General features: G+C 34.2%; 1 protein-coding gene across 1 annotated transcript; it reads right to left on the bottom strand.

Moving 5' to 3' along the window:
- Positions 1-40540: 40540 nt before the first annotated feature.
- On the bottom strand, positions 40541-109274 carry WDR11 (WD repeat domain 11). The gene is made up of 29 exons (XM_003755316.4): positions 108942-109274; positions 107532-107643; positions 105642-105795; positions 104462-104635; positions 102544-102730; positions 99898-100063; positions 97740-97854; positions 96676-96871; positions 96249-96352; positions 91954-92130; positions 82699-82783; positions 77293-77399; positions 76063-76138; positions 75086-75194; positions 73884-74008; positions 70983-71130; positions 65059-65165; positions 64446-64560; positions 63838-64009; positions 58310-58418; positions 53033-53095; positions 52013-52078; positions 49059-49242; positions 48326-48421; positions 46850-47015; positions 46258-46355; positions 45779-45924; positions 44236-44315; positions 40541-42623 (listed from the first exon to the last, which is right to left on the bottom strand). Exons 1-29 carry the CDS (start codon positions 109025-109027, stop codon positions 42466-42468), a joined length of 3681 nt encoding a protein of 1226 aa, XP_003755364.3. The 5' UTR covers positions 109028-109274; the 3' UTR covers positions 40541-42465.
- Positions 109275-131452: the final 22178 nt, after the last annotated feature.

The raw sequence follows: 131452 nt of genomic DNA, 5'->3' as shown, positions 1-131452 counted from the left end.
ACCCCATCTGGGACTTTCTTGGCAAAAACTCCTAAGTGGTATTTACTATTTCCTTTTCAAGATCATTTTACACATAAGGAAACTGAGGGAAACTGGATTAAGTGACTTGTCCAGGGTCACAACACACCTGGTGTCTAAGGCTAAATTTAAACTCATGAAGATTAATCTTCTTGATTCCAAACCCAGTGTTCTATCTACTGAGCCATCTACGTGCTCTTAGAGACTTCTCTAATAAAATAAAGAGGTTAGACTAGATGAATCTCAAAGGCCAAAAACGGAAATTGCATTTCAGATTCCATGTATAACAAAGCATGTACAACTTCCTGAACAGTCCTCAATTGTGTCCAGATTACATGCTACAGTTCAGAAGGATTTTTTCAGTGACCTTTTTGACAAGACCCTATACATTTCCCTCAGCCTTACCCTTTTGTGAAAAATCCTCTCAGATCCCAGGGATAAAGGCAATCTATTCCTACTGCCCTGTAGATGAAATGCAAAAGCTAAGAGAGGAAACGGTATTTTTGTTTTGTTTTGTTTTTCTTTCCTTTAGTTTAACTTTTGACTGATTTAAAAATTTGTTGGAATTGTCCTGGAAACTCCCAAGTTTAATTTGGAAGATAGTCATGGATCAAAGACTTTGCTGAGTACATAATGGGAACCCGTGGTAGCTAATGAGTAGCTTTAATTTATCAGGAAATGTGGAAGCAAAATTCCAATTTGAGTGGAAATATATTTAATCTGTATTTGGAATTTGTTTTTTTTTTCTTTTGGTATATTCTTATATTCTAAGAACAATTTTTTGCTTTTTTCTGGAAGGAAGGGGTAAAAATGACAAACTGCCTAGAGCCTAAAGCATTTGTCTGCAAAGAGCCTCTTTTAGACCTGTCTATTTCTTATACTACTTCAGTTCTTGATGTGTTTGCAATTTCATCACAATGAAGTCCCTTATCACCACAGCTAATCACAAGTCTTTGACAATTTAGTACCATTAATGATGTTCAGGAGTGATTGTGGCTAAAAACCAGGTGATACCAGTTGCCAGAGCTTTTATTCCAGTGGGAAAGTCTTTTAGAATCCAAGGTCACTTCCACAACCACTGACGCTGAAGTAGCAGCTTAATCTTGGTTTCCAACAAAGTCTTTTGAGCTTTTTTCTTGCTGTTACTTAGGTGAACTCAAGTGGTGGAGAGAATACTGACCCAAGACTCTGTGCCTGCCTGAAGGGTGAAGTTGGGATGGGAGCCTTGGAGAAGAGACATGCTTCCTTAAAGAGGGCACTTGTGCTATATTTTCTGCAGATCAGTTCCTATCCCTGAAGCTCAGATGCAGACTTGCCTCAACCTTCTTTTCACCAATCCAGTCTCCCCCAAGCAGCAGCAAACAAAAGATCTTAGGAAACTTTGTTGGAAACTTGGGGTATGGCAGTAAAAGAAAATAATCAGAGCAATTTCATCCCCTTACTTTCTTTTCATTCCTAAAAAATCTCTACTGAAGCATATCACCATTGTTTCTCTAATTCCTAGTTTTAGAAAGTTGTTTAAGGAATGAAAAAGGAGACTCACCGAGTCACAGCTAGTAAGTGTCAGAAACAGGGAGAATTTAAACCAAGGTCAATTCTTTATCTACTATGCCAGATTACATCTCATTGTCCCACTTCCAATGCAGAAAACAATATAACAATACTGAATAAGATGCCATATTTCACCTTCCAATTTTTTTCCTTTATAATAATTTTTTGTTAGAAAGATAGAATGTTCTATATGACAAGTTACTTATAACTATGAGATTACAAGTCTAGTTTAATTTTGTTTCTATTTTTAGAATACTTCTTTAAGAACTGAAGAATAAATTCTCAGATGAGAATATATATCACATCCCTATAAAATTTCACAATGTATGACAGGAAAAGGTAATTTTAAATGTTGGAGAGGATGCGGGAAAATGGGATATTAACACATTGTTGGTGGAGTTAGTAACAGATCCAATCATTTTAAAGAGCAAATTGGAACTATACCCAAAGAGTTATCAAACTGTGTATACATTTGATCTAGCAATGTTTTCTACTGGGTCTGCATCCCAAAGACATCATAAAAAAGAGAAAAGGACCCATGTGTGCAAAAATATATGTAACATTCCTTTTTGTAGTGACAAAAAACTGGAAACCGAGTGGATGTCCATCAGATGGTGAATGGCTGAATAAGTTATGATATATGAATGTAATTTTCTTTTCTTTTTTTTTGCTTTCATATATATTATTTTATTTAAATTTACTTTCATATAGTACATTCCCATGAGCTTGTTTTGAGGATTTTTTTTCTGAGATGGACATTTATTCTAAAAATCTTCTTTTTCTATGATTCTCATTCTCTCTCTCTTTTTTTTTTTAATTTAATAGCCTTTTATTTAGAGGTTATATGTATGGGTAACTTTACAGCATTAACAATTGCCAAACCTCTTGTTCCAATTTTTCACCTCTTACCCTCCACCCCCTCCTCCAGATGGCAGGATGATCAGTAGATGTTAAATATATTAAAATATATAATTTTATTTTCTATAAAAAATGATCAGTAGGATGATTTCAGAAAGGTCTGGAGAGGTTTACATGAACTAATGCCATATTAAGTGAGAAGAACCAAGAGAACATTGTATAGAGCAACAAGAAGATTATGTGATGATTAACTGTGATGGACTTAGCTCTTTTTAACAATAGGTGATTCAAGCCAGTTCCAATAGACTTATTAAAGAAAGCCATCTGCATCCAGAGAGAGCGCTATGGGAACTGAATATGGATCACAACATAGTATTTTCACATTTTTGTTGTTTGCTTGCTTGTTTTTTCTTCCTCATTTTTCCCTTTTTGATCTGATTTTTTTATGCAGCATAATAAATGTGGAAATATGTTTAGAAGAGAATTGCACATGTTTAAGCTATGTTGGATCTATCTAAGGGAAGGGATGAAAGAAGGAAGGGAAAAAATTTTGGAACACAAGGTTTTGCAAGGGTGAATGTTGAAAACTATCTTTGCATATACTTTGAAAATAAAAGGCCATTATTTTTAAAAATACATCATGTATACTTTAATTGGCATGTTCACTGTAAAAAGCATGTGGTTTGATATCTACAAATAAAACTCAGATTGGAGTGGTATGTTTATACTGAAATGTGTTTGACACTTGGCAAGTAGTTCATTACATTGAGAATATATTAAAGAGTAAAACTTGTTTTTTGTTTTCAGTACTTCATCAGTCAGTAATTGTCCTGAGGCATCAAATGATCTCTTCCTAGCCATGTTAACCACAGGCATCTCTTTTTACTGGTGTGGTTCTTAATTATTGAACTTGACCTCCACTTGCCAGCAGAGAATGCAAGCACTCCCTCCCTGGCATAATGGGACCTGAGACAATGCATATGGGTGCTTGTTCAGAGAAGGAAAGGACCTTAAAAGGATAATAAGCAGAACAAACATTAAGGGGAAAACCATCCTTCAAGAATGTTAGCCTATTACCAAGACAAAAGCATGAGCAAAGCAGAGTTTCACTACATCCATCTTGCAAAATAGCTATGTTTAGCAATCAGCTGGCTATTCCCAGAAGCACACCTTTCTGTGAAGAGGGGCTGAATTTATGACAAGTAGTTTTGTGAGAGCAACTATTACAAGTTATAAAGGATTGGGCACGAGCAGTTACCACCTTTTCTTTAATACCTTCCCAAGCAATCTGTCCCCTGCCTGCCTGTTGAAGATCTTTCAGGAAAGTGAGCAAATGGATCAAATGTCCATTAAAAAAAAAGCCAATAAATAGTCTAAATCCTTTCTATTTCTCTGTCTCTGACCCTATGACCCTTTTTATTAGCAGGAACTTATAATGCAGTGGAATGAAAGTTGGATCCCAAATCAAGTGATTACAAACTCCCTATGATTTAGTACAAAGTCTTCGGAAACCAGAAGAGTTCAATGGATTCCTGATTCTGACATTTAGTAGTTGGATGAGCAGGGGCAACCTCCTTAACCTCTTGATGCCTCAATTGCCTCAACTGTGGTAGAGGGAATACCCTCTACCAAAGCAGGGTAGCCCATGGTCTTCTCTTAGGATTTATAAAGCTGTCTGGGGATCTGAGAGCTGGAGGGATATGCCCAGGGTCACACAGCCAATATGAGTTAGAGGAATGACTTGAACCCAAGAATTCCTAATGCCTAAGCCAGCTATTTTCCCACCCATGTCATGTTGGCTCCCCATATATAAAATGACAACAAAAATAATAACAAATACTTTAGTCCTTACCATCAGGAAAGCATTCTGTAAACTTTACAACATATGTAAATGAGAGGCAGCATGGACCATGGAAGAAGAGCTGATGTTGCAGGCATGGAGTCTCAGAGGTTATGTGACCTTGAATAAATCATTTAACTCTTCAAGAAATTAACTAGCCAACACTTCAAGAAGATTACTTTTGGAAAAGTTGATGACCTGCAATGGTAGATGGAATTTTTTCCACTTAAGAATTCCCCACATTATGTCTAATTCCTATTTCTGATTATTAGAATTTTGTTACATTTGATATTATTTCAAATAAGTGAGCAGAGGGTATGGAATGGTAGGAAGACTATAGGCCTGGGTGTCAAAAAAAGAATCTTTGATCCTTTTGTAAAAAGTGTGTAACACTTCACTTTACTTAGGAAGCATCACTTCTCAGAAGAAATTAATGGTAACTTATGGGCATATTACAATGAGTTTTTCTCAACAACCAGTCGATCATCACAATCCCTGGCATAGCACTAAGGGCACTCAATCAGTTTTGCTGACTATTTTCTTAGAAAGAGGGAAATTAAAGATTATACAGCAAGGGAAATTGAGCACTACAATGACAGGATCAATAAAATCCTTTAAATCATAATCTACTGGCTAATTCTATAATTTTCCCTTCATCCTTAGAAACGTTTTTCAAATTCTCTTTTGTCAATTGCTCCCTATAAGACATGGATGGAACTCATCTTTTAATATGTCTGCACATGCTTAAAGAGACAATTTTCTCCTAAAAGTGATCCAAAAAGGGGGAATATATAGAGTATTGGGTTCTATAAACCATCAACTTAATATTTCATGACAGTAGGCAGATAGGTATATAAAATAAACATTTACAGATAATATCATAATTTCACAACCCTCACATTTAGTTATGAGACCCCAAATAGGTTCTAACTCTCAGTTTAAGAAGCTGAGCAGTTGATTGTAGATTCATCACTGGCAGAGACACTTTTTTCTTTTTGCCTTTGTATTCCCACTCTCTAGCCCAATGTCTTAAAGAAACACAATAGGTACTGAATAAATGATGGTTGAGTGGGTGAGGACAAAAAATAAAATTTTGATCCTATTTCCCTTGAGGGTTGATTATATAGCTTAAATCTAATTTCACATTATTGTTCTCCATTTTCAACTAATTGCATTATATGAATTGTATTGCACCCCATTGTGTTATATTAGAAACAATATTCTTGTTTCTTTGATTAGACAAGGATTCAAAAGCTTTAAATTTCAAGTAGAAGCAAAATGATATGATGACTAAAGGATTCTAGTTGGGTGACCCCAAACAAGCCACTCAATCTCTCAGTGCCCCCAGGCAACAAAATTGCAGAGGAGTTCTAGATATCCATTTAGAGGAATCTTTAAATTTGGTATTTCCTTTTAACCATGAAATCTTAGCTGATCAAAATGAAAAAAAAAATTGGTTATGTTCAGACACATACTTTTTTTTGCAAATGTATTTCTTTACTATTTATACATATTCTATATGAACATGTAGATATACATTAAAGGAAGCTGAAAATACAGACCTGTCAGTTCTAAGAATTAACTCTATGGTTAGCTCCTGGATCTGATAGAATGTGGAGACTTTAGTCAATGTGTCTAGTGAATGCAACAAAGTTGGAAGTGGTGGTTACTTTATTGATTAGAATCCACATCTCTTCCAAGTAGGGAGTGGAGAGGGGAAATGATTTACATTCCAATATAAAGTGGATAACTGACCACCCTAGCTACTAATTAACTAGGAAGCAGCCAGAGAGAAGTCCTAAAGGGGTATATACTTGTTCACTGACCTCCTGTGGGTTCCCAGGGAGGAGGAATGTGGTTCAGTTATTCTGCCTCTTCCTGATTTGGGCTGCCTCCAGCTAGCCAGATACTAAATTGGGGAGCAGGGAGAAAAGAGGAATGAGAGAATGAGGTAAAGTCAGTTGTACCACAACTACTAGTAAAAGTAAACAAAGCTGCTCTCTCTCTGCCAAGGACTGAACAAGCCAGGGTAATCAATGCATTTCCCACAGCTGCTTGTCCTGGATAATCTTTACCAAGCCTGCACTGGGGAGGGGTTGGAGGTTAGCAAAGGGGAGAGTCAAGGGTGAAAATTGCAGCACAAACTTGTAACCATTCCCCTAATTATCCCAGAGCATCTCTGCTATGGCTAAAACTCATCAGGCATCAGAGCACAGTTTTACTTAAGCAACCAAGATTGTGTTACAAGGAGGGGAGGGGAGAAGGATGAGAACCAGCCCCTTTCCAATCTCTGGATTGAAGCCTAGTGACCTTTATTCCTTCAGAAATCCAACAATACCTTGAGAGCTGCCAATTAATTTGGCCAGCAGCAGGCAAAAGGTTCAGAAACATTGCCATCTTGTGGCTTCTGAGTAGAAGTATGGGGACCTCTCCTAATGAAGCTGGGATGGCTTTGGATAATTCTGGACATTCCTAAAAGAACAGAAGCTTCTTAAAGACTCACTCTAGTGAGGTGGGGATGAAGCCAGATGGGAAATAATCCTTTCATTCCCTGCTGGAATACATGCTTTCAAAAGGAGGAGCAAAATGATTACTGTGAATTAAAATTCTTTATTGGCCTCTTAGTTGGCACTGTGGTATTAGGGTTAAATCCTCTTGTTTTCTATCCTTTCTTCTGGTGTAAGTCAGTATCTCTTCTAAGGAAAATGAGAAGCTTAAAGTTATTTTCTTAGAAGCCTAAATCAAATATCTTGGAATTCCCTGGTTACCTTAGACAGACTGGGCATAGTCAGTTATATTGGATTAAAATGTGAAAAAAGCTTTAAAGGTCATTTCACTCAGACCTTTTTAGAGATAGAGAACTTGTTACCCAGAGGGATGAAGCAATGTGAGAAAGGTCACAATGGGGAAGGGAAAGCTTCTGACTCTAGGGAGTACAGAAGAAAGAATACTGCATTTGGAGTCAAAGTACCTCAGAATCCTGACTGTTGTTTATTATTACTCAAGTGACATGGCAAAGCAACTTGACCATTCTTAGTCTCAGTTTCCTAATCTATAAAATGGTCCTCCCATGTAAGCTAAATGATTATCTCTCTCTTGTAAAATTGAAGATGTTTTCTTGCCATTTGAAATCAGAAAACCTAAGGGCTTCACAGAATGTTTGGATTAAACAATCCTAGAATCTCAAGATTTGGAAAGGACATTAAAGATTATCTACTACAACTTCTTTATCTTACATAGAAGGAAACTAAAGCCAATTCCCAGATTCTTACCAATATTCTGGACTAGACCAGCTGATCCCATCACCTTGGGAAGTCAAGCACAGGTCTCTGAATTAAGATATACAGCAAGTTCCTATAATCCCCTCCCCATTTGCCCTCATAAAAATGCCGAGTCCTTTGTCATCCAATCTGGATCTCCCCCCCCCCACACCCTCAATCCAGCCATTGGTTAACAGTAGTCTAAGACTCAAAATCACAGGGAACATACAGGTCGTTTTGAGATGTGCTGGGTTGGGTCAACTTAATCCTTTACATGCTTAGAAGTAACCAAGCTAACATATTTGTGGGGTGATGTCACGGTTGGCACAGCTAAATAACCATTTTGTTGACAAGAAGATTAATTAGACAGATGTAGTGCCCATTAGTTATTGCTGCCTCTTCCTAGGGGGCCAGTTATATTCAATCTTTCCTCTGAAGACTTTTTTTCATCTTCTTTTTTTTAAAAGCTTAATCTCCTAACAAGCCATCCAAGTAACAATTCATTGCTTGCCAGCAGGACAAGTATATACAAGCATATTCTGAAGTAAGAAGTTCTGTAAACTGTCAAGCAGAAGTACTCTTTCCTGCTCCAACCTTCAATGCCTCCTTTCTTTTACCTGAGCAAACTAAGCTTCAGTGAATGTGTGAATAATGCATGTTCTGGCAACAAGTGGACTTTGTGCCACCTCTGTGAGCTTTGTTCAGTCTGTAGAGGATGAAAAGACTTGTCTCCTTGACTTGGATTCAGGGTAGAGCATGGTGCTGATTTGGTTGTGAGAATTTCAATACTTTGAAATTTCTTCAGAAATGTTTTTCCTTCATCCTTGTCTGAGTAAGTGGTAGCAATTCCCAGAGTTTTGTTTTTGAACTTGTGTAGTTTTGTATGCTTCTCTTGCTGAGTCCAGACTGAAGATTTAGATAGATCAATTGTGCTATCTTTCTCTTAGTTGCACAGCTTAAGTAGCTAATGACCTCTCATGGACTCTATAGGGCAGAAACCTTCAGCTGGAAGAGCCCATATTTTCAGAACAATTTTCTGAACCAATATTTTCTGCTTAATTATTCCTATAATGAGATAACAAAATAATAGCACATTTGTCCTAACTTTCATTCTTGAAGTAGAAATCTGCAGTACTTAGTCATGGAGTACATCCATAGCTATTTTGTACCAAGCAGTTTTTGATATAGACTTATGGTTAATACCACCCCATAGGAATGTTAAATGGAACCTCTCTCTGCTCCTTCCCTTTAGTGATCTTAAATTCAGTGGAAACTTAAAACACACTCAACTGCTGTTGTTTTGGGAGAGGAGAAGCAGTGCATGTATCAGATGACTTGGCCAACATTTGCTTCCTTATTGGAATCTCTCCACACGCCATATTGATTTCTGTAATAACCATGAATATATACCTATATATCTAGATGAGTGTATATTTAATATACTTTGCAATTATCTCTATTATCTCTACATATGAGAAAAAGTCTAACAGGAGATGGAGAGAGAGAGAGAGAGAGAGAGAGAGAGAGAGAGAGAGAGAGAGAGAGAGAGAGAGAGAGAAAGACAAGACAAAGGAGGGGGGAGGATGAAGACAAGGGAGTTAGATAAAGTGCAAAGAGGAAGAGGATGGACAAGGAACAGGGACAAGGATCAGGATGAGATTGAGATGGAGGAGGAAGAAGAGGAGGAAGAAAGTAAAGGGGGAAGGAAAAAATGAGACTGTCAGTCAGGAAAAGGACTCAAATGAAATCATGATTTCAGAGGATAAGTGACTTAGGGTAGAGATACCAATTAGTCCAGTTAGTTTTATGATGAGTGTCATTTTTTTAAAAAAAAAATGTATTTGGGAATTTTATGCATAATACTTGAGAATTTTATGCATATGCATAGGAAGAGTTTTTACAATGGAGGGAAAAATTGCAGATGAAGAGAACAGGCAATGTCTGAACTTTATTCTCATCTGAACTGGTCCATAGAGGGAAGATATGCATACAGTTTGGTATAGAAATTCATCTTACCTAACATAGAAGAAGGAAAGGAAAAGGATAAAATAAAGAAAAGAGGGTTTATAAGAGGGAGGATAGATTAATGGAGGCAGAGGTCAAAAGCAAGACAGACTTTTGAGGAGGCACAGGTAAAAAAAGAAAAGAATAAATAGAAGAGAACAGGATGAAGAAAAATGCAGTTAGCAATCATAACTAAATGTGAATGGGATGAACTCACCCCATTAAATAGAAGAGGATAAAAGGATGGATTGGAAAACAGAATGCAACAAAAATGTTGTTTACAAGAGACACATTTTAAATAGGACACACCTACAGAATCTGTTATGCTTCAACTAAGATGAAAATGGTAGGAGCAGAAATCATGATGTGAAACAAGTAAAAGCAAAATTAGAACTTATGAAAAGAAATAATTAGAGAAGCTACATTTCGCTAAAAGGCACCACAGACAACATCAGTACTGAATACATATACATCAAATAGCATGGCATCCAAAAATCTTAAATAAAATTTAAAGGAGTTAGAGGAGGAAATAGACAGTAAAGCTATTCTAATGGGGGACTTCAATTTACCCCTCTAAAACTTACATAAATTTAACCATAAAATAAACAAGAAAGAAACTAAGGAAATGAATAGAATTTTAGAAAAGTTAGATATGATAGACTTCTGGTGACTACTGAAAGAACAGAAATGAGCATACCTTTTTCTAAACTCTATAAGCTTATATATAAGCACCTTCACAAAAATTAATCACATGTTAATATATAAAATCTTTACAAATAAATGTAGAAAAGCATAAATATTAAATATATCCTTTTCAAACCAAAATGCATAAAATTACATTCAATAAAGGATCTTTGAAGTACAGATTAATTAAAAATTAATTGCTAACTGAATTATCTAATCTTTACAAATGAGTGAGTTAAAGAATGAATCATAGAAACAATCAATAGCTTTAATAATATTGACAATGAGACAATATGCCAAGATTTGTGGGGTGCATCTAATGCAGTAGTTGGGGAAAATTGTATTGCTCTAAATATTTACATCAATATAAGAAAGAAAACAAAACAGATCAAAGAATTAAGCATACAATTAAAAAGATTAGAAAAAAATAAATTAAAATTCCTCAATTAAACACCAAAATACAAGTCCTTAAATCAAAAGAGACATTAATAAATCTGAAGATAAAAAAGTAAACTAATAAAAGTAAAAGCTTATTTTAAAATAAAAAATAAACCATTGACTAATTTGACTTTAAAAAGGAAGACAACCAAATTACAAATATCAGAAATTAAAATGGTACATGTACCACTAATGAAAGCAAATAATAGAAGCTATGTTGCCCAAATTATATGCCAATAAAACTAAATGAAATTTAAAAATTTAATTTAAAAAAATATATATTCCTCAGATCAACAGAAAATAGAGTACTTAACCCTGTTTTAGAAAAATTAATTGAATAAGCAATCACTGATCTCCCTAAGGGAAAAACAAACAACAAACAATCAAGGACCAGATGACCAGATGAATTTACAAGCAAATTCTACCAAACATTTGAAAAACCATTAATTCAAATTACAAAAACTTTTTGAATAAAAGTACAGAAGGAATCCTACTAAATTCTTTCTTTGATGTAAATATGGTTTTGATATCTACATCTGGGAAAGAAAAAAAAAACAGAGAAAGAAAATTATAGACCAATTTCCCTAATGAATACTAATAAAAAAAGACTTAAAATATTAGCAAGAAAATTAGAGCAACAAATCATAAAGATAATACACTATGAATAATCTGGATTTATGTCAGGAATGTTGTTACTTCACTACTAGGAAAAATACAAACATAATTGATCATTTCAACATCAAAATCAACACAGAATCATATATCAATAGGTAGAAAAAGTTTTGGACAAAATACAACAATCATTCCTATTAAAAACCCTAATGCCTTATTGGTAGAGTTGTAAATTAATCTAACCATTACAGAGAATAATTTGAAACTATGCCTAAAAGGATATGAAACTGCAGTGAAATACCACTACCAGGCCTATACTCCAAGGGGAAAGGACCTATATGTACAAGAAATTTTGTAGTAACTCTTTGTGGTGGCAAAGAATTAGAAATAAAGGGATTTCCATCAATTGGAGAATGGCTGAATAAGGTATTATATATATATATATATATATATATATATATATATATATATATATATATGTATATAGGTCATATAAGTAAGTTGTTGTTTGCCCTTTGTTCTCAAAGAAGACCTTGACATCAGGAAGGGGATGCAATTCATGTAAGTGAATTGGATTTAAGTGAGAGACAGCTGTGCAAAGTCATCTGCCTCACTTTTCCCTCCAGAGACATCTGGGTCCAGTGGCCAGATATAAAGATAACTACAGATGGCACTGGATGTAATGGGAAAATCTGGCCATTTTAAGCTATAGACAAATAAGATTGTTGAGACGAATAATACATTTTATAGATTGAAAAAAATGTATAGATTGGATTTGGGCAGGAAAATGAAAGACGAAGCTCTCATTAGTGTCTAGTCAAGGTTAGGGGAGGGAATGATCATGATGACCTCCTTACTCCAATTGCCCAAATTATCTTTTACTTATTTTTGAAAATATATAGGGCGGCTAGGTGGCACACTAGATAGAACATCAGCCCTGAAGTCAGGAGGACCTGAGTTCAAATCTGATCTCAGACACTTAACACTTCCTAGCTGTGTGACCCCGGACAAGTCACTTACCCCCCAATTGCCTCAGGAAAAAAAAAATCTGGGCTTATTTCCCAAAGAGATATTAAAGAAGGGAAAGGGACCCACATGTGCCAAAATGTTTGTGGCAGCCCTTTTTGTAGTGGCTAGAAACTGGAAATTAGATGGATGCCCCTCAATTGGAGAATGTTTGGGCAAATTGTGGTGTATGAATGTTATGGAATATTATTGTTCTGTAAGAAATGAATAGCAGAATGAATACAGAAAGGCTTGGAGAGATTTACATGAACTGATGCTAAGTGAAATGAGCAGGACCAAGAGATCATTCTACACTTCAATAACAATACTGTATGAGGATGTATTCTGATGGAAGTAGATATCTTAGACAAAGAGAAGATCTAATTCAGTTCCAATTAATCAATGATGGACAGAATCAGCTTCACTCAGAGAAAGAACACTGGGAAATGAATGTAGACTACTTGTTTTTTTGTTTTTCTTCCCAGGTTATTTTTACCTTCTGAATTTGATTTTTCTTGTGCAACAAGAGAATTGTATGGATCTGCACACATATATTGTATCTAGGATATACCTTAACATATTTAATATGCATGAGACTGAATTGCCATCTAGGGGAGGGGGTGGAGGAAGGGAAGGGAAAAGTTGGAACAGAAGTAAGTGCAAGGGATAATGTTGAAAAATGACCCATGCATATGTTCTGTCAATAAAAAGGTATAATTAAAAAAACATAAAAGAAAATATATACATATTGCCATATCTAAAAGAGAATATCTTAAGGTTGCTTACTGTTTCATTTTCATCTTTGCATCCTCCTTTTGTAGTATGATACCTAACATTTGATGGATAGGAAGGTGAGGGAAAGGTCTAAGACTTATATTGAAAATGGAATGGAAAGGAACCAATAGGATATGGAAAATGAAAGAGAAGAAAAAGGTAACGTGAAATCTAAGGTTACAATGATGAGAACAGAATAACTTAAATCAAAAAAAGTAAAGATGGGTTTCTACTAGTAAAGCTCAGAGGCCCCTTCCAATTCTAAAGTATAATAATTCTAATCTTAGAAAATTCATGTTCCATAAAACCAATAGTCAGGTCCATGGACTGTACTTTAAAGATTATCTACAATAATTTTATTGGATGTTTAGATTTACAAAAAAGGAAAAAAGAATTTTTTATTTTGAAAGAAATTCAGGGGATGATGAAAGGAAAATTATCTAAAAATATGACAAAACCAAGATATATATGTACAGGGGATGATCTAAAGCTGTCCATTTATAACCAGTGCACAAAATCAGGGTATTTTATTCATTTTCATTAACTGAGGATTTAGCTTCTACAATGAAATGTGAGAATTTCCCATTATTGTTACTCTACTTTGAAAATGTATATGGGGATTAGAGCCATATGAGAACAACTGTCCGCAATCCTGAGATCAAAGGTTTTTAAAAGAAAAAAAGTGCTTTAAAATGGCACTCTAGGCAGTATATAGCACTTCAGTACATTGATAGTATGAAGGATCTATGACCTCATCAATCTGGGTATCCCTTCCAACCTGGCAGATCATAGCCCCTCCATGCCTGTCCATATCGTGAGGTACTTATTCAGCTAATTCCATAAATCTTCCACACAGACTCTACCCAGTATGCTGGGAGATGTTCTTTAGCCCTCTTAACATTTTATGGATATCACTGGAACATATAATCTACACATCAGTTAATCCTCATTCTCTCTTGGGGACCTGGTTATTTATTTCTCCGATGAAATCCTGTATTCTGTTTCTTCTCTCCAACTTTAATTGTAATCACCCAAAGAAATATGGTGAGGAGTATAACAGGTAGAAGCATAAAACAGAAAAAGAACAGAGGGTAAAGAAAAAGAAAAGGAGAAAAGGGAGGGAGAGAAGAGGAAGGAGGACAAAAAAAGAAGAAAGAGAAAGAAGGAAGGAGTAAGGGAGAAAAGAAAAGAAGGGGGAGGGAGTAAAGAAAAAAAAGAGGAGAGAAGAAAAGAGGGAAAAAGAAGGAAGGATAAAAGCAGAAAGAGACAGAGCCATTGATATTATTTATTATTAATATTATTATTAACTTTTTAACTTAGCGTGTATTTTCCCCTATGTAAATAAGTTTTACTAAAGGCTTCTACATTTATATCACAGTCTTTCCAGATGTTTTAACCAGCCCTCCCCCCCATACTAATTGGCCCTTCTCCCTTTTCATCATTTCTCAAGCAACACAGCTACATCTCCCGGATCTCTCCTGCCATCTGCTGTAGGAAAAGCTTGACTGCTCTCAAACTATTTGTTTAAAATCATAGAATCATTTATACTTCCTAACCTGTCACTTTCCCCATATCCTTCTAGGATGAAAAAGAATTTTTGCAGTGAAGAGTGTTTTTTTAAGGAACAAAAAACAAAAAAAACAAAAGAAAAACTGGAACTCCTGAGATTTTGAGCTAGAAATTTTGGGATAATTGATACAAAGTCCTGATATTACAAGTTAGGAAACAGAGGCATAAATCACTCTGCCTATGCTATAGCTAGTAAGTGGCAAAGCTAGGGTTTGAATTCAGGTCAGTGGACTCCAAATACAGCATCTTTGAGCTTTCTGACATATTATTTAGAAAGCCTTCCTCCATCACTGGAGCAGCCAAGGACATTAGCTTTGTCAGAGAAGTACAAGCTCTGACAAGTTTTCAAGCCCTAAAGCTTCCAGTGATTGGCTACACCTGTGTTTAAGGACCAGCCTATCTAGCTCATCAACAACAGGTGGGCCACCAGGTGATGAATACTTTATAGGCTCTGTCTGAGCTTTAAAAATATTTGTCCAATGATGAATGAATTGATATATTGTAGCCACAGTAGTGTAGACATTTTTGTTCTCACTGAAACTCGCAGACATAAAGAAGATGCAGCTAAACAGAACAACTTGAAAATTTTACCCCAAAAGACAAATAAAGGAGTTGCTTTCATTGTGTGCCCAAAGACAATAACAAACATCATTTCAGGGAATACTTAGATTTCTTTTCTTTAAGTAGTAATGATGAGCATAAGTGAAAAGACCACCCTGAATATAATTGCAGTCTATGTGCAAACATCCCAAATCTATCTTCAGACTTCATCATCTTAATCAGCTACTTACTTCCCAAAAGAAAACATCAATTGTACCCTTGTGGTTTTCAATTTCTTGACCAAAATTTTATAATTTTCAGCAATGATTCATAGTTTTCTTCTAGTAGTAATCTCTGCAGGCTTGAATCACCAAAAGTGGATCGTAATCATAAAGTCTAACAGACTTTAGTAGGTTCTCCTTAAGTGACCTAAAAAGAAAGAAAACCTCATTATTATTAAATGTCAAATCAACATATGGTTGTTAGCACTGCTAAGTAGGAGGTCATCAGTGACCACCAATCATCTCCTTTTTCTTTCCCTTACAAGACAGTCTCTCTTGTTCTACATCTTCATTTCTGGAAGAAAAACAGCTACTTCCTTATTAGAATATACTGCTCCTTCTAGACAAAAGTTTCTTAGCCATAAAATTATTTTTAATTATCACCGTCTGATTTGCATACCTATTTTATGTACCTATATATCAGAGACCCCTTAAAATTACTCAATCAAAAATGGGTGGTAGGTGGATAAGAAGCCTGCTTCAGACCAAGAGTTCTTAACTTATTCTGCATCATGGGCCCATTTAGCTGTCTGGTGAAGCCTATGGACCCCTTCTCAAAATAATGTTTTTAAATAAGAAAAAGCTAGTAAAAATAAAATTGTACATAACAGCAAGATTACATGATGATCAACTAAGATAGACTTAGCTCTTCTCAGCAATGTGGTGATTCAAGACAATTCCAATAGATTGGGATGGAATAATGCCATGCAGATCCAGAGGGAGAACTATGGAAACTGAATGCAGCTCACAGCATACTATTTTCTCCTTTTTTATTTGTTTGATTTTTCTTTCTCATGGTTTTTCCCCTTTTATTCTGATTTTTCTTTCACAACATGACAAACATGGAAATATATTTAAAATGATTGTTTATGTATAACTTATGTCAGAGTGCTTGCTGCCTTAGGGTGGGAAAAAGGAAAGAAAAGAGGGAGGAAAAATTTAGAATACAAAAATCTTATAGAAATGAAAGTTGAAAGCTATCTTTACATGTAATTTAAAAAATAAAATAATACTAATGGGGGAAATTTACTCTAGAGGAAGAACTTTATATTCGCAATTTAATTTCAAATTTAATTGGTATTGTTTCTCATTCTGCTCTATGTCACGTTCATCCACAGAAGTTATATGATGCTTCAATAATACAATGGATTTGTGATAATACCATAACTGTACAGACTACAAACTAACCATGTTCCCTCATTCTGTGTGACTCTTGTCCTTCTCCCATAAATATCTCAGAGGACAGTTCTCCCTCATGAACTTTAAGTCTTGAGGAGCCAATTGCCTGTTGTTCATTTCTACCTTGATGCCCTAAAGGTATCTTAAACTTAACATGGATAATTCTTTCTAAAACAGAATTATCTTTCCCCTCAGACATGCCCATTCTCCATATTTCATTCTTTTTGATTAAAGATGCTACCCCTCTTTCTAGTTACTCAGTACAAGTTTGCTAAATTCAGGGAATGTCTTTTTATTCCTGCCATCTAGCATACTTTATCTAATACAGTAGGTTCTTAATACATTTTTAATGAATCCAGCATCTATCCAACATGCTTGAGGCCTTCCTCAATAAATCAATAAATATGTGTCTCTACCTCCCTCCCATTTCCTCTTATTTTAATAGGAAGAGATGGAGGAGGAGGATAATCTAGGCAGAATGAAGGGCAAGAACATTAAAATGCACAAAAGAAGGAAAATAGTAACAGTAATCTACTTAGACAATAGTACAAAATTCATGAGAAGAATAGTTTGTTAAAGTTAGAAATGCTGATGGAGTAAGATTGTACCCTGCTAATTAATTAGTTGGCAATAAATTAGTTAGCAGCTATGATATAGCAGAAAGGACTGATTGATCCTGGAGTCATGAAGACTTGGTTCAAACCCTCACACTGATATTGACAATCTATACAACCATGAGTATATTGCTTAATCAGTCTGAGACTCTATTTCCTCATCTGTTAACTATTGATAATGGGAGTACCAACTTCCCACAGTTATTTGTGAAGTATTTCTGCCCCCTATTTATATATGTAGGGTATGTATGTGGTGGAGCCTCCTGAGTTTGCATTAGTCTTCTCAGCCACAGTCAGACACACTGTGTCTTGACCTCAACATAATGATAACATTTTGGTCCTCTTCAAGAACATAGGACAATAGTCAACCAATCAGCCATTGTGAGGCTTAAACTAGATAAAGTATGTGAAGTTTTATTACATAAATGCCTGTGATGGTGATAATGATGAAACTGACAACTTGCTACTCTTCTTGATCTGGTGAGTATTTGTAAGTTAGCTTATTCTTCTAGTTCCATAAAACGCAAAAATAAAGCTAATTCATCTCACCAAAGATGATTCTGGTACTGACACTTTTTTCCTCCTTATGAAAATTACAGGCCTTATGAAAAAAGAACATTCATGGCATAAACCAGAGCCTCATAGATATAAAAGATTTAGTTTATCTTTGGAAAAGGGCAGTAAATAATTTTGTACAAATCAAGTTCAAATCAGTTCAAGAAGTACTCCAAATCTTTTTTATTTCATGAAAGATAGCAGTCTTAATATTTGTCAGGGTCAAATAAAAATCAGTCTTCCGTTAGTCCTCTAATAAGAAGGACTCTTGAAACCAATAGCATTTGTCATGAATTTCACATCCTGTTTACACTTACCCCTTTGAACAGGCTCACGTTCAATGGGCTACTCTGTCTAATGCTAACATGCCCAACTCAAAATAACACACTTAGATGCAAACAGATACTTCAACCTCTTGGCAATAGTAAGGCTATCTCACCTCTTGGCATGTGAAACTGTCCTTGACCTCATTTGAGTTCTTTCTATAAAGATCCAAGATTAAAATGAAGTACAACTAACAAGGAATTTCATTATTTTTATGGGATGCTTTTCTAAGCATAGTAAAAGAATTTTGTGGAACCAATAGTTAGTACTAAAAACTTTATTTATGGGAGGTCAAAGCAGGTCATTTTAACAATAACTTCATATAAAGAACCCCCATCTTTCTCAGAAAACAATGTATAAAGATTTGATAATCAAAAGGAGAGCTATTTTAAAGTTAATATTCAGATTGAACTCCCAGGAGCCAAAATGACAGAGTAAGTAGTAAGGAAGCATAACCTCCAAACAACTATAAAATAACACCCTCCCCAAACAAATCCTGCAACAACAAAACTAGCAAAATACAGAACAAAACAATTTTTTAGCCCAAGAAACTTGGAAGATCAGCAAGAGACATCTGTCCCACTCAGGTAAATAGGGAACATAGTCTAGGGTAGGAAGTGTCCTGGAAAGCTAGCAGCAAGTCTCATCTCAAGCAAACCAATGGGAGAAATTGAACTGCAATGTGGGTGGAACAGCAAAGTCAACATACCAGACATGAGCATTAGGACCCCACCTTAGCAATCAATTAATAATCAAGTACTTTTAAAAAATAGAATTATCTAAATGAGAAAGGAAGTACAAAGGCTAACTGAGGAAAACAACTCCTTAAAAGTTAGAACTGGGCAAGTGGAAGTTAATGACTCTATGTGACTTCAAGAATCAATAAAACAATTTTTTTTTTAAAAAATGAAAAAATAGAAGAAAATGTAAAATATATCACTGGAAAAACAACTGACCTGGAAAAAAATAGATCCAGAAGTTGTTAGAATCCTTGGACTTCCTAAAAGCCACAATCAAAAGGAGGACCCAGACAGCCCCTTTCAAGAAATTATCAAGGAAAAGTGACAGATGACAAAATAGGTAGTGAAAGAATCCACTAATCATCTCAGCAAAAACATCCCAAAATAAAAACTCTAAGGAACATTATAGCCAACTTGTAGAACTGTCAGGTTATGGAAAAGTTCTGCAAGTGACCAGAAAGAAACAATTCAAATATCAGGGAGTCACAATCAGGATTTCACAGGAATTGACAGTTGCAATATTAAAGAATGGGAAGTCATGAAACATGATATTCTGAGAAGATAAAAGATCTAGGACTACAACCACCAATGAAATTAAGGACAACTTCAAGGGGAAATGATCTTTTAGTGAAATAAAAGGATTTCAAGCTTTAGTAAGGAAAAGATCAGAATTGTATAGCTTAAAAAGACTATACATAAAAAGAAGGTACAAATATAAGGTGAATTTGAGGAAATGACAAAAACAATAATTAAAAGATGAGAAAAAAAAAGAAAGAGATGGATGCATAAGGGAGAGGTTAATGAGGTAAATTATTTGACATGTAGGAAAGTGAGTGATTGATGGGTCACTCACTATTACTGTCATAAATATTGGCTCAAAGAGAGTATAGAAATCTATCTCACCCAAAAGAAAAGTAAGAATATAAGATGAAGAAAAGGTGGTTGAGGAGACAGAGAAGAACTGAAAGAAGAGGGCAGATCGAAGAGGCAAATGACAGAAACAAAATACTGAAGAGGGAAATAGTTAAAGGAGAAAGAGGACAAAAAAAGGAAAAAACAGGATGTAAGGAAATACACAGTAATCATAACTGTGAATGTAATGGGACAAATATTTCCCTAAAATGGAAGCAGATAGATCACAAGGCAGAATCCTACAATACATTGTAGAAACACACTTGAATCAGAGAGATGCATTCAAGAGTAAAGGTAAAGGGAGACCAGAATCCGTTATATTTCAGTTAAAGCAAAAAAAAAAAAAAGTTTCCCTTTGTCCAATACTAATTTTCAGAGTTATTTTCATCTTTGAAACATAGTATATCCTTTTCTGGTTAGTTAACTTTTTTTTCATGATCTTCTTATTCTTCTTGGATGGTTTTTATTTTTTATTTTTTTCCTTAAGTTTCTCATTTGATTAAATTCTTTTTTTGAGTTCTATATATTCTCTCTGGACAGGGAGCCAATAACATTTCATGTTACTCTTTGAGACAGAAACTTTTTTACTTCAGCGTCCTCCTCTGAAGGTGAATCCTGGTCTTCCCTATTCCCACAGCATGTTTCTATAGTGGGGTTCTTTCTTCTTTGCAGGTTCATTTTTTTTAAATAAAAGGTATCAGTGTAAGCATCTCCATTTTTGAGGTAGGAGAGATAGTGCCTCTGACTTCACCTCAGCTCTCTCCTCTGACTAGGAACCCCAAACCAAGAGTTCCATCCTCCAGCAAATGCCCATAGCCAGCAGTGTCCCTGTCCCACTCCTTCTGCATTCATGGGTGTGTTGATTCCCTCTCTCCCAGAACCTTTCTTTGTCACACAGTTCCCTCAGTCTTCCTGGGTTCAGACCCTACAAGACTCCAGAAGCTACCAAGGAGATGAAAGATTCTATGGTATATGCTGAGGCTCCAGCCACACTCAGCTAGCGCCAGGGCTCCTCACCTGGTGATTCTGAAGAGAAAGCCTGGAGATGTTTGCACTTTACACAGGTTAATCATTGGCCCTGGATCTATCTTCTGATCTTTTCAGGTCATATCAGGAAGACCTCTGTTTTGCCCCAAGTCTTCTTGATTTTTTACCAGTTTACGTTTGCCCTAAGGTACAAATATGTTCCATTGGGGGTAAAATTTGGAGAGCTTGAAATTTACCAAGCTTCTCCACCATCTTCCTAGTATTACAGAATATAAAATAGATAATTTTCATTATATTAAATTTAAAAACTTTTAAACAAACAAAATCAGTGCAACAAAGGTTAAAAGAAAAGCAAAAATAGAAACTGGAAACTGAATGGATGCCCATCAGTTGGAGAATGGCTGAATAAATTGTGGTATATGAATATTATTGTTCTGTAAGAAATGACCAACAGGATGATTTCAGAAAGGCCTGGAGAGACTTACACGAACTGATGCTGAGTGAAAGGAGCAGGACCAGGAGATCATTATATACTTCAACAACAATACTATATGATGACCAGTTCTGATGGACCTGGCCATCCTCAGCAAGGAGATCAACCAAATCATTTCCAATGGAGCAGTAATGAACTGAACCAGCTACGCCCAGAGAAAGAACTCTGGGTGATGACTAAAAACCATTACATTGAACTCCCAATTCCTATATTTATGTCCATCTGCATTTTTTATTTCCTTCACAAGCTAATTGTACAATATTTCAGAGTCTGATTCTTGTTGTACAGCAAAATAATGGTTTGGTCATGTATACTTATTGTGTATCTAATTTATATTTTAATATATTTAACATCTACTGGTCATCCTGCCATCTGGGGGAGGGGGTGGGGGGTAAGAGGTGAAAAATTGGAACAAGAGGTTTGGCAATTGTTAATGCTGTAAAGTTATCCATGCATATAACCTGTAAGTAAAAGGCTATTAAATAAATAAATTTTTAAAAAAAGAGAAAAGCAAAAAGATGGTAAAGAATTTTTAAAGTAAGTATCTGATAAAAGTCTCATTTGTCAAATATATAGAGAATTCAGTCAATTTATAATAGAAGCCATTACCCAATTGATAAATGGTCAAATGATATAAACAGGCAGTTTTCAGTTGAAGAAATCAAAGCAATCTATAGGCATATGAAGAAATGTTCTAAATCACTTTTGATTAGAGAAATACACATTTAAAAACTTTGAGGTACCACTTCCTGTCTATCAGATTGGCTAATATGACAAAAAAGAAAATCTGTAACTTTTGGAGAGGATGTGAGAAAATTATGGCACTAATGCACTCTTGCTGGAATTGTGAAATGATCTAACCATTCTAGAGAGCAATTTGGAACTATATCCAAAGGATAGCCTCTCTGTGGGCATACCCTTTGATCCAACAATACCACTAGTAGATCTATATCATGAAGAAATTTTTTAAAAAGAGAAAAGGACCTAGATGTGAAAAAATATTTATGGAAGCCTTTTTGGTGGTGGCAAAATATTGGAAGTCTGGGGGATGATTGGGGAATGGCTGGACAAGTCATGGCAAATGAATGTAATGGAATAAATACTACTGTACAGTAAGAAATGAATCTACAGACTTAAAAAAAAAAAAGCTTGGAAAGACATACAAATCCATGCAAAGTAAAATGAGCAAAAAAAGGACAATTATACACAGTATCAGCAACATTATGTAATGATCAACTATGAATGACTCAGTTCTTCTCAGTAATACAACAATCCAAGACAAGTATAAAGAACTCACAAAAGAAAATACTATATATAACTGTAGAGGACCAGAATTCTGGAGAAGTATACTTGAAACAAGATGTTAACTCACTGGAATTGATGAGATGATGGTTTTCTAGTTCACATATATACTTAGTACTTAGTATGGTGATGTAATGGTTCTCTAGTTCACACATATTCAGTGTGCTGTAATGATGTAATTGTACTAAGGTATACTAAGGGCTGAGAAGGACTGGAAATGATACATTCCATCTTGGACCAGCTTGTTGGTGCCTGTCCTGCCTCCTTCACTTCTCCAATAAGTCCAAGGACTCAGGCTGATCCCAAGGACCTCCAGAAAGCTAGACCAAACATTACACATAACCAGATAAAGAATTAATAGATTATAAAGATTGAAGCATTCTTTTTTTCACTTACTTTATTCTTTTTTGTTTTTTTTTCTTTTGAAATGTTTCTTCTTTCACAATTGTGACTAATATAGAAATATGTTTTACATTATAGCACATGTATAACCTAGATCAAATTGTCCACTATTTTAGGAAGAGGAGAGTGAAGGAGAAAGGAAAACATTGAATTTAAAATCTTGTAAAAATGAATGCAGAAAATTGTCTTAACATGTAATTGTGAAAAATAGAAATACTATATTTTTAAAAATGAAATTGATATCCATTACAGATGTTTCTGTTTACAGATGATGTTACTTCTGTATGAGATCCTCCACCAAATTCAGAAGAGTGACTAAATCTTATCTAATCAGCACAGGAAAAAAAAGAAAGAAAATAAAATGTGCATGAACAATGTCTTATCTAGACAATGTAGTTGATAGAGTTATACATATATCTTCAACAAAAACTGTAGGTAGACAATGATCTGGACCTAGAATTTAAATAGGAAAGGATAGGATGAATCATATTTGGAAAGTTGTACAGCTTTTTTAGTCACCTTGTGCTTCTCCTTGATATAAAATCCATCTTTCTAAAACCATGGCCAAATTAATACTGCCATTATTTTTGGAAAAGATGTGTCAGTTTATTTTCTTTTTGTTCTGTTTACATTCCCTTTCAATTTTCAAAGCAAAATATTCCTCTCTGACCAGTATTCCCCTATATGTCACCTTCTGAAAATATTTGAGTGTAAACTCTTTGATGGTAAGGACTGTTTCGGTTTTTGTTTTTTATACTCGGGTCTTACCACAGAATTCATAGCAATTATCTAATAACTATTTTTTCACTAATTCATGTTTTCATTCAGGTAAGACATTGAACATTACAACCTGTTTAGAATTAAAATGGTGGATGATTCAAATGGCAATTGGAGAGAAGTATGGTGGGCACAAGTCCATTGTGCATAATGAATTTTGCAAAAGGCATAAAATATATCAATAAAAAGATGTATGACCAGACACTGAGGCAAGCTTCCATATAGCAAGAATAAGGACAACTGCATGTACCTATGTTATATTAAAAAAATGAAGGAGAAGATCCTCTAGCAAAGCTTTCCTCTATCCTCCAGTGGAAGATTTCTAGAAAGAAATGAAGAAGAGAATATCTCTTTTATTTAGGAGGATGAGAAGGAATGGTTGAGTTGGGATCCACATCATTAGAGTATATGAGTATTGAAAAACAACAAGTGAATTTTCATTGAGAAGTTGTCTATTAGAAGTTGTCCATTTACCTATTTGTTTATAGAACCCTCTCTAAGGCCTTATTGGGTTCTAGGAGATTATATTCTGGATTCCATAAAAAAGCATGAAAGCTCTAACTGGTCCTATAAAGTTGTAAAGGCATCAGGTACAGGTTCAGGATTCTTTTCTTGAAAGGAAAACTGTCATATGATAACCAGTCTAAGTCTGGAGAAGTTCATCCCTCAGTTGACTAAGGGGTAAAAGATCTTTCTGCCATAACTTCACCAAGAACTCAAAGGACCATAATCAGCCTCAGTGAGGTATTGCCCACACTGAGAAAATCATGGATCTTTGAATATTCAAGTAAAAAGTCATTCACTGATTCATTTGACAATGTTGATAAAATTAAAGAAAAAAAACTGAATGTCTAATGTGTATAGGCTGTTAAGGTGAGGAAGTAAGGACAACATTGAGAAATATGACAGTATTCTTGCTATTAACAAAGGAATAGTCTAGTGGGAAGATAAGAAATACAAATGAAAACATGGATAATATCAATTCTAAATACCAACTGAGTAGTGCAGGGAGAGTGTTGTAAAAGTCTAGAGGAGGAAGACATCATCACAAGCTTCTTTTCTAAGGATGTAATGGAAGTGGTCAGTAGGGACAGAAGTCTTATCTAAACTTTGTATCTTTCCTGATTTAGCACATTGTCCTCTCTCTATATAGGCTCTTAATTAATATTTGCTGAATTGAAATACATCATGAGAGGAGATATAAGGTTCAAATATTTAGAAAGGAGAAGGAAAGTCTTTCCAAATGATTAAAAAGTATAAAGGAAGAAGATGCCTTTTCCCTTTAGCTGTAAGACTTAAAAAATGGAAGTGGGGTTAGATGAATTCATCTTTGCACCAAATCTTTTTTTTTTTTTATTTAATAGCCTTTTATTTACAGGATATATGCATGGGTAACTTTACAGCATTAACAATTGCCAAACCTCTTGTTCCAATTTTTCACCTCTTACCCCCCCCCCCCCTCCCCTAGATGGCAGGATCACCAGTAGATGTTAAATATATTAAAATATAAATTAGATACACAATAAGTATACATGACCAAAACATTATTTTGCTGTACAAAAAGAATCAGACTCTGAAATATTGTACAATTAGCTTGTGAAGGAGATCAAAAATGCAGGTTGCACCAAATCTTAATGCAGCAATCTTAGTACAGCAGGAGAAAAAAAAAGTTGAAATGATGCCTTTTTTCTTTCCTAAAAATATTTTTTCTGGATCTGCCAACCACAATACAGGATGTAATTATCCTAAGTAAACTCTCCTACTCTTGAATTTTCTGAGGATTCCATTCAAATAAAAAGCGTTATGCTTTTTGCCAAAGGAAGTTTTAAAAAGGAAATGGAAGGAGAGGGAAAGGGCCTAATCCTCTGATCTATCTACCCAATAAAAGGAAAAAACCTTTACGATGAGAGAGTTACACAACAGCTGACAATTAAGTTTCTAAAACAGTGCTCCTGTGTTTGACCAGCTTAGTTAATTTAACAAATATCGCCAAGTCAAAAGCCTTTCAAGGTCTTTTTGGGTAGTTTTCCCTTCCTCTCCACCTCCAACTCAGGTAGTGACATGTTTCTTAACCACAGTTCTACTGCTTAAATTCTTCAGCAGTTCCTGCCTTTGAGTGATGAATAATAGTAGGAAACAATGGAAGAAAATTGGGAAGACCAGAATTTTAGGACCAACTCTGCCAGTGAGTAGCAAGTCCCACAATCAGATTCAATAGTTGTAAGGGCCCTCAGAGGTCGTTCCTCTTTCATTCCTTGGGTCTGTTTCTTTCTCCAAAGTAAGAAAGGTAAATTAGGTGATTTCTAGACTCTGCTACCATTTCGTTCTATTCTCTAGTTTATGTTATGACATTCTTCACTTGGGGGCAGCTAAGTGGTTCAGTGGATAGAGCAACAAATCTAGCATCAGGAAGTCCCGACTTCAAATTTGGTCTCAGGCACTTACTAGTTGGGCGAGTCAATTAACCTATCTACTCTCGTTTCCTCATCTGTAAAATGAGCAGGAAATGGAAAACCAGTAAAGTAACTTTGCCAAGAAAATCCCATTGGGGTCACAAAGAATTGGATACATCTTAAATGACTCAAAAATGACAAATGTGTCACTTATCTTCTTAAAGATTCAAAGCTATGTCACTAACCAATATTTCTTTTCCCTGAATAATTTGCTCCTGTAGAAAAATAGTGAACAGGCTTCAGAAGAAATCTGGCCTGTGCATAACTGACTGACCCCAGAGGGAAAATCAGTCACTTAAGACTATATTTTGTACTAGAAAGCTTGATGATCTGCATTAGCTGAGTTTCCTAAATTTATCAAACCATAAGTCCTCTTCTCACCCCACAAAAAGACTGTGTAAAATGTTTTTAATCAATAAGAATAATCTTCTAGTGAATTACCTTCAAAAAGGGGCAATTAGAATGTTGGACTTTTTTTTCTTTCTCAACCCAGATTCCCCTTCAAGGACATTACTGTAACTTCAGTCCAAATAATTAAGTACAGAGGCACAGCTCGGGGGTTATGTTGGCCTTTATCAATATGCCACAGCTGAAAATTGGGGATGGTGAATTTCACACTGATTATAGGCTAATTCACCTGTGAACAGGGAAACGGAGAGAAGAAAGTTAGTTATGATAGTGAATATTTAAAAGGTCAGAGACCCCCAAGTGACACTTTTAACACAAAGATTCAGTTTCTCACAAAAGACCCAAGCCTAGAAATGCAATCTTCTCTGCCAATGTCTTAACTAATACAGAAAGCTTCGAGATTGCCCCAGCAAAGAGACCTGAAGGCCTTCCTTCAAATGGTGCTGTGCCAGTCTTCCCTAGGGCCCACTAGTTACAAATGCAGGCTTTAATTGCAAAGGGTTTCCTAAAGAGAAAAAGACATCCCACTATAACCTACAACCAGGAGAAACTCTCCCTGAAATTCTAAACCATTTAGGAGGCGGAAAGGTAGCAACTTGGAGGAAAAGTTATACTCCGTGACCTCAGAGCATCAATCAAATGGGCAAATATTTTGTAGTAGGGGTAATAATGCAGAACCCACTTTTAAGGATATCCTATATGCATTTCCCATCCCAGACAATATCTTGTTAAAAGTTTACCAGCATTTCACCACTTATGGCTCAGCATAGGGAATGAGGGGACACGATTTAATGAACACTGTGAATTCTCAGGTAAAGAAACACTCCCCCAGTCCTGCAGAATAGACTTGTTCTGCAATGTACCATCTTAGAGGATTGCCTAGGGACAAGGTTACAAAATCAGTGTGACAAAGGCAGGACATATACTCAGCTACCTCTCAAGAGTTCAACTTGGAAAACCTTTAAATCAGAGATGCTTTTACCTTAATATGCAACAAAGGATTTGGACTTTAACTGTATGGCTCCTTCTCCTGACAGATAATGACATATTTCCTCCATCAAGTGATGGGCAACACGTTTTTTGAACCTACCTTGGATAACCAACAGTCCACTGGCAGAGTTATAATAAAAATATCTTGGGTTTGGTGGGATCAGCCAGATTGTGAGTTTCATCAGCACAATCTTTGAAAGATTACCTCCTCCTCAAGCCACAGCATGTACTTCTTTATGACAAAGGGAAAACAGAAAGTGAATGATGATTCCAAGATGGGAATTGGAGTTCCTATTGGATAGCCTAAATCTTCTCTAAAAAGTAGAGGGAGAAGTCATTTTACATAGCATTTGAATTGTAATTTTTGAATATTGAACAACATCAACAACTATTTATTTAGCACCTATAGGGTACAAATTACTGGACTAGATGCTAAGAACATGCAAAGTTTACATGATACAACTCCTGCCTCAGTTTAGACAGGGAATAAGACACAAACCTAGATAATCATAATATAACTATAATAACCATAATAAACAAAGTAGATAATTAAGAAAGGTCAGTGCTAACTGAGGGGCCAATGAAGGGTTCGCTGGGAAGAAGACATTTCATTAAAAGATAATTAGGAATTTAATAGGTGAAGGAAAAGATAGGCATTTTGGACATGGGCAATCAAGAGAAAAGGCACAAAGGTTATAACCTTTGTATGTGGTATGTGGCAAATTTAAGGGAGGGAAAGCAATAGGGTCAAAAACATAAAAATAAATAAAGAGTAATAATATGAGATGGGGCTTATTTTGCTACTGAAAGGGAAGAAAGAAAGGGGGAATATTCATTTTCTAGACAATCAAATGAAGTTTGATGGGTAACCCAATAAACAAATCTACTGGTACATGTGTTCTGGACCATCACTATGTACGGACAAAGACACAAGTCCAGAATTGAATAGGTTTTGTAATTTACTTTTAATGACTTCAAACATCTCCCTAAAACAAAAACTCATCTAATAATACTCTTCCACTGATGCTGGAAAATGAAAATTATGTACAGACTCTGAAAAACTAAAGTTGAAAATCACTCCAAGGGCAAGGAGAACATGTAGAGTTATTCAACCCAAGCAACAAAGAATTACACAAAGAATATGGAAGGAACATCATCAAAGGAATGAAGGCCTAGAAAAAAAGTGGATTTGATAGGCTCATAGGTTACCTATGAGAGACCAGTGGGGAAGGAAGTCATTTTGAAGAAACAATAAGTAGTGACAATGTAGAGGCTTCAGATATTGAAAATTTTTTTATATACCATCCAAAATGAAAAGAGAGATGGATAGAACTTTATAAGTCCAAGAGAGGTTTCATTAGCATATTGGCAAGCAGATGGCAAGAAGCCAATGGAGAAGGAAAGTTTGGAAATCAATGAGGTACAGAGATGAATAATTAGAACAAAATCCTATACAAGGCATGAGAGGATGGTAAAGGGCATAGGTGATAGAGGTATAAACAACTCACTTTCTTCAGAATCATCTGAAATGATTCAAACCTGTCTATACTGGCTCTAAGTGTGGTGCTTTACTCCCATTGCATCTTTCATGTGATAGCAAAATATGTACATTTTTCAAAGATTCGTGATCTGGTACAGTGGAAATGGCACTAATTCTAGAATTAGAAGACACGAGTTCAAAAGCCCTTATGATGCTTTCTATTGTTATACCTTGGCCAACCTCCCCAGGTTTCAGCTTCCTTATCTATAAAATAGAAGAGTTGAACTAGATGGTCTCTTAAGTATCTTCCAGTTCTAGATATATGATGTTGAGATAGCTAAGAAATATATTATGTCTGCTACTAATTCAGATTGTAACACCCTAAACCATAATATATAGTTTTATAAGTTGTTGGGGCTGAAAATTTTTATCACATGGGTGTCTAACCTTCTAGTGGTGAAGATTAGGTAGAATGGATCTGTATTTAATTAGTCTGAGGAGTTGAAATATCTCTTCTTTTATTATCAGGGAGAAGAAAGCGAGTATATAATGAATGATACTGGGAAGATTTGAGAAAGGAAAAAAGGTCTTAGAGAACTCATACCAGATGGACATAATCATAGTAAAGTCTGTGCTAGTTAGCATAAGGCTCAGAATAAGGTTGGGAAGGAGATGTAAGAAAAGATTTAGAACAGATGTTGGAAATGAGATAGGGTGTCAATAAGGGCAGCATAGGAAAATTATCAAACAGTCATGAACAGCTAACTGAGATTGTACACCACCAATTTGTAGCAGGTAAAGTCTATCCTACCTAGTTTTTTTGTAATGTTCTCCACCAATTCCTAGTTGTACTAGAAAAAGGGGCCAGAGATATCAGATGGTGAATATTGTCAAGGAATGAAGACTCTATTGAAAATGATAGAAGTTTGAGGAAAATTGGATGGATTGTAATATAGTAGCTAGTAAGACATCAAAATGGAAGACTATGTGATAAAGGAAAGATATTAACTCAAGTAAAGCAAAACTAAGTGAAATGGTCTAGATTAGTATGTGGTAAAGAGACTAGAGATTTCAGTACGAGTGAACAGTTTTTTATGATTTGATTAAGATCATGGAACATGTGGAAAAATAGAAGGCTGTAATTAATTAGAGTTAACTTTCAAAGTTCCAGCTTTTAAAATAATGATGTATAAGAAAGAGCTACACTTATTTGTGTGTGAAGTTGGGTGGAAAATGAAGTTATTGGGACAAAGTGGTTAAGGAAGTGAGAAGTCAAATTTTAGAGAAGTCACCAATATGAACATTTTGAACTTTCAACAATAAATATTAAAGTCTTTAAGCATGATGGAAAGTGGGAGGCACTGTACTGCCTCAGTACTGAGACCTTCTGAGAGAGTGACCTTAATTAAGGTAGAAGACATGCAATGATAGAAAGATGTTATATAAATGTCATTAACTGACTAATAAGGGAACGTTTATTCTTCACAAGATGCAATGCTGCTTCCAGAAACAGATCTAGATTAAAGAGTTGAGATGTCTCAAGTTCCAACTAAATTTTTCATGGTCACATAGCTACTAAATGATCCAAGAGTAACTTTGAAAACTGGTCTTCCTAAATCCAGATCCAATGAATTTTTTTGGTAAAAATTTCTCCCTTATTTTAGTTTAAAGTATATTTCCTTTTTCTATGCATTTTATATACATTATTCACTTAAATCCTCAAAACTTTATGAGGAAGGAATGGGGCAGGATTTTTCATCTGAACCGAATAGTTGAGAACCCCAAAGGCCTGTTAATATCATATAAAAAAGTTAGTGACTAAGGCTACCTAAATCATGCTCTAAGTAATTGAGCCTAAGTTCACTTATGTAAAACTGGGGTAGAGTGTGGGACTGATTTTTCCCAACTAAAACTTCACAAGGTAGAAGATGAGAAGAATGATTATTTCTCTCTTTTTTTCTAAGTAATTATTATTATTTTTCCCCTTTTCTACTCCTTTATTCAAAAATCAGTCCCAGTAAGTTATTCAGGTAGCCTTTGAAGTAAAAGGCTGATAATGAGATAAAAAACTCAGATTTGTTCAAAAAGTAAAGAAATTTTAGTTAAAATAAATTGATAAGATTCTGGTCCCACTGTGTTTTTCAGGTAGGTTTTGGGAAAAGTAGATTCTCCTTTGGTCTAGATTGTCCCAGGTGGACTGATATAGTATAGATAAATCTTTTCAACCAAGACTGAATAATCAGTCATGTCCCCCACACCTAATTAGAATAAACATGCCTCTCATTATAATATTCATTCTCTCAGTTACTTGTTAACTAAACAGAGTTGACTGATGCACCCTGAACATCCTCTTTTCATTGGGTCTTTGGTATTTGAGAATGTCACTGACCCTTTTATTAATTATTGCTAGCATGACTAATAAAATGATTAATTACCCAGAAATTATCTCTCTCAAACTTTTTATTCATCACACAGACCTTACTTAGCAAAGTGAAACTGGGCAGAGAGCATGAGACATGAATCTGAGTTGAAACTAGAAATGCAAGTGAGAATAATGGTTTAAGTTTTGTCAGGCAGGAGGAGACTTGCTTAACATTGACAGGGGAAATCTCATGGGGAAGAATTGCTGGAAGCAAATGGAATGAGTTTCTTAAGATACAGCCAAGGCAGTAAACTTAACTTTTTGTTCCTGGCAGCACTCAATCACTTGAAGCTTACAACAGGAGCACAATACCCATGCACACATATATAATACACTTATTTTATTTTTTTAAAGTGATTTCCTCATTACAGGTAACATCTGAGGTTGCATTTGAATTTAGGTCCTCCCAATTCCAGGGACAGCACTCTATCCACTGTACCACTTACCTGCCCCTCACACAATTTTAAGAACAGCTGAGAAACTGAAAATCACCAAATCCAAACTTCTTGAGTCCTTGATTTCAAGTGAGCAAATAACATGACTGAATCTCACCAGTTGTCTTTCTTCTTCCACTTCCCAGATGAAATGTTAATAATCCAAAATTGGGTTTCCTAAGGCAGAAGCAAATTCCAAAGTTTAAATGGGAATCACCTTTCTAGTTTAAATGGGGCTCACCTTTCTAGTTTGTAAGACCCTTGAAAGCAGGAACTCTATAACTGTGCACCAACCCTCTCACTCCCACCTTAGGGACAGCCTTACCTCTTTGCAAAAGAATGGGTGCTCCATAGATGTTCAAGGCACCCTCTTCAATTAAAATATATTTGAAATTAGCAACATTTCCCCTCAAGTACCTTCCCTTCTTAGTCTGTGTTTGTTTGTACAAAAAGGCCTAAACTTAATATAGGGGAAAATATGTATTTTCTCTTTTATGATCTCACCTATCTTGTTTTATTGCCTTAGGAATTCTCCCCCTAGCCATAGTTATGAAAAATAGCTTCTTCCATTTAAATCTTTATTGGAATGGGGATGAAAGGGAAAATGGGAGGAGAATAATATGACAATTCCACTTACATTTAGGTTGCATATTCATTTGGTACTTTTTGTAGTATATAAAATCTGATCTAAATCTACATTTCTGCCCAATTCCCAGAAGTTTGTTTGTTTTCTTTTTATTAAATAGGGAATCCATTTATTTTCTTGGGTTTATCAAGCACTGAATAATGAAGTTAAAATATTTCTAATTCTTGTTTTTCTAGTCTTCCCTGCAATTTCATTGGCATGATATAAAACCTATACATTAATTTAGGTAGTATCATTTTAATTTTATTAACAAGGCCCAACTTTGAAAAAAAAAAAGACTATCCTTTAATTATGGTAAGACTTTGATGACTACATTTCTATGTTTTGGGTGTGTCTTGTTGACTATCAGATATTTTATGCATTCTATAGCTAATTTTTAATGAGACTTTTTTCTATAATTTCCTCCTGATTTTTGTTATTGATACAAAGAAATGTCAATATTAGGGGGAACTTACTTTATGTCCCATTAATTTTAAAAACTATTAATAATTAATTAATTGATTTATTTTAGTTTTCTAAATAAATTTACCATGCAATCTTCCTTATTGCTTTTACCATACTCGGCTTATCCCTAATGTTCAACTATTCTTGCATCCCTGGTATAAAGTAAAGTTGGACATAGTGAATCATTTCTGTATACCACTGCTGTAGTCTCTGGGATAACAGAATGATTTGTGTAAAAAATATAATTCAATAACATTACCTTGTCATCTTTTATGAGATGTCAAATTCTTAAAGTTATTATTATTGGTAACAATATTTTAAGCACTTTGAAGCTGATAAGGCATACAATGGAATAGTTACAACAATTTTCAAGATCCACTTATGCCTACTTTAATTCAATTCAATTCCCATTTATAAGCATGTGCAATGATAAGCTAAATATGTGAAGGTTAGGGACTAAGGATACAAAGGCAAAAATGAAAAAGTGTCTGTCCTCAAGAAGCATACATTATATAACAAAGCCATTTTAAGTTTATATCACTAAGCACTGTAGTAGAGGGTTGCAAAATGAAGTGAGAGATGCATACTGAAATCCCAATGTGCCTACCATATAGCTAAACATTTATTGACTATATATCTACATTAAATCACTCACTGAATTGCTTATTTTATATACATCCCTATCTTTATTTGTTCTTTTATCATTATGTCTTTTTAATATCATTGTCAATCTGTCCATATATTACTATCTATCCATTACTACCTATTGTCATTGTCATCTATTTATCCATTTATCATTATCTATAGTTCTATCATCATGTCTGTCTCTAACATTATACCTATTTTAATCATAACTTATCCATTCATAAGTCATTGTTTATTTAGCTATTATCTATTATTCTCTCCCAATTCAGATGTTTAATTTTTAGAATGAATTTATATTTTCACTGGCATAGGGTCCTTCAAGAGGGAAAACTTACTTTTACCATTGTAGCAAAGTACTTCCTGTGCAACTAACGAAAAGTGCCTTGCACAGGTTCTTGCAGTACATCTATGCCGAGAACAAGACTTGAACTCTGTTTTCTCTGACCATGGCTATGAGACAGTGCCAAGATTATTGACTTTGGAATCAGAATGAGTGGAGTCACACTCAGCTTTTTCCACTCCAGAGCTGTGCATTACCTCTGGGCACCTCAAGTCCTTCATCAGTAAAATGGGGAGATTACTGCCAGCTCTCCATATTTCACAACATTATTAGGAAACACAAATGCCAAACACATTGTACACTACAAAACAGCAGCTATATTACTGCATGTTAGTATTAACATGAGAAATTTCTATAGAATCCAATGAGAAGTCTATTCACTAAATATGAATATACTGATAAAAATCTGAGTTAGTTTAAACTCTGTTAATAACTCAGACGACTACCATTTGTCATTTCTGAAATATCCTCAAAAATTCTTATTTAATATTTCTTTGCTTTTGTAGAACATAGATTAATTGTTCAACCTTTTTTTTTGGGGGGGGTTTCTCTTTATTATTGCTGTTGTTTTAGTCGTGTCTTGACTCTTCATGACCCCATTTGAGATTTCTTCACAGAGACTATAGTGGTTTGCCATTTCCTTCTCCAGATATACATATAGAAACATATTTACATATGCATGGAAATACATAAGTTCATTTACTGTTGATCCTTTACATTTACTGGTTTTTCTACAAGGGCACACATTTTGTGTTTCTACTCGATCCTAGCTATCAGACACACTCTTCTGTTCAGTGTATTGTAGCTTTCCACAAGCTAGCGTGATCAAAATGTGATACACATACCCCCCTCATGAAATCATGGCAAGTTGCAGCAACATTTCACTTTTACAAATGTAATTTTACAAATGTAATGTAATTTTACAAATCTAAAGGATCAACAGTAAAATGAACAACAAACATTAAACACCTACTATATTCAGAGCACATGAAGCAATTTCTGATCCATGCAGTTTTTGAGTACTATCCCCTTCTTCACTTACTTCCTCTGGGAAATGAATTTAAGGGTGCACATGTTGCAACAACACAGCTACTTTACCCATTGGTTTTGCTTAATTTTTCTTTAGTTTCAAAGAGGTCTGTGGTTTATTGGGAATGATACGTTAAAAAGCAAACTATATCAAGAAGAAAATTTAGTTTATTAATATATTTTCAGACAAGTAATTTTTTTTGTTTCAAAGTTTTTTTTTAATCAATGGCTATTTCTTAAGAAAAAGTTATTAGAATAAATAATTAAGATACCTATCTTGTAGCCATTGAGGGTACCAATGCTAATTGTTCCTGTGCTTTAGGAACTTATAAACAATATATCATGGTGAGATCAATCAGGATCTGATGTAGCACTTGTATTCAGATCTTCTGGACTCCAAAGCTGGCACTCCATCCCCTACACGTAGTTGCTTTTCACAGTGGATAGAGAACCAGCTTTGGAGTCAGGAAGATTTGAGTGTGAGTTCTGCTGATTATTCTGACCAGGGGAGAAAAGTTTATACACACAAGGCAACAATGAGTTGGTTTGGGTGATAAATCCCACTTTTTGGTTATTTTCATACCTAGGAATTTCTATGAACAGTTAATGTTTTCAAAACCCCCTGTTATGAAGGAGCACCTATCTCTTTTTTTCTCTATCCCATACCCAACCAATTCTCTTACCCCTTTAACTTCCAAAGATCATTCCTTTGAAGGAGTCTTACATTCCAGGCAGTAAATGGAGAATCTCTTTCACTTGACTGTTGATTTTGTCTTAAATTCTTCCCAGCTCTTACTATTCAATTTCTCCTTTCTAATGAAATACTTTGCAAAAGTATGAATTCTCCATTCTTGACTGTATTTAGTTCTATTAACTCTGAAGAGCTGAAAATCTTAGAATTATCCCCCAAAGACTACCAGTAAATCATCCCCAAATACTTTTTGCCTCTTGTACTCTTAATGGTGACAAAGCCACTTTTCCTAGTGTCTCACAGCTCAGCAGAGACCTCAAAGTTTCTGAAACTGTATCCTGGGGACTCGGGCCCTTGTAGTTGTCCATTCTCTCAGTTACATAATGGGAGGATCAAGAGTTGGTTCTCAAGGTCTACAAAAACCTTCCTCTGAAGCCTGTCTGGCACTGCTTGCCAAGTCTTATAACACCTTGTTTTCAAGCCTCTCCAAATGTTCTTTAGAGTCGAACAAGCAAACAAGATGAAAGACATTTATGATATTTAATAGAAACCATAGTCAGAGAATAGTTTCAAAGTTTTAGCCAGGGGCCCACTTTAAGTAGGCAGCATTAACAGTCCTGAGAACTACTTATGAAGTAAAGGTTCCACTTGGTTTTTTGGGATAGAACATAAGAGTTTGTCAAGGACTCTTGATGGAGTTTTGGCATTACAAAGTTGCTGTCTTGACATCCTTGTCCCTGATGAATTATTAACTTTTAGAATACTCTCACCCACTCAAACTTTCCAAGTTAAGATTCATATTATTATATTTCAGGACAATCACAGCTTAGATGGCATTACTCATTACTGTTGTTAAAGGAAAATTTCATAGCAAAAAATAACAATAAATATATATATATATACACTAAAGAAAACACTTTTGCTGGTTTTTGAAAGAATATTTCTGCACCAATATTTTTAAAAACCTATTCTATAAGTATCAGGTATTAGTGAAAAAATAAGTCTGTGAGGCTACAGTTCAGAAATGTGTGATACTGTCTCACTTATAGCATCCCTGAGTTGGTGCCTCTGTGTGTGTGTGTGTGTGTGTGTGTGTACAAAGAATCTTCTTCCCTGGGAGGAGCAATACAATGGCACCAGACACTGCTTTCTTTCAGGGGGAAGAATAGACAAAGATTGGGAAGGGAAGAAGGGGTCAGAATACAGAGAATGACCAAGACTATTTATTTCTTCCTATGGGATGTGCCCAAGCAATGCTTTGGAAGAGTCAGTAAAGATGGGGAAAGATGGGAGAGTAATACAGCAGGGACCCATGGGGCAGGATAGCCTTAGGCTATGCACAGCTTTGTACATTAGCATCCCAGTGTAGAATAGCAGTGTGACAAAGGGAAAGAATACGGGTACACCTTAACAGAATGAAAGGATCATGGGAGAAAAAAATATTGTTTTGTTTTAATATAAATTGTGTCCCCTTTAACCTTTGGGGGAGCCCTGAAACTGTGTCTCCTTTAATCTGTGGGAGAAGGGTGATTCCCGGTCTCATGTTCTCACCTGGGAGAGGCACATCTTTCCCAGACAACACCTTTTCCAAGTTAAGTGGTCTCATTCAATTGGAGAGCTTGGTCAGGGGCATAATCACCATCTTCTATTGAATTGGAGATTAATCCCTCCTGTGGAACTGAGAAAACCCTGAAAAAGCCTCAGAAGGCTAAATAAAAGGCAACTCTGAACCCCAAATCTTTGCAGAAATCCTAACAGGATTTTGCCCACTGCTGAAGATGTTTTCTTTCATAGTGTTAACCTACCTTTGCCAAATTCGTAATCAGAAAGGCCTACTAAGAAAACTGTCTTCTTAGTATAAATAAATCCCATTCTTTGTCACAAACCTAATGCCTGTATTCATTGGGGTTTGTGAAAGTTTCTTTGGCAAAGCCTACCACTGGCCAAGGGGATCCCATTGCTGTTAGGGGATCTCTTACCCTCAATTCTCACACCTCATCAGTTTTTGCTTCATATCCCCAGCTTTACCATAGTACCTGGTATAAAAGGAGTTTTAACAAGTACTTGCTGCATTAAATGGATTATATCAGTTTACAAATTGCTTCTCTCCTAACAACCTCATCTAGAAGAGATTAGGAAATTTTAGAACTTGTTGAATGATAAGACATTCTAAAGAAAAATCAATAACAGCTCCTACTTTTAAACTATGGAATGCTAAATACAACCTTGTCAATTGTGTCCATTACAAATCTGTGGTTCATAATCTCTACTGAGTATTTGCCACAGTGTACTTGCACAGGTGGTACCATTGGACAACATTGTGATCTAAAGTCAAGAAGTCTCAAATTAAAATCCTGCCTCGAATACTAACTGGGTGACCCTGAGCAAGTAACATTACCTTTCTGCTTCCATTTTTTCATCTGTAAATGGAAATAATAAGCAATACCCAACTCCCAGAATCAAATGGTAAAATATTTGTAAAGCATTTTGAAAACTTTAAAGCACTGTATGCATGTTATCAGTAATCTTTTTATTCTAGGCCTGTATTACTGCTTCAAAACAAAAATCAACCATTTAGACAGATACATTTAATGTGTATTTTAGTTTCAAACTAATTTTTCTTTTTAACTATTACAATGAATAGTTCTTTGCAAAGGTGAGGAAAGGAAGATGAAGAAAAAAATTAATAAAAAAGTCATCTACTTAATTCCTTCTATTTCCTTATGTATCACTAATTACAATAATTTTCCCCTCCTTCCCTCCTTTCTTTCCTTCCCTTTTCTCCCTCTGTTTACATAAGATATCATATCCTTACCTACAGATGTTCTTGAAAGCATTTTTTATTTATTTTCTTTTGTTACCTCTCAATCTTCCCAAGCTATCTTGGGGTTTACTGGCTAGATTTCTTTCTTAAGAGAACTAGGCCTTAAACCAAAACCAAGTCTTTAGCCACAATAGTCTTAGGTCAAACCCCAATTTGGTCATTGTTTGGGTCCGAATTGACTAAGATTGAAAGTAAATAGCAAACCCTGAGGGCCTACCCTTCCCAGATTTATTTAGATAGTGTTTTTTTTTTTAGTGGGGAGTGGCTTAGGACTAGGTGAAAGAGTAGATTCTTTGCCTTAATTGCTACCCAGCCTTAATCACAGAATGAGTGTGGCCTCAGTCAAATGGAGATCTGCTGAAGACCTAAGGCTTAAAAAAGGCTATGGTCTCCCATTTCATTCAGGGCTATCTATGTCTGGCCACTGGACCCAGATGGCTCTGGACGAGAAGATGAGGCAAGTGACCTGGCCCAGCCTTCCTTCACTGAAATCCAATTTAAGTGCATGTCTCGGCATCACCTCCCTGATGTCATGGTCCTCTTTGAAAAGGAAGGACAAACAACATTCATTCTGTAATCCCTTGCAATCTTGTGTCTAATTTCAGTTATCAAATGAAATTGATCTTTATTTAGGGTTAGCAATATCTTGTTATTAAACCCAATGGCCTTTAATCCCATTTGAGTCGCCAGCAGCTAATGATCAAATCTACTTCCTGGACACTTTTAAAAAATATTTACTCATGTCTTATTTTCACATGCCCTAAATCCTCCCTCTATTTCCCTTCCTTTCATTCTCTAAATTCAAAACTAATTCCCGTCATTTAATAATTTGAATAATCTTTTTTGGGAAGGAGGGAGAAGAGAAGGTTCCATAACTCTTCTCTTTCCTATGTCTACTGTATGACAACCTGTTTCTAGTCCCTAAAACTGGACTATAGTCTATCTCCCATCTTAATCTTCTATATTTGGCCTTTTTCTCCGTATACCTTTTCTCAGTGATCCTCATCATTTTCTATGGGTTGGTCACCTCTATCAGATGAGTCCCAACTCCAGATCCAACTTTGAACTCCAATCTTACTCTGTTTATTGGGACTGTCTGATCTTTCCATCTGGATATTCCATTTGCTTCTGAAATGAGAAGAATTTGTTTTTGCCTCTTCCAAATGTCTGTTTCTGCAGATGGCACAACCATCCTTGCAGGCAACTTGGTTTTCTATCTGTGCAGTAGTAATAACAAATATGCTAGCAAATCAGGCCATTTGAAAAGTGTTGGCACAACATACTACTGCCTGGTCACAGGTTCTCCATTTTTATTTTCTATGTTGTCACTGATTGCCATAGAATTGATTGTACGATTTAAGGTCTGAAATTATCATAGTCAATAGTACCACATAACTCCTTCTTTAGGGAATAAGGAATCAAAACAAACAAAAAAAACTAACATCTTTATGAACTCTACTGCTATATAACACTGAATCCACATTAACATACCAAAAAGTCACCAGTTCTAAGTATTCCTTGAACAGAAGAATTCTTGGAATAGGCTTTTCTGAAAGATTTGGTAATGTCAGAAACTAATCACTGGCCCCAAATACTCAGTGAATAATACAGTTATCATCTTTCTATAAGGTCTTCCAAGAAATTTTAGCAATAGGACACATAGAGGAAACCATATTCTTACCTTACTAGCTATACATTGTAGGTCAAATCCTTTTATTTGGGAATTGCAATCACTGTTACACGACAGTAGAGATGAAATCTTTATTAATTCCAAGAATGAACGTGAGATTGGAGACTAGAAGCTGGGTTCTTTGTGGCAAAAAGTTACAGAAAAAGTTGTGTTTTTGTGTTGTCCTTCAGCAACATCACCAAATATGTGAAATCAAAATGTTAGTTAAATAGAATTTGTATTTTGAACATTTACTGATTCAAAATGTAAGCAGAAAAACCACCTGCTTAGCTGATAAATGAGATGATCTCTCCATTTCAATGCATTAACCTAAATCACAACATAATGGTTTTGATATTAACTTTTTTATTTTTGTATGGGACTTTAAATAAATCTTTGCAATGATTTAATACCATCAATATACAGAAGACTGTGATTAAAGTGGAACATTAAATGAAAGTACATTGCTCAGACTACAAAATTAAAATACAGAGACCTCAAGAATCAGGTCACTTGAACATGACATCATCACAAGACTAGAAATCCAAAATGTACATGTAAGATTTCCATGATAGAAAACTTAACTCAATGCTAAATACCCCTCAATCATGCACAATACAGACTATATTTTAAAAGAACCATTTTTTCTATGTCATATGTAGCTGATGCATAAAGTAGAAACAGACTTCCATCCATAAATATTCCAAGGGGTTTGTTGAGTATTCTTTGTTTAGGCTAACACTGCTCTGGGCTGCTCAAAAGTTAATCCTTAAGGCAAGTCTTTCTGTGTATTCATCTTTCCCACAACATAATTATATAGATTTTGTTAGTAATTCAGTGAATGGAATGTACATTATGGTATACAGAGCATTTGGCAGGAAGACAAAACACATTAAAGCTAAAACATTTAAGTATCCTATTTATAGAAATGAAGTCACATTTTAATGTATATAAAAAACTATGAATTGATCATTTCATTATATAGTTAACATTTTAATTTTATGATAAATACCATTTTCACATAAAAGAAAAAACTTTTACAATTTTAAAAACATACGTAACTCTCAAACACTAGATAACTGCAAATTCATCTTTTATAACTGTAAATTCATCTTTTATAACACGGGAAATAATCAGTTTGATTTTAAGCAGCTATAATATAGAAATTTGTACAATTGCTTAAAATAAAGATTTTTAAAGTCATAATTGTTTCAAATGATTTCAAATTACACTCCCTAACTAAAAACGTCAATGCTCTACTTTCTAGTCAGCTAGAGTGTGATATTTTAATGGCCCCAAAGACATATTTGATTTTCAAAATATTCCTGTCAATTATAAATTTAAGTAAAAAAATCACAGATGTGCTTCAGAATTTGAGAAATAAAGCATCAAGAACAACAAAGAAAACAAGATATCTTAAGGTACAGAAAAAAAAAATATTTTGAAAAAAATATTTACAATGGAAAAATGTCGATATCTCCCCTCCCTTGCTGCACTCCCTCCAAAAGATCTATGCTGCTAAACAGAAAAATTCAAAGATGCTCATCAATGGCAAAGTGGATTTCTGAGCTATGAGAATCCATGATGTTCAAAAAACAAATGTACCAACCAAAATAATTGTAAGGGTGATATATTTTCAAGGCAAAAGAAAAAAAGGCAAATGATGCTTTGGTGAATCAGACTTATTAAATATATTTTTCTTCTAGGGATCCTAATTTGGGGTGTGTATATGCCCATGTGCATATACGTGTATATAGATACATATATGCATGTATGCATACATGTTTATGTGTCAACACACACATATATATATACACACACACAAGCACATACAGATCTAAATATACAGTGCAAAAGAATTCTAATTTTCCCTAAGAGCTTTCACTATAGTTTCTTAAATATTCCAGACCCTGTCTCTTGAACCCTAAGTTCATAAAATAAAATAAAACATTTCAGGGATTTTTAAGTCTTTCCAAAATTTTATAAACCTTTAATATAGTCACAAAATCTGAAGTGTTTCATATTTTTCACATAATAAACATAGAATACAGAAGTTACTCCTAAAAAGTTAAATCCTTATGTAATATTCTACATATATAGCTTTATAACAAGATAAGACACCTATACAAGTACAGTTTACAACTTCTGTAAGAAGATACATTTTTGAAGGCATCCTCATCATTCTCTGAATTATGACTATGACTAATGATAAGACAATTTAACCATCTACCTTCCTGTCAATGCCAAATTTTTATGGTGTGCATAAACTTGTTATTCTTCAGTCATTTCAGTCTTAGGCTGTTCCAGTTCATTCAGTAAATCTTTACCGGCTGCTCCTGCTTTCGAGGCAAAAAGGACAGCTCCCTGTTTAAAACCAAGGTTCTTCAAACTTCGGGCATAATCTGCATATACTGCCAGAATTAGTTTTTGTATAGACCAAGGTTAAGGAAGGAAGTAAAAGGTAAAATGGGTTCACCATTAAGTTCTAAACCTTGGAGAAAGGCAAAAAGCCTTCAATGATTGTGCATTCTGTAATCATCATTTTTATTGCAAAGAACTCTTTGATCATTTGGCATGTATAGTGGCATAAAAATAAGAGATGATAGTGAAAGATGATTTAAAAAAAAGAGATTATATCATTTGAAGTTTGGCAATTCAGATGGTGTGTATTGTGGCATTTTATAGAGGAAATATAGACTACATATCAGATACTATGATGATCATTTAAAGCATAATTCTTAGAAAGACTAGAAACAATAAGCTGTAATGAACAAGATAATCTGCCTAGTTGTGTTTTATGCACTTTATCATTTATACAGATGAACACTTGCAAGAATACTTATTGCTAGAAACATTCTTTTACCATAAGAATGCCTGCCATTTGGAATAAGATTCCTGAATTTAAAGTTAGTTCTCTCAGGAATAAATACCCACTGATGCCTTCACAGGCTACACCTAAGTAAAACTTGGGAAAAGAAACAAGTGAACACTGAGAATGCAGGATAATAGACATTTATGAGTATATTTCAGTTATATTTTAAAAGTGGGTTAAAAAAAAAAAGAATAGGAAGACATTTTAAAGCTCCAGAAAGTGGTGTTTTGCAGAAGAGATCTGTATTACTCATGACATTTTATATGTCTTCTCCAAAAGATCACAATGCCATGCAGTCAAATACTGAAAGTAAGACAAGAGCTGGAGTTTGGGGAAGTCAATGTTTTAGTTTCTCATAGATACAAATCAAACACCCTCTATCTACCAATTTCTGGAGATGTTACATCCAAAAAATTCTAAAAAGTGAAAAAATACGTTGAGAAAGACAAGAAAGTACTACTATTCTAAAATATTCACATAATTTCCATCTCAGAGGGAAAAAACATTAAAGTGACTATAGCAGAATAAAGAAATTAAACATAACTCTAGAGTAGGAGAAAATGAATAATTGTTTAGCATGGCCTAGAAATTTTCAAAACATCGTTACCTTCTCAAATTCTTCACTATTTGGGATATGATTAACTATAAAACATCTTATTTATTCCAATATTAAGAATAAAAAGTAATGGAATATATTTCTCAGAAAAATACATGAAGCTTCCTTAATCAGAGCTATTTATGTATGATTTGTTTACAAAAGCAATAAAACCACACAATCAGCCCCACAGTCAACCCTTCCTCTATATTTCTTTGTCTACTTTCTCTATTTTTATGTTAAAACAAAACCAAAACAAGACCTGATCCCTATATTTTGTTGCTTCCTGCAAACTTTTTTTTAAGGCCCATGTGAGAGGTCCCCTGAGTAGCATTTTGAGTCCATGTGTGTTCTAGTGTTTTCCTTCTCCAACTCTTCCCATGAAGAGCCAAGGTTTGGGCTCTAGCTACAGTCAGACTTCTCTAAACCAGACCTGGGCATCAGTACACTGTGTGCCGTCCTCTCCTCCCTCCCATATAACTTATGATACCAATTCTGAAAACAAAAAATGAGCAGCAATTTTCATTTCTATCACCCCCTACCCACAACATAAACACTCCAGTACAAAGGATATTTGTGTCTTCATTTATTTCAATTGTGTCATACTTTATACAAGCTTCAACAAATAAGGCAGCTCTATCAAAATACCTCATACTGTCAAATAAAAAAAAGGGGGGGAGGAGTTAGTATTCAACTTGAGAACTTTCAGCTAAGAAGTGTAGCGAGATGGGTGAAGTCAGAAGACGATCATGATCCCACATACTTATACAAAGACTTTCCACCAATCATTTCTGTGAATGGTAACGCTACACAAAACTTTGGTTGTTTAAGTGAAAACTCTTTTCCTTTACTCTGTTTGGGGGAGGTCTTCACTATTCACTATTCTTTAAGCAAGAGATGTTTCTTTTAAAAACTATTAATCAAATAGTTTCTCAGCCCTCTCTTAAAGCCTAGAATGGAGAATACCATATTTTATAAGAATTTCTCAAGTTTCACTTAATAGGCCAGGGAGCATCAGTCAGGACTTCACACAACATAAGCACTTAATATGTGGCTCCCTCTACTGTTGACTCAGAAAATAGTTTTTGTCCCCAAAGCCAAATGGGTCAGTATCAGCGATGGGGATGGTTTTATCAACAGAAAAATAGTAAAGGAGACACCAGCTATCTTCCTTTGCTACTTCATCCTAAAAAGAAATAGGCCTTTCCCTCTGCCTTGGAGCTGAACTAGGTATCTTTCATGAATTTTTCTCAATTAGAATGTGAGCTTTTGGGGACTTTCCCATTTTTCTTTCTGTGGTCTCAGCACCTGGCACTCAGTAAATTCTTAAGGAATTTTTTACTTTTTTTCATAAATGTGAAATGAAATACTCCTACTTAAGAATCCAATAAGAGTGCCACATTTTCTCCAACTTAGTTTCTGTGTAGTTTGCTTTAATCTCCTAAATGTAGTTACTTCTGAGACAGTATGCAGCAATGAAGGGTTAGTTCTCAGAACCAGAAAGACCTATGGCTCAAATCTTCCTGACACAAATTGGCTGTTTTAATCTAGGAAAGTCACTGAATTTATTAGCTCTCTAGGCAACTGAGATAGAGAAAGGGCCAGTCTGAATTGCCAGAGGGTGCTTCCTCACCTGGGCATTGCCAATACCAATGGAATCCCATTTGTGTCTACCCTATACTATACTTCTAAACACTACAATACACAGTCTTAATAGAAATTGTGCTAGACTTGGCATCAGTAATGAACTTAACTAGAATTCTAGTTCTGATCCAGATTACGTCATTTATCTTAAGTCTTGGATCAATCCCCTTGTCTGTAGAATGGAAATTATAATAAAAGATTTGTAGAACAAATCTCACAGGATTCTTTAGAAAAGTGTATGAGCTTTAAGGTGCTAAAGAAATAGATGTAACCTCTTAATTTTTATCCAATGTGGACCAATTTTTTTCATTATCAAAATATTTCTGAATTTCAGTCATATTTTTCAAAATGCTTTTTTATATACTTAGATTGTGAAGGAAAAAAACTTCTGAATTGAGATTTACTTGAAAGTAAACTTCAGAACCCACACCTACTAAATGAGCAGTTATAAGAATTGACACTCCTGGATTTACCTGTGCAACATCTCCACCACTCTTGTAAAGCAGCCTAGGGACAAAAGGACCAAGATGGCCTTTGATTTCTGATTGACTTGTGGAGAGCAAAGATGATCAACCCATCGTTTCAAAACGTCAGCACATTCTTCTGAATTTAAACGAACCTTTATAAGATGTCCAAAGTAAAACAAAACAAAAGGAACAAGTTATTTACATGAAACTAGATCTCACTCTAGACAACTACAGAGAAAATAACTGGTCTTCAATCAAGTTCAGTTTGCCTCCATTTCATTATTATTCTTTATTGAAAGTAGTGACAATGATACCATTTCTGAGAAATGAAAGGCACTTTTATAATCAGAAGAATACAAGAGTTAGGTAGAAAGTTGCTAAGGATATAATTGCACAAAATACTTTTGGCACTAAATGTTTCAATATCCCAAGTCAAAAGCTTAATGAATTTTTATGGATAACAATTTAAGTTATTAATTACTTACTTTTGCAAGCCAGGCCGCTCGATTCCATTCACCGTATGTCTGTAAATAGCGGCAGGCATCAGCAGCTTTGTCTATGAGACAGAGTAACTGAACTCCCTCTGAAAAATTAAGTTATAAGAAGAAATCAGATAAAAACTTTCTTAAAATTAAAAAGTTGTTCCTATTTCTTGGAATAAAGAAAATTCATTTTATGTTAAAAAACCAACATTTTGCTAGATTCTAGGGGCTCATGTAGCTCACTTTAGTTTTCATTTTAAAATTTAAAGACAAGGTTTGAAGAAAATTTCTAGAATAGTATCACTGCCTGAAGCAACTGAAAAAGCACAAATATGGATGGAGCCTATAAAGGTAAAAACAGAAGACATCAGAATAGCTGTTTTTCATTTACAAATACGTATGAATAATGAGTTTTTCTAGGATGTCTTTTTGTTTGTTTCCCCAAATATATAAACACAAAAGATAGATTAAAAAAAAAAAATTTTAATCGAACATTTTTGCCACAATCAAATGTATTGGTTTACAAGATTTTTAGGCTGTAGATCAATGGATGAAGGACTATATATGATACATACACACACACACTACAGCTTACCTGCCAACTTGCCATTGGCTATCATATTGGTAGCAACCAACTTAATGGTACTCTGAGAAGGGCCAGATGAGGTGACGGTTGTCACCAAACAAGCTTTCAATGAATCACAGTAATAGTGCTGATTATCTGCACTGGTTTCCAAAAGCAACTGTACAGCTCTGTCTGTCTAATAAATAAAGAAAAGATTTCTCTAAATACGAGAATTTTCCTAGCAATGTGAGCTTTCTTACTTAGAATTAAATGACTGTTAAAGAGTCTATCTAAAAGAGAACTTTTAAGTTTTAAAACATTTTCTTTATCAAGGTAAAAATGGAAGTAAACATGGTATCACTTATTTGAAGTTCATGAATAAATATTATGCCTAAGTTTACAAAGGACTCAAAAGCAACCAATGTTAGTTTTGTGTGAAAATAATTTAAAATGGAAAGCATATATTTAGGAAATGAACGTAATGTTTTAAAAAAAAATTCTCTTTTTACATAAGAAGGAAAGACTAAAAGCCAAAAGATTTAAACAAATAGTTGTTTTCTGGGGGGGAGGAAAGCATATACTAAGCATTTCTACCACTGATGTAGACAGGCATTTTGCCTCTATTTTAAAATTTTAAGAGATCTGCCTGAGGGGCTACATGCTTGCCTATGGCCAATGTAAGAGATAAGACCTGAAACAGGTCTTCCTGACCCTTTGCCAAATTGTCTCTCTACTTGATTTTGAATAGATAAGAAAAATATCTTTGCATTAAACTACATAGTTTACTTTCTAATAGAACAGAATTTCCACTCATTTTTAATCATAAAGAAAGATATAGTAAAGAGGAGATCTTATCATATCATATCAAATATGTAGGGGTTTATTTCAGGGAAACCCACTTATACTTATATAAACTGATGCAGAGTAAAATGAACAAAATTAGGAGTCACAACACTGAAAAATAAGAAAAAAAACAACTTGGAATGATGTAATAATAACTCTGATCAATGAAATGACCAATCACAACCCCAGACTGATGACAGGGGGTGATAGACCCAAGGTACAAATAATACATTTTTGGAAATGGAAAATTTGTGGATTTATTTTGAGATTATGCTTATTTGTTATATGAATTGTATTTTTCTTTTTTAGCAGGGAGAGGGGATAGAAATGTGATCTAAATGATGATGTTGCCCCGCCCCAAAAAAGCTAGTATTCATATGGTGCTTTTAAAATTTGCAGAGTATTTTATTATTATCTGATTTCATCTTCACAACAAACTTGTAAGGTAGACACAAATAAGGAAACTGAGACTGAAGAGGTTAAGTAATAATTACCATACATATAATAATTTCATATATAATCCTCTTTTCCTATTCTATTTTGTAATGGAAATTTTTTTTTTGGTTTTCAATAAATACAGAATAACAAATTTTGAAAAGTGCAATCTTGAAATAATTTCACTCAACATAAAAAACACTCATAAAATTTTAAAAGTATATATACCTGACCCAAAAGAAGGAGTTGGTCTGCACACTTTCTTGTATGATCATAAGTTGACCGTTTTACTTCTTGCAGATTAACCCTTTCCAGTTGAAATTTCTATAGAACAAAATAATTTACTGAAACTTAGATCACAAGTACATCAGACCATCAATATTATAAAATAAAAATCATAGCACTTAGTAATTGAAACAATTTTATTAAATGTTTCTTTGATTCCTTAACTGTTAAAAGACTGAGAGTATTAGTCCCCATATGAAAAAATTGACTTGTATAGAGTTTGGACATAGGAGACATAAAAATGTTGGGTAAAGCCTTAGTTAGTTCTAGAATAACAATGAAGTTAAAATCAGCAAACTTCAAAGAAGACAAGAAAAGTAGATTTTAATTTAGTGATCTAAAGAAAGAAAACTGCAAGTGTTTCCCTTCACACACTCTTTGGTTCAGCCAAATATACTGTGCAATAAAGCTGGTAACACTGGGGTCAGCTTGTGAAAGATTTTTAAATGCCTATCAGATGAGTTCATATTTAACCACAGATATAAGAGAGAAACACAAAAGTTTATTGGGGAGTAATATGGTTAATAGCATCACTTTGGTAGTTGAGTGGATAATGGATTAAAATATAAAGTGATGAGGCAAGGAACTAACAAGGAGGCTATTATAACAGTCTACTGACAAAGTTATAAACAACAAGATTATAATTTTAAAGAATTTGAAAGAAAAACAACAATACCTGAAAATACGAATTTTCACAGAGTATGTCATAACAAATATCCAGTGGGTTGGTCACCTTTTCCTGAGATAGGGAAATATTATTATCAGTGTCTGGTATGCTCTCCGATTTTTCCTGGGATAAACTGTGCAAATAATGGGCAGCCACAGTCCAGAAATGTAGTTCTGATTCATCACCATACAGCCTGAGAAGTGAAAATCAAAGCCAGGGTACAGATACATATGTACAATAAAATTTCATGAAGTCTCCAGACCACCCAGCAATGTAGGAAGTTACAGCACTCCAGGGGTACGATCAACAGAACTCCCTCACAATATTCAATGGATAGCTTGACATCCACGGGTAGCTATGAGAATGACAAGTCTTTTAAACACATCCTGTTTGTCTGTGGCTGTCTGCCTTTGTTTCCAGGTTTAAATTCTTGCCTCATCTTGTGTTAAAAGGATGCTCCCTTTTAAAAGAGTTCTACAGCTAAACATACATAATTGATTATAATTAATTTACAGTTGAAAAAGTGCAGGACTTGAAGAAAGAAGTGGGTTAATTTCTATCATACTTTCTGGCTGTGTATTTACAAACAAGGAAATTGTTCTCTCTTTAAGTCTTGGTTTCTTGATTTGCAAAATGATGCAGATAATGGAGTTAACAGTACCTATTTTCATGGGATTGTTGTGAGAAGTAAATTTAAAAATGTATAAAAGGTTTTGCAAATCTTGAATATGAGATTTTTAAATATAGAAAACTATCAACTTTGAGTAGATTAATTTCACATTATAATATAGTTTTCCCTGAGTTAGTGGTTACATTATTTATAGAAAGCAGACACACTACTTTGTACTCTGAACCTTATACTGAAACTTTTAAACAAGAAACTAAACTTGCAAAAGGCTATATAGGGTCACTTTTCAAGATACAGATTTCTGTTTTAAACATGATGCAATATTAATGGAAAAGTGGGACAAATTTGAAAAATAAGGTTTGAATCCTATCTCTGCCACATATTACATGTCTAACTTCAGACAAGTTATTTAATCTCTTGATTCTTCATTTTCTAATGTTTAAAACTAGCAGGTTGGATAAGTGGAATTTATAGGTTCCTCTGAACATTACATCTTATGAAATGGTCTTTATATGTTGTTGATAGTCTAGATTTTTGCTAAGAAAGCAATGTAATGTAAATTGGAAATGTAATAATGATAATATAAATAGGAAAAAGAAAATTATCATGATTCTATTTATTCTTTGCAAAAGACCAGTCCTATATTACTCCTGTCATTTGCCTTCTGTGTTGTTAGTTATCCCTTCCACACTGTGACTTATGCCACTGCGATTTAAATTTATTGCAGGTTGGCAAAACGAATAGGAATTTGGGAGGAGCTTTGTGAAAACCATGAACAACATGCAAAGACCATTAGATAAAACAGAGCCTATGACCAAATACTTAACCCAAGTCTTACAATAAGGTACTGTCAACATTCAATAAAAGAAAAAGAAAAAAATCAGACTCCTTCTCTGATATGAAAGGAGGACCAAAAACTTTTATACAGATTTTTCAGCTGGTTGAGTACACCATATCTTTAATCCTCACAATGTGATACGCGATAACTGTACTCTTGTTATCTACTTATTGTTATTTCTTACTACTACTTATATTGCCTAATCTCTACTAGATCCTTGCTAAATCAAGTCATTCCTTTTCTTCCTCCTTAACTGATCCTCTGATTAAAAAAAAAAAAAAAAAGTTAGTATAAGTGGATAGACTACCAGGCTTGAAATAAAGAGAACTCATCTCCCTAAGTTCAAATTTGTCCTCAGACAAATGTTCTTCATAAATAAGACTCTACCTCTGAACTCCATTTCAACACTTATCCCTTATGCCTGGGGTACCCTCTGTATTCATCCATGCTTCTGTTAATGCCTAGTTTCTCTCAAGACTGAATTCACCGCCATCAACTTTTACAGAAGCTTTGCCCAATTCCTTTAATTGTATTCCATTGCCCCAGTCAAAAATCATTACATCCTCTATACCTCTATACATAGACATATATTCGTCTCCCTTGTTATGAGAAGCAGAAATTGTTTCACTTGACAAAATTCAATATTAGAGGAATATGCTGATACAGACAGGCACACTAATACAGAATTGATAGAGATATGAAATGGCCTAACTATTCTGGAAAGTAATTTACAATCATGCTAAGAAAGTGATTAAAAAGCCTTTTCTACTGACTCAAGATATTCCACTGTTAAACACATACCCCAAGGAAATCATAAACAAAAAAGTGCTACAATCACAAAAATATTCAGAGCATATCTTTTTTGTGATAGCATTCAATTGAAAATAAAGTAGACAGTCAATGATTAGAGAATGATTAATCATGATTCAAAAATATAATAGACTATTACTGCTCCATAAATAATGATGAATATGAAGAATTCAGAGAAGTTTCCTATATGATATGGACTGAAATAAGAATAGGAAAGTAATGTCAAAAGAAAAAAAAACCCTTAAAGTAAATGCTGTCTAATAATAATCACCAAGCTTGGCTCCTGAAAAAGGGTGAGAAAATTCACCTATCCTACTTTATTGCAGAGGTCAGAGACTATAGGTACAGAATACTACAAATGATGGCAGACATATTCAAAGTGTTCCTGATTTAACTATATTTTTCTTTTTAAGTTTGTATTAAAAGAGCTAGCCCTCTGGGTAGTAGAAGGAGAGGAGATATTCAGAAATTAATAAAATAAAAATAAATAGCATTTGTGTATAATTTTCTAATTTAACAGGAGGATTAAGGTCTTAACTAAATGAAGGCACTGGGTCAAGTTATACTTGAAGTTCCTTCCAAACTCTGGATATTATGGCTCCTAAAAAAGCTCAAAAACAAATAGAAAATTACTTATTGTGTCTTGCCTAAAGTTTACAGCAAATCCATCAAGCATACAAATACTACCTGGCAACAAGTAGGCATCTCTGCAAGATTGTAAATTCAGGATCAAGTAAGAGCCTCTTCAAGTCACTGCAAATAAGAAGCCAAATCAACATAAGACACAGAATTTGAAGTAAACAGTAGAAAAATAAGAACTGCTGATAGTTACTAGAGATACATTTTTATAGTAAAAAATTCTAAGCAAAATATTCAGTATCTGAGAAACAGACAGAAATTACTATTCCTTAACTCTAAAATGTCAACAAAGCTTAAATACTTAAAGATATTTATAAATTCCATACTTTGCCCACTGAATAACATATCTGGCATGAACATGTTAGGGTGGATTCCTATAAATTACTTCATGGTGCTATGAGATTCTCTTCACACTGGTTAACTCTTGAAATACTTCAAATTCATGATTTTTTTAAAAAATAATTCAAATTATAGGAATGATACAATTACTGACAGTTGTGATTTTGACAATTTTCAGGCAAAGAATATGCAGAGAAAAGTATCGTCAGTATTTATTTTGAAAATTTCTGGGTAATCTGGATAAGAGACAATATTGATACAACTAAATAAGAGTTTTAGCTTTTATTAATCTAAGTCAAACATAGGGGCATAGATTTTTTTAAAAATCTATATTAATTTCAAATATTAGTATCTAGATACCAATATTAATGTTATTTTGAATGATAAAATCCAATAAATCTGAGTATAATTAGTTTACTAAATTACACATATCTGTAAGATAATGTTTATAATAAACAAAGTGAATTCGGTTTTATCTTTACCAATTTTCTATAAATCTATTTCTATGCTGATACTATCAGATCAATTTAATAATGTAATATTAACTTGCTTATTGTAGATTTCTCTGTTACAGCAGAAATATGAAAGCAAACTTTCTTTAAAAAAAAAAAAAGCTGGTTCTCAAGGAACAGATTAGTTTTTATAACATAAAATTTAGGGGGAAAATGACCCTGCTTTGTTCTTTCATAATTTTATTATTCAAACAATATATATTTAAAGAATGCTTACTTAGACAACGAATTCAATTGTTCTTGAAGCTGATTTTTAACATCTTCATTTTCTGGATAATCACTGAAGAAAAGACTTAAAGTTAATGTATTTTCTTACAGTTACAGTTATCTAATTCTTAACAACATATACATACAGATGATCAGTTCATATAAAAGCCCATTTAAGAAAATGTTAACAGCTATTTTCTGCAAGATTTTTATTGGGATCTTGAGTTCACACAAGGCACATGTCTCATGAAAAAGATTCTATATTGACCTACTAGTGTAGAAACAAAAGGAAATAAGGAGTTTGATTTATGATGACTCTGTGCGAGTTTCTAAATTTTCTAATGTTCACTAACAAACTCTATAACGACATTTTAGAATTTTTCCAGGAATGAAAGTTAAATTGAAGGGCCTATTATTTTCTGGGTTCCATTTTCTTCTCTATCTGAAGAGTGGAACAATTATTTGCTCTTCTTCAATTCTGTGATTTGTTTATTTCATTCTGCATAACATTTTTTGTAACATAAATTTAATAGAATGGGAAGAATGACATAGCTAGAAAGTAATCAGACAGTAACAGACAATATTTATTGAAATTAGAGATAAGAAATTTGGGAATTCTTGTTTTAAAATCAGAGTTCAGATTATAATTCAAAATTAATTTTTAGAAATGTTACTGTAGTCCCTAATGAACATTCTGAGTACAGTTTTGAAAAAAAAATTAAACTATTCAACCTTACCTAATTTTTTTTTTAAATATTTTTATTACAGAGACACTAATACATTGTTGGTGGAATTGTGAATACATCCAGTCATTCTGGAGAACAATTTGGAAGTATGCTCAAAAAGTTATCAAACTGTGCATACCCTTTGATCCAGCAGTGTCACTACCGAGCTTATATCCCAAAGAGATTTTAAAGAAGGGAAAGGGACCTGTATGTGCATGAATGTTTGTGACAGCCCTCTTTGTAGTGGCCAGAAACTGGAAACTGAGTGGATGCCCATCAACTGGAGAATGGCTGAATAAATTGTGGTATATGAAAATTATGAAATATTATTGTTCAGTAAGAAATGACCAACAGGATGATTTCAGAAAGGCCTGGAGAGACTTACATGAACTGATGCTGAGTGAAATGAGCAGGACCAGGAGATCATTATATACTTCAACAACAATACTATATGATGATCAATTCTGATGGACGTGGCCATCTCCAGCAATGAGATGAACCAAATCAGTTCCAATAGAGCAGCAATGAATTGAACCAGCTACATCCAGCGAAAGAACTCTGGGAGATGACTATGAACCACTACATAAAATTCCCAATCCCTCTATTTTTGTCCGCCGGCATTTTTGATTTCCTTCACAGGCTAATTGTACACTATTTCAAAGTCTGATTCTTTTTGTACAGCAAAATAACTGTTAGGAAATGTATACTTATATTGTATTTAATTTATACTTAAACATATTTAACATGTATCGGTCAACCTGCCATCGGTGAGAGGGGATGGGGGGAAGGAGGGGAAAAACTGGAACAAAAGGTTTGGCAACTGTCAATGTTGTAAAATTACCCATGAATATAACTTGTAAATAAAAAGCTATAATTAAAAATATATATTTTTTTTCTTTGCTAATATTTCCCAATTACATTAATTGTTTTAAAATTGAGTTCCAAATTCTTGTCCTTTCCCCATTCTTCTGCCACCCATTGAGTAGACAAACAATATACTGATTATGTGAAATCATGCAAAACATATTTCTATATGAGCCATGTTGCAAAAGAAAATATACAAAAAGAAAAAGAAAGTGAAAAAAATATGCTTCAATATGCCTCATCAGTTTTCTCTGTGGAGGTAGACAGAATGTGTGTGTGTGTGTGTGTGTGTGTGTTTTTACCATGGGTCCTTTGGCATTATCTTGGATCATTATATTGTTGAGAACAACTAAGTCATTCACAGTTGATCAGTATATGATATTGCTATTACTATGTGCAATATACTCCTGATCACTTCACTTTGCATCAGTTTGTATAAAACGCTTTGCAGGTTTTTCTGAAATCCACTTGGTTCATCATTTCTTACAGTATAACAGCATTCCCTTACAATCATACATAACAGGGTTTTTGTTTTTGTTTTTTTAGCTATTCCTCAAATTGATAGGCATTTCCTCAACTTGCAATTCTTTGCCATTACAAAAAAAAAAAAAAAAAAAAAAAAAAAAAAAAAAAAAAGATGCTATAAATATTTTTGTGCAGGTAGATTCTTTTCCCTTCGATTTCTTTGGGATATAGAACTAGTAGTAGTATTGATGGGTTAAAGGACATACAGTTTTAAAGCCATTTGGCCACAGTCCCAAATTGTTGTAAAGAATAGCTGTACTAGGTTACAACTCCAGCAATGGTGTATTAGTGTCTTAATTTTTTCCATATTCCCTTCAGTATTTATTTTTGTGGGTGTGTCAAGTTAGCCAATTGGATAGATGTGATGTGGTATCTCAAAGCTGTTTTAATTTGAAATTCTACAGTCAATAGTGATTTGGAACATTTTTTGATATACTGACAGCTCTTATTTCTTTTCCTGAAAACTACCTGTGATATCCTTTGATCCCTTTTTAATTGAAGAATGGCTAATATTTTTTATAAATTTGGCTCAGTTTCCTGTATGTTTGAGAAATGAAGCATTTTTCAGAAAACTGTTTTGTAAACATTCTTCCCCGAGTTTTTTGTTTTCCTTCTAATTTTGGCTAAATTGATTTTCTTTCTGCACAATCTTTTTGTTCATGCAACCAATCCACTTTATTTTCCATGATCCTCTCTCTCTTATGTGGTCATAAACTCTTCCATTTTCTATTGATCTCACGGTAAATTTTTCCATATTCCCCAATATGCTTATATCTAAACTGGTAATACATTTTGGGCTTATTTTGCTGTGCAGTGTAAGATGTTAGTCTAGAATTCCCAATCCCTCTATTTTTGTCCGCCTACATTTTTGATTTCCTTCACAGTACACTATTTCAAACTCTGATTCTATTTGTACAGCAAAATAACTGTTAGGACATATATGCTTTAACATACTTAACATGTATTGGTCAATCTGCCATCGAGGGGAGGGAGTGGGGGGAAGGAATAGGGGGAAGGAGGGGAAAAATTGGAACAAAAGGTTTGGCAATTGTCAATGCTGTAAAATTACCCATGCATATATCTTGTAAATAAAAAGCTATAATAAAATAATAATAATAACACAAGAAAAAAAAGATGTTAGTCTATGCTAAGTTTTTTTCCCAAACAGCTTTCCAATGTTTCCCACAACTTTTGTCAAATGCTAAAGCTTAGATCTTTGGATTTAACAAACACTTAGATTACTATGGTCATTTACTATTATGTATCTAATCTATTTAACTTATCCACTACTCAATTTCTTAGTCAGTACCAGACAGTTTTCAAGATTACTGTTGTAATACAGTTTGAAATGTGGTACTGGTAGGCCACCTCCTTCACACATGAGTTCTTCACTAGCCTCCACTATGATATCAACGATTTCTCCTTCTGACCTCCTAAATTGCCTTGAGCTAGAAAAATGTCTCATTCTGATCTTTTGTTGGCTTTGCCATTTCAGAAACTGATTTGAGGCACTATTTTAAAGTTGTTTGGATTCCCCAAATGATAAATGGTCAAAGAATATTAACAGACAATATAAAAGAATTAAAAGCCATCTATAGTCCTATGAAAAAATGCTCCAAATCACTACTGATTAGAGAAATGCAAATTAAAACAGCTCTGAAATATCACCTCATATCTCTCAGATTGGCTAAGATGATAGGAAAATAAATAATACATGTTGGAGGGGATGTGGGAAAACTGGGACACTAATGTAGTGCTGGTGGAATTGGGAAATGGCCCAACTATTTTGGAGATAAATTTGGAATTATATCAAAAGGGCTATCAAACTGTGCATATTCTTTGATCTAGCACTGCTACTATTGAGTCTGGATCCCAAAGAAATCATAAAAGAGGGAAAAGGACCTATATGTGCAAAAGTGTTTGTACCAGCTCTCTTTTGTAGTAGCAAAGACTTTGAAACTGATAGTTGATGCCCATCAATTGGAGAATGGCTGACCATGTTATGGTATATAAAATTAATGGAATATTAAAAAATGATGAACAAGCCAATTTTAGAAAGACCTGGAAATACTTACACGAATTGATGCTGAGTGAAACAAGCAGAACCAGGAATATATTGGATACAATAACAGCAAGAATGTGTGATAATCAACTATAAAAGACTTGGTTCTCAGTGGTTCAGTGATCCAAGGCAATCCCAACAAACTTTGGATGGAAAATGCCATCTGCATCCAGAGAGAGAACTATGGACACTGAATGTAAATAGACACATGCTCTGTTCACTTTAAAAAAAAATTTTTTCCTTCTGTTTTTTTTTTTTCTCTTAATGATTTTTCCCTTTTGTTCTGATTTTTTCTCCCAACCATGACTCATAAGGAAATTAAAAAAAAAAAAATGTATGTACATGTATAACCAGAAAATAAATAAATAAATAAAGATGTTTGGAAAGGAATGTTAGGAAAATCCAGTTGAGTGATTGCTCTATTTGGCCATCTTGGTTCTATCCCTAAGAATTTTAGCTAACGATTTTAACATCTGTTTTTTTTTAACATAAATAAATCTTTTTTTTTCCTGCCTTATGGAAAAAAATGGACTCAGAATATAATTTTTTTTTGTTATGTAATTTTAAAGAAGAAAATGTCTGTTTCATGCAGACCAGATACATTTTCATTACACCTTTGTGGATAATAAGCAACTATGCAATCTATGTCAAATCTCCACTATCCTATATGTTATGTCTTTGCACTTACTTATGTCTTTGCACCTTCCATATCATTTACCAATACTATAGGTATTAAATAAAGGCATACTTAACCTCAAAACCAATTTCAATACTTTAATATAATATTTTGACATTTATTCAATATTATTCAGTATTTTAATAAGTAGACCAACATTTTTTCTTTAGTCTACAAAGTCTTCACTAGCCCTACTCACTCCATTCCAAGCATTCTAAATCCTCTGACTACTCAATATTATGAATCTACAAACATCTAAGAGCAATACATGTACTCAAAATTTCCACTTAATCTTGTCCCCAAACTTCTATCAGACTATTTTATATTTCACTACTTTATTTTCTTTGATCTCTTTATTTCTTGTAGGCTAATTTTATTATTTCCTTCAGAGATTGAATAAAAGTAGGGGGGGAAATAAAAATATAAAAACCTTACACATGTGAAATGTCCAAAGAATACTGTTCATTCCATGGTTGGTGTAGCAAGAATGCTTTTAAGGCTAAGGCAGCTCTTGGAACAAGGAGATAGGGACACCACACAGGTTCTGAAAGAAAACAAAAGGCTTTCTTTTCCAAATGTAAAGATTATATACAAATTCTTAATTTTAAAATGTATATAGCTTTAGGATGAAAAAATTATTATTAATAGCACCTTGTACACAGTTTTTCTGAAGGTACATTAACATGCTAAATAACTCTTTTCTTAATGTATGTAATCAAACCTTTTTTCTTCAGTGTTGGTGACACATTTATTGTTTTGTCCATACCTGTGTGAACTCCAAATGTAGAAATACCTTTTACTGGTATTTCAGATAATGAAGGCTTATAATCTTTGCCTGTGACAGTGAAAGGTTAAGTAACTTATTCACGGTCATACACCCATGATGTGTCAGAGAGAGGACTTAAATCAAGATTTTCCTGATCCCATGGCCCCTGTTTATTTCACCACACTGTTTCTCATAACATAATTATTACCATATTTTTATATGCTACGATATAGTTAATGTTTATTTTTTAAAAACTTTATAGCAACAATAATATACTGTTGCATATCTCTTTATGAATTACACAGTGCTTTCCTCACAAAGTCCCTATGTAATAGCATATTTCTCCCATTTTACATGAGGAAATTGACTTATTTAAAAGTATACTCTGAGAAATGCAAATTACGACAACTCTGAGATATCACTACACACCTGTCAGACTGGCTAGAATGATAGGAAAAGATAAAGCAGAATGTTGAAGGGGATGTGGGAAAACAGGGACACGTATACATTGTTGGTGGAATTGTGAATACATCCAACCATTCTGGAGAGTAGTTTGGAACTATACTCAAAAAGTTATCAAACTGTGCATACCCTTTGATCCAGCAGTGTTACTACTGGGCTTAAATCCCAAAGAGATCATAAAGAAGGGAAAGGGACCTGTATGTGCACGAATGTTTGTGGCAGCCCTGTTTGTAGTGGCCAGAAACTGGAAACTGAGTGGATGCCCATCAATTGGAGAATGGCTGAATAAATTGTGGTATATGAATATCATGGAATATTATTGTTCAGTAAGAAATGACCAACAGGATGATTTCAGAAAGGCCTGGAGAGACTTACACGAACTGATGCTAAGTGAAATGAGCAGGGCCAGGAGATCATTATATACTTCAACAACAATACTATATGATGACCAATTCTGATGGACATGGCCATCTTCATCAATGAGATGAACCAAATCAGTTCCAATGGAGCAATAATGAACTGAACCAGCTACGCCCAACGAAAGAATTCTGGAAGATGACTAAGAACCATTACATGGAATTTCCAATCCCTATATTTTTGCCCACCTGCATTTTTTTACTTCCTTCACAGGCTAATTGTACAATATTTCAGAGTCTGATTCTTTTTGTACAGCAAAATAACGGTTTGGTCATGTATACTTATTGTGTATCTAATTTATATTTTAATATATTTAACATCTACTGGTCATCCTGCCATCTGGGGGAGGGGGTGGGGGGGGGGTAAGAGGTGAAAAATTGGAACAAGAGGTTTGACAATTGTCAATGATGTAAAGTCACCCATACATATAACCTGTAAATAAAAGGCTAAGTTAAAAAAAAAAAAAAAAAAAAAAAAAAGAGTATACTCTGAATAAGACTCAACCCTCAAAAGTTATAGACCTTATGACACTCTCCCTTGCCTTAAAACTCTCTCCCCCATTTTGTACTACCTTTTAATTCTGAGATCTCTTAAATAAATAAAATGTGATATGACTGTTCATTTTACTGTCCACCAAGACACTGTGACCTTACAACACACCAGATCACCATGATCCTGACTGACCTTCTTTGTTCCCAATCTTTTGCCTTTTGTTCTTGTAGGGTCTCTCATTCCTCCTGAACCTCATCTTGACCTCCAGCTCCTCAATGTCGTTTCATAGTCTCCTAGGTTGTGGCTCTTCCTCTGGATTCATATTCTGCTCTTCGTTCTTTTTCCAGAGTTCTCCAGTTCAGCTGCCTGCTTACTCCCATCATCTTCATTCCTCCCACTATCATTCCTCATGCCCAGACCATCTCCTATACAGCTGAACGCCCCCTGGATGTCACACCCTTGGATCAGTTAAAAATGCTATCGCCCTGACACAAGCTCTACAGCTGGGCATCAGCCCTTTTAACACCTTACTCCCATTAGAAGCTAGTACAAACTTTCTCCCTCGAGGTTCCACTGCCAACTGCAGCTCTCTGTAGAAAAGCTCTTCTCCTCCAAAACTGAGAGTGTCCCCCATTTCACTCCTGTATCTCTCTTCTGCTCTTCTCTACAGGTGCTAACCTCCAAAAAAGCAGTGGGTCTCCTTACTGTCAAGGCCTGCTCTTTCATATCTGCCCCTTCCTGTGGCCTCAGTCTTCTTGAAACCTCGGACATGGTCCATCCTCTACTATTTTCAAGTTAAAACATTACATTTCTGCTGCACACAGGCTGTGTGGAAAGAGAACTATGTGACCCTGGGCAAGCCACTTAACCCCATAACCCCAATTGCCTCAGCAAAAAAAAAAAAAAAAAAAAAAAAAAAAAAAAAAAAAAAAAAAAAAAAAAAAGATATTCCAAAAGACAAAAGCCATAGGTTTACTTAAATAAATAAAAAAAAAAAATTTACTCTGCAAGGCAGATAATAACTATACAGTGTGTGAGTGTGTGTGTGTGGAGAGAGGGGAGATATGGACCTTTCATGGATTAGAGGATTTTGAAACATTTCTGATGAAAGGAAATGAGTATGCAATCTCAAGTAACAACACAAGAATGAAGAGGAACTTGGAAAGATATATTTTATTTGAGTCATTGGAAATGGCTATATGATGATGAAGAGTTAAGTAGAAACAAATATTTCTGCAGAACTATAATGAATTTAGAGTAAGTTTAAATAAAACACCAGGAGACTTTGAGTTCTCTCTGATGTTTTGAAAAGACAAAACAGAAAGGAAGGTAAAAAGAATGTTATGTTAAAAAGGAGGAAGTAGCTGAAACTTGCATTTTGTCATAAATGTAATGGATGAGAAGAGCAGAGAAACAAGGAGGAAGAAGTTGGAGGTGGAGGCATATGATGAAATTCTCTTAGCTGAGACAAACAAAAGTTAAATGTAAAACAATCTGGTGCAGAAACACAACAAACTGAACAAGAAAGAAATGAGGATAGTTGAAAGGAGTTAAAAGTAAATATAATATTAAGAAGGGAACAGTCTCAAACAAAACAAAATAACTGACCCTAAATGAAGGATTAAAAGAAGGAAAAAAGCCTAAATGGTAAAAGATAATTTTAGATTGCTTCTTAGTTGGAGAAGTGCTGAACAGATAATATGTGAATGTCACAAAACATTATTGTGCCATAAACAATGACACAATATTGCTTCAAATAATTTTAGGTAGTATAAACTGATACAAAATGAAGGGAGCACAATCAGGAGAACAACTAATACAAGGGCAACAAGATTATAAAGAAATACAACTTTGAAAAGTTAAAAACTATCTCATTTAATGCTATGGCCAACCATAGGTCTTCAAAGGACCTATGATAAAGTATGTTACACTCCTCCAGACAGAAAGGTGATGGTATGACTCAAGGTACATTTCTGACTTGGCTAGTGTGTGGATTTGTTTTGCTTGATTAGTCTTGTCACAGATTTTGGGCTTTTTTTCCCTTCTCTTGGTTTTTGAGGACAAGGGGAGGTTAGTTACTGATAGCAAAAAAAGTAGGTTGCTGAAACATTTTTTTTAAATGAAGAGCAAAAGTTCAGAAAGAAGTATAGATAAGCAAGACAGTTTTTAAATTAATAGGTGTAATTTATTAAATGATTTTTAAAAGTAGTATAAAATGGAAATTCATGAAACTATGAATTTTTTTTTGTTCTGTTATATATTATGCTGTGATACTCTTTTTTTATGTTCAGAATTAATTATTTTTCGAAGATTATATGTATGGCCTTTTAAAGATTACATGCAGGGCTACCTCTATAGACATCTTTATAGAGATTAGAATGATGCCAAGGAATTCTGAGATGAAGAAACAGAGAAAGGAACAATAGCACGATGGACTTGGAAACATTTTTTTTTCCAGGAAAGTAACAAGTTAGATTCTAAACTGAAAGTGAGATAAATAGTTGTGGGAGACTTGATTAAAAAAAAAAAGATAGAAAATGTGGAATACCTTCTATGGATGGTGGAATAAAGAATCAATTAGGGATCAAATGCTCGTGGATAGTTCGAGCAAATATAATAAAGATGAAAATACTACCTAAATAAATCTATTAGCAATAAATTGCTAAACCAATCAAACTTCCAGGAAACTATTTTACTGACCTAGAAAAAAATAACAACAAAATTCATCTGGAAGAACAAAAGGTCAAGAATTTCAAGGGAACTAATGAAAAAAAAAAAATCAAATGAAAGTGGCCTAGTTGTACCAGATCTAAAACTATATTATAAAGCAGCAGTCATCAAAACCATTTAGTAGTGGCTAAAAAATAGACTAGTTGATCAGTAGAATAGGGTTAGGTTCACAGCACAAAATAATCAATAACTATAGCAATGTAGTGTTTGACAAACCCAAAGACCCCAGCTTTGGGAATAAGAATTCATTGCTTGACAAAAACTGTTGGGAAAATTGGAAACTAGTATGGCAAAAAACTAGGCACTGACCCACACTTAATGCCTATATCAAGATAAGGTCAAAATGGGTTCATGATTTAGGCATAAAGAATGAGATTATAAATAAATTAGAGGAATATAGGATAGTTTACCTCTCAGACTTGTGGAAGAAGAAGGAATTTGTGACCAAGGAAAACTAGAGATCATTATTGATCACAAAATAGAAAATTTTGATTATATCAAATTAAAAAGCTTTTGTACAAACAAAACTAATGCAAACAAGATTAGAAGGGAAGCAATAAACTAGGAAAGCATTTTTATTTTATTGCTTTGGCTATTCATTCAACAAATAGGATCTAAAATTTATGATGTATAGTATAACTACTGATGTCATATTGATCATTTCCAGTAAAAAGGAAAATAAAAACCAATATTTAAAATATCAATCAACATGGAATCATAGTTACAAAGGGCTTTGAATGGAATGGCTTTGAATGTCATCATGTCATCTAATTCAAATATTAACACTAAATTTAGATAACTGACTTGTTTTACATAGCAAGAGGATGAGACACTTCAAGGAAGGGATAGCTAAAAGGGTTGCTATATAAAATTTATTGGATTATACAGTTTAAAATTTTACTGCAACTCAAAAACAGAAACATTAATTTGCATTGATATCAATACATTACTTGGAATTAAACACCCCTAAAAACACCTAGATCAATCAATATACCTTAAAAAATAAACTTTTCCCTAAAAGATTATAGTCCAAGGCAAAAAGGAAAAAGCATTAAATCATACTTGCCCTATGTACCAGTAACTGGCTCCTACATACCTGTTAATTCTTGCTCATCCATTCTAAAGCATGCTGATTTCATTGACATCTCTAGGACTCTAATACATCCATCATCTGATGCTAAGATCACTTTATCTGATGTACACCAGTCCACATCCAATATTCGAAACGTGACATTTCTTCCACTTCTTAAACTACTCACCATCTGAACCTTGAAAAATGAATGTAATGGTGACTCTCAGTATGATGAAGATGTGCACACTGAATCAACTGTTCTATGAAAAGCAACTGAAAACAGTAGCTATGGTAATTTATACATGGCAAACTTCAAATTACCTTGTCTTTTAGCATTCAAAGAGCTTATCCTTAGTCAGAATAGCCACTAAATGGCAGTTATACAATAGAGAGAATGTCTTATCTGGAGTGAAAAGGAACTATAAAATCAATATTTTTTTAGAATTGAAAGAATAAAAATCTGACATAATAAATCTGACAAAACATAGCTTTCATCAAATAATCATAAATATATATGTTGAAGTATCTATCACTTAGTAAAAAGGAAAGAGCTTCTTGTATTTACATTCTAGCTTTGCTAAATAAAAACAACATACAAGTATGGAAGAGAAAATAACAAAACAGATGCATACTTCTTTAGTATCCCAGACTTCAGCTCCATCATTATACATAGCTATTAATTTCTGGTTTCCTTTACCAGGAGCAAATCGGATCTTCCTCACCCAACTTCGGTGTGTTGGTATTCCTCTAACAAAATAAGCACAATTAATCCAAGTATATTAGATTTCTGAAAAGTATTTTTAAAAATTATCAGTACACTATCATAAACAGATCAGTGGTAGATTCTATTTCCCTAATAAGGAGACAATCACTTTAGTTAAAGGGATGACCATCCCTATGTGTAAAGAATATCACTACTCCCTCATAAAACTTCTGATCAAAGACATTTCCAAGAACAATGTTAAGGTATTATTAGCTCATATTCATTTCATCAGTTGACACAGTTGTGACAAAGCATAAAACTTAATGTTCATTCTTCTAGGAAAAATAATTCAGGTTACAAAATAAAATCTTTTGTATTTATTATACAAATTTAAAAGCTACTTTCTATATACCCTTGAATTCTCTGAACTAGAATTAAAATCTCAAAACACAAAACAAAAATAGTTTACATTTATTATACAAATTTAAAAATTACTTTCCATGTATCTGAGAATTTACTAAAAAATGAATAATTATAAATACCTAGATACTCTGGCTTTCAAATCCCAAAAATTTAGGTTTCCATCCACATCTCCAAGAACTAATGTATCACCTTTCCAAGCAATGCATGTAATACTACCCATGCTTCCCTGAGGGAAAAACAAAACAAACAAACAAAAAAAAACAAAGAAACATCATGTTTGTAGAACAATCACAAGGAAAATTTTTGAAAACTTTGATGATCCATTATGTGGTGGAAAAAAAAATAATTTAATAAAGTTTAAACAAAGATTATTTTTTTAACACAGTAATGGAAAGTATACCTAGAACCAGCAAATCCCTCAAAGAAAAGCTTCAATTATTAAACATCTACACAGCTCATAGATTTCCCTACTAAACAAAAAAAAAAAAAAAAAAAAAAAAAAAAAAAAAAGAGAGATCTATATAAATAGAAAGATCAGTTTCTGGCCTTTAAGTTTGAAGAAGGAAATGACTCTTCCTTAAGATAGGGTGAAGGAAAAGTAAAACAATTTACCACTTCATACTTTGTTACCTTATAAACTCAAAACTATCCATGAAATATGATCTACACCAAAAATAAAAAGTGAAAATCAAATCCATCTTAAGGGCAAACTAAAAAACAGGTTTTATGAATGTAAAAGATATTTAACTGACAAAAATATATATAAAATTTGGTGGTGTCATATCTTCTAGGGAACTGCTAGCTTATTGCAAAGATAATCTAATGGAGAGAACTTGTGTCATTAAATCTTTCCAGCCAACTCTCAAAAGAGCCTCAAGTGAGTAAGCAACAAAGCCCCAAACTAAAACTAAACAAAGAAACAGTTTCACTAAGTTTTTTTTGAAAGAACTAAAACATGTTTAAGAAAAGAAATGTATTTGTATGTGTCATTTAACCTATGCAAATCCATGGTTTTGATTAACACTTTCAAGGCTTAGAAGCCTTCCCAAGTTTTCAGTTACAAGTAGTTTTCCAAGCTGACTGACTTACTACTAGCTAATTTACACAGGATTCCCAAGTTGTGAGAAAAGGAAAACCTAGTAGTAGCATTTAGCCAGCACATAAAAAAGCTACCTCAAAATATATACGAGGGCAGTTAGCTGGCACACTGAATAAAGCACCAGCCTTGAAGTCAGGAAGACCCGAGTTCAAATCAGACCTCAGACACTTAATACTTCCTAGCTCTATGACCCCGGGCAAATCACTTAAACCCCAATTGCCTCAGCAAAACACACATACACATACACATACACACACACACACACACACACACACACACAAAATGTTAAAAGATATCAACAAGCAATTTAAAAGGTAATACCATTTTTATTAAATGGTGTTCTTAATAACCTGGTAAATTATGATACTCAGATAGCCTTGGTTTTTGTTTCCTGGGTATATTAATATAACAAAACTAAGAATTTCTTTTTTTTTTTTTAAACAGACTTTTCAATAATAAAAAGAGAAAATAAGTTTAAAAGTATCAAATGTTATCTTGTATAAGTTCCCCAAACTAGAATATTAAAATATGTATTTTTCATTTTATATTTCCTTGGTACTAATGATGGGGGGAAGCCTGAAACTGTCCTTTAATATAATTATTAAATGATTTTTTGTCAAATATCCATTTGCAATATATAAAGTTCAAAAATTAAGATATATGTTTTGTTACTTTTTAGGAGTATTATATTCTCATATTCTCTTCCACCTTAAAATAAAACTTGTACATCTCTGGGTTATTAAAAATATACCAAAATTTCCCCTTATTTTAGTCTACTTTGCTTTAGTCTGAAGCTTTGAAATGAAATCAAGTGTGGAAAAGTTTCAATCCAAGAACACAATGTCAAAAGAAAAAATATTGAAAACTGGTCATTAAAATTTTATACTTTTATATTAAATTTAAAACATTCATTATCTAAATTCTACATCTTTACTCACTGAAAAATATTTTCATTTGATCTCAGAGAAATAAAAATGTCCAATTAAAATTACTTTTTCCTGCCTTGTTTATTCTACTTCCAAACCATTTTCCTCTAAATAGCTGCTCTAATCAGAGGCTGGGCCCTAAAAAGCTAGTCATTCTTTGATAAAGCTATTATTATCTGAGCAATAAGGCAACCTGTTAGACCAGGGAATAGAGGGATTTTTGAAACCACTTTGACTTCTGGCCTACACAAAGAGAGATATAAATAAACAAAGTTTTGTTATCTCAGATAACCTGAATTTCTACTGTAAAAAAAAGGATGACATGTAAAGAAATTTGAATTTCTTGTTGTTACATAATGGTTCAAGAAACTCTTTAATTCCAAATAGTAACTAAATTACTACATTTCATTAAATTGCATTTACATTCTACTTCCAAATAAAGTAGCACCGAAATAAAAAGCATGGCTACAATTCTGAGAGGAAATCAATGTAGTATGTCAGGGATTCCCTTCATATTAAAAACTAAAAGTACTAAGTGCTATTTAGCTACTGAGGTTGACAAAAAGTAAGCAAAGATTAAAGTGATTCCTCTACCCACTGCTGTTTAAGATTTTTATTCTTTCCTTCAATTATGCAAGTAATTTAACAATTTTGACAGCTGAGTTAAAATCTGGGTTCTGGCATTTCCTAATTAGGTGGTTCCAGGCAAGGCATTTAACTTTTATTTACCTCAGTTTCCTCATCTATACTATGGGGATAATAATAGCACTGATCTTCAAAGTATTGTTGTAAAAATCAAATGAGATTATATTTGTAAAGTCCTTAGCACAGTGCATGACATATGGTAGATGGTATATAAATGTTAACTTGTGGTTATTATTATGGCTGCTCATGTGATTTCCTCAGTCCTTCTAACACCTTTAAGGAAGAAGACTAGGACAGCAAGAATAATGACTCATTTCCCTAGTGCTTCAAGGCTACTCCCCTTATTTGATATCTTATGAAATTAAGGACCAGAGAAGTTAAATGACTTAGCCATTATAACATAACATAATTATAACATAAGTGTTCTTTCTACTATGCTACCCTACCTTTGTTTTAATGGAGATAGAAAATTCAAGAATTTTTTGGTTCCAAATAAATCCATGTAGTTGATATTGTAATGGCTATTAAATTATTTAGGGCTTATAACATGAAAAATTAACCTAGAAAATAGTGTCAAGACAAATCATTTTTCTGGGGTTTCTCAGATTAAATTTGAATATGTAGATGAACATTTAGGGGGAAAAAAAGGATTATATCATCAAATGGGGAAAAAAAAAAATTAGTATAGTTGGGAAGACCCCTGGTACAGTCTAAACTCTAAAATCAATCAAATTGGGGTGACTGTGGAGGACCTGGACTCTGAAAAGGTATACTTGAATCAAGGACAGCAAAGTGCTTATAGTTAAGCATCTACTCAGTGTGAGATAATGGTTCTCTAAATATATACTTTATGATATGGTGATGTAATGGCACTGCTCAGTGTGCTGTAGTGATGTAATCTTACTGAGGTATTTAAGGGAGTCTCAGACACAGAAAGAGTCTCTCTCAGTCACAGACACAGAGAAGACTTAAGACTCCAGATTCTAGATCGGGATGTGTCAAATGTATGTGGCTGTACCCTAGAGAACTTTTAAATTTAGCTCTTTATACTATTAATTTTTTGATAAATATTAATTGGCTCTGGCAGACAGGTTTTATAACCCACCAGAAGGGCAGTATCCAGTGCCATCAGCTCCACCATCTTTAGATAATCTCCAGGTGATGTGGAGAGACCCAAAAAATGGTGCATGGAAGGGATTCTGCTTGGGGGAGAGGGTCTGCTTTTCTCTCTAGGGTGGAGAAGGTATCACATGGGTGCCAACAAGCCGTATTCACCTTGTCCATCTGAGAGAGATGGAGCAGACCCTTGAAATGAAGGAGAAGACCCAAGAAACATCGGGTGGTTCTGTCTCTGTGCCCACCACTGAAAAGAGAATGGCAGTTATGTCCTTTGACTCATGGACATCAAAAATTGTTAATGAAACTGATGCAGGACTTCAAAACCCTCAGAAATCATTTGATTCTCTGAGACATGTTAAGACTGTTGCAGGACTTGAAAGCCCTCAGGGATCACTGGATTCCCTGAGACATGATACGACTGTTGCAGGACTTCATAACTTGCAGGAATTCATTGGATTCCCTGACATGAAGCAACGGACAATAGATTGGTTTGAGACTATCTCCTGGCAGCTAAAGGAGGCATATGTGTGATTGTTATTTATATACTCTCCTTCTAGGACTTATGGACCTGTCTATTCACATTGGTTGTTATATCACCATGTTGATTCATGTTGTTTGCTACATCACTACTAGCCTGAGTTATATTACTATGTGCTAGTGTAATACCTCCCATGCTGATGGATTTATGTATAGCTGTTTCAATTTCAGCCCAGAGGAAACCTGCTAACAATATCTGGTTTGACTCCCCATTTCCCTTTAGTATTTTCACCTCCCTTCTTGAGAAGTCTGAAAGGGCATGATTACCTGTATTCTAAAACAAAACAAAACAAAACAAAAATAGGAGATGTAGAGGGAGACTATGAGATGTAGAGGGCTGGGACTCTGAAAAGGTATTCTTGAATCAAGGACAGTAGAGTGCTTATAGTTAAGCACCTATTCAGTGTGAGATAATAGTTCTCTAAACATATACTTAATGTGATATGGTGATATAATGGTTGCGCATGCTCAGTGTACTATAGTGATATAATCATATTGAGGTATTTAAGGGAGTCTCAGACACAGAAAGAGTCTCTCTCAGACACAGACACAGAAGACTCTCAGACACAGACACAGAGAAGACTTCAGGCTTCAGGCTCCAGACTCCAGATCCCAGGCTCCATCATTGACCAGCCTTGTGGTGTCTCTTCTGCTTCCTTCACTCTTCCACTAAGATCAAGGACTCGGGCTGGTCTGAGAACCTCCAGAAAGCTAGCCCAGACATTACAGGTGACTGTGAGCAATTCACTTCCATTATCTGGGGCTCAGCTGCCCCACCATAAAAATGGGATTAAACAATTATCGACAAACATCCATTCTAAGAGTATATTTTAAACAGCAACATTTATATGTATATTTTATGCATATTTTTCCTTCTATACTTTAAAAATTACCACATTTTGCTTCATTTTACAAAAAAGCTATTATTGAATTCTTCTGAAAGCTTTGAAAGACTAGCTTGCAAGATATAAGTAAAAACAAGAGAACCCCTGGTTTATCAGGAGCTAACCAGGCAAAGCAAGTGCCTTCAAGGCCATAAAAAGACAATACCAAAGGGAGTAAAAACGAGTTGAAAAAAAAAAACAAAAACAAAACTGAAATCTTAAAATAAAAGTACTTGACTGATTATCATCAGAAATAATATTACATTTTAATTGCTTTAAGAGCTTAAATGACAACTATGATCATTTTATTCTTTTTGTCCCCCCAGAACAGCGCTTTAGACAGAGTAGGAAAGAACTTAAATGCTGCTGATAATCACACAATTCATTCCCTCCTCACCTTTATATCTCTTAGAATTCCTCCAAAGTTCAATTCAAAGCCATCATAGACAAAAGACTTCTCATCTCACAGCTACTAATGCTTCCCTTGCCCCACCTTGAAATAAATGACCTCAATTATATTTTTCATTTACTTAGTCTTCCAACAGAATAGAGCCCCTTAAAGGAGGACAATATTTCATTTTTGTTTTTCTGTCCCCATTACCTTGCATAGCACTTGAAAGATATGAGACACCTAATACAAGTTTACTGATTGATTAAAAGTGTACTTTCCTTCATGATCAAGTTTAGTCATTTACAATTTAAAAAAAAAGAAATTTCCTAAAATAACTTTTTCAATTTTATAATTATGATTGTTTACTAAACATAAAATGGAGTAAGTTTTGGCAACTATTTTCAACTATGAAATGAAAATTGAGAACAAGTGTTTGACTTACATCTGGAGGAATTCGAGCACTGTCTTTTACTGAATTGCCTTCAACTGTGAGATGATAAACTTGCCCATCACTATCAGTAAATACAAAATGCTCCCGGGCAGAGATGTTCTGGCTCAGTTCAGATTTACTTTCTGCTTCCTGCAACAAGCTTTGGGATAGAAATAAGATAAAATCAATTCTTTTTTTATAATGTGACATCAACAATTAAAAAAAAAAAAGTGAAACCATATGTAAATGAATTCCTGCCCATCATCATTATTAAGGAATAGTCATATCATGATAGGAAAGCTAGCTACTAAAACACTTTAACCGATGAATTTTGATTATTACTGGTACCATCCTGAATGTTTCTGGCAGATATGAAAATACCTCACACTAAACAGCTTTGATGAAAAGTTTAATAACCATCTATTGGACATTTTGTAGAAATGACTGATCCCTGTTCAAGTTGGATTAAATAGTTTCTGAGATTCCTTGTGAGTTTGAGACTGTGAAATTAAGTGCTAGCATAACTATATAATCTTCTCTGAATCTTTTGGTTTGCCCCAAAGGGAAATGGGTGGGGATGACTGCATCCTATCCCATGGGGCTTTCTCAAAGAGATGTTTCAATTTATAAGGTTAAAAAAAAATGAAATAAATATAGTTGTAATAGTTTCCTTAATATAACATTAACTGTTTATTAATATGTTAAACATAGTAAATATATAAACCACAAAGTAAAAAAAATTTAATTAAAATAAGTGTATATATGGCTAGATAGGATATGTAAGCTATAAATAACTTCCATTAAAATTCTATTGATGCTTCCTCCTGACAAAAAAGTCAAAAGTATGGCCATTGATAAATTCCCATAAACTACATGCAGACAGATCAGTTATTCCTGAAAGAATGTCCACTCATGAAAGCATATATCATTTTATAATATTACTTATAACATTACCTCTTGAAGTAATAAAGTATGAATTAAATATTATATAACTTTAAAAAATAAATTTTCAAATTCATGACAACTAGCAAAATTTGTCTTAGATACATCATTTCATCAATGTAAGTATCCCTGATAGTGAGATAGATTGTAACTTATCACTTCACCTTACCTGACTCTTCTCCATGCTTTTCTTCAGCCAATCTTCAACAGACCTATCTAAACACTGCTGCTTCCTTCTGGTTTTCTGAATGTTTTGGGCACCAATGCAATATCCAAATTGTTTGTTACCTATACTTTTTCTCCATGATTGATTTTGTAAGCAGACTTTCACACTTAACTGCAAGCTAGTTATTATTGTCAATAACTTGAAATCTACCAATGTCTACCACACGTTTTTCATTGGACCTCTGCAATTTTTGCTACTTTTGAGATTCGGGTGTTTCATGATTCATAGCCATACATCAAAAACAAAAGAGTGGTGTAAAAAATGGCAGAATTTCACTTCAATGGATGACCACAGTCAAAAAAATTATGACCTATTGCCAACCTTTCCGTGGTAAAATTTTTTTGTACTTTGTAGGCTTATACTTGCAGCATTTCCAGGTTGGTGGTATTTCCACACTTGCAGCATTTTCAGCTATAAGAATCAGCATTCTCCTGGCAAAGCATTTGAAACATTAATATTGGTTCCCCCCTCCTCACACAATTGGGATAAATAGTATTTTGGAAAAACAGCTTTGGAAAATTCAAAGTACTATACAAAAGAATATTGTTATTATAATTCTCAATAGTTTTTGCCCTCTTGATAAAGGACATAATTTTTGATGCAAGGTTTTGACAAATTGTTTTTGTTTGCTTTTATAATCACTAAATTAAAATCAGGTCCCAGGAAAAATTCAAATTTGCAATGAACAAAACTCATCTTGTTTGTCATAATCTCCTCTAGTTTTAAGGTTTGTTGAAAGCATATATGTATGACTATAGCTCTCTAACCTAAATGTAACAATATATCAATGTTGATCTTGATTGCAACAAAAAAAAAATTAATTGAAACACAAACAAGTCCCCACTAAAGTAATAATAAGAGCTACATTATTAAGACTTTCCCCCAAGAGTTTATTATGTTTACATGTATTTGGAAAATGTTTTCCTACATCTTTATACCATAATGAAATTTCAGATGGTATATACTATACATCAACCATATTAATCAATATTGTTTTAAATTATTTAAAGTAATTATAAAGTATAAGGTTGGGATATTGCTACGGTATAGGAAATGATGAGTTGGTACATTTAGGAAAATCTGAAAAGACTTATGAAGAAAGATATCATCCACTTTCTGGAAAACAGAGGACAAGATGGACACAAATGTGTATGTGTATATATGTGCATGATTACAAATAACTCTCTCTCTCTCTCTCTATTTATATATATATATATATATATATATATATATGTGTGTGTGTGTGTGTGTGTGTATTTGTGTCTCTACCCACACTTAATTGTAACCTTCTTGGGGAAGGGGGAAAAAGAATAAAGTAAAAAGTACATAGCAGAGAACAAAAGAAAACCTACAAAGAAGCAAAGAAATGATGGAGAGCTCTAAACACAATACACAATATTCATTATAAAGGCTTTCTTGAAATGGAAATTTACTGCAATACATTTTGAATCCTCTCATGTTTTGCTCTGCACATGACAATACTTCTCTTTTTTTCTTTTTCTATCTGGCAAGCAAAAGCAGTGAAGATTAAGGAAAAATGTGTATGAAGATTTTTAAAATTCATTCATTATGTGGGCAGATTACAGAATGAATTAAATAGTCAATCAATTAAATAAAATACTCTAGGATGAAATAAAGTATGTAATTCAAATGTATCTTTAAATATATATAATGATTAATATATAATGATTTAAATATATATATAATAATATATAGGAAAAAATGTATGAGACAATGAATCCTACCTAATCACAGAAGATTCTACAGTACTAAGTTCTGCATCAGAAACTACAGTTTGTCGGGCCATAGCCTCACGAGTAGCAAGTTGTTTCTTTCTTAAACTCTTCAAATTGTGAGAAGGTGACCATTCCTGTCAGGAAATTGGATATGAGAAATGTTACACATTGCCTTATTTATACAGATACTAGAAAAGCTTTGTATGCCTATCCTTGACATGTTTACTTATTACTTTTTTTTTAAAAAAGAATTCAAAACTTTCTATTTTGGCTTTATAACCACTGATTTATGTAATGAGCATTTATTAACTATTTGCTATGAGGCAAACACTGTGCTAAACAGCTGAGGATTACAAAGTAATCCAAACTACCTCATCCACAAAGAGTTCATAAAATAATGGAGGAGATAACATGCAAACAATTATGTGTAAATCAGAATTAATAATAATTATTATATAGAGAGATATATGTAATAATAAGGCTTCTTACAGATGATGGGATTTAAGCTGAGAATTGAAGGAGACCAAAGAAAAGACAAGGAAATCCGACACAGAATTCCAAGCATGGGGGACAATCAGTAAAAATGCTCAGAGACTGAATATAAAATCATATGTTCAGAAAACCAAGTAGGCCAAGCATGTGAAGAAAATGAAGTACAAGAAAACAGGAAGATAGGAAAGGGGTAAAATGCAAAGGGCTCTAAAAATCAAACAAAGAATTGTATATTTGACTGGAGGTTAAAGGGAGCCTTCTGGATAAGGGAGTGACAAGGTCAGAACCATGCTTTAGGAAGATCAATTTTATAGCGGAGCGAAGGATAGAGTGGAGTGTGCAGAAATTTTTAGCAGGTAGACCAACGCTTACTGCAATAGTCCAAAAATGAAGAGATAAGAGTTTAAACTAGGGTAAAGACAGTGTTAAGGAGAAAGGGAGCATACATAAGATAAATTACAAAATTAGAAACTACAGATTTTGGCAACAGATTGGCTAGGGGAGGATAAGAATGAGAAGTCAAGGATGACAACTAGGTTGAAAGCCTGAATCACTGGGGAAAACAATGATAGTATATATTATTCACAATTGGAAATTCAATTTATTTATAGAAAAATAAACTGCATCATGAATTTAAGTAACAACACAAAATATAAATATTTCCTACATAGAAGTCCAATCACCTTGTTAACTATACAGTTATAAATGCAATTGCTTACCAAAGCAGTTATTGTGGGAAAATTTTTTGACATTTCTCTCAAGAGTGTGCAGGTTCTGATATCCCATAACTCCAGGGGTTTATCTTTGAATACAATTGCCAAATATTGTCTATAACAAATTAAATCATTAAATCACCACTTACTGATATAAAAATTCTTAACATTACTGAATAGAAATATATAAGTAAAATACAAAATAAGTTAAGTTCAATAGTCTTTAAAAATAACTGCAATGATTAACATTATTACAAACTCATTAATACTGAAGGTAAATTTGTAACTCAAAGAGTGACTTTCAAAAGTACTTTGTACCTAATATAGAGAATGGGTGATCATGCATTTATTAAGAACTTATTGTGTCCCAAGTATATGGGATTCAAATTAAAAAGCAAGAACAGTTCTTACTCTCAAGAAGCTTATATCTGAAGGAAAGAAGACATTTTGGAAACTGTTAGCAAGGCAGGGACACTTTAATTATGAATTCACAGGGACAACAGGGAGCTAAACTAACACCTTCTATCCAATATTTGACCGTAATTCCACAACTAAAGAAGGAACCAATGAGCCTTTATGTGATTATGTGATATTTGATTATGAGGTTTCCCTTGCCCCCTTCTTAAAGCATTCAAAACTTGTGGAAATTTAGAACTGTAGAATTTGCTTACAGCAAATAATGAGGTACCACACAGGGGGATTATGATAGAAGTTATCAAAAAAGAACAGTAAAGATAGGGCTATTGTTTTTAAACTAAGATAATAAAAAGACCAAATCTTCCTAATGATTACCATTCCATAGAATGAAAAATTTTGAGAAACATAATATGCTCTGTGATAAAATTACAAAACAATTAATTTTTTTTCTAAAGGATTCTGGTAATATAACAAATAGGTTCTTTAGGCTCTTGCTATATTCATAATGACATTAATATAGATCTAACTATAATAGCACAAGAGCTTGCTCAGGCTGACATACTTACTTCAAATGAGACACTTTAATCATTTCAATGGCTGGCTCATCATTGCCCCTCTCACCACGAAATGCAATGCTTCTGCCTGTGACACATATATGTTTATGGAAAAAAGTCTAGACAATATAAAAGACTTACAAGAAATTAAGTCAATATAAAAGGCTAGTCAGATCCTTCCTTATCTCTGCTTTTCTTTGCTCATTCTATTTTTCTGTTACTAAAATTTCTACTTCCTAAAAAAAGTAATAGTGGCAACATAAAAACTGAGAGGATTCAAACTACCTAAATTAAATATCTAAAGAGAAATAAATTGTCATGGAAAACAAGGTCTTCATATTTTCTTTGGTTTTCAAAATTTAATTTCTAAGTTTTGTAAAAATTTCAAAGTATGGGGCAGCTAGGTGGTGCAGTGGATAGAATACCAGCCCTAATTTCAGGAGAACCTGAATTCAAATTTGGTCTCAGACACTTAACATTTCCTAGCTGTGTGACCCTGGGCAAGTAAATTAACCCCGATTGCCTCAGAAAAAAAAACACTCAAAGTGCTTATTATAACTCATCACCATAAAAAATATTTACCTATCAACTAAAATATATAAAGTTCTTATACTTTCAAAGCTGTATCTAGGAAAAACTTTTTTTTTTAATTTCATGCCTCTATTGGTTTTGTGGTTTCTTTTCTTATGTTCAATTTACTAATATAAAACATTTTAACATGACCCTACCTATAATTTTCTATATATCTTAAATTATACTTATATAAGTGTTAAATTTTAATGCAATTATCTTTATTTGCTACTAAAACTTCTAAAGGACAGTTTTGTTTTACAGTATTAGAATTAAAACTATCAGAAAATCAAACATTTGAAAGTCAAAAAGGGACCTCATATTCTATCTGGTCAAAATCATATACCTCAGTGTAACATATCTAACAAAATGTTTTATCTAGAAGACTCCAAGGAGATGGGACTTACTATCTCCTGAAGCAACCTGTTCCATTTTTCAAGATTTTCCTGACATGATGATGAATGTAGCCTCCCTCTACCTTCCACTCACTTTTTTTCACTCTCCCAACAAGGGGTAAAATAAATTTAATCCCTCTTTCATATGACAGCATTTCAAACATTTAAGGAGAGCTATCATATGCCTTCTAAGAATTATCTTCTCCAAGTTACATATGGATGTGAATTGAGGAGATGGGGGTGGGAGAAAGTGAGAGAGAAAATCAGAAATACAAACCTGTTGGAAGATCAACCAGCTGTAATTCATTTCTCACTAATCCCAAGTTGTTAGGTGTTGAGGTGGCAAATGAAAGAAAACCAGTCAAACTTGTCCATTCAATACCTCTATAGAAATTTCAAACAGAGAGATTTGATATTTAAAGTTAGAAAAACAATTTGGAAATAATTTTTTACCCAACAGCAAACACATACACATAGAGACAAAGATACACATACACACTTCATCCCCCTTATATATAAATAAATCCCATTAACACTAATATTCCAAAATGGTATGAGCTTATTTCTAATCAAAATTATACCTCTATATGTAACAATAAAATATCTCCATCATTAAGTCCATAGTGGTCAAGACATAGAAAGCACCATGAAAGTCACTACATTTTTCAGTGGAGATTCTAGTCAGGAAACTGCCAGGAACTCCCAATTGCTTAAAAAAAGAACATTTTCTTGAAATATTCAGAATAGGATGCTGAAATTTGATAAAATTGGGAATCTTACTGAAATGAAGCAGTTGGCTAATATGAAAGTTAAAGAAGAAATACAAAATGTGTGATAAAATTTTCATAAGACTAAATAAAGTTTTCAAAGAGAAATAGGGTCATAAAGAGTCAGAAGAGTCCTAACCAAGGCTTTGGAACTGAACAAAAAAGCTCATGGTGATAAACCGAGATGAAATTTAAAATGCTTTGTTAAGAAATAGGTCATACACGTGTAAAGGACCTGAGACAATCTACAACACTCAGGTTTTTCAAAAGAATTGGAGAGTCCTTGTAAGCAGCTAATCAAGCCAATTAAGTGCACCTTATGGATTGGAAGCTTTGGGTGGTCTGGTCTGGATTGGGGTGGGGGGGTGGGGTGAGAATGGTTATATATCATGTGGCAGCTACATGAAGTTGGGAGTCTTAAGGGGGCTGAAGGTCTCTTTCACCAATCTAGCTGTCTATCTTGAGCAAGTAACTCTGTTTCTGGATCCTAGTTTCCTCATGGAAAGGGGGAAAAGAAAACGAACCTATAAACAACAAGGTGGTTGCTTTGTCTTGGTGCTGTAACATGTGGCATCAATATTACCCGATTTCTATATTAGTGACACAGACATCACCCTCACTTCAGTTTTCTATTCTTCTCCAAGGCCAATTTTCCTAAAAACATTGTTTTCCATTGTCCATTTCTTACACACGAATCTACAGTGGTCCCAACTGCATTAAAAAAAAAAAAAAAATCCTTTACCTGGCATAATTAATTTAACAGGCTCTTCTAAGTTTTCCCATTTCTGGTAGATTATCTATTTGTAAATTTGCCTTTGCTCACTGCTTTTCTTTTCCTTATCCAAGGAAAACATTTCCCTTGAAAATGAGTCACTTGGGGATTTATTTTGTCTATAAAATGCAAAATATCAGTCTTGTCTACAACAAATAAGCAATATCTGTATTTATGAGGGTCATCAGATATACTCAAACAAACCCAATACCAACAAGGGACTGTGTTAATTAACAGTGACCTCACTTCCTTAAATACTACATATTCCAATTGTGCAAACAATGAAACTCATGTCTGAAATCCATGGAAATAAAGAGTCTATGTAGCCCTCTCTCTGTAACATATAAATCTATATTTATGTGTTATATTTATATATATTTCATATTTATATAATAAATATATATTTGTTTTATTTAGAATTTCAGGAAGTAGAAAAATAAAGTAATGATCAGATGAAGGAATAAGTGGTTATGTCCTGTATCACAGCCAAAAATGAAAAGAAAAAGGGTCTTCCCCCTTTCTTCACTAGTTACCACTTTAAATGATGTGACTAATAAAATTTCTTGTTAACAAATCTTGTTAAATAGGCTTTACAAAAATACATTTTATATGGATTTTGTTTATATCCATGATGTTCTATTTCTAATTATTAGGGATAATCACAACTTAGCTACAGTTAGCTAAATAGCTATTTCTAGCTATGTATATTGCCAGACCTAATGGTTATTTTGGGGAAATGAAAGTATTTGATAATTTACTCTCATGAATATATACTATCACATTTAAGCAGTGGCTATTTGTGAAAGAAATTCTATGGCCTAACCATTCATTTACAAAGCAGCTAGAAAACCAAGTTAAGGTTATAATTCATCAAATTTATACTGATCTCAGCTTTTAGATATCAGAGCACACTATTCACAGGCAGCAGTTAGATCTGATTTGGGTCTTTCATAAATTAAGTGGGCTTTTAAAAGGGTTAGAGATTTTAAAAGTCAGGATTATTAATATATATTCTTCACCCCCCTTCTCCCATTGTAGCTCTTTCCATAGATATGCGTTAGAGTATAGACTAGAATTTCTTATTTAAGTATGAATCATATAGCACACCAACACCCAAAAAAAAAAAAAAAATTCACTTCTTGTTTATAAATGAATGTCAGGGTAAAAAAAAAAAAAAACAAGGATCAAAATGGTTTCAGTTCCTGTTCCTTGGTGACAAATACATTAGGTAAAAAGATAGCTACAAAAGCAAACTGGCAGTTTTTTATTCATTCCATGGAACACTCTATCTTGTCAAAGTTGATCATGCAGGATGAGTGAAGGTGAAGAGCAAATTTTTAAGCCTTTTCTATGTTTGCCCCCAAAACTTAGATGCCTTTTTTAAAAACACTGTTTGCTAGAACACGTACTTTATGACAAGAGCATAAAGCTGCTTTGGCTTCTTTGTACTAGACATGAGAAAACTAGTGCTTTTCATAGGATGTTGGCTTAGATAGGATTCTAGGAATATTTCGGGAATCTTCCTTGAGAAAGGAAGCCGAGATCCAAGGCAGGTGAGATAAGAAAGGAAAAATACAAACACAAGAAAACTAAACTAATGTTAGAAGCAACAGAGCATTATGCTGCAATCAAGATAAGATCACTAATTTCTTAGTTGTCTGAAAAATTGAAAAGACTGAAATAATACCATGAATAAGACCATTAAACTAATACAATAAAATATAAGATATCTCACAGTAAAAACAACTGACCTGAGAAACAGACTGAAGAGAAAAAAAAGTAAGAATCACTGGACTATCTAAAAACCATGATCAACAAGCGTTTAGACATTTCAAGAAATCTTAAAACTGTCCAAATGTCTTAGGACCAAGGGACAATGAACAGAGAAAGAATCTAATCACTTTCGAAAGGTCAAAATAAACACTCTTAGGAACATTACAGCCAGAATCCATAAACTGCAGGTAATAAGAAGTAAAGAACTCAAGTCCTGCTAAGTCACAGTAAGGATCACCCACATTTTTACTACTGCAAAGGAAAAGAAAGAGTGATATCCTAGAAGCCAAGAATAATTTACCCAGTAAAATTAGTATAATACTGTGAAAGGGGGGAGGGAAGAAATGGGTATTAACAGAGGACTTCCAAGCATTCCTGAAGATCAAAACTGCATAGAAACCTTGAACTTCAACCACAGAAGTCAAGAGGAACAGAACAAGATAAAGAAGAGTAATTATAAAGAACTAAAAGAAAAAGTGCTTACATTCTAATAAGGAGGGATGATATATGTGTCCTCCCTGAATCCTACCTTTATTAGGGGGTCATGGACAAAATTAATTAGAAAAGGAGGTGATTGTTATGTCTGGATAATGTTTTAAAAAGAATGGGAAGGGAAAAATAATACATTAAAGAAACAAAGGAAGAAGGTTAGGAAAGTTATCTCACATAGGAGGAGTATGCAAATAAAGTCCATATAAATGGTGGAGAGAGTGGCTCTAATATTTGAACTTCACTGGTATCTGAATGGATCAAAAAAAGGAAGAATATTAAAATACACAAGTGAGTAAAGAAACACATTCTACTCAAAAGGAAAATAGGAGGGAAAGGGATAAAAGATCAATTAGAGGGAGAATAAATTAGAAGAGGAATCAGTCTTTATGAAAAAACTGTAAAAAAAGGATATATATATATATAAAGATAGTTACTAACAACAGAATGATAGACTACAAGAGTCCTGACAGTGACAGCACTCCTTGGACCATTTATCCTATTTCCCCCAGCCACAATCTGGGGAGGCAAATACTGTGAAGCAGTTGGCACCTATTCCCACCAATTTACAACCAAATAACACTGTTAGGGCAAGAAAGCAAATTCAATAAAGCAGAAAGATACTCTAAGGGAGAGGCAAGAGGCAGCAAGTGCCAGAAAGGATTAAACTTCCACAAACTCAAAAGCCTCTGGAATAGAAATACTTCCAGTCCAAAAATAAATGGACCAACATCAAACATTGATGAGATTTTATTAGTGGAAATGACATTAATAGAGAGACATCTTTACTCTTTCCATCTGATTTGCATCTATAATCTTCCACATGTATAATCTCCCCATTGGAACAGGAGTTCTCACCGAGCAGAGTCCTGTCTGGCTTTTCTATGTGTATTCCCAACGTTTAGCACAGTGCTTTGTACTGTGTGTAATAAGTACTGTAGAAACATGTGTGTAGAATTAAGAGTTTAAGAAATATTTCATTCATCTTTCCCATTATTCATTCATTTATTCTTTCATTCATATAAGTCTTTTCCAACAGCATTTAAACAAGAAGTATGGAACTTTTGGCCTGCAGGCCATTTACAAGGCCCATGAAATCATCTGCATAATCAATAGAAGATGATAATGAACTAAAAGTTAGTTACAACTTCCCAGTGGCTTGAGCTCTGTAAGTTGATAAGGTTGTGTGGCTCACAAATAATGTTATAAATATTCAAATGGCCCTTGCCAAAAAAAAAAAAAAAAAAAGAAAAAAAAAAGGTTATCTACCTTATTGAAACAAAAAACATCACCAACAAAAGCTAACTGACTGAATTAAGATAAAAATGTAATTATTTTATATTAAATATGGTTTATTTGGTGTCAATATTTTACTAGACAGCACTATTTCTCATCACAAGAATGAAAAATCCATTAAATGCCTGTCAACTAAAGACATATGATGATTTTCACTTAGGGAAAAAAAAATGTTCCTAAAAATAAATTTAAATAAGACAGTAATAATGTAACAAAACTGGGAAAATTCGCAACAGTACAATGTGTCATGAACAAGCAAGCAATCAGAGCTTACTCATGATTAATAAGAATTTTAGTTAATATTTTTGTATTTTTAATTCAACATTTAAAATGAACTACTTATTATAAGACAGTGGGAATAGTAGATATGGAGTCAGAAAAGCCAAGTACAAATTCCAATTCTATCACTACCCCTGGATAGTTAACAAACAATTGACCTGAACTTAATGTCAATCACCTAAACTTTAAAATAAGAAGTTGGATTAGCCCCTCCAACTCTAGACTTATGACCCATAATTAGAGAATATTATTTACTACTTAAGATCATTCAATATGGTTAAGAATAGCCCCAAATAAATATACTCACTTGACTTCACAAGAGTGAATACTTAATTCCTTGTGCAATAGACCACTGGTAAGATGGTACACCAGTACAGACCCATTACTTGTGCCTAAAAACATGATGAAACAAACAAAAAAATTAACATGCCTTTAAGTTCCAAATAAAAATAAAAGATTTTTTTTTCTAAATTTAACTGCTAACTTTTCACATCACCCCCACTATTCCAAATTCAACCCCAGAAAAAATGTGCTCTTTTCTTTTGTCTGGCAACAAAAATGGAACTTAGCTAAAGTACTTAACGAGTACTATGAGAGCTGGAAGTTTTAAAATATTAATTCAAAGCATATCAAGACCTTATACTGATTCAAAAGCTTTAAGCTTTTAGAAAATTCCCATTTTGCTATTTGGTTCTACTATTTCTGCATTTATTTTATGCTGTCCTTTATGAAAATTTTATAATTTGTCTAAACAATCATTGCAGAATTCTGCAGGTAATTATTGCAAAGGTTCAAATTTTAAAATGAATTCATTACAAATAAGTAAGCTTTAAAGCCTTGGTCACAATAAATTTCCTAATATTTTATTAAGAAATGGTTAAGTGTGACTAGTAGGCCACTATTGGTGATCTTTGAAAGTTCATAGAGAATGAGAGAAAAGCCAAAGAACTTTAGAAGGATAAATACTGTCCTGACTGCCCCCCCCCCCCCAATTCTAATCTGACTCTTTAAGCTGGCCCTTTCTTAGCTATCTACTTTTACATTTCACTCTCTTCCCTGTACTTTATCACCTAATTACCCCCAACCTAGCTGCTGGTCCTCCATCTCCTGACTTGATGCCTTTGTACAAAATGCTTCTCTTCCCCTTTGTGCCTCAGCTTCCTTTACTACTCACTCAAAGCTCACCATCTGTAGAAGGCTTTTCCTCATCCTTTTAGCTGCTAAAATCTTATCCATGAGATTCTCATCCCTGTATATCAGATTGTATCTTATATGCACATTGTTATTTGCATGTTGTGTTCTCCATTAGAATATGAGTCCTTAAAGGCAGGGACCAGGTTTCTGACTTTCTTTCCATCCATAGCACTAAGCATACTGACACATATGATCTAGCTGTTTCTCTACTGATTTCAAGTCTCCCCTAAAGTCAACCCATCAAGCTACCAAACATATCATGTCTTCCTTTCATAGAAAAAACTTATAGAAAATGCTATATATCTGTCACCTTTGCTCTACCATTTGTAATCTGGCTTCCATTCTTATCACTCAAAAGATGTTGTTAACTCTGGACTGAGCAGACACACACTGTATTTGTAAGTTTTTCTTGATGGATTGTTAGCTCCTTAATGAAGGAGATCTTCATTTTTCTTGGTATCTCTTATGCCCAACAAAGTGCTTAGGAAGATGCTTAATAAATTGTTAGGCTTTCAATAAAGGGAAGAGATTTTATTCCAAGAACTGTAAGTCAATGAGCTTAATTTGGATTTCTGGCAACATTTCTGAGTGCATTATTAAAGGGATGAGTAATAAACAGTTGGAAAAAGAAGCAGCAATCATAAAGAAGCATAATGGCTTTATCAATAACAGGTTATGTGAGATAATAATGCCTAGTTAATAACAGTTATCATATATTACTTACTACATGCTAAGAACTTATACATACTAAGTTCATTTAAAAGAGATTCAGGCTTTTAGAGTACTGCAACCTAGATATGAGTCAACAGTAATGCATGATTGCCAAAAAAAACTTAATGAGTTTTTAGGTGGCACTGAGTGGCACTGGAATCATGATTTAAAAGATAAAAAGTCCTGCTATACTCACCAGATCACATCTAGAGTACTGTGTTCAGTTCTACTCGCCAGTTTTTTAGAAAAGGAATTAATAATCTAAATAAAGATCACTGGGATGATAAAGGGCCAAGATCATGGCATTTAAGTATTAATTCAACAAAGTAGAATATTAGAGATGACTTAGGCTTAATATAAGATAGGTTTCTTCAAGTATTTAAAAGGTTTTCACATAGAAAAAGGATTAGATTTTCACTGTTTGCCCCACTGATCAGAAAAGGTAAGAATAAGTAAAAGATTTAGATTTGATGTTAGCAAAAACTTCTAAGCAATGAGAACTATACAAAAGTGAAATTGGCTGCATTGGAAGGACAATGGATTCCCCTTCACCAGATGTTTTCAAGCAAAAGCTTGATGACTATTTGTTGGATTTATAATAAAGCATATCCTAGGAGTAGCAATGCTATGTACTTGCAGAATTCTAGCTCTCTTGTTGAATCTATGAAGTTCCGTGGCAAAACCATTGCAGTGACAAATATAACTTTTCTTATTTACTTTCCCATGAAATAAATATAATATAAACTCAATATAAATCACACATATATCTCTTTAAAGCATAGAAATGTTATATATTAGTATTAGTAATAGTATGTTGTATGGCTTCAAGACATAAAATAAAATTATAATTACTGAAAACTGAAAATGAGTATCACAGAAGGCAATAGAGAACATAATGGGTCTGAGTAGACTGCAGTATATAACCAAGAAAAACTTCAAAGAAAATGAGCAAAAAAAAAAAAAAAAAAAAAAAAAAAAAAAAAAGTCATCAATAGGACACAAAAAAGGAAAAGAAGATATGGTGAGGGAAAGAAGAGTCAGATAGATTGTCAGGGTGCTCCACTATTATCTTCACAATGCCAAGAAAGAAAGTCTCTAGTACTTTGACACCAATACATATATCTACAATGTGTAAATGCCATACAATTTATGATAGAACATGGGTAAAAGGTACACATAATGGTGTGCATGTGTTGTAATCTGTATAGATGGAGGGAACATCTAAACTTGAGTAGATCACAAATCTATTTGAACAGTGGGCTAGTACTATGATAAAGTAGTTCCTAATTTATGATACTGAAAAAAGAATTCTGACCTTTTTAAAATTTCAGTTAAAAAATGAAACAGGTATTCAAATGAGTGCAAGGCTTTAATGACATATATGTGGTATGTGTATATATGTATAGAAATACACATACACATATATAAATATGGGGTAGGTGATATGTTGGGTGTGTGTGTGTGTGTCTCCAAAGTCTCGAATAGTTTCATAAGTTATTAAATAGATGACCTCTAACTGTTCTCTTAAATGAGTTTAATAAAACAAAATAATTTGGGAAACGTTTTAAAGGACTTATTCTTTTGATTTGCTGTTATAAATAATTTTGTTTGTTATCAATAAATAATTTTATATCTCATGGCACTCAAGTACAATAAAATTCATTTTAAAATGAAAATCTCTAATTCCAACCGAGTTATTATATCTTTCTATGGAAAAATGCTGAGTTTACAAATCATAGAATTTCTCTTATAACTAACTTTTAAAAATCACATTATTGTAACAAACCAATAATTTGTTAGGTAGAAATTAAAAATTGATCTCGATATATATTTGAAAATAACCATATACATTATTAGTGTAAAAACTTAAAATTCAAGTCATTTGAGAAGATAAAACCAGTAGAGACTAGAGTACAGAAAGAAGGTTGAAATGTTAATATTAATGAACTGACCAATAAACCATCTAAGATAGACCAATGATTAATAAATGTGATCTGAATCACATTTAAAGGAAAATATCTACATTTTGCAAATTTATATTTGAGAAAAAACCTCCAGCCAACTAAAAGTATGCTAAAAGAAAATGCTTACATTTTCATACAAATTCAATAGTTTTAAATTTTATATGCATAATAGAAACACTTTGTTCTCAAGTTATTATAAGAAATTAAAAATGTATTACATAACATGCTGCTAGCATTGGGAGAAAATAACCTAGCAATCCCTAGCAAGAAATCACAGTTGTTATTACCACTCATATGAAAGAGTGTTCCAAATCACTATTGAGCAGAGAAATGCAAATTAATACAACTCTGAGATACCACTACACAACTGTCAGATTGGCTAAGATGACAGGAAAAAATAATGCAGAATGTTGGAGGGGATGTGGGAAAACTGGGACACTGATGTATTGTTGGTGGAGTTGTGAACACATCCAGCCATTCTGGAGAGCAATCTGGAATTATGCCCAAAAAGTTATCAAACTGTGCATACCCTTTGACCCAGCAGTGCTACTACTGGGCTTATACCCCCCAAAGTGATACTAAAGAAGGGAAAGGGACCTGTATGTGCCAAAATGTTGGTGGCAGCCCTGTTTATAGTGGCTAGAAAATGGAAAATGAATGGATGCCCATCAATTGGAGAATGGTTGAGTAAATTGTGGTACATAAATGTTATGGAATATTACTGTTCTGTAAGAAATGACCAGCAGGATGAATACAGAGACTTGGAGAGACCTACATGAACTGATGCTAAGTGAAATGAGCAGAATCAGGAGATCATTATATACTTCAACAATGATACTGTATGAAGATGTAATCTGATGGAAGTGGATTTCTTTGACAAAGAGACCTAACTCAGTTTCAATTGATCAATGATGGACAGAAGCAGCTACACTCAAAGAAAGAACACTGGGAAATGAATGTAAACTGTTTGCATTTTTGTTTTTCTTCCCGGGTTATTTTTACTTTCTGAATCCAATTCTCCCTATGCAACAAGAGAACTGTTTAGTTCTGCATACATATATTATATCTAGGATATACTGCAACATATTTAACATATATTGGACTGCTTGCCATCTAGGGGAGGGCGTGGAGGGAGAGAGGGGAAAAATCGGAACAGAAGTGAGTGCAAGGGATAATGTTGTAAAAAATTACCCTGGCATGTATTCTGTCAATAAAAAGTCATTATAATAAATAAATAAATAAATAAAATAAAATCCATCAACCTTAAAAAAAAAAAGAAAGAAAGAAATCACAGTTGTATATTATACCATTTTCACAAATACTCAGAAAATTAAGGATGTCAAGGGATCCTTATCACTAGTCTCCAGACAAAAGACTTAAAGTTAGATACTTTTGTGGGCTAAGAAAAAGGACAGGAGAAGGAGGCAAAGTGAGAAATAAAAAACCAAACAGAACTGAAGCATTTGAAACAAGTCATTTTGTTCATTTTATCCCTAGTTTCTTACTATTTAAAATAGCTCATATATATACTTGTTCCTATAGAAAATAAAGGATTTTTAGCATCTAAACAGACAGGAGCAAGTTGGTAAGAGTAGAGGCAGCAACCCAGCTAAACTCTCCCAACATTTTTAAAAGTAACTCCTCAAGTCAAATTCTGGAGAAAAAGAGTTAACAACAGGTCAAAGTAAAACATAATTAATTGGCCTAAGACACCTCGGGAGCAGAAGCCATCTCATGTGCACCAGCAGTGGGCTCTGGGGATTGTTACTACAGCAGCAGCTTCTGTAGCCAGTAAAGGGGTCTAACGGTAGGTCAGAAGAGATCCCCGAGGACCCTTTCCTGGCACTACCTGTAGGTGGTGCTGATTGGCAACACTGCTACTCACAGCAGTTCTGGGTCACAGTTCCAGGGGAGAGGAGTACTTGTGGTCAGTCACAAGGGATCAAGGCCCTGGTCAGAGCTTTAAAGCAGAGAAGAGTCTCCATACCTGTGGCTACAAAAGAGCAAGGGATGTGATCAATTTCAGGGCCAAGATGAACACAAGTGCTTGAACCTGCAGGAGAGCAAGGGCCCTTCCTGGTTAAGTGCCACAGAACAGACCAGCAAAGCAATGAATATCCCTCTCCCCAATCATTCCACCTTGGAAGTATTGAAAAGCTGCAGAACCCCCAGAATTAGCTTGGAAAATAGTGGCACAAAAAAGCCTAAAGATTGGAATAGGGCCTCCTTACAGCCAGGTGAAAAGAGAGTCAAAGAAACAGAGTTAGAAAAATGAGGAAATAACAAAAAGAATGTGACCACAAAAAGTTAGAACAGTGGCAGAGAAAAAGAATGTGACCACAAAAAGTTAGAACAGTGGCAGAGAAGATTAGAAGAAAACAACATTGTGAAACCAGATACAACCAAAGCTTTAAAAAAAAATGCTAACTGGACCCAATATCAGCAAGAATTTTTGGAATAATGAAAGAGATAAGAATGGTGGAGAAAACTGGAAAAAAAGGAATGAGAATTATGCAAGAAAATTATTAAAAGAAAATTAAAAGCTTAGTAAAAGAGGCAAAAAATTTTTTTAAAGCATAACAAGTCAAATGGAAAAGGAAACACAAAAAATTCACTAAAGAAAGGAACGCCTTAGAAAAGCAGAATTGGCCAAATAGAAAAAAAGAATTATAAAAGCTGGCTGAAGAAAAAAAAAATTTTTTTAACTAGAATAGGTCAAGTGGTACCTAATGACTCTACAAGATATCAGAAAATAATAAAACAAAGTCAAAAAATGGAAAAAAAAAAAGAAAATGGGAAACACCTCATTGTAAGAACAAATGATTGAGAAACCAGAGATCAAGAGAGATATTTTAAGAATTATTGTTCTCCCTGAAGCCATGATCATATTTCAAGAAATTATAAAGGGAAATTATCCTAAGATCTTAGATTCAGAGGGTCAAATATCAAGTATCTACTGATCATTTCTTGAAAAAGACCTCAAAAGGAAAACTACTGTTAATATCATAGCCAAATTCTAAAGCTCTCATATCAATAAGAAAATGTTGCAAACAGTCAGGAAGAAACTATTTAAATACTGTAGAATCAGTCAGGATCACAGATTTAGCAGTTTCACTTTAAAGTTTCAAAAAGCTTAGAATGACATTCTGAAAGGGAAAGAATCTAGAATTGCAAACAAGAAATAATCTATTCAGTAAAATTGAATATAATACTTCAGGGGAAAAAAAACAACAACTGACATTTAATGAAATGGAGAACTCTGAAACATTCCTAATGAAAAACCCAGAACTGAATAAAAATATGACAAGATTCAAGAGTATAACAGGATGAGCACAAAGCAATAACCCTAAAAGATTCAATAAAGTTTAACTGTTTGCATTCCAATATGGCAAGATGATACATATAACTCCTAAGAGAAACTGTTGTTTAGTTGTTTTTTCAGTTATGTCCATGACTTTATGGCTTCTTCATGATTCATTTGTGGCTTTGTTGGCAAGAATACTTGCTATAGTTTGCTTTTTTCTTCTCTAGATCGTTTTACAGATGAGGAAACTGAGGTAATCAGGGTTAAAAGACTTGCCCAGGATCACCCAGGTAGTAATTGTTTGAAGCTGAATTTGAATGCAGGTCTTCCTGACTTCAGACCCAGGTCTCTATTCACTGAACTATCTAGCTCCCCTGAACAACTAAGAATTTTATTATTAGGGAAGTTAGAATCTAGAGACAGAAGACATGAGTATTAATCCATTATGTTGAGATAATCCCCTTTCCCACACACACACACACACACACACACACACACACAAAATTGACAGGATGAGAAAGAAAGATGCACTGGGAGAAAGGGAAAGGAGAGAATAGGGAAATTTTTTTCCACCTAAAAGCAGCTTGCAAAGAAGAGTTTTTTAGAATCTTATTCTCATTAGAATTAGTTCAAAGAGAGAAAAATATATATATACACATTCAGCTGGATATAGAAATCTATCTTACCCAACAGGTAAATAAAAAGAAAAGGGCATAAGAAATATGGGGTGGGTGATGAAGATAGAATGGAGGAAAATGCACAGTTAGTAATCTAAATGTGAATGAACTCATCCATAAAACAGAAGTATATAGCAAAATGGATTAAAAACCACAACCCAAAAATGCTGTTCACAAGAAAAAAACTTGTAACAGAGAGACATACACAGAGTTAAAATAAAGGGCTAAGGCAAAATCTGTTACGCTTCATCTGAAGTAAAAAGACAAGGATAGCAATCATGATCTCGGAAAAAAAAAAAAATATAAGAAAAAATAAAACTAATTAAAAGAGACAATCAGGGAAACTACATTTTGATGAAAGTACTATAGAAAATGAAAATAATATCAAAAAATGTTCCAGCAAATTTTTCTGATAAAGACTTCAATTCTCAAATATATAGGAAACTGAGTAAAAATAAGAACTATTCACCCAAATGAAATATGGTCAAAGGATATCAATATTGAGTTTTCAGAATGAGAAATCAAAGCTATAATAAGCTAAGTAATAAGAAAAAAATGCTCTAAATTGTTATTTAACAAAGAAATATAAATTAAAGTAATCCTAAGATACCACCTCACACCTATTAAAAATGAAAAATGCAAAAATAAGTACACTACTAAACTGTTAATGCATTTCTAAACTGGTCCAATCACTCTGGGGAACAATTTGGAACTATACCCAAAGGGTTCTAAAACTATGCATACTGACTCTTCAATATAACTACTAAGTCTGTTTCCCAAAGACATTTAAAAAAAAAAAAAAAAAAAAAAAAGGAAAATCTCACACACACAAACTGCTTACAATTTACTTTTTGTGGTGGCAAAGAATTAGAAATTGAGGGGATGCTCGTGAATTGGGGAATGGTCGAAAAAGTTATAGTATGATTGCAATGGAGTACTATTATACTATAAGAAATAACAAATTGGATAATTTCAGGGAAAAAAAAAAAAAAAAAAAAAACATATGGGAAGGCCTAGATCAGAGATGGAGAACATCCAGCCTGTGGGCCATATAAGGCCTGTGAAATCACTTGGTCAGATCCTGCCAAGTCACATAGGTACAACAACCTTCTATTGCTTGAATTCCTTAGGTTGATAATTTTATATGGCCTATAAATGATGTTATAAATGATGATTTGTAACAGAAAAAAGGTTCCCTACCCCTGACCTAGATGAACTGATACAAAGTGAAGTGAGAAGAATTGGGAGATTATTATGCAATCACAGCAATATTGTAATGATAACCAATTGTAAAAGTTTTGGCTATGCTGATGATAAAATGATCCAATACAATTCCAAATGACTCATGATTAAAAAAATTACAAAACAAAACAAAACAAACCAAAAAAAAAAAAAAAAAAACTACCTCCAGAGAGAGAACTGATGAACTCTCTAAGTGCAAACTGAAGTATAATGTTCTCACCTTTTTTTTTTTGCTTTTTCTTTATAACGTCTTAATATGGAAATGTGTTTTGCATGATTTTATATATATTGATTGATATCATTCTCCTTGCCTTCTTAGTGGGTGGGGGATGAATGGGAGGAATTTAGAACTCAAAATTTAAAAAGAATATAAAAATAAATAACAAATTATAAAAAAAATTAAAAACATATTCCACCTATATTATATAATTTGGAAGTGTTTCTCAAGAAAAATTTAGTCAAATACTTACCAACAGCAAGCAGTGGCTGATACTGTTTTATATTCTTTGTGGTAAGTGGTGGGCACATACGGATAGCAAACTGTGGCAAAGGAAGCCCTGAAAGAAGTCCTGTGAGCAGAAATTTCAAATGTACTTCCTGCAAGGTGGGGCCTCTTAGGTGCTCTTCTCCAGCAATTGTGCTTTGCCCTGATTTAAAATCAAAACAATAGCCCATTAATTATAAGCAATTCTGACCTAAAAAAATAATAATAATAACTTGCCAATAAAATAAATTTTATGTTCCAGAAAGAAAATGGTATTCTACAAAGGTAGAATCTAGAATCTTCAAAAGACATGTAGGGTCTTGGAGATTCTACACAAAGGACTCATCTTACTGCTTGCCTACATGACCGACCACTTTGTGTAGCCTCAAAGGATGCATAATGATAAGATATTTATAGTTCTGCCAACTAGAATCCATCAACATCCCCTATAATCCCTCCAGGATTCAAATTCTTGCTTTATGATTCCCCTGGACAAGTTACTTTTAATATTTAATAAAATCTTTAATGTCCCTCCCAGGATTGTCCCCTTTCATGATCTTCGTCAAGGTTATATCTCCTGGTAAGGAATACTGAGGGCAGACTGATAGTACTGCTACAGCTAATCACTGTCAGTTCACATCTAGAGGCCTGTGTTTAGAACAATTTAGGAAAGACACTTTTGACAGGTTAGTTAAGAAGAACCAGCAGGGTAAAGGATTTCAAGATTGCAAGAGGATCAAATGAAGGAATTGAGGAATATTTAGGCTAGAGAGCAATAAAGAAAGGTATCAATGAAAAAAATAGAAATTGGGATAAAATAATAGATGGTATGAGAAATAGCTGGGATGAGCACTAGTCTTTATGAAGCTAATTACTATGTAAAGTGCACTTCAATCTATCCAACTGATAAAAACAGATTCAAATGAAAACACTAATTTTAGTTCTTGTATGTCCAAGTGCCAAGGATATGTTATTTTATGTTTCTTGCACTGTTTACAATTTAAAATTTTACAATGAGACATTTCTTTACATAGTACACTAAAGATATAGCTATCTGAGTCTTAAAATACATCAGTTTAAGTACATTATAAATATTTCAATTATCAAGATAACCAAAACATCAAAAAATAAAACTAAGTTAAAAAAAAAACTTCCCCAACAAGTAATTATGGGAAATTTTTAAAAAACGTTTTTACATGTTTAAAGTAACATATAATAAATATGATTATCACAAATTACTCCCACATCAAAACCAGAGATCAACTAAAACAACAAATAATAACAACAACAACAAAAAAAAATAAATAAAATAAGAGATGCTGGCAATTTGGCAATGCAGTTAAGAGTGACCTTTACATAAAGTATGAAAAAAAAATAAAATCTCCAACTCAAACCTGGGAATCAGAAAATAGAGAATAAATATATTATGAAAGCCATTCTGTATATAATGAAGGTATTCCCAGCATTGAATCTAACTTTTTAATACTAGGGAACTTTCATCTATCCTCCCTTCATTAAAGGATTTGCACTTAAATGTATCATAGTGGTTTATATTTTAATGGTCTTTACTGAATGAATATAAATCAGTCCAATGCTTTTAACTAAATAACAAGAAAATGCTTTCCATTATCAGAGTACACATTACAGTGCAAATTAAAGGTTTAATTAAAAGTTATAATTAAAATGTTTTAAAGTAGCAAAGCCTTTCTTAATTAATGCTTTTAAATCAATTGTATTGTCAAGAATTGCTACATAAACTGCACTCTTTTGTGCTTTAAAAATTGTTTTTGTTTTAATACCTAAGTCCTATAAATGTCTACATGAAAAAAACTAACCTGCTATATTATGACTGTGGGTTTATGATATATAGATTCATTCATTTATTTGGAAAGGACAATTTTCTCTGAAAACTATGATTTGTGTAATATTGAATTCAACATTTATCAAGCAGATATCCTGAGTAAAGTACCATGTTAAGGAACTAAAATCTACCAGGATATGTGAAGACCACGTATTTTAAAATCAGCTGGAGTCAGGAATTCAGGTTAGGGGAAAATCGTCAATCTTTATTTTCAGTGAAGAAAGATTGGAGGTGGAAGAGAATGGGCAATAGCAATGTGTGCAGCTGAGTCAAGAAGCTAGCTAGACCAGCAGCCACACTACCAGCAGCTACGAGCATAGAACCCAGGCCCAATCTCTCCCAGCCTCTCTTCCTGTCTCTCTGCCTCCACCCACCAAAATCGTCATTTCCTATACAACACATCAGGACTTGCACAGAGAGTGGGTGGGGGCCATTCTTTATGTAAGCATGTATATTAATAGAATATAGTCCAATTACTATTTAGCCTCACGTGCTTGGGACCTCAGTGCATCAACTCAAGCCTCAGCCCATTACAAGGATACAAAAATCTTATACTAAAATAAATTACAAAAATATCTAAATAAATGTAATCAGGGGCACAAGAGAAATAAAAGTTTTATAGAAGTCTGAAAAGCAATAACTTCTGGCTGTGGATGAATTTTTGATAGGCAGTTAAATAGGGGTTATGATCAATCCAGGAGGAAAGACTGGACCATGTCTCACCTACATGAAAGTGTGAAGGCAAGAAGGCGCAGGGCATGTGGAGAATGTGAAGTCCTCTAAATTTTACTGCAGCTTGACTTTCACAAGTGGAATAGGAGGAGGTTAGGAGAAAAATCTAAGTTAGATCCAAATCCTGGGGAGCCCTAAGGGAAGACTAACAAGTAATGGATTTGTTTCTTAAGGATGATACATTAAAGTCTTTTGAACACAAACATGACCTTAGTGCTTAAGTTCAGAAAGATTATCTGGGATGGAAAAAAGTGGCAAGGAGAACAATTAGAACATTATTGTGACAGGCCAACCAAGAGATTAAAATGTGCCTGAACTGAGGAAGTGGCAATAGAGTGGAGGGAAGAGAGAAGATACCCACAGCAGAGATCAAATTAGCAAGAACTGGGAACTTAACTCAATGTAAAGTTTGAGGGGGAGCGAAGAGCCAAAGATATATCCAAAGCTTCTGGTCTAGCAATTTAGAAAAAGTACAATTAGGATAAGAATAACTGATCACTAATATAAACAGAAATGACAGGATGAGGTTTTAGGGCTAGTTGTGATTCTTTACACAATTCCAAATATGACTAAATGGATATGGATAATAATAATGGATAATACTATAGATATGAAATTAAGGGAAAAAATATAAATATAATGAGTAAAAATTCCTAAATATTCACAGCTTATAATGGGGGAAAACTATTAGCGCATTAACCTTACCATACTTGCAGTTGGGAACCTTCCAATAAAGTATGTAACTATCTAATACATACAAAATTAAGTTTGCAGATTAAAAAGAATTTTCATTCATTGTTACCCAGAAACCAATTAAAAATGTTTTTTCTTTCTCCTAAAATTTTCTGGCAGAAGTGTTTTTCCAAATTAGAAATGCTCTAAAAATTTTCTCAATTTTGGCTTCACAAAACAATGTTATTAATGACACGCTTAATTATAAAACTTAATTCTTTAAAACTGCTCAGACTTTATTTGTAGTTATAATTTTAACTTCCTTAATAATTTCCTTAAAGCTAAGAATTGCTTACTCTTTATAACCTAACAGAGTGTTTGCTAATAGTAAACACTTCATGTTTGTAAAACTTAAAACATATTAGCTAAAAACATCTTAGAATAATTGAGATATTATATTGGACTTTATTTGTGGAATTGTTTTAATGCTTCAAAGTCCTTTTACAGAAATTATCTAGTATAAACAAGTTCTTTAAGGGAAAGAATCCTTTCTCTTTTCCGATTCTGGATCCCTAAGGCTCTATATAGTACATGGTTTCAAAAGATGTTTATTTTTCATCCCATCCCTCCCACATACTGCTCAGCCTGGACACACACACAGTAAGGAGATAAGGAAACTGAGGCCCAAAAAGGTGAAAAGGATTACCTAACTTCACAGAGCTAGTCAAAGACAAACAGAAAAGTACTACAGCCCAGTTTTTTGGATTCTCAACTATATTATGTCATGATTGCCTCATTAATGAATTTCAATTCTAACAAATCAAATTCCATTTTATGACAATGTAGGCATTTTCCAATTTAAAAACTTCATACCTCGGTTATACACTAAACATGAAACTCTTGTATATTTTAGTTCTCTAAATTCTACCCTTCACTTTATATATAATTACACAGAAGTGGTGATACTGTCATTCATAGCCCAGAATAAAGTTGAGGGGAAAAAAACAAAAACTTACCAATCATGTTATCTAAAGAAAGGTCTGGAAGTTTATTCTGTAATGCTCCTACAGGAATTCCACAGAAAGATATTGGTGAATATAAAGGTGATGCACCTGAACTGCTGCAAAGAAAAAATTGTTAAAAGTTTACAAAACTCAAAATAACTTGAAACTCATATGATATGTAGTAACTTAAAAAAAAACTATTAATTCTAGATTATTGCCCTAATGCTGTTTTGGGGGAATTATTTTCCCTTAGTGCTTATTCATTTTACCCACAGACTCTTTTGCTTATCAAAAAAATCTCCAATTCTTATATGTGTTTTTCATTATTCCCACTGAAATTATTATATGCATTTTACTAATCATGTAGTGGTAGTAATAATACTGCTTGAAGTAACAACAGTAACATTAAAAGGCTGTATAAATCTAAGAATTAAGTTACCTGTTACGAAAGTTTCTATAAGAAACAGAAGACTTCAGTTCCCATATCATGACTCTTCCATCACTCACAATGAGGGCAGCAGAATTTTCATTAACAGGACAACACACCATACTGAATGGACGAACAGTTTTGGTCACCCTAATTGCATCACATTGGCTTCGCAAATCATAAGTTAGCTCCTGAACTGGATCTGGATCTTTATGTAAAAGAAGGATAACATTACTCCAGAAATAAACAACTTCAATCTGATGACAATATCAATAGAAACAGGAATATGACCAAATTTTTAAAATTTTAACTTTTAAAAACTTACAATTTTACAGTGACTTCACAGAAAGATTATACATACTAAGGATATATAGCAAATTTAAATTCTGAAATAACAACTTGAATGAAAAACTAATGATAACAAGTTTTTTAAAACAAATAATAGTAAGCAGTGATTAGTGAATTGCATTTTTTCATTACTGTAAGACCTCTAAGCTTTAGTCAACAGTTTTCATGAATTGCAATGGCTGAAAAGTTAACTACCCCACAGCCAACTTGGTGCTGACACTATCATAAGGCTAGATCTGAATTCTTTTCAACCTTTTTCCAAACCTCAGGCTGTGTTGGGATCCACTAATACTCTCATTAGGAGCTAGGGCCATCCTAACATCATCAGGGGGCATCAGAAGAGGTTTTAAATAAAAAAATGGATCTCACACATTTTTACAATCTTCATTCTAAATATAAGAACTTATAAAACTTAACAGTTGTAGATCCTAAAAAGTGCCCAGTACTGCTAACAATAAATTCTGCAACAATAGAATTAATCATTTTGCCTTTGTTTCTTATGCACTTAGGTTACTCTCAAATGGAAATGTCTTAAAAAGGAAGTCCAAGAGCAGAAAATATAAAGTAAAATTGAAGTAATTCTCTCAATTCTCTCAGGGGTGTGTGTGTGTGTGTGTGTGTGTGTGTGTGTGTGTGTGTGTGTATATATATATATATGTGAATATTTCGAGAGAGATGCATACATATGCATGTATAGATATAGATGTAGATATGTTATATAACATTACCTGACTCTTCATTTGAAGTACCAAAAATAGCATTATAAGATCTTCGAACTCTTAAAGTTATGCAACCATTTTCATGTAGGCAAAATAAGCCATCACGCTGAAAGCAGGGGATTACCTATAGGAGATTTAACATTTATTTCTCAAAACAGATTAACTTAGCTTTTTAGACACTATGATATTTATTATAAAAACAACTGAACAGAACTCTGCACATAGAAACAGAAAAACCCAAGTTCAAATTCTGTCTCAGATATTTGCTGGCCACACAAGCAAGTCACATAGCCTGTTTGCCTCAGTTTCTCCAATGGTAAAATAGAGATAACAGAAGTATCTAATTACCAGAATTGCTATGAAGATAAAATGAGATATTTGTAAAGAACTTATCAAACTTTAAAATTACTACATAAATATTTTATCATTAGTTATTTTTTATACTAAATGGATCAACCAAAAAAAGAAAAAAGTTCAAGTTTTTAATATATATTTAAAATTAATATAAGGCACATATATATGTAAATATTCCTGTTCTTCAGTAAGGGAAATTTACAATGTAATAATGCCTTCCATTATCAAAATTTCTCATTGAACCATGCTTAGCAGATAAACTTTAGGAAATCACTTGAGGTGCACAGAGGTTAAATGGTTTGTCCAGGGTCTAAAACAATAAGTATGAGAGACTATACATGAAAGCAAAAACTTTCTAAATTCATGTGTTTAATTAATACCACTTAAATTACTCAATGTTCCCAGATAGGTTATTTCAAGGGCAACATAAAGTCATTAAGAATTTTAGAGAATAAGAAAGATAAAGTAACATACTTACTATATTAAAATTCAACAATCAAATGTAACCAGAAGAAAAATAATGTGAGAGAAAAGTTCAGTGTTTAGAATCTAGAAAACCTGGGCATATCACTTGTCTCTGACACTTATCAGATTTATGGTTCAAGTCAAATCATTAAAAACTTAATATGCTCAATTCCCTAGGAATTCTCTACTAAGTTATATATGAATGACAGAAATTTGACAGAAATTCCCCAACTAATGAGATCACATTTTTCACATTCATGTATCATTTGCAGTACATAATGTGAGTAACCAAAGAATGTATAATGAATTAAAAATTATAGCTAATGTCATTTGTCACAAAATACACATTTTTAAATCTCTTAAATATTAATTTAATATAAATAGAAAGAACTGAATAATGGATAATGACCAAGCTTGGCCCTGGAAAATTAAGAAATCACAACTGTATCCTCTTTGCAGAAAGCGGATTATGGGTTAGGATATTGCCTAATCTGTCTGATGAGTTAATGGTTTTTCTGAATTTCCTCCTTTTAAGATCTTTTTTTACAAAGACTATTGGAATATAGAGTTCCAATATATCTCTGTACCTCTAGTCTCTCGTCATACCAATCCATCCATTTGCTGAAATGATTTCTGAAGCACAGTAGGTCTGATTATGTCACCTTTCTATTCCATAGCTCACAGCACCCAATTACTTTAAGGATTAAGCATAAATGCCTGTTTGAAGAAGTAGGTCTCTACAACCTGGCACCTTCCTACAACTTTCCTATTTACTCATTCAATAATCAAGCTAGAATAGCTTGCTGGCTATTTCTCTTGCGTAACACTCCACCTCCTTCCTCATTTCTTTGCAGTGACTGCCCCATTCCTACATTCTTTCTCCACCTCTTGCATCCATGAACTTTCCTGGTTTTCTAGAAAATTCAGCTTAAATACCACTTTCCTCAAAAGGCTTTATCCCAGTCCTTTTGTGATTACCTTCCATGGACTCAATATATATTTGTACATGTCAATTTATTTATGTGTTTCATCCCAATAACAACATGAACTTCTGCCTCTTCCGGGCAGCAGGGACTATTATTTACCTTTGTTTATATACCCAGTACTAGTATAGGGCCTGAATAGTAAGTATTTAACAATCTTTCTTTGATTGACCAATTTACAAAAGTCTGTGGCAGGCTGGGCAGAAGGGAAGAGAAGAGAATTCTATTAAGAAAAGAAAATATAAAAAAATAGATATTTTTATAAGATTATAAAATTAAAAATATTTATTTAAAAAATTTTAAAGATTAAAAATACTGGTTTCATGTAAAGCTATGGAAAATAAATTGCAAACTAGAATGGATACCTGTAGAAATGGTACTCCTGTTCTTTCTATTGCAATTACACCAACTGTCTGGTTCACTTCAAGGTCAAGAATTAGAATTTCTCGTGGATAAAGCAACAACATGTGATTCCTTTTGGAAGGTAGGTATGACAACTGAAGACAATCATTGAGAGTCACAGATTCAGCACTAAAAAACAAAACATACATACTGAACATATTACCATATCCCAAAGGTTTAATTTAAAACTAATAAACCCTTTAAAATGTAATTTCAGGTTCCTGTCACATAAACCATATAAACCATGAATTACAGATTGTACTTCCTGAAATGGACAGTATGGGTCTGCATCCAATGCTACAAAAGTAACAGCATACCAGAAAATCAAATTAATCACTGATGTATTATATTTCACGACAGGGTATGCCTTTCTGTATTTCTATGAGGCACTACTATTTAACAAGTTTAAAAGTACCATAATATTGTAAGATAACAAATATAAGAAAAAGTATATAATAATGGCATTCACAAAGTTCAGTTTTGTACTATTTTATAATTTGACAAATGAGCCAAGCTGCTATAATACATGCATGTGTACACACATTCTCTCTCATTCTCTCTCTCTCTCTCTCTCTCTCTCTCTCTCTCTCTCTCTCTCACACACACACACACACACACACACACACACACACACACACATTTTCCTGTTAGAGATACCATACTAAATATATAAAATAAGATATCCTGAAATGGATATTAGGCAGTCACTAGACTTGGTTATTAGTTTAGACTTGATATCACCACTAAGCACTATGTTGAGTAAATCACTTTACTTTTGCCATTGCCTTCAACTGTAAAAGATTTGTACAAAATGATGAGTTGGTTTCAAAAAAAATTTTTTAATTTTGCTATTTCTGTCCTAATACTAATGACCACATGAAGACTATGAAATGCAATTAAAGGCTCTCTAAACCACAAGATGGCACCTTAATCAATGGTAACAAAAATTTTTCAATAATTTTATACCATCTTTAAATGAAATGTTATATTGTAATATTACAATGTAAAGTGTCATAGTATTTGCTTTTAATAAAATCATTTCTGCAAAATTCAATGTTAACATTCATCATTTAATTTGAGTTAACTAGAGTAAGATATTTCAAGTTTGTAATATGAACTAAATTTGGAAATTTCTGGAACACTCAAGACTTTTATAGTTAGAAAGCTCATTATTTCTCATTCTACAGATAAGAAAAAGAAAGGATAGAATAGTTATACCAAGATAACCCCAGTTAAATAGTGATTGGTATAATATAAAATAAAAATAAAATAAAAAATATTAACAAAAAAAGTTTTGATTTCTAATCTAGAGACCTTTCTACTTCACCATGCTACTTTATACAGTTCTAGAGTCTATGAAACACCTTACCAGTAAGTAAAAACTACATGCCCCATTTACTATGTAGGTAAGAAAAGTTCAATGATGTAATTATCCTACCAAACAAACCTTTATTAAACACACACTCAATGCCACCACTGTGCCTGCTGCTGGGGATAGAGTCTTAAATGAAACAGTCCCACAACATCCCAAAATAAATCAAAGGAAAAAGTACATAAAGCTGTATAACACAGGAAAAAAAAAACAAGTATGAAAAGTAGAAGGTAATTTTCACGTTTGAAGTGAACTGTGTGCAAATGCAAGGCTAAGAGGGAAAGATGAAGAGATAATGTGATTGTATAGTGGGGGCCAGAATGTGAGAAAGCCCTACGAGACTACAGGTAAGGTAAACTACCTTGAATGAACATCAACAACTAAAGCAGCTCTAAATATCCCACGGGAAAACTTGCATGTGGCCCAGGGCCATCTGTGGCACTCTGCCTTCCTTGTTCTGTTTCTCTATGCCCTACTCATCCCTACAGAGCAGGTGCAGGGATACATTCTTGTCCTGCTGTTGCTCAGGTCAGCTGATCCCATGAAAAAGCTGCTAAACTTCACCAATAAACCCTAACAAAACTATACATATTTCCCCCACACAAGAAGACTGCCTTTCCTTCTTTGATATCTCAGTATTCTTTTGCAGAACCTGCATCTTTTAGAATTCAGGCATGAAGGACAGTCAGTGAATCCCAGAGATAATAATAAGAAGCTAGCTTGGATTGTGTGAAAGGGAATCATATAAAATAAAGAAGGAAAAGAAGGTGGAGCTAGGTTATTAAGGATTTCCAGATACCAGATGAATTGTATTTGATCCAAAAGGTAGCAAGAAGTCAACTTCCAGATACATGATTATTTATCTCTACATAATGCCCCTGAAAAGTCTTCAGATATTTCCTTCCATTTCTTCTAAATCAAAACATATAAGGTAAGAGGGTGAAATCATGGAATAAACGGATCCCTCAGAATTCACTATAATACATTTTAATGTCTGATGCTTCATCTGCTTCATGAATAAGACATTTTAAACTCTTGTGTCATCACTAAAACATGTCCTCGATAAAGTTACAAATAAATAAGAAATAAGAAAACGATAAGAAAAATTCCCTTGTTAATTTGACATTAAAAAAAAATGAGAATGGGAATTGAAAAAAAGGAAGAAAATCAATATTCACTCAGGAAAAAAACGACAACTTCTGAATGTATCTTAATACTAAATAAACACAGAACTTACCTAGGTTTTTCTTGAGTGATTAATATTTTCACTTTATTGAGAGCCTTCTTGGCACCTGTGGCTGCAGCTGCCTTGTTATGAGCCGGGCTCGAATGTGGACTGGATATGTAAACTTTTTTCCCTGAGCTGGCAGGAGCTTTGGATGGAGAGAAGTCTGAGATGAATACAATCCCCTCACTGGTGAGTACTGCATTAGGAAAAGGAAAATGGTCAGTAAGGTTAACCAGTTTTATCAGAGCTTTATTCCAGTATCATGCTAAATTTAATTAGACAAGTCTATTAGTACTTCATATTTCAGAGCAAAAGTATCACCTAATTAAAGAGGTATAGGTGATTTGTTACAAAATTCATCAGAGGCCAATGTAATCAGCTCTAATAAAACTATTCTTCATATTAAAAAAATATTACAGGGTTACTGAAAGAATAAAGACTTCCCTGGTTTCCTAATCCCCCTCCCTTAATCATATGTGGACTATTTTTTCCTCCTCTCATTTATAGATCTCTTAGAACTTCTCTCACCTCTTAATTCCTAACAATGCCTGTTGTTTTCTATAGACTGGACCAGATTATAAACTCTGTGAGGGCAGGGCTCTTTATATGCTTCTGAGAAATATGCATAGAACTTCTGAGAAGTAGCAGAGCATAGAGTATGTTCTAAGTAATGTCTTGCTGAATTTGAATTAGTACTAAACAAGTAGTGTTTTAGTAAATTAGTACGGCACATTGATTTTCATAATTTCCTCAATACATTTCCCAACTGAAAATAAAGTGATATTTTAGAATGCAAGCTCCCATGCAGAAGATAATTTACACTTTATATATTTCACACAAAGACTAAGACTAACAATTTGGTGTTGTGATAATAAATTAATGAACTTAAGTCTAAATGTATATGCTTTGCATTTGAAAGCAGCATTTTTGTTCCTTAGTCTCTATTTTTTTTAAAAGGCAAATAGGACAAATAGAAAATAAACAAATATTGTTCAATACTGCCTTAATATTTCAAAAAAATAAAATAACATAATGAGTATTACATTTGGTAGTTAAAGTTTTCAGGTTAAAAAAATCCCTAGTCAGTAGTTAAGCACAAAATTAAGTTCAATTTCTAAAGGACAATTAACAGTAACAAAGTCTATACGAAAAGCACTACTCAAAATCTGAAAAATTTAAGTCAACCCATGTACTGATTCACAGATCCCAAGATAAACACCAATTTAATAGCTTATAATGTTACATTCCAAGTCTTCCAAATTCAGTGGGAAATATTCTATATGGCTATATTTTCAGCAAAACTTAATCATAGGCATCTTAGATCAACACTTAAAGTAATGAGCACCATTAAAGTATAGGAGAAAATTATTTGGGTTTATACTTTCTTACATATGATTGTTTAACAACTCAAAGCTAGGAATGTAAATGGGAAGGATAAAAGTTGCAGGAATTCAATTTAAATACAGCTATTAAGACCAAATGAAACCACTGACTCAGCTCTTCCTAAGCCATGAAAAATGAACTTAATTAAGTCTAAATTGGAAATACTGGCATAAACACTATCTTCAGTTGATAAATTACTGTGTTTTTTTTTTCCTTTGGGTATTTTATTTCTAACACAAATTTTCAACACAGTGTCACTGTGGCCCAATTTTTTTTTTTATCAGCAATTATTAAAATACTGCATATCAGCACTGTATTTTAAATATCAAAACCCAGGAGTTATATGGAAAAAAAATTGAAACTAAAAAACCATAGTAATATACTTTAAGAGTCCTTTAAAGTATGGCCATAGACATACATCCCCTGTCCACTTCACTCCCCCTAATTTGTTACTGTCATTTTAAGAGTAACATCAGAATTTTGAGAGCAATATTTTATAAAAAATATTTTTCTCAATTCTTTGAGACAAATAAATAAAACTCACAAGTTAAATGTGAAGGATCAAAGGGGTCGAAGGAAAAAGAAAGTATGTTTTCTGCATAACTCTTCTTCCAAAGTTTGGTGCCAGTATCTGCATTCCATAATACAATGTAGTTGGGTGGATGAATAGCAAGCAGCAAATCTCGGGAAGCATCCTGATTCCATAACCACTGCATGTCTATAGACATCACAAAGGAGAACAATGTCTGAATAAATAACATTTAAATTATTTTGAGAAGTATGACAGCACAGGGGACAAAGAACTGGCCTTGAAGAGGAAATCCAGGTTCAAGCCCTACCTCTGACTAATAGTGGTTATGTGACCTGGAACAAACCATTAACATTCTTGGTTCCCAAGGAAACACTGAAAGACTATTTGTTATAAAGCAGGAGCTGGTTTGTATCCATGGAAGGAGTTTCCTAAATCAGTGAAATAATAGGTTCAAGCCCCCAAAAGGATTATTTTTCTAATCTGTCTTTATAATCTGGTTTTACATAAAATCTTTATGCTCTTCCTAAGAATAAAATGTCAAATCTATTAGAATTTTGAAATGTAAAGTTAACTTGTAATAAACAGAAATTCATACTAAGGAAGGCTTAATGTCATCCAAATTTAACATGTCAAGACTTTGATAAGTTGTTGCCAATACCCTCCTGGTATAGTACAGCCATCTAATTTTTTTTCTCCCTACAGCAATTTGAGGACGTGTTCTCTCTCTCTTTGCAAAACAAACTTTTACAGGAAAACCAGTTAAAAATCATGAACTGAATAAATGCTCTTATTTTCCTAAATTAACCTGATAATAGCATACAGTTAACTCTTTCCTATCCCCTATTAAAGAAAGGAAGTAATGGTGGATGATTCAAATCAGCAAATAATTCCAACTCGTTTGAAATTTATTTCAAAATAGGATGCTATACAAGATAACTAAAAATAAATGCCTAATGATTAGGGACTCCTAGTAATGGAACATTACTGTGTTCTAAGAAATCATGAATACAATTAATACATAGATACACTTACAAAAACTGATGTAAAGAAAAGTTAGTCAGGAAAACAAACACAATGACTACAATAATGTAAATGGAAAGAAAGTTCATGATAAAACAATTCACATTTTATGATCAAAAATTCTATTATGAGAGAAATGTATATGCAACAAGCACAAACTTTTCTTACCTACCCTGAATAGGTTTGTTGTGTTCTTGTATTTCACATCGAGCAACACCAGTTGCCACATCCCAAACAATGATCTTCCCATTGATGTCAGCAGAAGCTAAGCGCAAAGAATATGGGGAACCAATATTATGGTGATAATTTTCTTTTGCCCATTTAACCTAGTGACAAGAACAAATCAAATTAGTATCACAATTATATTCTGGATTAAACACAATATTTACTGAAAAATTCACCGTTAAAAATAATTTTATATTGTAAAATAATTACTAAAGATGAACACAAAGATGGAGTCTATCTTTAAAGAAATATACTTTTATTATTGACAGCACTTTATTATTTTACTCAAAAGCTAAAATCCTCAAGAGAAATAGTGAAATGTACATAGCAATAAATCAAGGTGACGTTTACTCAAATTCAAGTAAACATTCAAATATACCAATTAAATCAGACTATAACATCTAAATTAATTGAAAGCCACTTGAGTTAATCAGAATTTCTTTCTGAATTTATTTTAGGAGAAAAAAAATAAAAAGCAAAACTACTGGCAAGGCACATAAAAAACATAAACAGCAGTTTTCTGTTCCCTAAAAACTTGTCCTCCCACTATCCATTCAATATTGGGGGGAAAAAATCCAAGTTGCGGCCAAGTTTGTTTACTTGCTTGTTCCCCTGCATGACATTCTATCTCCCACTTCTATCTCTTTTCATAGGATCTTGGTCCCCTATGCCTAGAATATTCTCTGGATTCTTTTCTATATCTTAGAATTTCTAGCTCTCTTCCAGGTTCAACTTAATTACCACTCTTTTCTGCTTCCTACCTCAAATTACTTTGCATTTATTTAGTGTATAACCTGCATTTATCTATGAACATAATGTAGGCCCTGAACCTAGCAGAATACAAACCCTTTGAAGACAAGGGCTGTCAGTTTTGTATTTGTTTCCTTTAACACATAGTGTACTGTCTGAAATATACCAGATACTTATTTATTGAATGCCTGTTATTTGACTGATTCAGCATATATAGATAGCTATGACCCTGAGTGAACAACAAATGTTAAATTAAACTCAGTAATTCAAACAACTGCTTAATTTGTTAACACTTTTAGAGGGAAATTGTGTGTTAATGTTACAAAGATTTCAACCAAAATGATTTAAATGTAAGTCTTAATGGATCAAATGTTCAGAGATCTAGAAAAATAGGTTAGTACATAATGTTTATTTCTCCAGAGTAAAATCTTGGGTGCCTGAAATCAGTCTACTTATCAGAACAAGGGTTTATAAATTTTAAAATGTTAAAGTATTATAGATATACTACGCACTGGACAATAATAAACCAAGTACTGTGGTCTCAAACTCATCTTTCATCCAGATAATCTTTTCAAATCAGTATCTTCTATTACTTTCCTGCACCATTAAAGACTAACTTCTAATTTTTAATTACTTTTGGAATTAAAATATGTGTTGCCATGAAACAGTGTTACTATGCTAATGATATATTGGGGAAAAGGGTTGGAGGGGCAAGATGCAAAAACAGTTGAGGAATCAGCAATTGTTGCCTTCAATCATCGTTGAAACAGCATGGAGTCTAACTCATTAAGGACTGTCATTTCACTCAACCTAGGTTAACATTAAATCAATTACACACTTTGAAAGATGGGATGTCCCACAAGTGGGTCTAATATGAATTCAATCAAACAGGTTAATATTGAACACAGGCTGATAAGGGAATAGTGACAAAAATTCCATAATACAATGTAGTTGGGTGGATGAATAGCAAGCAGCAAATCTGGGGAAGCATCCCGATTCCATAACCACTGCATGTCTATAGACATCACATAGGAGAAAAATTCAAGGAACATGCTATGTACTGAAATCATCTTCAAGTTTGACTTACCTTGACAACATTAGCTTTATGCCTTTCTAAAACTTGAAGAGTCTGGGCAGTATTAGAATCAATTACAAGCACAAGGGAATGACATCCATAAGCAATTAAACCTTGCCAGCCCCTAACAAAGAAAGGAAAAAAATAAATAAATGGAGCTCATTGAGCACAGCTGCCATATTTGTGTTTTTTTTTTTTTTTTTTTTTGGTACCTCCAGAGCTTAGCACAGTTTTTTTTTTCTTTCTTTTTTTTAAATTTAATAGCCTTTTATTTACAGGATATATGCATGGGTAACTTTACAGCATTAACAATTGCCAAACCTCTTGTTCCAATTTTTCACCTCTTACCCCCCCACCCCCTCCCCCAGATGGCAGGATGACCAGTAGATGTTAAGTACATTAAAAAATAAATTAGATACACAATAAGTTTTTAATAATAAGCACAGTTTTTAATACATAGGAAAGACTTTATAATGCTTGCTACCTAACAACTTCTAAGCTTACTAGAATTATATAGTTTAAATAAAAACAAGCATAACAGGAAACAGAAGAGCGAAGCTAAGCACCCTAAAAATCGTAAGTAAAATGCAAGTTTCTCCTAGCTTTAACTCTATCCGACACCATTTAAAATAGAATAAAAATTGACCACTCCTGGGTCAACCTAAACTCAATTAAAAATATGTAACAAGAATGTATAGTCTGCTATCTGCCCCGGATGTCCTAATCATGTGCAGGTGTTAAGAACAACCAATACAGGAATCTGAAAGAGGTCTTACTCTTCTGCACAATGTACAATGTTTCTAGGACGAGTAACTGTGTCAATTTGTTTCAGTTATTAAAAAAAAAACGTCTTGCTAAGGACAAACGTCACCAGGTGCGTATGTCAGCAGACACTTCGCTTTCACAACAAGCGGGAGAATGCCCATCGGCCTCCGTTTAGGACCCTCGCGTCGGGCTCTCCGGGATCGCACTTGGGGAGGAAGGGGGTCCTTTGACCATTCTCGGAATCCCTAACACAAGGCGGCGCTTAAAGGCTTGTTCAATTTCTCGGGGCCTCAGTTTCTTTATCTGTAAAATACAGGGCCGGACTAGAGGCGGCCCTTTTCAGTTACAAACACGCGATCCCTTGGAACTGGCCGCGGCTTTGTGGGGAGAAACCCCGCATTTGGGGGCAGGGCCGTGCAGGGCCGTGCAGGGCAGGGGCTTGTCTGCCTGCCTCCGTTTCCCACACTGCTGAATGGTGAGCGCGCACCTCCCGGAGCGGTGTGGGGGCGCAAAGGGGGACAGCCGAGGCGCGGCAGTAGGAGCGCGTTCTGGTCCCCGAGGGGGAGGACCGGGGGCCCACGCCCCCCCCGCCCCCCTCGGGTTCAGGCCCCCGCCCCGCCTCCCGGCCCGGCCCGCTCCGCTCCGCTCCTCCCTTACCAGTCCACGGCCGCCTTGTTGTGGGCGTTGAGGGCCCCGGTGAGCGTCCGCGCCGACAGTTTGACGTTCACCGTGTAGGGCAGCATCTCCCGGGCCCGGCCTCCGAGCCAGGCTTCGGCGAGACCAGGGGCAGCGGCGGCGCAGCAGCGGCTCCGAGGGCCCCGGCAACCAGGAAGCGAGCGGCGGAAGCGCCGGGCTCTGTCCGCCCTCCGTCCGCTGCCGACAAAAGTCCGGGCGCTCCCCGAGCTAGGGGCGCGCAGTTCCGCCGAGCCCCGTAAAGCGGCTCGGCCTCCAACTACAGAGAAGGGCGAGGGAAGCGCTCCCGTTTGGGGCGGGATCACCACAGCTCTCACGCCGGGGGGCAAGGGAGTGGTCATCTGTGACCGCTGTCCGGGCGCTGAGCTCTGGGTTCGAGTTCTGCCTCTGACTGGGCAATTCTTGTAAATTCTCCGGTCTTTCGGTCACTTTTCCTCCCCTAAAAGGAGGGAGTTTATTGACCCCATTGCCTAATCGCTGCGCACCCCGCCCCCACCTCGGGCCCTGGACGTTTAGACTCCAGCCCTGTGCATCTTGGAGAGCCCACCATGCTGAGGGTCTAAGGAGCACGGAGCAGCACCCACGGGACCCTGCATGTCCCCCATTTTCTGAGCTGGGAGCCCTCAGTTACGGAGCGACTTGACTAGTCAAACATCTAAGAAGTATCGGACAAGATTTGAATCTAAGTCTTCCCGACTTTAAGTCGGGTTTAAAGATTAATCCAGGGAAGGCCCTGGATTTAAATCCTAGTTTTGCCCATTGCTGCCTGGATGACAAGTCTCTTTCTGAGTGCAAATCCACCCTCAGACACTGACCAGCTCTGCGACCGTGGCCTAGACCCTTAAAACTGGATCCAGATAATCTTTTCAAATCAGTATCTTCTATTACTTAACTGCACCATTAAAGACTAACTTCTAATTTTTAATTACTTTTGGAATTAAAATATGTGTTGCCATGAAACAGTGTTACTATGCTAATGATATATTGGGGAAAAGGGTTGGAGGGGCAAGATGCAAAAACAGTTGAGGAATCAGCAATTGTTGCCTTCAATCATCTTTGAAACAGCATGGAGTTTAACTCATTAAGGACTGTCATTTCACTCAACCTAAATCCATTATTGTATTTTTTTTACAATGTTTGGCTTCTCTGTTGTCATTTTATACAGTTTTTCTATATTTTTTGGACGGTTTCCTCATTTGTAAAAGGAGCTGGAAAAGGAAATGGCAAACCGCTCCAGTATCTGCGAAGAAAACCCCAAATGGGGTACCGAAGAAACTACTGAAAAGATTCCACAATAATAACGAGATTAATTTTCCTCATTTAGTTAGAATCCCACTCCTGCTCCCCCTCCCCCCCCCCCAAGTAGAGAAGTGCCCATCCAGTCATTCAGTAGAAATCTCCAGGTTCTGCATCCCTCTTCCTTCTCAGAGGGAGGTTTTCATTCCTGCCAGCTCGGCTGGACTAGGAATATTTATCCCCTCCTTTAACTGTAGGAATGGGATTAAGTTCTAATTTATGGTCGCTTTCAGGATTTCTTCATTTCTCTGAAAGCTGGAATCTGGAAGCAGTCTTGCCAATGTCAAGCTGCTGCTTAGGCATGACAGGGCATTCATCTCCCTCACTAAGGAGAGAGTCCTGTACCAAAGAGATTGGACACAAGGGTTCCATCTGTGAAACGAGAGGTTGTGGACATCATCTGCAAGGGTTCTTTGCTGGAGCGCTAAGTCTTAGAAACTCAAGAACTGTTTCCTCTTGCTCTGTGGAGAACGTCCAACATCAGTGACTCCATGCTGGGACCTAATGTTGCAGGCTATTTGGCAAAGGAATGAATGGGATTTGAGCTGCATCTGTCATTCTTCAATTTGTTATTGCAATATGCATTTGCCTTTAGAAATATGTACAATAAGCAGAAATTGCAATTAAATTATAAAAAGAAAAATATTAATATCGTAATTAACTTTTAAAATCATTATTTTCCTCTGTTAAACGTTATACACTCAGATATTGTTGTTGAATAGTTTTTGTTACTTTCACAAACTATGCTAAATTGGGTATACCAGCAAATCAAACTCTTCCTTCCCATAATTTATAAAATAAATTAGAAGGAGGCATCTCAGGAATAATAACATCTGAGAAGGAGAGCTATTGTGTCCCAGGGTAATGGCATTGGGAAACCCATGAGTGCTGGTTTTCTCCCTGAAGTGACTGCTCTCCCTACACTTCACCTCATAATTTTCTATTGACTACCAGGTTGTATGCTTAACAGCCTTGGGGCTATCACCCACAGGGATCACTTCACGTTCCTTGTTACAAGAAGCACCTCTTTTCCTCTCTCAACTACATCTACACTCAGCTTATCATTCAATTTTTCATTGCCTCAACAAGCAACACCATTACTTCACACAATTCTCTCCATATACATTCCCAACTGTTTTTGTTTCCTATGAAAATATTTCTAATTGTGTCTCTAGGAGAAAGAAATGACACATCCCCTTTCATTCTGCACCCCACATTCTGACTCAAACAGAATAAATTTGATCTTGGGTATTGACCACAAGGTCACATGGAGAGACTTTAGACTCCTTCAGTTGTCTCCAGTAGGCAGAACCACAAGCAATAGGTGGAACTAACAAGGAAGCAAATAAGGTAAGATGTTAAGGAAAACTTTCTAATAATTAAAGCTGCCTAAAAACAAAACAGGTTATCTTAGGAGGTAGTGTTTTCCCTCATTGGGAGTCTTCAAGCTAAAGGCAATTGATCAAACTCGTCGGAGTTAGATGAGTATTCCTTTCCAGGCATTAGTTGGACTGGCTGGATGCAGAGGTTCCTTAAACTCTAGATGTTATAATTCTGTGATTTTTAGGGGAAGCCCCACATGCTGGGAGATAATCAGAATAATTACTATGGTTTACAGATAAAAGTTTAAAACGTTAAATCTTTTCAAGTTGATTGCAGGGATTCTCGAAATGGATTAGGAGATTCCATGTTTAAATCACCCACTTTTAACTTAAGCATTTACTATTTACAAAGCAAATTAGGCCCAGCCAGAGAATAATACATATATACATATATATATATATATGCATATAAACAATATAATTCTTCAAATAACTTATGATTTGAGAGATAAAATAATTATAATATTCTTTGAGAGTAACCAGGACTGGAATTTTTTTGGTATAGTGAATTCCAGATGAGAAAACTTTTTCCCAATTTGGAACAGTATCTACAACATATAGTCACATCAAGAATATCAGGAAGACACTCTGAAATTATGACATACCCAGGGTTACACAGTTTGTGTAAGGAGCAAGATTTAAAGCCAGCTCTCTAATATCTAGATGTCTCAGGGGGGTTCTGCAACTACATGCATATCCATTATTAACAAAAATAACCATTGACCTTTTGTAGAGTATATATAGTTAGAATGAAATAGTCGGAAATAGGTAGTAGAGGTGCTTGAGAACCAGAGCCCAAGTCCCACTGCTATATAGTATATGTTTTCTAAGTTTCATTTGTTCATTCTATAATGGTCACAAAAAAGATACAATTGCTCTGCGGTAAGAACTAAAAGAACATGGAATGCACATATACCCATCCAGTTTTTAGTTGTATGTTTAATCACCTCACAATAATGTAAATAGAGGATGATATGAGGAAAGGAATTGATGCACAACATATCCTCTTAATCATAAGGAAGACATTGTGAGGAAAGCTATAAAAGTGATCACAGGAGCTAACAAATAACAGGAGGAAAATTAGGAGTCCATGAGGTAGGGAATGACTAAATAAAATGGTACTAGATGAATGGAATGGAATATCAGTGTATGGAGAATATTAGGAATTCTTTAAAAACAGGAGCAGATTTGTACGAACAAATGCACATTTAAAAAAATATAGAAAAACTGTATAAAATGACAACAGAGAAGCCAAACATTGTTAAAAAAAAAAAATACAATAATGAATTTAGAAAACAGATAATGAAACGTAGAGTACTATGATAGAAAAGGATTTAATACATTGTTAGACACAAACACCACAAGAGCTGCATTTGTTTACAAAGGAGGATTCTATCCTAAAGTAAATGGTAGCAGATAGGAGAAGGAGTATAACCAAAAATTACAGTGACTTTTTTTTTCTTCAATAGTTCATTTTTGTAAGACTTTGTGTTCTAAATTTATTCTCTCTCTGTCCCTCCCTTACCTCCCTCTCCCCAAGACAGTAATCTGAAATAAGTTAAATATGTATAATCCTTGTAAACTTATTTCCATATTTACAATAATTTTCAAAAAGGCATTAATACAACTTTTAATTTTTTTTAAAGTGACCAGGAACATAGTATCAACTTAGATAAGACAAGATGAAGTAAGCTTGTAGTATAGCAACCAAAATACAGATGCCCTAATGCAGTTGTCAAGGTAACAGCTGGGATTTAGGTTGGATGTGGGAAAGCCTATTGTTGTGACCAACAACCACAAGGACAAAACATCTGGAGTGGGTTTAAAATCAGAGACTGGGAGGAGTGAGGATGGAGTCTTATCTGCAAACCTCTCAGAAAGCAGAGAAAGTTGAGAAGGTACATGTAAAATTTTGCAAAACATTTCCATAAAAGTCATATTTCTTAAGAAAATATAGATCTCTCCAGCCTCTCCCCTAAACCTTCAAAAAAATTTAAAAAGTATGCTTAAATCTGTTTTCAAACATAATAAGTTCTTTCTCTGGGTATGGATAACATTTTTCATCATGAATCCTTCAGAGTAGTCTTGGATCATTGAATTGCTGAAGATAGCAAAGTCATTCACAGCTGATCATCCCACAACATTGCTATTCCTTTGTACACAGAACACTCTTCTTAAAAATCATGGAGGACCTGGGGGCAGCTAGGTGGCACAATGGATAGAGCACCAACCCTGAAGTCAGAAGGACTTGAGTTCAACTCTGGCCTCAAACACTTAACACTTCCTAGCTGTGTGATCCTGGGCAAGTCACTTAACCCCAATTGCAAAAAAAAAATATATATATATATGGAGGAATTTCCAGGTTTTCCTACTCATCATTTCCCATAGAGCAATAATATTCCATCATAATCACTTACCATAATTTATTTAGCCATTCAGTAATTGATGAGCATCCCCTCAGTTTTTAATTCTTTGGCCTGAGAAAAAAGCTGCTATAAATATTTTCCTTAAAAACAATCTCTTTGGGGATTAGTACCTAGTCATGTTATTGTTAGGTCAAAGTATATGCATATTATATAGCCTTATAGCCCTTTGGGTATCATTCATATTTTGAGCATTTATTAATTGGGAGATGGCTCTTATTTTTTTTATAAATTTGATTTAGCTCCCTATATATTTGAGCAATAATGCCTTTGTCAGAGAAACCTACTTCAAATTGTTTTCACATTTACTATTACTCCCTATATTTCCCTGTGTTTAATCTATTCTCTCCTTTTACCCTTGTCTTTAACTCAAAAATATTTTGCTTCTGACCACTCACACTTCTATTATGCCCTCTCTCATATTACCCCTCCCTCTTTTCATATCACCTTCCCCTTCTACCTTCCCTCACAGTAAGATAGATTTCTATACTTATTCTGGGTACCATGTCATATTTTAAAATCGATTATATATATGGACTAATTGTCTCCTCTGTTAAATTAAAAACTTCTTGAAAGCAGGAAATGTTTCATTTGGTATCATTGTATTTCTAACACCTAAAACTAGACTGGCACATGATACACATTTATGAAATGTTGGCTGATTGATTACCTGATTGGTGAACAAGAATAATTATTGTGATGACCATTCTACTGAGACAGCTTTTCATGGAATTTGAAACTAAAAAGGATCTTAAAGATTTAGTCTCTGTTTTACAAGTGAGAAAACTGAGATACATAAAGGTGAACTGATTTGCCTGGGGTCACACAGGACAAATAGTATAGCTAGGATTAGAACTCAGAACCCTTAACTCAAATTTCAGTACTTTTTCCATACCACCACTACTATATAACTTGTTAAGAAAACACCTCAAGTGCTATTTTTATTAAATACAAAAATAAACAAAAACAACCTCATCTTAATATATAGGCATAATCCCTATCCTATAGGAGATCCCATGATGTTTATAAAACAAATAATGCTTAAATGGAAAAACAGGTCATTCAAAAAAGCAGTCAATTATATTCAGAAAAAAAGTAATAATTTCAAGAAAGATGAAAACGTATAAAATGTTAAGCTCATAGAAGGAGGTGGGAGGGTACAATCACTGGGCAGAAATAAACCCCAAGGAGGAAAAGGGGTTATTAGTTATCTTCTGTAGAATATTTTAAAGACAAAAATGTCAAATATTCAGAGTAGAGGGTGATTGCTAGCTGGGGTCAGGAAAAAAAATATATCTCCCATGGTACAAGGTTTTACAATTAGGTATATTAATGGATTTTTATGGCTTTCTCTAAAGCATCTGGCCTGGCCACTGTGGAAGACAGAATATTGGATGAGATGGACGATTGATCTTTTTAATAGTATGAATTTTCTGTACCTCTTTTATGACTGAAAAAATTTACATTTTTTTCCAATCTTGTCTTGGAGAATATTTTTCCTTATCTACATACCCATTTTAAAGGGCACATTGCTAGTCTACTCTATAAGATGGTTCTAAAGTTTTCCTCTAAATTGCATTACTTGTTTTTAGTTTGTTATAAATATTTCGGGACATGTCAGAATCAGCCTGCTTAAGGACAGGCAGGGAGATCAATCCAAAAGGAAATGTGGTGCCCATTTAAATACATTTTGTTAATCTTTTACGATATCACTTCAGAACACATGGTAAATCTTTTCATGGACAGAGTTACTGCAAACCATTTCAGAATGCAGGCTCAATAAAATCCAAGTTCTCTGGGAACATTGGTTTTGCACAGACTGGCAGAGCCATCATTCCAAAGGAAGCTAAAAGGCTCTTGTTAGTATTAGTGAAGAAGGAAAAGCTCATCAAAACAGTGTTTGATAATGGGTTAAATAAAGTAGCAAAGGGTAGCAGGTAGCTACAATTTACTTCAGGGTATCTTTTATATTCATTAAATTTTTAAACTTTAAAATTGGAAAGCTCCTTAAAAGTCCAAGTCCAATTTTTTTTTTCAAATAGGACAAAGGAGGCCATTATGAAATTAAGGGGCTCACCCCCAATGGTATAGCTATGAAGTGAAAAAGGTAAGACTTGAATCCACATTCTTTAATTCTAAATCCAGCCACTTTAGGAGAGAAATTGGTTTAGGACGGGAAAAAGACAAAGGACATATTGTAATAGGTAGCAAGATGATAATAATGATGACACATGAAGAGACTGGAACTGTGATTTAAATAGGGAACTCTATAGTGAAGACGCCTCCCTTGCCCATGCAGATCAGTATCTTTTTCTAGAGAATTATCAACAGCCTAGAGGGTTTACATAAATTGTCCTTGGTTATACATCTGGGAAATGTATGAGTCAACATTCTGAACTCTTATCTTCCTGACACTAGGACCAACTCTTTACCCACTATGCCACCACGTTGCACCTCTAAATATCAAAATGTCAAATAGCAGCAACAGTAGTGATGTGAAGGCTACTATGACAACAAATGATCTTAGGGTGCCATTTGATGTTTTAATAATGAAGCAGTATATTCTTCATATAATATTGACAGAATTAGTCATTTAACAAGATAGGATTTTTAAAGGTATTTTTTTCTTGAAATGAGAATAGGGTTTGCATTTTAGTTCCATTTTTGAGATATTTGCATTATAGAATTTTATACCATGGAATACTACTTATCTTTCTGAATAATTTTTAATATCCTATTATATCTAGGATGCATATCAGATTACATTTACTTTTTCTCTCTTTGCCTTTCAAGGATTCTAAGATAGAATAGTAACTTGCCTCCAAGTACCCATTTTTTCTACATCAGCAACCAGGTCTTCCTTTTTGGTCAGTTTATTTCAAAGTAGGAACTATCTTATCATTTCCTTCAGCTTTTAAAAAATGAAAGGATCATTAAGAAATTCAAAGAAGGGGGCAACTAGAGGGTGCAGTAGATTCAGCACCATGCTAGTCAAAATAACTTACTCACTCAAAGTTATTCTTAAAATAATATTGCTGGTACTTCCCAGGGCAGAACCAAGATGACAGAGATGATACACATTTCTCTCTGATCTTCTTTACAACCTCATAATAACTACGAAATCCAGCCTCTAAATTAGCTCTGGACAGGCAGAACCCACAAATATTGGGAGTGCAGCAAATTATCAGTAGAAGATAACTTCAAAGATTGCCAATAAAGGTCTGTTTCAATCAGAAATGGGAGAGAGGCAGAGAAGTACAAACAGCTGACCACAAACACCAGCAGTAGACAGAGCAGAGCCTGGGGGCAAAGCAGTACCAGTGTGGCAGTGTGACTTCTCCCAGGTCAGAAAATTTGTGGGAGGAAGTGGACCAGAGAAGGTCTGCTTTTATGAAGTGAGAGAGAGATAGTGAGGCCCTGGGTAGCTGACCATATATGCCAGCACAGACAGCTCAGTGTCCCAGAGCAGTGCAGTCTCAGGATGGCTGAGCAGACTCTGATCACAAACACCAGGGCAGACAGCACAGAGCCCCGGGGCATTGCTGATGACTCCCCATGGCAGAGCCAGTACCAGGAGTGAATCAGCACTGACCTAGCACAGCTGCTGTTGCTTGGAAAATCTCTCCTGCCCTAAGGCAGAGCTTAACTTAAAAAAAAAAACGAGTAAAAAAGTAAAGAGGACTCCAACAATTGACAGTTTTTATGGTGACGGAGAAGAAGTCTCAAAGAGACTAAAGGCAGATTGTCTCCGGATAAAGCTCCAAGTGGTGAAATAACCTGCTCTACATCACACAAGGCTCCTAGAAGAACTTAGAAAGGATATTAAAAGAGAGCTAGAGCAAAAATGGGGAAAGGAAATGAAAGCCTTGCAAGAGAGTCTGGAAAAGGCAACACAAAATAGACATAGTGAAATGGAAAAAGCATAAAACTCACTAAAAGATAGATTTGATAAACTGGAAAAAGAAAACAACTCCCAGAAAATAGAATTTTTGTGAAACAGAAAAAGGGGAGACAGTGCTTTAAATTCAATTTTAAATTAAATCAGACAACAAAGTACTTAAGGCTAATTACCTATTGGACAATAACGCTATAAGCATATGCTTGGAAAAATGGCCCTTCTCACTATTCCCTGCTGGCTTGATCTTTTGGTGTATACAGATAATCATAGGAGGGATTAGAGAATGGAGTGAGACGAGCCAGACTCACTTGGTCACAGGACAGAGAGGAGAAAAGTGTGAAGATTCTGAACTCTAGATCCTTGGCAAAACTCTGGGCAGTTTTGGCCATCTCCTCCCCTTAAAGACAAAGGACTTTTGCTTATTCTGACTTTGGCTGACCTTGAGGCCTCCAGGGAGCTAGTCTGACTTCACAAATGACAATGAGATGACATATCAAAATTTGTGAGATGCGGCCAAAGCAGTAATAAGAGAAAATTTTATATCTCTAGAGGCTTACTTGCATAAAATAGAAAAAGGGAAAATCAATGAATTAGGCTTGCAACTAAAAAAGCTAGAAAAATAGCAAATTAAAACCCTCCAATCAAAAACTAATAATAAAAGGAGAGATTAAGAAAATTGAAAGTAAAAAAAAAACTATTGAATTAATAAATAAAACTAAGAGTTGGTTCTATGAGAAAACTAACAAAACAGATAAACCATTGGTAAATTTGATTAGAAAAAGGAAAGAGGAAAATCAAATTGTTAGTCTTAAAAATGAAAAGGGAGAACTTGCCACTAATGAAGAGGAAATTAATAATTAATAATAATTAATAATTAGGAATTATTTTGCCCAATTTTATGCCAATAAATTTGATAACTTAAATGAAATGGATGAATATCTTCAAAAATATAGATTGCCCCAATTAATAGAAGAAGAAGTAAATTGGTTAAATAGTCCCATTTTAGAAAAAGAAATAGAACATGCTATTAATCAGCTCCCTAAGAAAAAATCCCCTGGACCAGATGGATTTAATGTGAATTCCACCAAACATTTAAAGAACAATTAGCCCCAATGCTATATAAACTATTTGAAAAAATAGGGAATGAAGGAGTCCTACAAAATTCCTTTTATGTCACAGACAGGTAGGACAAAAACAGAAAAAGAAAATTATAGATGAATCTCCTTAATGAACAATGATGAAAAAATCTTAAATAAAATATTAGCAAAAAGATTACTGAAAATCATCCCCAGAATAATACACCATGACCAAGTAGAATTTATACTAGGAATGCAGGGGCTGGTTTAATATTAGAAAACTATTAACATAATTGACTATATCAGTAATCAAAAACCATATGATCATCTCAATAGATGCAGAAAAAGCATTTGATAAAATCCAACATACATTCCTATGAAAAACACTAGAGAGTATGGGAATAAATGGACTTTTCCTTAAAATAGTAGCATCTATTTAAAACCATCAGTAAGCATCATATGTAATGGTGAAAAACTGGAACCATTTCCAATAAAATAAGGAGCAAAACAAGGTTGCCCACTATCACCATTACTATTCAATACTGTGTTAGAAATGCTATCTTTGTACTAAAGAAGGGAAAGGGACCTGTATGTGCCAAAATGTTTGTGGCAGCCCTGTTTGTAGTGGCTAGAAGCTGGATAATTATTGGATGCCCATCAATTGGAGAATGGTTGAGTAAATTGTGGCATATGAATGTTATGGAATATTATTGTTCTGTAAGAAATGACCAGCAGGATGAATACAGAGAGGATTGGCAAGACTTACATAAACTGATGCTAAGTGAAATGAGCAGAACCAGGAGATCATTATATACCTCAGCAACAATACTATATAAGGATGTATTCTGATGGAAGTGGATTCCTTCGACAAAGAGATCTAACTCAGTTTCAACTGATCAAGGATGGACAGAAGCAGCTACAACCAAATAAAGAACACTGGGAAATGAATGTAAACACTGCTTGCATTTTTGTTTTTCTTCCCAGGTTATTTTCACCCTCTGAATCCAGTTTTTCCTGTGCAACAAGAGAACTGCTCAGTCCTGCACACATATATTGTATCTAGGTTACACTGTGACATATTTAACTTGTATAGGACTGCTTGCCATCTGGGGGAGGGGATGAAGGGAGGGAGGGGAAAAGTAGAAACAGAAATGAGGGATAATGTAAAAAAATTACCGAGGCATGGGCCCTGTCAATAGAAAGTTATAATGAAAAAAAAAACATAAAAAAGAAATGCTATCTTTGGCAACAAGAGATGAAAAAAACATTAAAGGAATCAGAATAGGTAATGAGAAAACCAAATTATCACTCTGAAGATGATATGATGGTGTACTTAGAGAACCTCAAGATTCTACTAAAAATCTATTAGAAACAATCCACAAGTTTAGCAAGGTTACGAGATACAAAATAAATCCACATAAATCATCAGCATTTTTATGCATCACTAACAAAATACAACAGCAAGAGATACAAAGAGAAATTCCATTTAAAATAACTTGATAGTATAAAATATTTGGGAATCTATCTGCTAAGGGAAAGTCAGGAACTATATGAGGAAAACTACAAAACACTTTCCACAAAAATAATATCAGATCTAAACAATTGGAAAAATATTAAGTGCTCTTGGATAGGTCAAGCAAATATAATAAAGATGATAATACTCCCTAAACTAATCTATTTATTTAGTGCTATACCAATCAGACTCCCAAGAAACTATTTAAATGACCTAGAAAAAATAACAACAACATCTGGAAGAACAAAAGATCAAGAATTTCAAGGGGATTAATGAAAAAAAAAAATCAAATTAAAGTGGCCTGTTCTAAAACTATATTATAAAGCAGCTGTCACCAAAACCATTTGGTATTGGCTAAGAAATAGACTAGTTGATCATTGGAATAAGTTAGGTTCACAGGACAAAATAGTCAATAACTATGGTAATCTAGTGTTTGACAAACCCAAAGACGCCACTTTTGGGATAAAAATGTGCTATATGACAAAAACTGTTGGGAAAATTGGAAATTAGTATGGGAGAAACCCCATAGTATGGGAGATATTGACCAACACTTAACGCTGTACACCAAGTTAAAGATAAAGAATAAGATTATAAATAAATTAGAAGGACATAGGATAGTTTACCTCTCAGACCTGTTGAGGAGGAAGAAATATATGACTAATGAAGAACTAGAGATCATTATTGATCACAAAATAGAAAATTTTTATTATATCAAGTTAAAAAACAACTTAAGACAACTCTGAGATACCACTACCCACCTCTCAGATTGGCTAAGATGACAGGAAAAGATAGTGATGAATGTTGGAGGGAACATGGGGAAATTGAAACACTGATGCATTGTTGGTGGAATTGTGACTACATCCAGCCATTCTGGAGAGCAATTTGGAACTATGCTCAAAAAAGTTGTCAAACTGTGCATACCTTTGGATCCAGCAATGTTATTACTGGGCTTATATCCCAAAGAGATATAAAAGAAGGGAAAAGAACCTGTATGTGCAAAAATGTTTGTGGCAGCCCTTTTTGTTATGGCTAGAAACTAGAAACTGAATGGATGCCTATCAGTTAGAGAATGTCTGAATAAACTATGGTATATGAATGTTATGGAATATTATTGTTCTGTAAGAAATGACCAGCAGGATGAATACAGAGAAGCTTGGAGAGACTTACATGAACTGATGCTGAGTGAAATGAGCAGAACCAGGAGATCATTATACACTTCAACAACAATACTATATGAAGATCAATTCTGATGGACGTGGCTATCTTCCACAATGAGAAGATTCAAATCAGTTTTAATTGAACAGTAATGAACAAAACCAGCTATACCCAGTGAAAGAACACTGGGAAATGAATGTGGACCACAACATAGCATTTATTTTCTTCCTGTTATTATTTGCTTGCTTTTTTGTTTTTCTCCCCAGGTTATTTTACCTTCTTTCTAAATCTGATTTTTCTTGTGTAGCAAGACAACATATAAATATGCATACATATATTGTATTTAACATATACTTTAACATATTTAACATGTATGGGACTATCTGCCATCTAGGGGAGAGGGTGGAGGGAAGGAGGGGAAAAGTTTGAAGAAAAGTTTTTGCAAGGGTCAATGTTGAAAAATTACCCATGCATGTGTTCTGTCAATAAAAAGATATAATAAAAAAAGAGAGAGAAAAAACAATATTGCTGATACTAATGTTCTATTAATTCTGCTCATTTTATTCTTTATTATTTTATGCAAATCTTTCCATGTTTTTTTCCCTAAAGTCAACAAACTCATCCATTTTTTTATAGCATAGTAGTATGCCATCACAATCATGTACCACAACTTCTCCAGCCATTCCCCAATTGATAGGTGTACCTGAAATTTCCAATTCTTTGCTACCACAAAGAGAACTGCTATAAATATTTTAGAACATATAGGTTCTTTTTCTTTCTTCTTAATTATCTTCTAAAACAGACTAAATAGTAGTATTGCTGGGTTAGAATATAGATCATTTTCTAAAATTTGGGCATAATTCCAGGTTGTTCTTCAAAATGTTTGGATCAGTTTACAATTCCACCAGCAATAAATTAGGATCCTAATTTTTCCATATCCCCTTCAACATTTGTCACTTCCCTGCTAACATTTTAGTCAATCTGGTAGGTATAAAGTTATATCTGAAGGTTGTTTTAATTTGCATTGCTTTAATCGATAATAATTTAATGCATTTTTCATATGACTATGAAGTGTTTTGATTTCTTCACTGGAGAACTGCCTATTTATCTTCTCTGACCATTTATCAGTTGAGAATGATTCATATTCTTATAGATTTAAGAAAGATTAGCATCTTGCAGAGAGTAATAAAGTCACATGACATGTTGAACAGTCCATGTTCTCTATCCAATGCATAACTAAAGAATAGAACTAAGGAAAATAACTTAATACAGAAAAAAAAAAAAAAACTATGACAGAAAAGAGAACACAGGCTAGTAACATGACAAAAGTGATGAATGACATGTAGAAGACCACAACATTCCTCAGGTAAGCTATTGATGTTTGGAGAAAGTGAGAAAGATCTCCAAAACATTGGGTAAATTCCTTCTGGCAAATATTTGGGAATATGTTGTCATATGGGATATTAGGCATGGATACGTTGCAATCTGCATCATTAGAAAGCATAAAGAATGAATAGACCACACATCCATATCTTTTATGATCACTTACATCCTGCTTGGGTTAAAGAGTCTTCCCTAATTAAATTATGAAGAGTTCTTCCTTTAATTTGACTTTCTTCTTTTTTTAAATGAAGTGTCTTTATTTATATAAATATATATGTCACATACCTTAATATATCACATAAGATGCCATTCTAACCTGTTTTAAGGAGGGTGTTTTAAACTGTTTTCTGATTTGCTTAATAGTTTTTGTCAGATAGGGAGTCTTTCCCAAAATAGTTTATATTCTTACATTTATTGAACTTAATTTGATTGTTTTTTTATGACTTTGCTTATTTAATCAACTTTTCTCTATTTAATAATAACTAAATAATTTTGATGATTACAGTTTTATAACATAATTTAAGGTCTGAAAGTGTTTATCTCCTATCATTTCCACTCTTTTTAATTATTTGCCTTCAGAGTTTATGATTTTTTTTCCTTCAGAGATTGGTATTACTTTTCTAATTTTTATGAAGTAATCTCTTGATAATTTAATTAGCTTTGCACAAAATGTATAAATTAATTTAAGCAATATCAAGTTTTTATTATTTGGGTGATACTAACATGAGTAATATGTATGTCTTACATTATTTAAGTCTTTTTTATTTCTACATAGAATATTTTGTAATTATATTTATACGTCTCAAATATGTCCTGGTAGATTAAATTCCATATATTTTACGTGTTTTGTAGTTATCTTGGATGGAATTTCTCTAGCTATGCTTTTTTCTTTTTTGATATGACTAAACAACTATAATGATTTTTTATGAATTTATTTTCCATCCTGGTACTTTATTAAAGCTATTATTTATCCTAGGGTAATTTTTTTTTTTTTGCTGTTGATTTTCTAGTTTTTAAAATAGCTTGCTTTTCTTTTTCTATTTTGCTATGTTTGTTTTTAGAGATATGTTTTTAGAGATATAATTTTTTCTCTGAGGACAATTTTTGCTGAATCACAAATATTTTGATATGCTGTATTGTTATTATTTGAATTATCATTTTTTTCTTTTGTATATTTCTTGTTTCCATGATTTGTTTTTTGATCTACCCATTTTTCAGAATGCCATTATTTCATCCCTTTAGATGCTATATTTTGCTTGTTTTACCATGTATTAATTACTATTTTGGTAATTACCTAATATTCATTTTTACATTTACTTATATTTCTCTGTGTTCTAGATTACCTATTTTTGTAAATTTTATCATGACATTTGTATATACAAATTTCATAAGGCATTTTTATATCTTTCAAATCTATGTATTTTAACAATCTGTTCAGTTCTATGTTTTCCTTTTTTGTTTATTTGTTAAGTTTATCCATATCTGAAAGAGGAACATTAAAATCTCCTTTAGTTGTTGTGTTACTATTCCATTTATTGCAAATTAATTAACTTTCTCTTTATAAATTTAGTAACTATGTTATTTGACACAGAAATTTAAAAATTATAGCATTTCATTGACTGTGACACCTTTAAAAGAATATAATTATGTCTAACTAGGTTTGTTTTGACATTGTGATTTTTTATTTGTTCTTTGATAGTGTGGCTTGCATTTGAAAATATGACACCATTCTATCACTTTCCCCATCATCCTGTGAGGGCCCTAACATAATGAGAGGACTCCATTGTGAAGTCAAATTCTTAAGGATACTGATGATTATAATGCCAGAGAAACTGAGACAAGATAGAGAATAGAGAGTTATAATATTTTATTTAAAAGGGAGAGGTTTACTGGGACTAAATGGATCCATAGTTTGGTTCCAGGGCTGAATGAGACTATCCTCTCCTAGAATCCAGCCCACAATGTGAGTTCTCAATGACATATATACAGGTGGCTAAGATATAGGGGGTAGACAGAGGCAGGGGCAGAGTCAGAGTGCTAAGAGCAGAACAGGACTCTGACAAGGTGGGGGGAGACACCAGACATTCTGGGATTGGGAGAGTAGGGAAGGGCTGGGGTCATGATGTCTAAGATACAAGGTCTTTTATACTTATCAAATATTCTGATTAGGAGGGAAGGGTGGTGTTGCAGGATTAAGCAGAACAATTACAAACTGAGGCAGAACAATTCAGGGAAACCCAGGCAGGACAATTAGGGGAACTGAGCCAGGACAATTAGGGAAACTGAGTCAGGACAATAAAAGAGAACTGTGGCACAACATAATCTACCAAAACTCATTCTTCAGTGAGGAACAAACTTCTCAGTAATACTCTACTCATTCCAATGATCCTAGACCTTACTCCCTTTGTATAACATTCCATCCTTCACTGTTCATTCCTTTATTTCTGTCCCTCTCAACACAACTTCTCTCCAAATATCCTACTCTAAAGTATACATCTTTTCCATTTTGCTCTCTGAAATTCCTGTTCCTTAAACAGCAAACTTACTTTAATCTTATATCTTTTATGTTCTCACTTCTTTCATCTTCTGGATTTAACTGAGACTGAGAATTGGCTCTCTCCTGATAACACAAGTTCCCCAATTATCCTTTCCAGCATTAGTTTAACTTTTACTCATTATTGCCAATACATACACACATTTACTAGTCCAGGTTGGGGAGTTGGAATATTCCTTTCCCCACTTCACTTCCAAGTTCTCTTCTAACATCATTACTGAGTAATCTCTTTTCCTTTGGGGCTGCCTCCATCCATATATTCATCCGATCAAAATTCCAGTAGCTGTTGTCTGTCATCTTCCAGGATATTCTCCTGTCTTTGATGAATTCAGTTCCTGACTCAAAGTACTTATTTTCTTCCTAATTCCTGTCTTCATGACTTAAACATACATATTGATACATCTTCAAACACCCACAGTTCCCCAAATTATTCATTTCACCTGCATCCCAATTCAGAGGTGACCATATCTTTGATCTTGCCCTCACCCACAGGATATCACTTTCCTATTTGGGAACTCTGAAATTACCTTATCTGATCACATTCTGTTGTCACCAGAATACCTTAGGTACTTGATCAGTTTGATCAGTTTGCAGAGCTATTTTGAGAGAGAGAAAAAAATACAGTGTATTATTTAATTTAATTCAATTTCATCCAACAAGAAGCTGTAATGTCATAGATAATATTTATGTAGCACTATAATATGTATAATATGTTAAAACAAGTTATTTCACCATTTTCACAACAATCCTGTGAGGGAGGTACTTTTTGTTTATGTTATTTTAAAAATGAGAAATCTTACGCAAGGAGAGAGTAAATGATCACACAGCTAGTATGGGGTGTAGTTCAATTTCAGATCAGAGTTCCTCTCTAGCATTCTAACCACTACACTAAGCTGCCTTTCAAACTCTTTACTAGGATTTTTCTTCTTTTTCCTGTCTTGTTCTTGATTCCTGTATATCAATGATTCTCAAAGACTGCTATAGCATACTAATGGGTCTCAGTTTATACTAGTGCATTGTATGCTAATATGATGTAAATTGCATGGAATTTACAATTGAAATAACATGCAATCAGTTTCCCATTTCTCCATTGTGTTACCAATTTAAAAACAAGTTATTTCTTGACTATAAAGAATAATACTGTCTCATGAGCAAAGAAAAAGAAAAACAACTTTGAGAACTATATCAGTGCCATTCAACTACAGATTTTAAATTTTTTTATATTTTCCCCAAAATTGCATATACAAACATTTTGACATCCATTTTAAAAAAAAAATTTAGTTCCCAATTCTCCACCCCCTCCCCTCATCCCCATAGAGAAGAAATCTGAGATAAGTTATACATGTTAATGCAAAAATTTTAAATTATATTTTAAAATTGATTTTTAATTTAAATTTTAATTTTAATTTAAAATTTAAAAATTTTGCTTTTTATGGGATGACCTTCTGAAATTTTTATGGGTAATATTCATCTTATTTAATTCAATGAATGAATAAATAAAAAATGTCCTCGTTTAAATTGGGTTGTTTTTTTTTTGCTTGTTTGTTTTTTGTTTTTGTATCAGTGGCTGTGCTAAATACTAGTGATACTGATTTAAAAGGCACTACAGTTCGTGCCCTCAGTGAGATTATAATCTAACTAACTGAGTAAGAACAGAAATAAGCTAGGAGCTGTCAAAAAAGAGTAATTTGATCAGGGGTGTCACAATGTTGAGTAGATTCACAGGAATGATAAGTTCACAGGTCATAGATTCAGAACTAGAAGTGATCTTAGAATCCATAGAGTAATTAATGGACCATTCCACCATGAAAAGCATGAAATTTATTACTGTTCCCAGAGTGAGAGATAGAGAGGTGTGAGGAAAGAATTGCACAGTGGAATTAGATGAAATTGGCCATGGAATGACAGCTTTCTGGGACTAGGATTCCTGTGCTGGGGTAGTTATGCAGAACATTTACTAATCAGAAGCTCAAGGATAAAGGGGTTTCACTGTATAAACTGAAATCATAAAGGTTTATCTGTTACATTGTAATGCCCGAAAAACTGAGGCAAAATAGAGATAAGAGAGTATTTAGTAATTCATTTAAAAGGGAGAGATTTACTGGGACCAAATGGATCCATGGTTTGGACCCAGGGCTGAATGAGACTATTGTCTCCAAGAATCCAGCAAACAATGTGAGTTCTCAATGACATATACACATGGTTTAGACACGGGGTAGATTAAGCAGGAGCAGAGTCAGGGTGCTGAGAGCGGGAATGGGACTCTGACAGGGTGGGGTGAGCCTCTGGAGGTGGGGATCACATAATGGGGCGAAACACCCTGGAGATGGGGAGAAACATTTTAATAAGATCTGATATTCTTATTTAATAAGTATCTGATATTCTGATAACTTGGGATGGGGAAAGGCATTCTGATAATCTAAGACATAAGATTTTTTCTCCTTATCAAATATTTTGATTAAGAGGGAGGGGTGGTTTTGCAGGATTGAGCAGAACAATTATAAACTGAGACAGAACAAATAGGGAAACTGAGGCAGGACTAAGTCAAGATAATTAGGGAAACTGAGTCAGGACAATAAAAAGAGAACTGTGACATAACAACATAACTGAGCAAGAAGACAATCATTACAGAATTATATATGAAGTTATCATGTTTATAAAAATTCAGACATTGCAATTTCTGATTGCATGAGTTTGTAAGTCAGCAAACATTTATTAAAAATTGACTTTACATATATACGTACATACAAATGTGACACAGGGCTCTGGGCATTTTTCATAAGACTTTCTTCATTGGTGAAGACATTGATTATTCAATGTAGACTTGCAAAAGGATTGGAGCTAGAGATAATTTGGGAAAGGAAAGTTGGTTTGGTTTGGTTTCTTTGGTTTTTAGTGGTGTTGTTTAGCCTTCTGATTTGAAGAGAAGATACACACAGTTGGAGGCTCTCTTTAGGAGCTTTGCCGAAGGTATAGAAATACTTCAAGAAAAAGAAGATATATATAGAGAGGTAGGTACCTCAAGCATAGCCTATTGGAATTCCCTTGGGAATTTCCCCATGGATTGTAATGTTCTCTTTTGTTCAGCTTTCTTGAGGTCTCTGGGACAGCCTTCGTTTCAGTTGAGTAATCACCACATGAGTAGCCAGGGGTTAAAGTCCAAATACTTTATCTCTGCCTGATTCTGGGCAGTTTTCTGGAGAGCCTTTCAGTCTGGCCTTGGTCTTAGTGGGGGAAATGAAGGAGGAGAGCCTGCCACCAAGGCTGTGTGAGATGAAGTAAATGAATAGTCTAAGGACTTGTGCTTCAGCTTCAGCCTTCTATCTTCTCTGGTTTCTGAATAAATCTGTCTGAGTTTATCCGAGCTTATATGCTCTCTCACCATAGGTGTGAATCTTGTAGAACTATATTAAGTACTAACATGTACTGAACTAGAGAACTTATTAAGCACCATGCTAAACAACCATTGTCTCTATCAATTCCACTGAGTTAGCACCTTGTAAGAATGCTTTGTTTCAAGTTCAGAGTTCTGGCCCATAACAATGGTTGAAGAGACTCTCTCTCTCTCTCTCTCTCTCTCTCTCTCTCTCTCTCACACACACACACACACACACACACACCCCTAATAGCAATGGGGTCCCCTTTGGCCAGTGACAGGTTTTGCAAAAGAATTCGCAAACCCAAGTGAATACAGGTACAATGGTTGTGGCAAAGAATGGGTTTATTTATGCTAAGAAAACAGTATGCCAAGAAGACAGCTTTCTTAGCGGGCAGACCCCTGATAGAAATTAGCAAAGATGTGTTTACACTGAGAAGAAAATATCTCCATCAGTGGGCTAAGTGTAGGAGAAATTTAGCAAAGCTTGGGGTTCAGAATCGTCTTTTATTAGCCTTCTGAGGTCTAGGACTTCTTTGATCTTGGGTCCCAAACTGGGGGCCAATCTCTGTATGAATCTGAGAGACTAATTTTCAATTCAATTCATTTCAAAATTGAATAAGATTACTTACCTTGGGAGTTGTCTGGGAAGGATGTGCCCTTCCCAGAGGCTGAGAGTGTTTGAGAGTCAGGAGTATTCCTCCCCCCAAGGGGACACAGTTTGCATGGGGGGGGCAAAGATTAAAGAAGACACAATTTACATCATTCCCATTGGGAGAACCCATTCACTTTGTTTATTGTCTGATATATTATAAGAAGTATAACTTATCGAATCTTTGTGTGCTATTGACTTGGATAAATGGGCTTGTTTACTATTCAATATTTGTGATAGTCTATGTACAACTATCATTTGGTAGGGAGTCAAAAATTTATATACACATAGGGATGCTCCTTCCTAGTTAAGGAATAATGATTAAGAAATGCATATCCCCTAGACTAATAATATTTAGGGAGGCAGATTGATATAACTGGTTTCTCCTCTGAAGAGAAGAAAGTGATCAGTCTGGTCTTCCCAGGCTTCTGCTCCTCTCCAGTCAGGAATCAGTCTCCTTTGGAAATGGGTGGGAGCGATTCCTGAGATTTCTATTCATGCTTCCCTGCATGTCAAATTTAGCTAAACTCATGTGGACCTAATCCACAGGAGTAACACACACATACACAATTTATATAAGAAAGATAAAATATAGGTAGAAGTTAATACCAGAGGAAAAATACTAAAGGTACAGGGAGTAATGGTTATGGCAAGGACCTAGAAAGGTCTTTTGCAGAAAGTGAACTTTGAGCTGATTAAAGGTAATTCAGCAGGCAGAGATCTGGAGGGAGAACATCCCAGGAATGGGACAGACAGTAAAAAAGTATAATCAGAAGAAGTATCCTGTTTGAAGAAAAGCTTTGAAGTAGGGCTGCTTAGCTAATTTTATCATATGTGAAGAAGACTGGAAAGGTTGGAAGGAGCCAGGTTATGAAGGATTTTAAATGCCTAATAGAGGAATTTGTCATTAATTCTGGAAGAAATAGTGAGTGACTAGAGTGTATTGACTATGGTGTGATGGCTATGTAAGTAGAGAAGCTAAGGTATATAAGGGCTTTTAAAAAGGTAGAAAAGACAAGATTTGATAACACTGAATGTATTGGCTGAATTCAAGTAGGAAGGAACTGAGATTACCTGGGTAATTGGGAAGATACTAGCATTCTCAAAAGTTAAAATTTCAAAGAGGGGAATAATTTGGGGAAAAGACAATGAGTTCTGTTTTAGGCATATTGAGTTTGAAATGCCTCTCAGATGTCTAATTAAAGATGTCAAAAAAAAAAACAATTTGCAGTGGGGGACTGGAGCTCTGAGGAGTGGAGAGAGATGGATGGATGGATAGATAGATAGACCGACAGATAAATGGATAGATGAATAGATCTGAAATAATCTACATTGACTTGATAATTGAATCTATGGGAGCTGATGAGATGACCATCATGAGGTAATATAGGGTGAAAAGAGAAGAGGGCTTGGGACTGAGCTGTGGAGGATATTCATGGTTAATGGACATGGCCCGGAAGAATTTCTAACAAAGTAAATTGAGAAGAGCAGCCAGACAGGTAGAAGGAGAATCAAAAGAGAATAATGTCATAAAAGATTAGACACCATGGTGATCATGTGTCAAAGGCTGCTGCAAGATCACATCAACAAATCAAATAAGCAAAATATTATTAAGCACTTACTGTATATGTACTAGGTACTGATGAGATCTGAGAATACAGATACAAGCAAAAAGAGTGATCATCTATCCTCAGTTAGCTTACGCTCTGATGTGGGAAAACAGAACATAAAAGGGAACTGAAACAGTAGGAGGTTGGAGGAAAGGTA

Source organism: Sarcophilus harrisii, chromosome 2 (assembly GCF_902635505.1).
Source record: "Sarcophilus harrisii chromosome 2, mSarHar1.11, whole genome shotgun sequence".
Taxonomy (NCBI): Eukaryota; Metazoa; Chordata; class Mammalia; order Dasyuromorphia; family Dasyuridae; genus Sarcophilus; species Sarcophilus harrisii.
This window is presented reverse-complemented; position numbering and strand designations above follow the sequence as displayed.

Coding starts and splice junctions, on each gene's coding strand:
- WDR11 (XM_003755316.4), bottom strand. CDS start 109,027: ATGCTGCCCTACACGGTGAACGTCAAACTGTCGGCGCGGACGCTCACC. Junction 102,731..104,461: donor TGATCCTTCACATTTAACTT/GTGAGTTTTATT, acceptor TTCCTAATGCAG/TACTCACCAGTGAGGGGATT. Junction 74,009..75,085: donor TTCCCACAATAACTGCTTTG/GTAAGCAATTGC, acceptor ATTTCCTGACAG/GAATGGTCACCTTCTCACAA.